At 52.3% G+C, this 144179-nt stretch overlaps 1 protein-coding gene across 1 annotated transcript; it reads right to left on the bottom strand.

Annotated features, from left to right (window-relative positions):
* Positions 1–4091: 4091 nt before the first annotated feature.
* LOC119145780 lies at positions 4092–120626 on the bottom strand. Its single transcript, XM_037382455.1, has 4 exons — positions 120442–120626; positions 101601–101794; positions 97884–98101; positions 4092–4136 (listed from the first exon to the last, which is right to left on the bottom strand). Exons 1-4 carry the CDS (start codon positions 120624–120626, stop codon positions 4092–4094), a joined length of 642 nt encoding a protein of 213 aa, XP_037238352.1.
* Between the last annotated feature and the right edge of the window lie 23553 nt (positions 120627–144179).

Here is a 144179-nt window from a genome sequence, read left to right on the forward strand (position 1 = left end):
TGTCTTCTCTGGGCCAACTCTGCTTTTCACCCCCAGTCCGGCATTTGCTGAACCATGACATTTCTCCAAAGCACCTTTCCAGGAGCCCCTTCCTTTCCCAGCACTCTGAGCGGCTTGAAGCCCCTCCACCTGCCTGGAACTCAGGCTCTGAATCCGCCGGCCAAACCCCAGAGGCAATATTTTTTAAGCTTGCTGTGAAGTTTCAGTTGGTCAGACCCTGCTGCTAGGATACCCTGACCAGCATTGTAATCTTCTTTACTTAATTACATTGTGTGTGGAGGAGCTAACTCCTCGACTCTTCAGAAAACTGGCTCAGCCAGGCTTTGGGGTTGGAAGCTAGGAGCCCATGCTCATGGTCCCATCTGGAGGGCTCTGCACCCCTTCAGCTGCAAACCTGCACCTGCTCGGGGGTCACCCACCCCACACACAGAACCCAGCATCTCTCTTCCACCCTCCACCATGCTGCCATCCCACTGCCACCAGTGATGCTGGTGACAGCACTTTGTCCTTTCCTATGGCCAAAGCTGGGAGAAGCATTCTCCAACCTTTTGAAGGTGGTTTTGGAGCAGTTTCTTGCAGCATTGCGTATCCCGTGGCTTCAGTACAGAAAGGTGGCCTTGGTACTGCTTCTCCTACCCCACCGCTCCCCTTGCATCATCTGCCCCATTTCTTACTCCCCCCTTTCCCTGTGCATCCTCCTCCCACTGCTTGGTGCTTTGTGGGTGAACCTGAGCTACTTTAAGAACATCCCAGCTGAATGACTCTCAGCCACTGCAAAAGAGTATCTGCGTGTTATTATCATCATTACTATAAAATAACAGCTGAGTTAAGGAGGCAAGAAAATGAACACCCAGCTTAGGAACACATCTAGCTTATTATGATGGCCCTTAACGCTTCCAAGATGTAAATACTGGTTTCTAGATCCTTAAGAACACCACGGTTTTACAAGATAATGATTCAGCAACACAACACTCACTTTCATCTAAGTGCTGGCATGGAAAGGTTTTAGTCTAAGAGATGAAACATTCTGCTTTAAAAGCAGGGTGACAACGAATTAGCTGCAGAGACATTTTGGCGTAATGAAGACTGCAAGGCAAAACAAACACAAGCTACTGCTTTATATAAGGTGGTTTCAAAGGTTCCTGCTGTGTTTACACCTCTGAGGCTTAAGCACAGAAGGCGGGTGGCAGTCTTTAATCTGAAATGGAGACAGAGCCACGAGATGCCTGTATAAGAGGGTTGTGGGATTCTGCTGGAGCAAGAATGGGCTCTGAGACATCAGGTCTCTTCAGCGTGGCCACATCGTCCCAAGGGACCAAGCAAGCGGATCAATGGAGAGCATTTTGTGTCACTACAGCAGTGTCTCTCTTGACACCTCAAAGTGCCTGGCAAATATTAACTGTTCCCAAGTGATGACTCTCTTGACAGATGAGCATTGCTCTCAGCAGAGGGGACAGCATGGGGAGGGAGCACAAGCAGCTCCTGCAGCACATCAGTGACACTTTAATTAAAGCCAGGTATTTCGGTCTACATTTGCTAGGGGTTTTATGATTGTTATTAGTACCAGAGTTTTTTTCTGGGTTTGAAGAAACCGAGTTCCAGTTGGTGCCTGACACTGAAGAGCAAATGTATGCCAGGGGGAATTAGCAAACAACCAGCCTTTCTCGGCTCCTGTCAAGACACTTCCAACCAGCCCTGCCAGGAGAGTTATTAGGCAAAAGCACCTGTTCCTGGAGAGCCTACTCCTGTCTCTGAGCATGGTGCCCCTGGGTCTTCAGCCAGCAGGTCCCTGCTCAGGGAACAGCCTTGACAAAGCAGTCAAGAGCCCTCTGTCAGAAATTTGGAAGGACCTCTGGAAGCCCGGATATTCTAACAATGTTACAGCTGTATTAGCAGCTTCCAAAATTGGGGTGACAAAGGAGCAAGCAGCTCAGGGGCTGGACTTAGCCCACGAGGTGTTTCTTCCCTGGTCTCTATGAACGCTGGCCAGATCCCAGGCAGAGCAGAGCTGCAGGCAGCACTGTGATGGGGAAGGTAAGTGCCCAAACTGCATCAGATGAGAGTTAGTAGCTCACGAGACCTTCTGCACCAGCACCCACCGCTCTGACCCAACAGCTCTGCAACGTCAGTGAGGTGGGAAGCCCATGTTCTCCCACTAAAGGCAGAGAAACATCCCTCATTTCTTTGATGAGATGGGCCATAAAAGTAGCACTATAATTGTTGCTACCTACTGTTAAAACCACCCTTCAGGAAAGAAAACCAAAGGGTAAGAGCTTTTTATATATTTCCTCCAAATCTCTTACTCAAAGCCTCACAGATGATTCAGCTGCAACACGGATGCTAGAGGTGCTTCCATCTTTTCTAAGCCTGCTTGTCAAAACACACACTCTACACAAGCACACAGCAGCGCTACAATAAGAAGCATCGAAATATTAGACAACTGTTGGTAGAGGTCACAAAAGCAGAATTCTAACTCCTTTGCCAAATGTGTGTTCATTTTTTTATTGTGCCCATGATGACTCCACAACCTCCTGGGATATCCCTCTGATCTCCCAGAAAGCCACGCAGGATTAAACAGCCTGGGAAATGGCTCTGGCTGTGTTTTCAGAAGTCTTTAGCTGCCAACGGTCTTGAAAAGGCGATCAGCACTGCCTTGGGGTGAGGGGACAGGGGAGCGCCCTGAAATCAGGCTTTTCAGTACGGACCCAGGAGAGCAGCACTGGGTTTTAAAAACTTTTGGTGGCATAAAGGAAGAGGAACCAGCAAACAACTGAAGAACACACCGGCACTCAACACTTGTCCTCCCCATCACAGACAGCGAGCAGGTAGTTCCATGAGGTACCCTGTGACACAGCCTGCCATGCCCAGCGTGCCTCAGACATGCCTTCTCTGATGCCAAGAGTAACTCAGACTGAGGACGCTGCCTTGGTGCTCACTGCATGCTCGGACACCGCTGGGAAGCAGGAATGTTTTGGAATGCAGCAAAGAAAAGAGCAAGTACAGAAAGACAGCGAGTTTTGGAGGAGAAATTTCCCCAACCCAGTTCCTTCTGCATCTTCCAAAAATGCTCTCCCCTGACAATCCTGTACATCAGAGCACTGCTGCACAACTTCAAAACCACCTATGGCATTTTTTTCAGAAGAAAAAAGGTGATAACATGAAGATGTCCACTTCCCCAAACAGAGCAGGAGCAACACAAGGTCCCACATGCCAGCAGCACAATACACACCTGCTCAGTGGTCAGGGCCAGAACCAAACCTCTCAGCATGGCTTTTAATAGAGTTTGCCATTATCCAAACAACAATGGTATCAAACACATCCTTCCAGCACAGAGACAACCTTCCTGCCTCAAGGTGTAGTGCTGCAGCGAGGGTCTGCAAACACTGGGTGCAACAACATAACTGGCCTGCGAGTGCAAGCTCTGCTTGTGTTTTAATATGGGTCTCAGAGGCTGACAGCTCTACACACTCCGCTCTCTACTTGCTCACTTACGGACTGTTGCAATCAGCTCAGAGCCGTGGCCGAGGGCACCCACTAAGTAACCAGCCACTTATGTTAGGGGGTTGATTTGCAGATCTTTGTTTGTGTTCATGAACATGGTAGCTCCAGCGAGCCTCTTCCTTTCCTCTCACCCCTGCAGCTCACCGTGCTTTACAAAACACAACGGATGGAAAACAACAGGCATCAACGTCAAAGCATGGGCTGTGGAAGACGTGCTTCAATATCAGCCCGTTGTGACACAGAACTAAACCCTTCAATTCTCCACAGCAGCTCAGCTATACAAACCCTGGAGCAGAGGGAGCCAGAGGTGGGAAAGGTCACCCCTGCATCCCCTGCTCCCAGCCACCAGGTCCCGGCTCTGTCCCTCAGGCTCAGTCAAGCTGTTGTGATTCTTTCTGACCTGATTTAATGATTTGCATATGCCCTGAAGCCAAAATGATTGACAGCCCTTGTACTGTTATCCTCATTCGTGTAATTGCAGCAGCTATTCTTGTACATTGAAATGTCTAATCTTAGCAAGCCACAGAGCTGCTCAGTAACATGGACCAACCGGGAATTTCCATGCAATTACTCACCACGACTACTGGCACTTACTTTGGCTGGTAAAAGTCCTTCTTGTCTGCTGACCCCAGGCTCTGCAAGACACAAAAGACAGATGTATTTCTTTAACCCTTTAAGCCAAGCAAGTATCATTGACAAAAAGATGTGTGGTGAGCAGGAAAAAGCATGATGCTTTTTGCTACCCAGAGGGTATGTGTGGGCTGGCTGGACAGGGCAGGCAGCTCGGACCTCCAGCTACCAAGCACACAGTAGACAGAGCCCACAGCAGCTAAGGATGTAAAAATAAAGAGTCAAAGCAGAAGTGTGGGGATGCATTAAGTCTGAACCCAACATATTCAGGCACATCTGTCTCTCCCATCACCTGCAGAAGCATGGTACCTTGTGTCAGGAGGGGACACATGTCCTCTTGAGCCCACCCAGCTGGAAAGAGGACAAAGTGCAGGGTTGGCAGAGGGTCTGAGCAATCACCTCCTGCAGAGACCCTCTGGCAGGACAGGGGACTGAGCCCAAGGCCAGGACCACAAAATTCTTCTGCCAAGAAAAACGACATCAGACCCCAAACACATGCAAGCCTGGGTAGCAGAGACAGCCTGATGCATGCTCAAGTTCCCAAGCACTGCCAATCCACCAATAGCATGGTCTAGTGAAAGTTTGAGAGCGTCACAATCCAGGCTGCCGGAGCACCAGGGTCCCCTAGGAAAACCCAGCCAGGCTAAGCCTCCCCCCAGGGAGCCTGGGGGACTGTGGGCATGCCGCAGACCCCACTTTGGGTGCAAAGCGGGGCACATGTATGACACACACAGAGTGCATGCATGCCCTGCCATGCCTTGCCCCGCTATCCAACGGGGCCATATACACCCACATATGCCCAAATCTCTCCCCCAATGTGCCTTGTCCTGGAGGCAGCGCGGTGGAGGCTGGCCCCCTGCCCTGCTGCGAGCTCCCAGTTCGTGACATGCGCTTGCCCAGCACAGAAAAAGCCCCCGCCACTAAGGGATGTGGAGGGGCATGCTGTGCCTGACATAGCAGGATGCTCGCAGTGGGCAGTGCCGGGACAGACAGACAGACAGACCCACCAAACCTGGGTGTCAGCAAAGCTGTTGCACCACCAGAGCCCTCTCCTCCTCCTCCTCCTGCTTTCGGGGATGGTCTTCACCTTCGCGCCTTGCCAACATGGGGGGCGGTGGGCATGCCCAGCCACCCACCTTGTCCCCGTCCCCCAGCAAGCGTGTGCCAGTGTGCGCTCGCGGGAAGCATGCTCAGGCTCAGGCTCTGGGGCTGCTGTTGTAGTTTTGCTCCGTGGTTGCCAGGCAATGGCAAGCAGCAACACCAAAGCAGCAGGAGCAGCAGGGCCGAATGCTAATCAGGGGCACAGGAACTCTCCGGGTACTCCTACCCTGGGACTGAAAAGCAAGCAGGGAGTGCCCTGGCTTTAAGCAGGCAGGGATCCACTGTCACCAAAAGATCCCTCCAAAAGGGACCTGTGGCCAAGCCAGCAAGATGAGGCTGTGGTTCACTGGTGCCTGACCCTCTCCCTGGAACAGGTGTGTTGCTCGGGCACCAGCATGGGGAGGCTGCAAGCAAACCCGTAGTGCGGGATTACCTGGGTCTGGATGCATGCCACCCTCTTGCAGATCTTATGGGCACACATCTGAGCTCCATTGTGGGGTAGAGCTGGGAGCACACGAGGAGCAGCCCTCTGAGGTCAGAAGATCTCCTTTGCCCATGTGCCAACCGCCATGTCAGTGTGCAAAATCTCTGAGCTATCCCCACTGGCCAGAGACAGCAGCACCCTTTGGCTCTCCCACCTGCTCCCCCTCCTCTGACACGACAGCAGCAAGAAGCTACAGCAAGGCCCCACAGGGCTGGTGGCCAGTCACCAGAATGGGGTGCTCCACCACTGGCACAGGCTGCCCAGACAGGTGGTGGAGTCTCCAGCCTTGGAGACATTCAAAATCCAACTAGATGGTCCTGGGTGTCCAGGACAACCTGGCATAGGTGGCCCTGCCCTGAGCAGGGCATTGGACTGGGTGATCACCAGGAGATCCCCAGATCTCCTTAACCATTCTGTGCATTCCTGAAGCAGCAGAGAAACAAGTACAGCAATAACTGCACAGAGCAAATGCCCTGAGTGACGGGACCTGTCCTTTAAGCCCACAGCCCATCTGGGAACACCTTCTCTCCCTCAGGCACAGCATTCCTGTAAGGTATTTCCTTAGTTCTTTAAACTCGACACCTAAAACAGAGTGCTATGGATTGGCTGCAATAAGGCTCATGAGCCAGGACAAATTCAGTTCCTTCTGCTACCTGTGCTAGCAGCGATCACAGAGAACTGTTGACATTTAAGAAGAAATCACTTGCAAACAGCTTTCTTAACGTTATTGAAACAACTCATGGAAAACCTGCATCCCACACAGTCAGACTCTCCACCCAGCCACAGCCAAAGTCTGTGGGGAAAAGCTCCCATCAACCGCACAGCCAGCTCCAAAGTAACTGGCCTTTCTGATAACTGATAACAGCAGGAAACAACACTGGCACTCTTCTACCCTTCTGAAATGCTGCGAGGACTATCACTGTCACCAATATTCCCAGCACACAAGATGACAAAATCTGCAGCAGCCCCTTCACACAGCCACAGGTGTCACAAACATTAACCTCCCCTTGACTCTTGCTAGGATAGAGGTGCAGATTTCTGAAATGAATCCCTAACAAGGAAAAGCCACGTGGAAAACCTGGGGAAAAAGAAAAGACCACCTTGCAAGTTCAGGTCTTGCAGAAGGGAGGTGGAAGAAGCTCTAGCAAAGCCGTGCACCCTGTGCCGGTGCCATGCCATGGCTGCAGGCAAGCAGCACCACGGGCACGGCAGCCTGCCGCTCCTCCGCACGCTCCACAGCTCACAAACCACTGGCAGGATGAGCTACATGAGCACGCTAAGAGAAGGGCTTACCTTGAGCTTATCAAGCAATTATTTTTTAAGAGTCATGGAAAAGTGAGAAGTTTTTATCTGGAATAAAACAATGAGACACTAACTTTGCAAAGAGGAAAAAAAAATACACCAAACAAAACAAGGAGTGATCGCAGCAATGATTAGCCAAAATAGCTGATTTTGAAGCTTATTAAGAAAATAGCAAATTAGGAGGAAAAGCAGAATTCCAGCAATGTGTCCAAGGAATCTGGCCTGCAGCAAGACCAGGAGTTGTGAATCAGCTCCTGGCTCTACCACCACCCCAAGGTTTGGCCTTGAGCCATTTCTTCCCTCTTCATGCCTCAGTTTCCCCATATTGCCTGCACAGCCCTTTGCCTCCTTACTCTCTTCCCAGAAGAGAAAGGGACCATGGCCAGCAGTCAGATGAATTTACGCAGGTCCATCCCACCGCGTTCCATTTCTTTCTCCCGAACATGCACAACACCAAGGTGGCCGTGGATCCAGAGGGCTCTGGGAGCGCAGCAGGGAAGCACTTGGCTACAGAAATCACCAGCTGGGCAGGATAGCTTGCTGGGGACTGGTGGAGGTAGTGCCTGGGCAGAAGAAGGTGGTCAGGGCCAGCAGCAAGACTCAAGGCAAGGACATGTTTTCAACTGCCTCTAAGCGAAATCCTCATGAAGAAGTGGAAGGAAGAATAAGCACAGGCACACATGGTGTCACAATAGGAGCCGCGGACAGGGACCATCCATCAAGGAGATTAATAAACCAAGGTAGAGGATAAACCAAGGACACTGAAAACTGCAAGTAAAGCAGCACAGAGCCATCAGCAGGAGGAAGGAGACAAGAAAGCAGTGATGCCCTAAGTGACCACAGGGTACCTTGGGGCTGGCCTGACTGCACAGTGGTTCACTATGAAATGTAGCTGTAGTAAAAATAAAATGCCCAAGGCATTTTGCCAAGGGCAGAGACACCACAACATCCCCGCCAGGAGCACTGAGAGAGCTCAGAGCAGCACCTGGAAAGGTCCTCCCAAGCAAGGGAGCCTTCACCGACAGCGTGAAGATATTAATAAGAAAGCACTTACGGAATCGGCGATGGGAGGCTGTGGGCAAGACCAAGTGTGTGCGCGCTACATGAAGGGGCAGCAGCCAAAGCATCTTCCCCGGGGCAGCAGTGTAGGCTGTGACAGTGCCACCAGCCACCACCCTGGTCCCACTGCACTGGGTACCACAGTCTCAGCCAGCATCCGCAGGAGGGGAATATTATGGAAAAGCAGTCAAGGGAAGGATGGGACGTAAGGAAGCAGAGTGGGGTAAAGGGAACACACAGCCTGGATCTTAGGAAAACGTCCTGGCACTGAGCTTGAACAGAGTTTGAATCAACTCCAGTGGGAGGGATACAGCAGCATTTCTAAGGGCTTTTACGAAGCCAGCTAGATAAACCAACACAGAGAGGACAGTTCCTGGCCTTACAGTGAGCTGGGACTGGTTTTGTTTCTTCTGCCTGTGCCTGGAGACTGAAAGAAGCAGAGAGCTCCCAAAAACGATCAAAAGCTGACCTGGCTTCTGGGAGGAAAGATCAATTCCTCCTGAACCGATATGGGATATGGAGGCTTTTATCTATGCAAGCATACAATAAAAAATCAAATGCCTGCCTGCATGCATGCACTGTTGTTGGCTGATCTACAGGCTTCCAGGAGAGTTGTCTGCTGGTGGCTCCTGTGCATCAAGGCATAGCTGGGGACTCCGGAGAGGCACAGCTTCAGTGTGACAGCTCAGCTCCCAGAAGTCCAGGAGCCCCACAGGCTCCTAGAGACCTCCTGCTGCTGCTCAGGATGCTGGGGAGTCCCTGGCCTTCCCGAAAGGGAGGGAGGGAGGGAAGCATCCCCCCAGTTCAGAGCGCCCTGCAAGCCCCAAGCCCCACTGCAGCATGAGTCACCCTCCAGCGGGACCCGCTGCGCTGCTTCTCACTTGCTCATTTCATTGATGACTCAGGGTTTAGGAAGCACATTTTAAAACCCTTAATGAAATAATGGAGAGAGTAATTTTTATCAGCGTGTATTTTTAAAACAAGTACTCCAAACGATGCTTACGCCCATCTCCCCCCTTCCCTCCTGAGACAGGCAAGTGACTGTGGCAGCATGGGGGCAATATGGAAGGGCAGGAGCAGCCCCCACTGCCCCGGTACCTGGCGCTGGGCAAGGCAGCTGCCAAAAAGCTTCCAGCATACACCCTCCATCGCTCTGGCATTCACACTCTTGCTGCCAGCAGGGCCAGGAGAGGAAGGTGGGACACCAGGATGTTGTCCCAGGTGATGTCCTCAGAGCCTGGTGCTTCCCCCAGAGCCTCGCTCCCCCCACCCCCCCAGTGCATGCCTCCCAAGACTCTGCCCTTTGGGATGCAGCCAGGCACTGTCATTAAACTCTTTCCTCTGCAGAGAGAAAAACCACCCAAGCAGAGGCAGCAGCAGCAGAAGGGGACACTGACACCAAGCCCACAGCTCATGGGTGCCAGCACCCAGCCTGCCAAGGAGCGGGGTTTGACTGCCAATATGACTAAGAAAGTGTTGTCTCAAGGTCATTACCACTGCTACCCTCTGCGCCTCCCCATACAGGAATACCTGAGCCAGGCTTGCACTGCCCTCGTTTTGATGACAGGACCGCTCCGTGCGATGCTCAGAGCCCCTCTGCTCTTGCAGAAAAGTGCAAGATCAACATTGAAAGTGCAGTGTCACAGGAACACCTTGGAAATGCTATGAGGGAAAAGGAAGGCAATGGGACACCACCTTTCCTGGTGCTTTTACACAAAACCAAGATGAACTGAGAGGCCGGAGTGAATTTGTTATCCATAAAGACCCATGCCCAGGTTCTCAAAAAGCACCTCTGCAGAGGTGTAAAAATGCAGCCTCCCTGACTAGTAGAACAACACCCAGCTGCAGCTAGGCCATTGCTAAGGCTTGGCCAGTGGCATCAGAATCAGTGGGAAGACCTCTCGTCTTCCCAGTGGTGTTTCCAGCACTGTCCTTCCCGACCCTTCTCACCAGGGCACGGTGATCACACGGACATGCATGCAACGACCCAGCTCAGTCCAGCACTGCGAAACATGCTTCTTTACCTACTACATTTTGTACAAAATGTAAGGAACGTTTGGGCTTGTCTCTTTATTTAAAACATGACCTATGATTTTCACAGACTTTGCAAACCTGTGAGAATCTGGGCCAGCATGAGTGCCTGAAATTATTCCCTTAATTTCACGTTTCAGGCACTAAGTAAATGATTTTGCAAGAATCATATATTTAACAAGCCCAAGTTACACAACATACATAAGCTACCAGGCAGACTTCCCTAGGACAGCTCATCTCCAGAGCCGGCCTCGCTGGTCCCTGCTAAGAATTAGCACAACATGCTGCAGGCAGAAGAGATGACGCTGATTTAAGGACTGCTCTGAATTCCGAAATTCAGCCAGGCTGAGGAGATAACAGACATGGGGTTGGAAACAAGGATGCTCCTGGAGGGGCTAAGGCAGAAGTATTGTATTATTTATTTATTCATGCCAGCAGACATCAATCCTGTTGTACTTTTTCCTCTACTAAATGTTGCCAAGCATAATCACAGCTCATCTTTTTCTGGGCTGCGTCCCTGGGAGAATGAAGTTCTTAGCAAGGCTGAAGAAGCCTCATGCAATTATTTAGAAACTACAAATACTACACCAAAATAATCCCCAAAGACAAGTGGCTGCTAGCAGGTGGCAGCTTTCTAAGTCATTCCAATAAAATCTGGCTCAGTAACTCCCAGTGTAATCAATGCCCACACAAACAAAAGAGAGAAAAACCGAGGGATGAGTTATTTTTCCATGCTAGAAGAGGATTCTGCAAAACAAACTTGTGAGCCATCGCCGACAGCAGTCTATGCCATAAACCTGCCATCCACGCCTGGACACCTGCTGGCACCTCAGCGCCTGCCCCAGCGGCCACAGCATCCCCCCAGCTGCGTTCCCAAGCTGGGCTGGGCAGATTCCAGGGGGATTTGGGCAGCGGCTGCAGGCACTTGGCCCCCAGGGCAGGACAGGGTTGGGGGACCAAGGCTGCACAGCCTGTCCCCTGCCATCCCGGCTTCTCACCCTGGTTCTCGGCGGTTTGTGCTCTCAGGCGCAGCCATTCGTCAGGCTCCGCGTATCTGCAACATGCTGCATTTATGAGTAATCGGGACTTGATGCCTGACTGTTGGAAGGGGAATAAAATTCAGAGCCTGGGATGCGGGAGGGTTGTTTGGGAGGAGGAGGAAGGAGATGTCATGCTCCCTGCTCCAGCCAGCAGCATCCCTCCAAGCAAGGGCTGGCCCACCCAGAGCATCCCAGCGCTCAGCACACCATACACCATACACTCCCACCTCCCTCCAGCCCCCTGCCTCTGGCACGGGCTTGGCCCAGACACTGAAGGGCTGTGGGAGTGCAGCCTCCTCCCCTGCAGACACTAGTGCCCCTCCATGGGTGCCAGCACCCATCCTGCTTGCCATCACCACCTGCCCCCAGTACCCTCAAAACAGCCCTGCCCCAGCACTGCCAGGGCCCTGGGCTAACACAGCCCTGAGTGTCCCTGAAACATGAATTTCAAGCCAGATGAACCCTCAAACCCTAAACCTGAATTTCAGGCTGGATTAACCAGATTGCTCAGTCCCAGATCACGATTATAACTCCTGCCTTCAGTGTGGTGGTGCTGCAAACCAGCTCACACCCGGGAGGGAGCTCTGCACCCCAGAGGTCAGCCTTGCTGGAGAGTAGGTCCCCGGTGAACTATGGGGGTGATTAAGGAATGGAGAACAGGGGTGGTCAAGGAAGGGTAGGTTACACGGCAGAACGAAATCTGGTGGCTGGGGAAGAATCAGGCCAGGGCAGCAGCACTGCCTGCGCAGATGGAGACATGGAAGGGGCTGCCTTGAGGGAAGAAAGGAGGAGGACACGTGCCCCAGGGAATCAGAAAAGGGCCTCGGTCTGTCGGAGGATGGCATTTCGGCAAAGGCAAAGCACCACTGGACCATGGAGGGATGCATGAGCCGCCAGCGTTTCTGCAAGTGCCAGCCCCAGCCTCTCCTGTCGTGATCCTGCCTCCTCCTGCTTCCATTACAAAGGCTCCGAGGAGGGGGCGGACGATTCCCCGCAGACCCGACCCAGCCAGGGGAGGATGCCAATGGCTCTAACACGTTCATTCTTCAGTGGCTAGCTCATCCCAGCCCAGCTCTGGAGCGAGAGCCTATCACACTCGCCTGCAAACAGCGCTGACCCTGTGCACGCACATGGGGCATTGATGCGCATCCAGGATGGGCTTTGAGTCCAATGGAAGGTGGAAAACATGCTGAAAACTAGAGAAAAGTGCTTTTGGACCATTTAGGGAGGTAGGAGGAGGGAAACATGGCTATGCACAGGAGGTACACTGAGGCGATGCAGGGAACAGAAATTAAGCCCTGCAGCCACCCCCCAGTAGAGCAGCTCAGCCCGCACCTGGGAGCTGGAGGAGCTCGCGGTGACCCCCAGGCAGCTCTCCCCACCACAGACACCACAGACCTACCCAGGAGGAGGCCCCGTGTTCACTGGCTCCCCTGGCCAGTGCATCCTGACACCACACTCCCCCCCAGGTCCTCTTACCAGAGACTCAATGCTCTTCTCTAGTTGCTCATCCACCCTCATGTCTAGGACCCAGGAGGGGAGACGTTAGTGTTTTCCTAGGGGCTGAAATGCAAACATAAACCTGGTTCTTTGGAAAATGGACTTTATCTTCACCCAAACTGTGACCCCCAGGAAAGTGATGAGATGGCTTCTCCTGGATGGCAGCCTCATTACCAGCCCCTTGCTCCAGAGCACGTCTCAGCAGCTCACCCTGGCCCTGTTGAACTCCCCAACATCATCAAATTCTGCTTCCTCCTCCTCCTCAGAGCACACCCTCGCAGGTGCATTGCACAGAGGAGCAGAGATCTACACAAATATGCATACTGGACCACAGAGGATGGGCACCAAGCCCCAGTGCCACAAGCCACACTGGCACAGCCACAGAGCCCAACGACCCCCCTCCTCCCTCAGTCTCCTTCCACTCAGCAATTAATCACACACAAGTGAGCTGGATGCAGCACGAACCCTCACAACCAACTTTGGGCTTCTCATCAGCCGGGGCAACAAGGACAGGCTTCGTCCCTGAGCCTGCCATCCTACCCGGAGGAAAAGTAAGCCTGCTAATGAGCATCTGCCAACACCCCCAATAAACAAGTCCATTTGCACTCCATCTTTCATTCGCCTGCCACCATACCTTCCCTCGCATTCCCACCCCGCTCAGCATCTCCCCCAGCCTCCTCCCGCCCCTGCTTTCCCCAGCCAAGCTTCTTCCCAGGCCACACTCCCCATGCCAACGGGGGCTGCTCACCCGCAGACCCCTTGCAGCTCACACCACGCTAAGGCAGACCCAAACTTCAAAGCATTTCTTTTCCGAGAGCTCATCCAGGAAACTTTGTTTTCTCAACTTCTATTGTACTGCTACATGCCTGTAAAAATTAATTTATGCACATATACACATGCATGCACGCACAGCCTCCCTATTAAAAAGTTCCCCTTTCTGGAAGGGGAGGGCTGAGGGCTGGCACAGCCCGAGCCGTGCACTTGCTGCTCATCTGAGCTTCGCTGGATGAAAGAAATTGTCAAATTGCTGGCAAAAACACCGGAGCTTGTAAACTCTGCCAGCTCAACAACAACATCCAGGGTGACACGCACGCACAGGCGTGGGCACCTTCTCTCTGTGTTTTCATTAATCAAATCCTTAATTAGGTAGGTAAGGGCGCAGGAGCTGCAAGGGAGGAGCAGCAGACACCCAGGCTGTATATCCATCGATGGCTGGTACCAACAGTGTGCTGCACACGTTCTGTTTTCTACCTATTTTTTCTTCTCTTTTCTTGATTACAGCCTGCAAACTATTACTGCAACTTTAAGCACGTCGGGAAAGAGCTGTGCTTGGGCTTAAGTGTTTGCAGAATCAGGGCCGAGATGCGTAGCTGAATATGCTGCTATTTATAGCATTAAGCCCTGAGCACGGCACGCGCAGGGGGTGCAGCGCGGCCGAGTTCGTGTTGCTGTTAAAGCCTGGGATTTTTTATTTTGCCTCATTTGCAGGGGGGTGTCTTAACATTGCATTCATGCACTTCCTGGTATTTTCAAACATTTTGCATCTTTTTTTTTTAATCTTTGGGCATACCAGCTCATGCATGTTTATACTGGTTTATAGGTGAAGCTATGTATTTCATCACTGGGAAAAAAAAAAAAAAAAAAAAAAAAGGCAAGAGAAAAGGCTGGAAGCCGAGTAGTCAGCTCTCAGCTCCAAGGGCCTGCAGTTAATTACACCCTGTCCTCCAGCATGTACTTTACATGCTGCATCACAAGTCCCGCAGCCTGGCTGGGTGTCAGGCAGCCTGACAGCAGGTCTGCCCGCCAACTCGGCTAATTATAGTGCGGGGAGCAAATGAGCGGGCGCCCGCCCCGTCGCATGCTCCACTCAATCAGCTGCAGCCTCCCGGGACGTGGAAGACCCAGGGTGGCAGCTTGGGCTGGGAAAGACCGTTCCCCTGCGGCATCCAGGGGGCCCAGTGGGCTCTGCAAGGATGGGGTCTACAGGAGAGTACTTCAGGTGGTGTCCAAGGGCCCTGACCCCCCAGGGGCACCTTGGCAGGGAGAAGGCTCACCACCCACCACCCCACCCTTCGCCCTGCCCCACCGGAGCGGGCTGAGCATGGCTGGTCCCATCCAAAGCCTGGCTGCTGTCCGATCAGCCAACCCACCTCTCCTCGCACAGACCTCTGCATCTCCCGTGTTTCCTCCCTCTGCCTTCATCTGCCCCAGGGACTGGGTCTGGGGGCACCCCTCCACTCTGTCTGAAAAATTCAGATGCTTGGGCGCATCCCCCTCTCCTCCGGCAGCCTCATCCCCTCAGCAGGGACAAGCCACCAGATGCAAGTGGACCACAGCATGGTTGTCCCCACAGTGGGGTCCCTCACCCCAACTGCCTGAGGTTTGCTGTCCCACAGGGAAGCCTGGGCACCACAGACCCCTACCCAGGCAGCAATACTTCTGGTCCAACCAGCAGGACCAGGCCACCCCAGCACAGCAACCTTGGGAAGAGCCCTCTGCCATCAAATCAGCCCTTTGGTAACACACCTAGAAGAGGGAGAGGATCCCGTTGGAGCAGGGATCTGGCCAACCCACCGATGAGCTATTAGTAACCACTGCGCACGCAAGACCTGCAGGAACATGAACCGGGTTGTCAGCAGGGGACCGAATAAAACCCAGCCCTTACATGGGACATCATCCAGCCAGAGCTCAAAATGCCGTCGGAGAGCAGGTCTCTCATTCTTTTGGCCCAGAAAGTGGCTCCCCGAGGTTATACAACGTCTGAGTCAAACTATGTAAATACAAATCCCCACTCCTGGGAACCTGGCTGCCGGCAGCCAGCTCTGTCCCCATCAACAACCGCGTGACACAAACGCAACCGTGATATGCTCTTAACTGCATTTAACCCTGGAAGAAAAGCGAAGCTGCTTGGAGAACAACACAGTCACCCCAAAATAATGCTGGCCTCTTCATTATCCTCCCCTTGCTCCTTGATGGCCAGCAGTGAGCCCATTGCACTGGGAAACCCGCTCCTGCACTGCTCATCCCCACGGAGCTGATGGGTCTGGGCGAGCTGGGGGCCACAGGAGGCTACAACATGCCCTTTGGGCACTGCCTCGGTTTTGTCCTGTGCCAACTGGAGCAAAAACATGGTTTGGTCAGGAAAGGGAGCAGATGTGACTCTGAGGGAGCACCTGAGTGCGGGGGTGATATTTATACAGACACTTCACAGAGCAAAACCGTAAGCACGACTTTGGCGCCTGGGGCAACACTTGAGAGTCTGTGCTGGGCACCCCTTCCCTACTGTCACTGACTCCAGGTAACTCCTCTAGGCCTAAAAATTCACATTTAGTCTCAAACCAAAAGTGGTTCTTTCAAAAACAGGGCTTGAAGTGTATCAGCCATGCCATTTTGGAGTTGCAAGGCTCTCCAAAATTAATGTGCCGCAGGCTTTTGGGAGAAGATGCTAATGTCTGCGCTCCTCCAGTCCCCGCCACAGTGCAGCCCTTATCCCTCTGCAGACCCCAGGGACACCAGCCCCATTCTTCAGCCTCATCCTCCTCACCTGCACCCCTGCTGCAGCTGGCAGCTCTGCCAGACAGTCCCTGTTACCCAGTACTGCCCTGGGGCACAAAAATGGGTTCAGGAGAGGTGGGAGAGAGAAAGTGGAGTGCAAAGTGCCCTGGGAGAGCCCAGGTGCCCTGAGAGACCAGCAGAAGAACAGCCCTGGGGCACTGAAGCCCACACTGAAACTGCTCAGCACAGGCAGGGGTTTTAGGCTGGATTTGCATCCCGCGGCACTGCCAGGGAAAGCTGCAAAACGAGCATCTTTGGAAGGCGATGCCAACCCCTGTGGCAGAGCAGGGCAGAAAGACTGGGGCTGCTTACTTGGATTGGTTTGTAAGAAATGTGTATATCCCCCCCAAAAAAATGTTTAAACAGAGGAAAACGTACAAAAACATTATCTATGTACATTACAGGTGAGGTTTTAAGTAGAAAAAGGCCCTTGAGCTTTGCATGCTTCTCCAGGCATGTCCTTTCCTTGCCAACCCGAGGCTGAGAGAAGAAGGCACCAGCTCACTCCCAGACACCCACTTCTCATCCAGGCAGGACAGTAAAACGGAGAAGGGAGACAAGGACACCCCTCCACCCCACAAAAGCAAGCAGCATCCCCCATAAAGCCAAACCCAGGCAGCAACAAGGTTCAGGTCAGCACACAGGGAGGGAGGGAGACTTTGCCATGTCCCCGAGCCCACCTGCCTGGGTGGAAAGGGACCGGGACAACTGGGACGGCCAGACTTTCTCTCGCTGTCCACGCCTGCCGAGGGACTGCATCAGTGTGCTAAGTATTTACACAGGCTCCAGCCGGCCAGCCACCACTAAATATTTAGGCATCAAACTCCATAAAGGAAGCACAAGACACAGTACAGAATAAATCGAGTACATTAGAAAAAGCCCGGAGGGGAAAAATAGATTTTTTGGAATGTGTTCTCAATCTCATTAATTGGGAAGACAGCCCTGGAGGGGAAAAAACCCCCCGATTATATTCCTCCCCAAACCATTATCCACTCTTCAGAGTGTATCATATGAAAACAGTTATATAAAAGAATAAATTATATTTGGAATGGCAAGAACCCCAGAATAAAGCTAGAAACTCTGATGTTCCCATATAAAGATAGGAGACAGTTATCTGTTCCAAATTTTCAAGTTTTCTGCTGCGCCAATTCAAATTCACTACATACCAGCATGGCCATATAAAGGGGACTCCACCCATGTAATCTTGGAACGAGCAGTAATCCCCCAAACTATCAATTTAATGTATGGGGATACAAAATGAGACAAGAATGTACTCACAGAATGCGCAATCCATTAACAACATGGCAAAAGGCACCAGAACGTGCACACAGGAATATCTATTTAAAGTGACATTTGCATTGAAAGACCAGATCTGAAATTAAGATTTCTGCACGCAGACATCGTAGATTCTGCAAATTAAAAGGCTGTTTCTAGATCCAATGTGAATGTTATTTTTTTGTTTTATTTTCTACTATTTGTTCAGTGTCACGTTTCTTGGCCAGCACTAGAAAAACAGCTCTTCGTCAGGGTTTTTTAAATTAACTTTGCTTCTGACCAGCTTTCCAGCCCATCTTGCAGGGGTGCAAGGGCTGGAGCCAGGCAGGGTTCTCAGCCTGAAGCACGTGGAGATGCCCTGATCCCAGCCCAGGAGGGGATGTGGGCACTGGCGTGCAGCACCCAGCCATGCTGGTACTAGCCCCTCCCTGCACAGGCAACCCCAAGCTCTCCCTGTACCCTGCGTTACATCCGAGGTAGATAAAATCCTCCCTTTTCACAGAGTTCTGCAGATGCAAACCATCATCAGAAACCTGGCTGCTGTTAGCCTGTTACAGCCTGTCACTGCCCCCAGAGCGCCGGGGCTGGCGCAGGATCAGGCACTGCGGTGAGGCGCAGGCGATGCGGCACGCGGGGAAGGAGGATGCAATCCCACAGTCTGATCGCCCGCTCCCAAGCCCCCAGCGACCACGCTGTTATGTTTGAAACCACACAACAAGCTGGTTCCTCACCTAAACTAAACAAATGATATATCAAGTTCAGCAGGGATCTTTCCAAGTCCCCTTTCCAGGTCAGAAATAACGGGCAGGCAGAGACCCGGGGAGCACCCCAGCACCTTCACGTGCCTCCTGCCAGTCCTGTAGACCCCCTGCCAACAGCATGAGGCAAGGAGATGGAAACGAGGGCTAGAGCTCAGCTTTTATTAGATCAACCTGCAATTTTTAAACCAGCTGAGTTTTGGCGTGCAGAGTCCCCTTGTCACCAGTCTGAAGCAGAAGCCTGAAGAAGAAATTGCTTATTTTCTCCAGCTCTACCAGTCTAATAAAAATAATTTAATTAAATAAATAAATAAATAAATAAAAACCTCCCAGAAACCAGCTCTGCCCACATGCTGAGATGGCAATGTGTACCAGCAGCACGTCCCCCAGGCCCGTCAGCACCGCATGCATCGCCAGCGCTGCAGCAGGCGAGCAGCACCACAAGCGAGCACCCTGAATCGCAGCCAGCAGCCAGCAAAGAGACCTGTCCAAGCCATCGGGATGGATACAGATAAACCAGGTCAGCTAAGTGTTTCCATCCAAGCCAGACAGTGACTAAGAGACGGCATTAATTTGTTACTCAGCCAAAGTTAAACTTTTCAGACCCAGAAGAGCCAAATTTTTGTTCCAAGTGAAAAAATACTGCAGGGTGCATTCCTTCACCCTGTCCCAGGAATACCCAGGGATTCACGATTTCAGGATGGAGCTGACAGCTCTTTCATATATCACAAAGAATAACAAACTAACCTTTCTGCTTTTCTTTTCACTCCTCAAATGCTATTTACTGGTTACAACAAGACGCACGTCATGTTCACGCAGTGCTCCGGGGAGGTGGAGGGCTGTACAAGCTCCACATGCTGCTGTTGCAGCAGATCAAATGAACACAGAAAACAAAACTGTGTTTTATTGGTATTACTGCTGTCAGCACAGAGAATAAAAAAGCGCACGCGAGGGAGCATCATCCACCTTCCACCCCTTTCTGGATTTAACATAAAGGCACATGTGAGCTTTACCCAGGGCTGTGAGACTGAGAAGCACAAATGGATGAACTCTTCGGCACTTGGAAGCCCTTCCAACTTTCTTTGAAATGTGACGAACTGCTCAAATGCCCGTGACTCTTGCACTGCCTGGTTTGGACAGTCCCCCTGTACAGCGGGGCAAGGCAGCACCCCCATACCCCAATGCAGGGACCAGCACACCCAACCGATGGGACAGCAGCCTGACGCCTTGCCACAGAGTCCACACAGAGGGTGGGGGTTATCACCAGCAGCTATCACAGAAACAGACTTTTTATTTATTTTTGCCTTTCTGGGCCTTCAGAAAACAGTGTTTTCAAGGGCCATACTCAGAGCCAGGCAGGACTCTGTACAACACCACCTAAGGTGTCGCAAAATCCCAAGATGGTGGCAGCCGTGCACAGCAAGTGCAGGGGGAGACAGCCCCAGCCCCTTCTGCAGAGCCCAGGCCCCTGCAGGCTCCCCTGGGTGCCCCACACCACTGTCACACACCTGCTGCCTGAAGGCAGAGGAGATTTTCCCCCGACAACCTAAATGCTGCACAGCAGAGCTCTAAATAAATGTACTGCTACAGAGACTGCATCCAGCTTCATCTGAAACATCAGGGGAAACCAAGAGCAAAACATATATCTATGACATGATGTGGCCTCGCTAAATCCTTGCAAAGAACACAGACGACATAATAGCCACATCTGATTTTATATAATGCTTTCTCGCAGTCAGTCAGACCCAGGGCTCTGCAGAGCCTCTCAGCTCCAGCATCCTTCTTATTTGCAAATCTTCAAAACAAGCTACACTGAGGTGCTGTGCCGCAGAGCAAGAAATCAAACTCCCCTTCACTGCCCAGCACAAGACCCAGTACAACTCGCTGTTGCCTGGCCCCTTTTGAAACCCACCTGGTCCCCTCTCCTACATCACTCGGGACCTGTGGTCCAGTTTTAATGCATAATCAAACAAGCTTAAGAAATCCCTTTGGGGTGAAGGGGTGATGTAAGCGCCCTGCAAGACCCCAGCCCCATTAAGGACCTCCGTAGCAGCGTGCTGCCCCTTGAGTGACAGTGTGGTGATGGTCCTCATGCCCCCATGGATGTAAAGACCAGGGAGAAAGGTGATGTGCTGCCTGCATCCAGTCTCCGGTAAAACTCCTGCCAACGTCAGCTGAGCTGAGCTAGTGCTTGAGAGGGCAGCCAAGCCTGGCATCTACGCACAAGGTGACAAGCACACAAAAAAGCAACTCTTGCGTTCACGCAGGGCATCCTCCCGTGGCAAGTGATGCGTATTGGAAGGACTGTGCTGAAACACAGCGGCCGCTCGGGCGGTGGGTGACACATGCTGCGTGCAAAATGCACATCTCTAAAAGCTGCTGGGGCTTTTAGGGCTGGGCAGGGCTCCACTGCTCCTCCTTCCCCCACCCACGGCCCTTCCTTGTGGCACCTACTCCCTGGTCCACACCCTGCAGCTCCTGCCTATGCCCTCACACTCACCCCATCCCACCAGCTCCTGCCCATCTCTGGGTCAGTGGGCATGGGGAAGCTTCAAAACTAGGGTAACGTGTTGGGCCAAACTAACAGCCTGCCTAGCAGCCGTTGCTCGGAGCAGGGAGCCACAATGGCTTGGGGCCAGCTGCTGCGATGCCTGCTGGAGTGATCCCTCCTCTGGCGCGGTCCCTCCTCCAGCACATCCTCCTGCACACGGGGGTCTGGGTACTGGTCACCTCTGTACCACACAGGGCAGCAGCCCTCCAGGCTGCTCGCTGAGCCCATCTACCCTTCTGGGCTTCATCACAGCCAGAGCCACAATGTCTTCATGAACAACGTGAATAGCTGCCTTGAATTAATTTAAGCTTTTTCCCAGCAAATCTCTTTGGTACCCCTCTAGTTCTGGTATTAAATCACTCACCATCTCCGCAACACTCAGAGCTGCACAAGGACCCTGCTTCTTCCTTCTCCTCCTCTGCTTCCTTCTCCTTCTCTTCCTTGTCCTCCTCCCCTCCCTCCCGGGGTGGCCAGACTCTCCCTGACAGGAGGGCAGCAGCCTGTCCCAAGATTCCTCTCCAGCAGCCTCTCCCTGCAATTATAGGCCTCCGTGGCTGTCCCAGGGTAAGCAGCAATGACAAACCTTGAGGCAACTTCCATGGAAATGTCTCTATTCAGAGGCAGGTTTATCTGCTCCTGCTTTCTCTTTCCTGGAGAAGAGCATCCTGCACGATGATCCGAACAGCCAGGTGGAGAGCAGCAAAATTACCTCAACCCGTCCCTTAAAAACAAGGGTATGGGTATTCCCCTGGGACCCTGCATCACCCCAGTGGCCCTGGCCCCTAGCCCCGCTTGCTCCCTGCCAGCAAGGGCAGGTCTGCACGGCTGGGCCAGCTGCCCCAAAAGCTGGGTAATGTCTGGAAACAGCCCAGGGTTTGTGCAAGCCCTGCGTTTGCGAAGATAAAGTGAACCTTTAATTCGACACCCAAACACTTATGGGCAGGTTTTTCTAACCCACAGGACCATACAGGGCAGGCACACTTGTGCTGTCTGGCTGTGCCAAAACGTGGATGCCAGCGCACCGGGATGGGCAGCACAGGGAACAGCCCCGGCCGGCGGCTGCAGGAGAAGCCTCATACACCTGAGCTAGGGCTACAGCTGTACCCCAAAGAGGCACAGCCTGGGGGGGGGGCGATGGCAGCATGGGACATGTTTGATGTCAGCAGGGACACCAGTGTTGTGGCTCTCATGGAGCACTTGCTCCACCTCTGATCTCTTGGGCTCGATCCTCATGAAAGCCCAGAAACCCCATCCAAAGGGCAAAGCTGGGAATTCATAGCTCCAATGGACAACAAAAACAACACTCATTATAGAAGCTGCTTTTATAGGGTATGACAAGTTTAAAGCTCCCCTTCCCAGAAACCTCTCCATACTCGCAAGCGATAAATGACCATTTTACCTTGTTCCTCCTGTCCCACAAGAGAGAATGAACTCACCACCCCTTCCCTTGCCTTAACCTCACTGCCACTTGCACCAGCCCTGCCAGATTAACGCTTGATGCAAACTCACCACAATTACCCTCTGCTTTGAAGACGGCAGCCTCTGACCCGAGGAAGGGTTTGTGCCCTGAACAGTGTCCTGTGTTTCCCACCTCCCACAGCTGGTCCCATAAAACCCCTCACAAAACATCCACCAGGTGGCCAGTGACCCCAGTCCCACCCAGCCACTGCTGCCCGCTGGGAGGAAGCAGCAACCCCACTGCAAGGATGTACCCAGGTCACTTGCTGCTGTTCTGCCCCTTTATTTTAGGGACACGAGGCAGACGGACTCCAAGCACCTTGGGGAGGGTGCAGGAGCCTCTGGTCCAGCACAAGCTTATGGCAAGCAAAAAGCACCCAAATATCGCTGACCACAGCTATCCACCAAGCACCATCCACTGATGGAGAGACTCACTTCAAAAAAAATATGCACATATATCTTTGTGCAGGGTGACAAGATGAAAGCCAGAGGAAGAAGTGACTGAACTGAGATAAAAAGGCCCCTGCATCCAGACCCCATTTCACCCCAGCAACAGCCAAAACCTTAACAGGAGTTTGCATTAAAGCCTCTGATCTTTGCTGGGGCTTCATCACTGGGCATCATGTATTCACATGTTAAGAGACAGTCACTGCTCGAAACGAATTTTAATCCAAATAACATCAAAAAGATACCTCAGGTATTGAACCTGGCAAGCCACAGGCACAGACACGGATGGAAAACAAATAGTCTGCCTCACAACGGTGTGATCACACAAACATTCTGGCCCTCATACGGCGTGCCTCAGTTTACCTACTCGTTACAGACAGGTACAGCAATACCCAGCTCCTGCAGGGCAGCAGCAGGGCAAATATATATGTACACACACCATATATGTAGATAGATATGTTCGTTTTGTTTAAAAGCGCAGTTTCTAGCACTGCTCCCACGGGAAGCACCTTGCTGCTTTGGCTGGGAGCTGGGATGCGCGGGCAGCAGGAGGAAGGCAAGCCGTGCCTTCAGCAGGCCCCAGGGGGTCTGCCTGCAATCAGGCAGCATTTAAGCTGTTGAGAGGGATGAAATTAAAGAAATAAATCTTATTTTGTTCATGCTTAGTAAACACTCGCTAGAGAGTCATGACTAAACCTTGCATATGCTCTTCCCCAAGCCTGGGCAGGAGGCAGCAGTGCTGGTTATCGCAGGCTGGTCCCAGGGTGGCACGGGAGCCCTGGGCTGGCACAGGGAGCTGGGTGCTGAGGCGGGGAGCGGGACAGGCGCTGTGGGGCAGGAGGGATGAAGACAGGGATGTCAGAGCACAAGGAGGCTTGGGTGTGGATGTGGGGACAGAGGGCTTGACAGGGTGAAGCAAAAGATGTGCTGTGAAAGAAAAGCTGGGCTGAGCTGAGCTGAGCTGGTGGAAAAGGAGCCGAGGGAGGAGAGGGAAGGTGCAGCCTGAGCTCTGCTGCTGGCACAGAGAGGGGCAACAGAAAACACTCTCTGCAGACCAGACCTTGCCCAAATGCCACTGCCTTGTGTCTGTGCGCACAGCAACGGGGGCACTGCTGCAGCTGGGGGTCACCCACACCCATGCCTGTCCCCTGCCCTCGGGAACCAGCCGGCTAGGAGCATCCTGGCATGTTGGGAGCCCTGGCAGTAGCAGAGTGGGTATGGCCAGCTGCTACAAAAATGAATTGGGAAAGCCAGGTTTGGGCAAAAGGGGCCTTTTTGAAGAGGAGGGCAGAAAAGGAAATCCAAGAAAAAAAGAAATAGGGAAGAAAAAGCTGCTGTGTAAGAGATGGGGGCGGGGGGGGGGGGGGGGGGGGGGGGGGGGGGGGGGGGGGCAGGGGGAGCGGAGAAGTTGAAAAGAAATCCCTGGGGAATTGTGGAGGAGAAGAAAGAGTGTAGACACGCCAGACGAGCCAGAGTGAGAGCCAGAGAGCAGGAAGCGCCTAACTAGGATGGAGACAGAGATACTACAAAATCGCAGTGACGTCATGCCGGAGTTGCAGCGGTTTCCAAAACAACTCCAAACTTCAGTGCCCAGAGAGGGACCGAGAAGCACGAGAGAAGTGGAAACGCGATGGGGCTCCACACTCGGAGGGAGCTGGAACAGAAGCTCAACGAGTCTGCAGAGCTGAGCCTGCTGCCGGCTCCCTTTCGGTTTGCATTGGCGGGACAGGCTCTGGGGAGCCGGCAGACACAGAGACAGAGGTTATTGTAGAGCCAGGCAGCATCAGAAAGGAAATTCCTGAGGGTGTTTTCCTAATTGACACATACAATGAAGTTACAGTCCCCCAAAGCCCCTTTCTGCAAGAAGGTAAATGCTGGATGCTCCCAAGGAGCAGAGCCAAGGAGTGAGCAACAACAGAAACGGCGACCCAGAGGAAATAAATCTGCAATAAATGGAAACCACACACAGAGAGTTGTCCTGATGGCAGTGGTGTTGCTCTGCCCCAGCCTGTTCAGATTAGAGGGTTTTATGGCTGTGTTGGCTGGGACGGAGGACGCATGGGGGGGCCTGCCAAGGCGGCTGGGTAGGCTCCTGGGCTGTTCACGAAGGGTAGAGAACAAAATGAGAGGAAGAGGGAGCAAACCCCCTGAAGGTCAGGCTGTGATGCCCCTTGCCCGGGGTTTGCGATGAGAAGCTGCCTGGCATGTCCCCAGCCCACCGCAGGGGGCAGGGGCAGGCAGGGGCATGGCAGCTCCCGTGCCCACCCTGTGCATGAGGGACCGCAACTCAACAGCCAGGGCGACTCCACACAAGGCAACTTCTTGGCTGTGTGGACAACCTGGTGACCAAGCAGCTCCTTGCCTGTGGAAGGAAATCGATTCGCCCCTCGTTTCAGGTAGGGAGAGTCTGGCACAGACCTCCGCCTCCTCCCAGGGTCTGCACAGGACCCTGACATCAGGGACAAGTAGCACAACTTCTAGAAAGTCCTCAGGGAAGAGATTTCTCTGCCAGAATGGTGCCAGCCAGATGACAGAAACCCAGCTCGATGCCTTTGCTTGCATCTCACCTTGCAGTGCTGCCAAGGGTCAGGAAGATGCCAAAACCCCAGGACTGGCATCATCAATGCTCCTCAGGAGCCACAGTGGCCCTGTGGCCCAAGGACCCCTTTCATGAGGCTGGCCCAGGCATGTGTGTTGAGGTCCCCACTTGTACCACCATGGTCCAGCTGAGACTGGGAGCTGGTCAATCTCAACCCTCCTCCTCAACAGCCGCCCCCACAGCACCCACAACATCCCCAGCCTTCTGATGGCCCCAAAGACAGCTCGGATGCCCGGCGCAGTGGCTCCTGGTACAACACTGGTGGCATGGGGTTATTTTCAACATGCATCCTCCAAGATCAGAGCTAGCCAGGACTTCACAAACTGCTCTCCCACTGTTCCTCTTACCACTCTTATGCCTGCAAGTTTAGGGAAGCTTTGACTTTTCCTGCCTCCCCAAGCCCAGATGTGTTTTCAGCAACTCACTGGGCAACCTGCCATGGGCTGCGGGCAGCTGTGTAGCTTCTTTGCTGCATGCTTGGTCAAAGCCAAGCCAAAGTCAGCAGCCTGAGTGCTCCCCCACCTTTGCTTTCACTGCTTTACCTACTGCAAACATGGAGCCAGGCAGCTTTCGTGGGCCCGTGGCTGTCGTTAATTGGCAGAGCTGTAATTGGGGCTGTCCTGGGGCTGATCCTGCCAGGACACAAGGCTGCCTACTCTGTAACCACTGCTGCACAAGTGATGAACCTGCTTGGCCTTAGTCCTGTCCTGCTGCTCCCATAGCTTCTGCCAAGAGATGAAGTACGCAGGTAACGCTGCTGACAGTGCTGGCCAAGAGCAGGATGGGTGTCAGGACATGCTTGCAGGCTGGTGGACAGGTCTGAGGTGGGGAAAGGGGCTCCCAGCCTTGTGCCACACACCAAGAGCCATGTGCAGGGCAAGCCAGCTGAATTGGCTCTCTTTGCCTCCAAACCTGTGACTGAGCAGCAGGAGAGCACGTGCTGCATACAGCTGGCTTGGCCGTGAGCCCAGCTTGCAGACTTCACCCCTGTGCTCAGGGGAATCCTTGGGAAGGCAGTGAGACTCCTGAGCTAGTGACAGAAGGGATCGGTAGGATGGAGCTATGCAGGAGCCAGCAGGAGATGCAGTAGGTGCAGGCTGCTGCAAACTCTGGATGACTTGGAGCTGGCAGCACCCAGGGAGCAAGGTGGCCACAGCAGAAGCCCTGACCTGTCAGCCTCCCCACGGTCCCCTTCCCAGCTCCCTGTTTAAAACTCACCATGGCTGCTTTCCTGCCTGGGGGCGAGGACAGCCTGACTCACGCACTAGAAGGAATTAATAAGCGAGCAGAGAAGACGGGCTCATCCCATCCACCAGGCAGCATGAATCACTGCTTCTCCTGACTGTCTCATGCATTGTTCCAGCACTGAGTCAGTACTGCTGTGCAGGTTAACAAGGGGAGAAATTAAAAGTTATGGCCTATGAAATGCAGCTGCACTGAGAAACTAAAAAAGAAGTGCTACTGTAAGAAAGCTAATAGGACTACCCACAGAGTGCCAGAAAAGGAATGCTCTGTGCTCCAGCTTTTCCCTCCACAGATGTGCCCCCCACCAGAAATCAAACTGCCTGCAGCACCAGCAACATGCTTTGCAGCATCAGTTTTCTCTCTGTTTAAAAACTGCCACCTCTGTATTTATCATTTTAAATGTGCAACTTTAATTAAATGACGTGGTCTGGTCGTACTTCCCACCCCGACCAGGCCACACAAGTCCATGCCTTCCCCACAGACCTGATTCACCGCCCTGGTGTATCCCTTCCTCCAGAAGTATAAAATGGGATTTTGAAGGCTGAGGAGGAGGAAAACAGTAACTTCCAGAGCAAGCTCTGTTTCAGGGCATGGGACTATGCCCCTTCTCAAGGACAAAACCCTGCAGCTCTTCCCCAGCTGCCAAGCTGCCAGGTTGCTCCATCTCTCCCTGGTACGGAGGAAGCCCTGCCTGCCCTTCCCAAGCATGCCAGCCCCCATTTCCCACCCCAAACCAGCTCCTTCCATGCAGTAATGCCTCACCAGCTACTACAGCTGGGATTTGCAAAATAAACCATACTTCACCACAAAATAAAACAAGACTCCTGCACTCCAATTGCTGCAACAACCTGCTTCTTAAGGCTGGGATGGAATGTCTCGAGTCCTCTTAGGGTCCCGGTTCACTGGTAATCTACATGCTTTCCAACCTGGAAAGTACTTAGCTCATACACAAGACAAGGTTATAAAAACTTGGAGGAACAGGGACCAGAACCAGACTTCACTGAGCAGAAAGATGCGAAACAGCTTGGGAAACGGGGTCAGCTGCTGGTCTGTCCTTGAATATGAACATGAATTAGAAATATCTGCTGTGCCCTAAGTGACTCCTTCTGATCATATCATCCACAAATGAGTCTCATCCTCCTTTGACACCAGCTAATGAATTGGCTTTGAAGATACTGCGTGGCAGCAAGTTCTGCAGGTTAATGCCTCCTGTATAAGAAAGCATTTCCCCATGGCAGCACTTCATCTCCTTCCTTGCAGCCCTGTGTAATGTATTTCTGCCTGAGAGAAAGACCCAGCAGCCCTCAAAGGACACTCTGTGACTCACGGCGTCACCCCATAACCACTAGCCCCACCATGCCGAGACTCCAGTGCTGCTCTGCCAGCCCCTGCATCCCAGACAGATGGTTGCAGCTGCCCAGGCTCAGCCCCGAGCGCTGCCAGCAGCCCCTCTGTCACCCTCTGCCCAACTGGCTGCTGTAGCGGCGGCAGCTCTGGGCAGGTCCCAACAGGAGCACGAAGTGAAGCCTACTTGTCCATCATTCGGCCCAGTGTCATCCAATCCTCAACAACCCTAGAAAAAGCTAATCTGAACGAACCATCAACCAGAAACAAAACAAGCACTCAAAAAACCAGTGAGCCCCAGGTTAGCCTTGTTTTCTCCTACAAGGATCTAATTCAGCTGTAATAGGACAGTTATTATTATATATTAAATGAATGGCAATTGATTATTAAGAGTGTATTCATTGAAACTGGGTAGATGGGTAACAAGATACCTGCCTATTACATAGCTGTGAAACCACAGTGAATATGCTTCTAATGACCAACTGGTATTTACTTAACATTCAATATCCATTGCTAAGAAAGGTCTCTCTAGATTTAATAAGTCTCTGTTATTTTATGTTTAATTAAATACCATCCACTATTAAAAACATATTTAACTGAGGTCGAAACTAGTAAAAACTGTATCTTATAACACAGCTGCTAAACCTCAAGTATCTTCTTAATGATTAATTGGGATTTAGCACATGATCACTGTCCTACTGCGAGCGGATGGAAGCCGGAAGCTCGATGGTTTGGGGACCAAAGTGCTTTGCTTCTGCAAACAATTCCACTGGTTGAAGAGTTTGGCTAATAAAAATAAAACAGAGCAGTGGTAGCCTCAGTCCCTATATAACCTGACTTCGGAAAATTCAGAATACAGCACAGCCACTTCCACTACGCCTGCCAGACAGTGCCAAGCAACTGGCACAGCTGCACAGGGGAGCTGGGACCTCCGTCCTCCTGCGCTCAGAGATCTGGGCACCAGCGGTGCCCTCCTGCAGGCCAAGGCTTCGGCAGGACCTCTCCAGGTTGGCTCTGCCCCAGCTTTGGTACAGCAGCTCTGGAGCGGTGGACTCCTAGCGGGACAATTCCAGTTGGGATTGCGAACGGCTTTCCATCTGCCTGGGCTGGCCAGCTGGTGCAGTTCAGTAGTTCCTCTCACCCACCAGCTTCTCCAGCAGAAACCAGCCATGTCTGGAAGAAGCTGGAGACGCATTTGCCATGATGGCCCAACACCTCGATGTTAAAAATCAAAAGATGTTTTGAGGTTAAGGGACCAACAAGCTCCCACAGTCCAGGAGCCTGCAAGCACAAGTCCTGCAAGAGCAGCAGACTAAGGACAGATGCTTCTGGCACTGCCCTGCCCAAGCACCCTCTGTGCACCCCACAATGGGCAAAATGGAAGTCACCCAGTCACCTGGCCCCACACAGCCATGGCCAAGCGCCCAGAGCCGCACGCACCGTGCGTCGGCTTCATTGCTGGGCACAGGGACAGCTGGGGAAAGGGCCTCTTAGCGAGGGGGAAATAAACTTGAACAGGGAGCAGGGAGAAGTCCAAAGCATGTCAGCACTTGGGAAAAAGCCATTCCACCTCTGTGACCTCCTGCAAGAGGATTTATTTTATTGTTTTTGTTTTGAAAGCCCTTGAAAGCAAAATCTGATACTAGCAAAGTATTAAATATAGCAGCACATACCCACACAGATTGCACAAGAAAACAATTTAAAAATAGAAGCAGCAAAAATGAATATGCATGCAGAGAAAAATATCAAGAAAGGAAATCCAAGAGGGTCCTTTCCTTCTATTGTTCCCTTCCTAACCTCAGGCACACTGGGGAATTCGGGGTTAGACAGTGGGCTGCACGCTTCGGTCCTGGGAAATGAGTCAAGAGTCTGGAACGTTCACTCAGCATTCGGCAAACCCAGTGGCAACCTTGTGTTATGAGCTCATCTGCCTCACTCGGAGGAACCTTGGCGTGTCAAACCTCGGTTTTGCGGTGCTTTAGTGAAATGCACTAAGGAAGCGTCACAACGGAGCTACTCACCCCAGCTGGGTAGCTGGATGGGGTTGGAGATAACCAGAGCTCTACCCCAAAGTCATGTCCTAAGAGTGAATCATCATCCTGCCATGAATGACATACCAAAGGGATAAGAAAACATTCCCAGTGCCTGACAAGGCACTGTGCTAGGCAAGCGGAGGGGGGTGAGTGTCTAAATAGCCACACTGAGCAGGCATCTTCGAAGGAAAACCTCTACATTATCCAGTGTTTCTGAAAACAAGAGACCTTGGGAATCCAAGCACCTTGACCAGAGGGAAGTGTTTCAAAGAAGACCTGGAGAGTCGCCTCTCTGCCCTGGGGGCAGGCCAGTTAGAAGCTGCCTTCACAGATGCTCCAAGAACAGGATGTGAATGAGAAGGATCTCTTGGGAGGACACAAGTGGAATAACCAAGTCACCAAAGGTCCCCTCTCACCTGCCAAATCTGAGTACCAGGAGGAAAGTCCAGCTGGTTTTTATTTTCTTCTCCATGCATTGCTGTTTATGTATATATACAAATATACAAACTACCTACTTACTCTTCCCAACATCCCTCCCATGAACTAGCCACACCACCATGGTAAACAGTCCACAGGGAGATATCATCTGACTTGCTTCAAAGCCATGCAATCAACTAAGTCAACAGCAGAGGTGTCTGTCTGAGGAATATGGTGATTAAGGATGTCTCGATCTCCAGATCAACCTTGGAGACCTTGCTGGAATACTGACTGCTGCCCCACAATGCCACGGAAGGAGCTCTACACCTGACGTGTCCTGTCTCGTTCAGAAGAAGTCAGTGGATGTGAAGAATCAGGAGGAGGCCTCTAGAGACGCCTCCCTAGTCCACTGGAGGAGAGACAGACATTTATCCCTACACACTCATCTCTACTGGACAGTGCTGGGCTTCCCTCTTTCCCCTTTCAGACAGAAACCTTTGCTCACCTTAAAGCAAGTCAATCCTACTTTTGATTGACTCTTCACAAAGAGACAATGAAGAGCCCTACAACCTAACACTGCATTTTGGTTTTTACAAATGTCTCCCGCGGGATACGGGAGGCCTCAGGAGCTGCTCCAGCACAAACACAAGGGTTTGCCTGCTTCAGATCCCTCCTTTACACCCTAACAACCCCACAGTTCCCATGAAAGATAACCTAGCAGCACCTTTTCCACCAACAGCAATAGAGTCCTATGCACATCTTCAACTAAGGCTCCACGTCATGTTCTGCTGAGTTCAAGCGTTGCCAGGAGAACACTGCACAGCTCAACACAAAAATGGGAGAAGGGTCCAGGTGGCCATCACGGACACATGGGGTAAGGTAATGGAGACGGGCTGAAGCAGCCTCTACAGAGATCCCTTTGCAAGTTTACTTCAATAACAGCAAGTACGGTCCTCGGCCCAAAGCGGAAGTGAAGTCAGGCAAGCTGTGAAGGAAGACAACTAAAACATACCCAGGGCTCACAACAGAGCCGAATTTTGTTTCCATTTCTGTCGGAGATTTCTTATGTCACTTGAAAAATGTCACCACGCACAGGCTTGACATCTTCCTTTCCACGTCTGCAACGGAAGCATCTGCTCCAGTCAATGTCAAGACAGGGGTACCTCCAAAACCACCATTCCTCTCCTCTGTTTTATGCACCCATTCCCATGAGCCAACAACACTCTAGTGATGTCCATAGTTCTCCATCACCTAACAAAGGGAGTCCAAACACCCAGCCCAGACACGTACATCTGCACCACCGTGTCTCTATTTGTACAGACAAATCCCACCCCTCATGTTTCTATGCCTCAGTTTCCTCTGCTGCAAAAGAAAAACAGACTGTGAATGCCATTCCAACCCAACCACAGTAACATAGCGAGGTTTAATTCATTACAGCCTGCAAACCGCTTTGAGATCCTCCACTGCTATATAAATCCAGTGCTGATATTTGTTTAACCCTGCCGCGCAGATGGAGGCAGGCACCCAAAGCCACAGCACCACTGGCTTCTCATAGCCGGCCCCGGCCCCACAAGGGGTAGCAGATGGATCGGCTGCTGTGAAACAACAACTTCCTTCTTTCTTTTCACTGGAGTTAGCTGGGGTTTAGACTGGGATTTCGGTTACGTTTTGTGGCCAGCCGTTCTGGAGACAACCACCCGCCTGATGCTGGGGGAGTACAAGATGTCTAAAACCACGGGCAGTTGGGTTTATTTGGATTCCAATCTTCCCATCGTTCGAAGTCCTGGGAAAATGAATATGTGTTGCTGGGGTGACATTTTTGTTTTGGAAATGTGTTAGACTGGGGGCAACCAGTTATCCAGCCATCAGCCTCCCCCCTGCCCTCAGTCTGGCTCTCCTACGCTTCTCCGTAGGTTCAGTCAACCAGGAGTTTGCAAGGACAACAGTGATGTGCATGGCCTCTGAGATATTCGGGGGCTTGTAGGCCAAGCGAAGCACACAGGCACACACGGAGCCTGCCCTCCATCAAAACCTGACACCACTCCGGAATGTAGAAAATTGCAAACGATACTTTAATTCCACAGTCACTCAACAGTAGCTCCAGCCATGGGAAATACTGGGAAAGGCGCATGCTTGGGAGCACTTACACACAGCATGTCCAGCTCCAGCCTAATCCACTGGGCTGGAAACCATGCTATCTTTATCAAAACTTCCAGCCCCATCAAGTCATCCCCACCTGCCTGCCTGCCCTTGAATCAGCAAGAAATGCTGCGAGGCACCGGCCAGCTCCAGAGCCGCCAGGCAGCCTGCGCCACCTCCCTGCCGGTGCCGGGCAATGCTGGCACGCGGGCAGCTGCCCACAGCATCGTCCTGCCGCACCTCATCTCCCTGACCACAGAGCCCTTTCTCCAGCCTGGGCACTGCAACTCTCATCACAGCCCTTGCTGCCCAGAAACCTGTTGTGCTGACTGGTTTTGTCCCAGCCCTCCCTTCTCGCAGCAGGGAAGATCCCGATGGGCACCCCGCAGCCCCCAGGCATGGCTCCCCCAGGCCACAGCAAGCCCCTGCTCCCGGCACTAAGCCCTGCCGCCTCGCTGTCTCTCTGGCCGCCTCCAGCTGCCGCCCCACGTCTGGCACACAGACGGTCAGCACCATGGGAGGTTGTGTCCCCTGTCCCACTGCAGGGACATGCTCAGCTGCAACACCTAAGGAGCCTATGAAACCTGCAGATCCCGCACCCCGGGTCCTCTGCTCCCCCCAGGAGTTCATAGCTACCCCGCTTTCAACCTGCTCTACACTTCCAGCCAACCCCACAGGGGGACGTGCCCATCACCAAGACCCTGGGGTCCCTGCAGTGATGAAGGGTCGGAATAAGCTCAACAAAACCAAACAAGAGAGGATATGGTAAAGTCAGAAGATCCACGTCAGGAGCTCAGAAACTGCCACGGCTGGATTTATTACCACGAGGGAGGGTCTGAACTTCAAAGGAGTTTGCAGCTAAGATTTAACACCGCTTAGTGTGCAGCCAAAAGCATCAGGAGAGGAAAGGAGAGGCTCAGCACATCGGGATGAAGGCTGCTCTCGTGTTTCAGGAACTTCCTCCTCCAGTTTCAGGTCTTCCTTCCTTCCTCTCAGGCTGTCCTCCCTGAAGTTCGTGGGTTTGGGGGCTAAAGAATAATGCCATTTGCTTCTCCATTACTGAAAAGGGGATTTCAGGTCCCTGCTGTCATTCTCCGAAAGCTCTTGATGGCACCCAAGGGGTAGGGGGGACAGACATTCCCAGGGTGGGTGCCACATCCCACAGCTCAGGAGACCTTCCTTGAACCCTGCCTATGCTCCTGCCTCCCTCCTGCCTGCTCGCCCACAATGGGGCAGCAGCAGATGAGGTCCCGTTCCCCTCTAGCAATGTGCAGCACAGTGGAAGAGCTGTTCCACTGCGTGTCCCTGCTGTCACCCAACATGTCACACCACAGAAAGCCAAGTATGGTGTATGAGACAGCCTACACCTGCAACACAAGCTCTCTCTCCATGTTGCAGCCTACCTGGACAGACACACGCTGTGCCTGTATGTCAGGAGAAGGATTTAGTGCTTCTCCGGCACAGGGTGGCACAGCTGCTGTGGACTTACAACCCTGCCTGCCCAGGGATGTGCCAGAGATGACTTGCATTGAATTACGGTTATCACGATGGAAAAAGCCTACAGCACTTAGTATAAAATCCTGCTCTACCTTCCTGGTACTGAAACAGTTCCTCAGCTGAAGTCCCTGCACCGTGGTCATGCAGGGCTCCTAACTCAGGAAAATTGCTTATCCCCTTGCCCTGGTCCCCATCGTCTTTGCATTTAGACATGCTCTAGAAAAAAAAGGTTTCTTGTTGTATCCTATATCAAAATACTGGTTCTTCAACAGAAAAGACTCAGTGGGATACGCGAGGCTCTGCATGAGCTTTCACTGATCCTACAGTCTCCAAGCCTTTGGTCTGGTGAGACCCCCTGTGTCACAGGGGATAACACAGAAAGCTGAAGTACCCATCCCCTGTAATACCAGTGCCTACCTGCACTATCTCCAAGGGTCCCAACTAGCCCGAGCTCTGACAATGGTCAGGGTGCCTGGCGTAGGGTACCCAAAAGTGCACCCATCAGCTCACTATGGGAGTCACTGACTCCAGAGGGATTCTTCAGCAGTTCAGATCCCACTTGCATCCATTGGAGAAGAACACCTCCCTCCTGCCTGAGCACTACCCACCAGCTCTGGTTTCCTTGAGAGGTTTCACCTACAAGTAAATCCCTCAAAACTGAGAGTCAAAAAAGAGTCCTGGCCATTTTAGGGAGTGGGTCGCAGCAAACAGTGAGGACACCACTGGCTTCCCAGTGCCACCTGTACTGGTTTCTGCTCCCAGAGGACCCCATTTGGCACCTGGAGCGAGCAGCCTCCTGCCTGTGGACTGCTGCTTCTCAGCATAAACCCCTCTTCCCACAGAGCTCCCGTGGGCCAGGGCTGGGCTTTACTTTGTGCTCTGTATTAGAGGGGTGAGGAGAGAGAAGCCCCTTCTGCCGCCTTGCCCGAGCGTCATGTCGTGCGCTGGAAAAGGGTAACCCGAGCTGTGGGTTACCCAACATTCCTCGTGGCTCCAGCTCCTCAGCCAAAACAAAACCAACATTTTCCTTTTTTCTTTCTTTTCCTTTAATTCCCTCCTCTCCTTGGGGCCAAACAAGAGGAGGAGGTCTCCCCTCCACCGTACTTAGCCAAAGTCCTGTTGGCTGGAAAGCTGCTCATCTCAGCCGGCTCCTGCCACTGCCCCCAGCTTCGTCCCCTGCAGCCCCCTCCTGCAGCAGCACCCAGGCGAGCACAGCACAGTGCGTGGGGTGATGCTGCGGGGCCAGGGCACACAGCAAGCACACAGGAACAGGCTGTCTGCTCCTGGCTCATGTAAATCAGTGCCACTCAGAGCAGAGCCAGAGAAGCGTCGCTGATTTACATCGTGGGGAAGCCGGGACCTCCGCCTTTATAGGGCTTTAGAAACTTCCCTGGGAACAGCAATCGACAGGAGAGGTGATGCCACTCCAGTGATAGCATCAGTTGCATTTGTCTTACCCACCCAGCAGACACGCCAGTAGCTGTGGGGCTTTCTGAGGAATGGGGAAAATGAACTGGAAGCTGTCCTCAGCATGGCGTTTGGGATCACAGTGAATGAGGCCCAGGAAGAGAGGAGGAAATCGCACCTCGAGGCGGCGGAGCGAGTCCTGCCGGTGTCACCCAGATGAGCACTGCTGCTGGCATCCCCCATCTAACATATTCCAACATCCTCACAGCGTTTATACAAAGGCTCCTGCTACTGGTACCATCCCAGAGCAGTGCAGGTAGCCATGGGATGTGGTGCCAAGAGTAGGGCACAGGTTCTCTGCTCTCACCAAACACCCAAATGCACCATCCCGTGCCATCCGGCTACTCTATGGGGCACTGGGCAGGAGAAACTGGAAAGCAGGCTCACTCTCCAAAACACTGGGTCAAGGGGATGTGCTGTTCCTGTCCCTGTCCCTGAGCAGCGGAAGGTGGCAGGGAGCAGTGAGGAGCCCCAGCCACCAGGGTTGGACAGAGTTGACCTTGGCTGGCTGCCCAACACCCACCAAGCCACCCTCTCACTCTCCCTCCTCAACAGCAGCCTCAGTGCAAGGGCTGCATTTTGCAAATCTCAAACAAATAAAAGCTGGCTTGGGAAGATACACGGTTTGCTAAAGCAGAGCTCAAAACCCATAAGTCCATTTCATAAACCAGCATTTCAAAGCCCCAGCTTGGGCAGGGCAAAGGGGACAGTGCTGAGCTGAGTTCTCCCATGTGGAGCAAGTGCCAAGCAATGCAGCAAGTGGGCATGTTGGTCCCATCATGCCGACAGGCTCTGGGGACAGCAGGAGGAGGAGGGCAAGCCCAGGGCTTTGGCATGGCACTCCCACCACAGCCGGTCTGTCAGACACAGGTATGGTGGGCAGTGCCATGAAGCTCGATTTTGATCACCCCAAGGGAAACCCTGGCACTGCTGCTCTTCAGCCAAGCACAAGCAGGGTGCTGGGCACCGTTCAGGGCAGAGCCACCCTCCAGCCTGCACATCTGCTGCTAGTGTTAAAGCTGAAATTCCCTGCCTGAATTAGAGGAGCACAAATTTAATAATTATAATGGACCTCTCCTCTCCATTAGTGCTTACTAATTTACAAAACAACTGCTGCTTGCTGGTATTGGCCGTTTCTCAGCACTGCTGGAGAGCTGGCTCCATAGCAGGGAAGTCTCCATGACGGGGAAAAGATTACATTCAACACCAAGGAACTGTGAAGAGGGAACCGCTGTCCTGATGAGCAGGAGATGTCGACAAGGACAGGGCAGGAGCACGCACCAGTCTGACAGGGAAAGTGGTCCCAGTGGGGTAGGTACAGATGAGAGGCAGAGGCACTTCCCTCCAAGTTAGAGAACATCCATTCTGGAAGTGCTAAAAGCTGCTCCTTAGCCACTAGGACAGGAAAATAAATCAGATACTTGCCAAATTTGAACAGGAAGCAATGCCTTGTCATCTAAGTGACTGCATCGATAAACTCCTAGCTAACTCAACTGTTCTGCGACAAAACCATGCACTACCCTGCACTCATCAGCCAGCCTAACAGCAGATGGGGAGGGACAAGGTGCCCATCATTCTCGCCCCTGCGGCTGGGGTGCAGGGAGCAATCTTAGGATGAGGGACACCCCAGAGATGGGTTTTTACCATCCCCAGCCCTGGCCACAAGACCACAACTCTCCCTCAAAGGCTCACCACCACAAGCTGCAGACTAGGGAAAGAGTTAACGCTTCCCCCAGTTTCTTACACTGTTATTCAATACATTATTGACGTTGAAAAGTCGTCACGTTACAAGCCAGCAATCCACGAGTATTAAGAGGAAAATAGAGGCACGCAGAGAGAGACACACACCGCAGAGACGTGGGCCCCTCCGAGCTATGGTTACGTTACCGCACAGAAACTCCTTTCCCAGACTCACTTTCCTCCCCCATTTGGTGTAAAACCAACTCGTTTGTTATTTGCATTTAATGCCACAGTGAATCCCTAAATCCAGTTCACAGAAAGGATTACTGAAGGGGGAGGAATGGATGTAATGGGGACTTTTTCTCAGGCTTCAACAATTCCGATGCTCTGTGGTCAAAATGAGGACCAGGATGGCAGCGCCGGGGGCTGGAGCCCCTCCAGGGTTGCCCCAAGGATGTTTTGCCAGACCTGGGCTCCCAGCCAGGGCTCCCGCAGCCGGACCCCCTGCAGCACCCACCCCGCCAGCTCTCCTGGCTGCAGGGCTTCCCCCCAGCCACACTGGCAGGCTCAGTGCTGGCGGCACAGCACAGGACAGCCACCGAGCACACCTCTCCTGGCTCTGGCTGCCACGGTTCTCACGGAGCCAAGGATGGCAGCTGCCTGCACCAAGGTGGAACCATTCGTTGCAGAGCACCAACACCAAAATTGTGTGCAGGAACAGATTTATTCCCTGCCCTTTCCTCCAACCCACATCTCACCCTCACCCTCCGCTCAGGGCCTTAATGTGGTGCTTCTCTGGCGAGTTCAAACACAGCAGCAGGAAATTCCAAAAAAGGAAAAAAAAAAAAAAGGTGGAAAAGCAGGTGCCCATGAAGAGGCCTCATCCCTACAGCCCTACTGAGGAGGGGAAACCCACCATGCTACAGACCTCGGTCTGCCGCAAAGTGTTTGCCTCCTCAAGCTCAATCGAGGGCTTGAGGCTCCCACCAGCTGCTCCAGCTGCGGACATCTCCACCCAGGCCAACCCCATGGCAGCCCCAAAGCGCAGCATGCCTGCAGCTGCTCGGCACAGGAGCAGCCAGGGCGAGCTGGGAATGTTGCCGGCCCTTGTGACAGCAGGCAGGGGACAGCGTCCTGCCTGCGGGCAGGGGAGGTAGGAGCCCGGCAGCACCTGCCCACTGCAGGGTCTGCCATGGGCAGGGTGGAGGAGGCACAAGGGATGAGGCTGGACTTGGAGATGGAGCTCGCCAGGCATGCTCAACACCCTGCTCATATTTTATTTCATCTCCTGATGGGTGAAATGTGTCCTTAATTTGTTCTAAAAGAAAAAGAGAGTGAGCTGCATTCTCACACCCATAACGAAGACAACACGCAAAGCCCTTTAAAAGCAGGCGCCACACATACTACGCGCTGCCTTTTTCTAATTAAAGATGTCTTTTCTAGTTAGCCGGGGCCACGCGCAAGCTCCAGGCGACGCTGCCTGTTGGGCGAGGGCCCTGGGGGCTGCCTGCTCCTGCCCGGCAGCAGGCAGTGCTGGCAGGGCACCACCTCACCCGGGGCTTAGCTGTGCCTTCGAGCTCGGAGGCTGAGCACGGGCGAAGGAGCGTGTCCAAGCCCTTCCCAGACGATCCATCCCCAGAGGACTGTTTCTGGCTCAGCTAGCATTTGAGAAAGAGGGGTGCATCTGGTTTTAATCTTACCCCTTGCGGTAGCTGTCACCATGGGTTTGCTGTCAGGGTAAAAGATGCCTTCACGCAGTCCTGTGCCAAAGCGGCAGACATGAAAACCTCAGGCTACAGCAAAACCCTGATGTCCTGGGCTACCCCGGCCCCAGGGCTCTGCACCTTGGCCCAGCAAGCAGGGGAAGGGGCCATTGCTCCTGGCCCATCACTCACGGGGTAGCCAGCTGAAAGCGAACACAGGAGCCGAGTGACCACACTAGATGCCTTCATTTCAGCCAGCAGCCACAGCAGTGCCAGTGAGAGGGGGTACAGCCACCCTGGCTCCCCTTGGGGACTCTGGCAGCAGCACCCATGGTGGGCAGGCTATCGGCACTGTGCCAGGAGAGGCAGCGCAAACCCTCCCAGAGCTGGTTGCCTGCCCCAGAGCACGCTTGAGCCGCGGATCTGTTCTCCAGTCGCCTCTTCCCTTCTCCCAGAAAACACAAGGAACCTCAAGAACCACAAAAATGCATCTTCTCCGCACTGCAGAGCCTCTCTCTCTCTGAAGGGCACGCCGCACTGCCGGAGGACCAGCCGCTCTGCTAACCCACAGCTCTCGATGCCTGGAGAGCCGCCAGCTTTTAAAAGCAGCTGTCACATAAAAGCAAACATTGAAAACCATTAAATTTACAGCAGTTTATCTTTAATGCTGTCTCAGTTTTTGACGTTGCTCCATTCTGATTCAGTTAAATGGTTTTCTCCCTTGCAGCCAGTGTGCCTGCCCTTCTCACGTGTTCACGCCTGCCAGGAGGCTCCTCCTCCTCCTCCTTGGAATTTGCAGCACTGTGATGTCATACTGCTTTGCCACGGTGACAGCAGTGAGGTCACAAGCTTACATGGAGGCCACCAAATCTACCTCCTTCTCAAGCAAGGGAAGCAGAGGAGAAAGCAGGGCAAAAGGCAAGAGGATGGTGTGGAGATGTCACCAGAGGCTGGAGCAGACCAGCACAACAGGTTGTCCAAACAGGGACTTACCCCAACCCCAGGCCATGCAGTCACTCCCCTGAAGGGACCAGCAAGGAAGGCTGGAAGCATCCTTGGAAGCCAAATCAGCATTTCCCAGCTGTATCTGGGAATGCCAGCCATCACCAGTATCAGAAAATCCTACCTCCTTGCCATGACCTGGGTGTCCTGGCAGGTACAGCTTTTCCTGTGCCATGCCCAGCTGGAGGTGGGATGTTCTGGCATCCCCTGCAGCCCCATTGACTATGATCTGTGTTCCCGTGGAAGGACCACAAGCATCTTCCCATAGGGAGCTTAGGGCCATGCTACCGTAGCTCCCCTGCATCTGCTCTGTGGCATGGTGGACACAGGGGGAAGCCAGAGGCCAAGCAACAGGTTCACAGCACTGCACAGCGACCCACCAGGTGCAGGTCCAAGTGGCAGAGTCCCCACAGAGGGCAGGATCCCCGCCGCAGGGAGGTGAATCCCACTCCCCTTCCTTGCCCACCCAAGCCCTTTGGCTTTGCAGAGCCCATCCCGCTGCCTCCACTGCCTGCAGCATGGTGAGAGCCCCAAGGGCCGGGAAGGCAGCAGCAACTCAGTGCCCTGCAACATCCCCATCCTTTTGCAGGGCGCAGCGTCCCTCCCTGCCCCTTCAACAGCTGTGCAGCTGGGCTGGGGAAGGATGTCCAGCTCCGAAATATCCCCAGCCTGATAGGCCACATCCTGCTCCACACCAAGGGTTTGCACTGGGGAAGTCCTCAGGCCCATCCCTTTGACTGGCCGAGGTTTTGCCCTCCAAACGGGGCAACAACCCAAGCAAGCCCAACAGCATCCCTGGAATTCTTCATAGCAAAGCTCAAACCCAAACAGGCTGAATTAGGAACCAGGACAAACAAAGCTACTAAAAGCCAACAGGTAAATACAGGGGCTGGGTCTCACAAGAGGCTCTTGGGAATGTGTGTCCCAGTAACCACAATAAAAAGTACAACGTGGCAGGACTAACAGCACTTCACAGGCTGGCATCCATCCCCCTGTACCCCATACAGTGATAGGGGATGAACCCTCCCCCCAGGCTGTCACCTCTACAAGCAAGCCCAGGGCTGGCTGATCAGCCATGAAGCTGCTTCTGGCTGGTTGCAGCCTCCTGGCAAGTTTTGCAGAAAAAGGCTCCGAAGCTGCAATCTGACAGGCGAAAAAAGCCTCAGACCGAGCTGATTCCTTTGCTTGGGCTGAGCAGCACTTGCAGTGGGGTGTGGGGATGGACATCTCAAAGCAGTTCCACTTGTCGTTGGTTTGGCTCATGACACCTCAAACACTACACAAACTAATAATGCACAAAATAAAGAACAAAGCAACCCTGGGCAGTCTGACCAGCACACACAGTTGTGCCATGGGCACATCTTGCTTCTTTTTTTTTTTAAATGAAGTATATATTCTAGCCCTTCGATTGCAAATTGAAAATAGCACCAGAAGAGAAAAAGAGCCCCACACCATACAGATTTTTCTGATGCCTGATGCTTCCACATCAACATCATCATATCTGAGGATGGAGAAGCAAAGGCACGTGCCTGGCACACACACGCCCCGTTACCAGATGGAGTCACTCAGGGCGAGGAAAGGTCACACCACCCAGGTCCCCGCATCCCAGCCCCCTGGAGCTTTGCATCCCAGATTGCAGCAGGCACAGGATCAAGCCCCCACTTCTGAAGCTGAGAATGTCGGTGGCAACCCCGACAGAAAACTTGAGCTGAGGCAGCACCGGAGCTGCCCTCGCGCTGTGGTAGAGGCTGGCTGGAGGGAGGGGAGTGCTGGGGAGGATGCCAGGGGCCACCAAAGCCAGTGCTGGGCTGTCAGGGGCCACTAAAGCCGGTGCTAGGCTGCAGCCCTCGCCTCCTCTGCCTGCCGAAGGACTCCTGTTTCACCACTGGCAGGGTTTGCTGCCTTACCCGGCAGCCTCAAGAGTTTTATTCATGTCAAAAACCATCGGCGGCGCAGCCCCAGCGCCTGGGAACGAGCCTCCCGGTGCTGTGCTGTCGTCCTGGCCGAGCCACAGCAGACACAGAGGCGTGGAGGTGCCAACTGCCCCCAGTCCCACTTAATAAGGTGTTAACTCCCAGGCCTAATTGCGACCACTTAACATGTCAACACCCTTCACCTCTCTCCTGCTAAACAAGGCGAAGTTTTGAACCGGCACCACTCGGCACACACTCCTGTGTTTGATCCTCGGCTGTGTTTTTTTTCCATCTTCCCCTCCTCCACCGGCCTGGGCAGGTGTCGGAGCCCAGCTCACCATGTCTCCTCCAGTCTCCCTCCCTGACTAGGGTGCTTTGCTGAGCATCTCCTTCCCAACCCGCCACGTTCCTCCCTCTCTCTTTCTCCACACACTACCCCACACAAAGGAAACTTCACTCGCAGCATCCTAAGGCTGTACAGAAAAAAAATGAATGGCAGGAAATTAAAAAGGTTCATGTAACAACATTAACACAGCTGTAATGCAAGGCCAGTATTTATAAAATCAGTGTCAGACGATCCCCTTGCCAGAAGAGCAGGACAGCATGCCAGTGCCTGCATCTAAATAGTAAGGGTTTAGCTGCCGGCAGCACAGGCAGAAGGCAGCATGCACATGTTTGCCACAATCACAGGTGTGTTCTTCCAGTTTTCACCATGACATTTTTCTGAAGTGCCATTACCACATTTTGTATCTACTCACATCTCTCCACCTTTTGCATTTTTGCACCTTTTTTCCATCTTTTGCACAGAAGGTGAAAAAACAATAAAATCAGTCTCTGTGGGTTTAGTCCTCTGCTCCATTTGACACAGTTTCAGCAATTTTTTTCCAAGGCTGCTGTTATAAACTCCTCTTGTTCATGTTCTAACAAATGTGAGGGCAAATCATGTTATTTTTCTTAGAAAAGGCTACTTCTTAGAGCAGCCAAAGCAGACTTAGACCAGCAACTCTCTCCTGTTGTACTGGGATCCGGTTCCCATCCTTGCAGAGGTGAGCAGGAGAAAGAGGATGTGCTCACGGCTCTCAAGGCTGGATGTGTGAGAGCCAGCACCAGCAATCCCACTTGCAGGGTACCTGCCCATGAGCCCCCTGAGGCTCACCCAACACCTTCAATATTCTGGAGAGCAAAAAATTCATGTAACCTCCATGCTAGTCAAACCTTCCAACGGTTCTTTTCTCTAGTGCTCCCCTGCATCCCAAGGGATGAGTCAATTCTCCCCTGCAGGTCTTAGAGACCGTTGGATTCAGGGTGGAAACTCATTTTGGGTGTTCAAGCTTTTTCCTTGCTCACCTCACTTCCTGACTTAGAATCAGGGAAATCTGAGCAGTGGTATCTTCCCACCATCACCTCCATGGCCTCCCTGCTTGGCACTGACTTTGAAGGTCACTTCAAAGCTGGCAGAGCATGTCACTGCTCTGGAGGGTTTGTGCTAGGAGGCTGCAGCCAATTCACCCCATGAAGTTACAGGGCAGTGCCAGCATAGCCAAGAGCTTCCATGCAGATGCTCCCTCTCAAAGCTGGGATGACCTTGGAAAGCGATTAAACAAATTCCAACCACTTTACTACTAAATTAGACGCACACTGATCTACATGAGTTGGCTTCACCCCTTTGGGCATGCACCCAAGCTCTCCCTGAGTGCTCCCCTGCAGCCGGCCAGGTGTAGGCAGGGGGGCCACCATCCCGGCTGGCAAGGCCAGCTGCAGGCCCGGACACAGCCCACCCTGGTGCCAACCAAGAGCCTCTCCAGCACATGGGTAGCCACCAGCCCCCGAAGAGCTCATTTACTGCAAGTTATGGCCCTGCTGGTTTCCCTACCCCTTTCTTACTGGGAAAGGAGCCAAGAGCTGAGCAAGCCAAGCTCAGAAGGGTATCCTTTGCTGTGGGTGGCACAGCAGCCACATGCAGATGCCCCAGAGCCTGGCAGACGCACTCATGGCCTAGGAAACCCCAGTGGTTGAGGCGACCTGATCCTTCAACTTAGTCATAGACACCGTAACAGGGCTGGTCCCATCATTGACCTACTGGAGACTAAACTGTCTACGCAGAGATCACAGCCAAGTCTCCTTCCTCAGCTGTCTGCCTTCCCTGAGGTCCTCCAGCAAGTGGAGAAAACAGAGATGAAGTGGCAGCAGGGAGTTACCCTGCTCCAGCCCCTGCTTTTCTGCCTCCCCCTGAGCAGGACACTACATCAGAGCACAGCAAGGGCACCGACTGGTGCAGTGGCCCATCACCAGCCTGCTCCACACACCAGCACGGGCATGAGAGCTCTCCTCCAAGCGTCACAACACAGTGATGACCTCAACCAAGCTTCTACCAGCACCACAAATTAAGGCTCAGCTAGAAATGAGGAAAGGGAAAGAGAACCTGCAATATGTTCAACACCATAGGAGAGAGGAGGGAGGGTCTGGAGGACATCAAGGAGGAGGAAGGAGGAAGACAAGGTTCGGGAAAGCAGAAGCCAGACAGCCAAGGGATTTCGCTCTACTTTGACAGTATCAGGAGCCATCGCCCTGAGCGCTCAATGGGGTTGTGAACAGCGAAACCTGATCGGCTGTTAACGCAGGAATGCATGGAAATGGCAACTGCACATAACTCCGGGGAACCGCCACCGGTGCCCCCAGCACCCGGAATCGCACGAATAACCCGCGAGCTTCACGCATGAGCTCATCCTGGGGATAATACTCTCGCATGAGCCCAGCCGGCAGGAATTTGCCGCACGCTCAGTGGGCTGGGGGGGCGAGGGGGGACACCCTTCTCCTACTGCTCCTTTCCCCTTCCCCTCCTGCCACCACCCCACGTTTCCCACGGATCGTACGTTGCACCCTGGGAGCATGCACAGCTCCCAAAAGCCCAGCGAGCCATGCTTGGCTGCCCTTTCCCAAGAGGCAGGAGAGCTGGCAGCCTCCCCTTGCAGGGCTGCAGAGAGGTGCTGCGGGACCTGCTTGGCCCCACAGAACACTATAAATTCAGGAGAAAAGGAAAGGAAAGGAGAAGAGACGCATCTGCACTCCCGCATCCCTGGCACTGAACCTGCTGGTTTCTGTTCCTCCAGCCTGCTGGGAAAGGGAACGGGAATGTCTTCTCTGTTCCACTCATGTCCCAGCTGCCTGTGGTGCTTTGTGCACCCAGCGTGGTGCACAGAGGGGCTGGGAGGGACCACACTCCAGCCCTGGGAGCACGTTAGACAGCATCAGGTGGCGTACAGCTCCCAGCAGCACCACATCCATGTGGCTCCACTCCTCCCCTCTGCTTTCCCCTCTCACCATAGTCTGCCTTTCTCTGGGAACCATCCTGCTCTCCAGCACAACAGCTTCCTTCTCCCAAGCAGCCAATGACCCATGGAGGAGCCACAAATATTATTTGCTTATTCTGTTCCTCCCATGCCTAACTCCATCAGCCCCAGACCCTGCTGTGTGCTGAAATGGATGGCAAGAATTCTGCAGAGCAGGAGCAAGACTTGACCTATGGTAGGGGATTAGCCACAAAGCAGATGTCCAGGTGTCCCATAAAGCCAGCCTGGCTTGCAGATGACATGTTTGTCACCTCTCAAGCACTGCCACCTGCTGCCAACAGTGGCTCTTCTAGAGACGGGCTAAGACTAACAAGGGAACATCAAAAAGAACCTGTCTGTCTCTTCCACACATAGATGTGCATCCTCCAGCAGGCAGCTGTTCTGCATCCATCTTCTGCTGTGAACCAAGGGGAAACAAAGCCATGACAACGAGAGGCAAATCTCAGACCTGCAAGGCCAGAATTCAAGCTGCACATATTGGGAACAAAGGGCTGCTGGTGCTGAGGAGGCTCAGCAAAGCCTGTGTCCATGGGGAAGAGGGGAGATGGCAGAAGGCAGGCAGGTTGCAAGCAACAGATATGCCTACTTGTTTTGCTGGAGCGAAGCAGGACAGCTGTGCCCAAGGCTCTTGGTTTGGGGTGATGGGGCCAGACCTGCTGTGTCTTCCTCCTCCAGCCATCACACATCCTGCCCATGTGGCTGTGGTGGGACTTTGTAGAGGGATGTCTTGAATTCACTGCCCCAGGAGATGAGGCAGCTTCTGCTTCCCCTCACTCTCAGCCACCTGCACGTGTTGCTCGCACTCCTCAGCTGGGTGATGGAATGCATGGGCCGCATATGGGGCCATGCAGCATGGGGACCGGGACCAGCCACTGGAGGAGGAGGCATGGCACCTGGCACAGGGACTGCTGCAAACCAGGTGGCTCCAAGGGTCACCATCACATCAGGGGGACCAGAGTCAGCTCCCCAAACAGCACCCTGGCAGGCCCCAAGTGCTTCATTGGGTCCTGCTGGGGCAAGCTCCCTCCCAAAACACAGAGCCTGGTAGGGGCTGCCTTGCAGAGAGGCAGCACATTTATGCCCAAGGTCAGAAAATGTGAGTTGTGGAAGCAATTCTGGGCTTTCTGAAGTGCCTCCAGAGAAGAGGGATCTTCTAGCTTTGAACTGAATGATCCAATCTTTCTTTCTGCCAGCACTCCACAACTGAATCCCTCCCCTCCAGCAGCTCAGCTCCGGAGCCTCTGATGTCGCTCACCCTGGAAATACCAGGGCAGGAACAAAATGAGCCAGCCCGAAAATAGCTTAGCTGTGACAAAGGTGCAGGCTGAGCACGTGCCACTGGGTTCATAACACATCCCGCTCCAGCTGGACAGGCCCCGAGAGAGGACCAGAGATGCAATTTAGTGCTTCAGCAGAAAAAAGGTTCACATTACACCTGGACAACTCTGCTCGAAGCAGTGCTGCACTGGGCTGTGGGTCTCCCCTGAGACCCCCCATGCTCCCCTCCTTCTACCCCGAGAAGCACCCCATGGAAAGCCCCTAGCTTCTCCTCCAGCAGAAGGCTCTCCCCTCCCATGGGGCAGCATGACCCATGGGCTGGCTTAGCACCCAAGGGCAGACAGAGAGCTGGCAGTGGGAGGAGAAAAGACCAGGTATCAAACTGCAAAAGGAACAAGAAAATGAAAAATTAGGCCAAGAAAATGGAAAGCTGAGAGGTAACACAACAGCAGGGCAAAAAAACAAGGGTGAGATAGAGCCAGCAGAAGACACAGACAGTCCATCCTGGAAGACAGTGTTAGGAGCAGATGCAGAGTTGGGGTAGCTCCTAGTTTTGACCCCCTCCAAGCCTCCGTCCTGTCCCAGAGCTGAATTTCTTCTTGATTATCAGTGCATAGGACATCAAGCAACAGGAAATGCTTTTTTCTGCCCCGGGAGTTCTCAGCCCTCTGCCCCAAAAACGCTACCCACAACACATCACTGCCAGTAAACTTAGATTTTCCCCAAAGCCAGCCAAGAGCCCTGAGCAAACCGTGGGCATGTGAGACAGCACGCGGCCCCGCAAGGAGGATGCTTTGGAGCCCAGGGTAACCGGACACCCGGCTGGCTAATGAAGGGAAAGTGATTTATACCTTTCCCAGGAGAGGGGGGATCAGTGTGACCCCCCACGGGGTCGGGGGGAGCAGCACAGGGACAGCACCCCGGGAGACCCTGTGAGTTCAACAGATCCCCAAAGCTGTTTCCACCCTGCAGAACGGAGCCGTGCCAGCCCCTTCCCAACGTGCCGGTGGCGGCAGCGTGGCGTGCCAGGCGATGCGGCAGTCGTGGCTCCTCGTGACTCGCCTCAAGCCAGACGCCAGAAGACAGCTACCGGAGTCTCCAGAGGGCCAGTCTGGAGGCGATGAGGAGGAGGAGGAGGAGGAGGCTGAGGGCTCACAGGGGGACTCACCACTCCAGTGCGACACCTAAAGGACTCTGCACATGGATGCACAAGGAGGATTTTGCTGCTGCATCCCAGCTCCTGCTTGATCCCTGTGGCTGCAGGCACGAGTGCTAGACACATGCACAGAAGGCTTACACACTGTGGCTCCTGGCCGGGCTCAGAGGAGACTGAGGTGATGCTGGGTTCCAAATACCAGAGTGCCTGCATGTACCTCACCTATATCAGCACATCTTTTTTGGCCCAGTGAGTTGTCTGCAGGTAGGGCAGAGGCATGTGGGGTGCACAGGGGTGGTGCCACCAGCACTCCAAACAGCAGCTCCAGCAACTATGATGTCACCAAAGGGGAAAGTGGGTTTGGGGCTGGCACCTACATCTCCTCATTGGCTCTTTGCCCTCCCCAGGGGCTGCAGAAACAGCAGCTCTGCCCCTTGCAGACACAATCAAACCTGGCCAAAGTATCCCAAAACAGACGCTCAGGAATGAAGCTGCAGGACGCTTTGCAAGACAAACGCATGCCAAGCATGAGGAGCAGCGCCTGGGCTGCAGGAGCCCCAGCAGGGTTTATGTTTTATTTTATATAGACTCGTGGGCTGGTGCTGTGCTCTTGATTTCAGGGAGCACCTGCTGTAAAGGAACAAAACTATATGCTTAAGAGGAAAATAGGTGAGATGAAAGGTGCGGTGCACACCGGGTGCCAGCACAGAGCCAAGAGCCAGCCACCCACACACCCAAGCACTTCTGTTTCTTCCTACTCTATTTAATGTATTGCTTCCCAGTGCTTCTCCTCCCACTGTTAAATGCCTTGTGGGAAAGTCCTGCAAAGAACTTTGTAGGTATCAAACTATTAGGCTGCTCAACAAATTCTTTAGAAACCTATAGAGCTTATTATTCTCAAGAGTCTTTTCTGTGTTTCTTCTACACCAGCCTGAAATATTCTTTGGCAGGTGCAAGTTTCTTTGCTAAATTCCAAACAAAGATCTATTCTGAACAAATTACAGTAATTTCTTTCAGCCAACTGAGAGAAGTTCCAGTGCCTCACCCCATCTGCACCACACATGATGAGCTAGCCACAAACAGGACTCACACTAGACCTCAGCCAGAAAACACCCATGGGTGCACAGTGCCTCAAAACTGCCCCCCTGTCCTCCCCATCCAGCCCCTCTCTGGCCCACCTTGGCACAGATCTGCTCTTGGACAGGGGGCAACGAAGGTGGTCCAAGTGCCTCAGAAACTGCTGCCCAACACATGCAGCACGCTACCAGGGAAACAGTCATGTCAGCTGCTGTTAGTGCCTGCCCTCCCCTGTGGCTGGGTACACAAAGCAAAGGTGCAGTGAGGTGATGGGCGCAGGAGAGACCGAGCGCAGGACATGGTAACCTGGATGCTCCCTGATTTTTCCTAAGACTCAGAGGCCATGGCACTTCCCTGTGGGCAGAGCAGCCACAGCCTCGAAAACCACCCTTTGAGAGCAGGGGAAATCTTAATAAATATTCTCCAGCAACGGAAATATTTGCATATTGCCTCTTATCATCGTGGGGAGGTAGAGGAGCAGGGTTTGTGCCTTGCTGGGAGCAGTATCGTGTTTCCAGAGCTGGTCTCTGGTCCTGCAGAGGAGCTGGGCAGTGCTGATCCTGGCAATCGCATTTGGGGGTGGAACAAGCAGCATCCAACACAATCTATCAATAAGCATAGCCATGCTGAGCAGGCATCCAGCTGCTTAAGACGATGGCTCACATACGTTAGTGTATGTATATATAAATACACATGCTGACGAGGGAGTCCCACACTTATTAGAGGAAGAGAGAACTCAGAATGAATCTAGCCCACTAATTACATGGGCTAATTCACTTGCTGAAGCCCAAAGTTGTCCCTTATGCATGGTCTCAGTGGAGGGAGCGGCAGGGAGCCCCCCGCAGCCGGGGGGCCGCTCGGTTTCACGGCTGGGGGGAGTGAGGCAGCTCTGCCTTCCCCACCAGCAGTCTCCCATTTCTAAACACCTCACTCTCGTCTGCTGGGGTTGCATCAGCTCCTGCGCTCGTATTTATAACTGGGTTTTAAAACCTGATATTCCATTTCCAGTAGCTCGGTGGGGGTGAGCTGAATTCACAGGGCCCCCAGCCAAGCAGCTGCTGCCAGCGTGATCCCTCTTCCCTTCACATCCTGCTCAGAAAAGCTCCTCACCGTCAACCTGGTGCCACAGCTTACTGGCATGGTCTCTTTAATTAGCTGACCAAGGCACGAGGCAGGCCCTCATTAAAGGGATAGCTGATTGAGTCTGGACGGGGAGCTTGGTCGTGTTTGACGCTGTGCTGGTTAATTGAATTGTGTGCACACTCAGGCACATCGCTCCATCCCTCTCCCAGCAAGTCTTACCACTGGCCTGAGGCTTTCTAGATTAAAAAGACCCCAAAAAGCTATTCTTAAACTGATGGATGGGTGGGTGGAGAAGGGGCTGGGCAAGGGAGGGAGGGGAGTCCCTTTGGGACAGCAGGCTCAATCTCAAGCACTCTCTCCCCCAGCACAACCTCTCCTTGCAAGAGGAGCCATGGGCTGGGAGGAGGTGGAGGTCCTTCTCCAGAGCAGCTCCAGTGGAGACCAAACAAGGCTGAGAGGTCCCCACACTGGCACTGGGCTCCCCTCTGCTTCATGCCCATGCCAGGGCGAGGGAGCCCCTGGCTTGAGCTGCCACAGCCCTTTGGGATTCACCCCAATGTCAGCTCACAGCCAGCTGGAGACCGGCAAAAGGACCTGTCCCTGCCACCCACCCAGTGTGACGCCAGGGACTGCCGCTCCCTCCAGGAGGAAACTTCCAGCTGCTTTAGGTTATAAATAAAAAATGACCTGATGAAAACAGCCAATCTCCTGAGCACCAGGATCAATCACACACCTATTAAGTGTACAAAACAACATCTCAGATTAACAGCAATCCATAAACCCTGACACCAGGAGCAGATTTGAAGCTTGGCCAGGACCCATCACCTAGTGTGCTTCCATGTAGCATCTATTTCCACAATTATTTTGCTTTTGCTATTCTTTGTGGAGAACCACAGACCCATATCCAGAAGAAACAGCACAAAAAGGAGAAGTCAGGACTAGGACTCAAATAAATCCTCTCCCAGCCCCTGCTGCACCATGAGTGTCCACAGAGGCCAAGCAGCTTCCCTGCGTACAAGACTGCTTCTGTGGAAAAGGCAAATAGCATTTGCAAGCCTGAAAGGGGCAGTAAAAGGACAAATTGCAGATTATTTGAAACGTGCCTTGGGAACCTCAGCTCCAAAGTATCTCGGAAATGCAAAATAAGCCTGAAATTCTCCAGGCTCCTGTCTGGATGCTGCAGCACTGCTCCATCCCAAACCTGAGTACTGAGGACCAGCTCAGTTTGGGATGGCTCTGTGCCTATAGCGCAGTCGGGCGTGGAGTATTTGGGGCAGGAGCCCAGCAGGGAGCAGCACATTTTCCTGCCTTTACTTCCAAAGCAGCCGGCTGGCCCTGTCCCATCACCCCCGGACACCCAATACCACCTCCATGGTGGCAGCAGCCTGGCCACCCAGCCCTGAGCTCTGTGCTCCGGCCACCCCTCACCACACAGCATGGGGCACCGGCCAGCAAATACCCTCCACGCAGCAACCGGCACGGCAGGCTGCTACGTGGCAGGGCGAGACAGGACACTGCGTAACTCCAATTTCAGTGCTGCAGGGACATCCCAGCCACCTCGTCCTCATGGCTGCTGGGAGAGGCCCCAGCCCAGCTGGCTGCAGGTGTCCCATGTGGAGCGAGCAAAGCTATCACCTGCTTTCAGAAAGACCCAATTCTAATAAATGGAAATTACTGATTTCCTGGTCACCCAGAACAGGCTTCAAAGCACTTGTTTACAGAAGGAGAGCTCCAGCTCTATAACCAGTCCTCTGTCATCCTGTCCTCCTTCATTTTGGAGCTCCCAGCAGCTGCTGCCCGAGGTGAAATGGGCTGGAACTACCAGACTTTCTGTGACATTCGAGACAGGGATGCAATCCTGTTTTGAAGAAGAGCTGCTATTGTCTGATAACCCTGGAGAAGAATCCCAGCAGATGCTCAGTGGAGATGAAAAAGAAATGCAAAACCCAATCCTACTTCAGACTAGTGTATGAGATCATTCTGAAAACCTGCAGGCGAGTTTCTGATGGGAAGCTGTTTTGCAGAGAAAGCCTCTGCTGGCACCCATGGAGTAGCAGAAAGTACGGGGGTGTCTCCCAGTTGTCACCGCTAACTTCTCTGAGCTGAACATCCATTTGACTGCAGCAGGGAGGCCACGCAGGGCTTCCTCTGATCCACCTCCATGCAATTACCCAAACACAGCATCCCTAGTAGGGAGGCAGCCTGCTTAAGGAGGTACAAAGGACTGCTTGCAAACCTTCCCCTGGCCAGCAACAGCCACCAAGCCTCAGCCCACTCAGGGAGAAAGCAGAGCATCTTCAAGAGCCTTTTTCTGATCATCTTCACCTCTGGGCAGTGAGGATAAGCCTACACCCAGACCACAGCATTCATAATTTCTACTCAAATCTGGAATTATTTTATCTGCTCTATTTGATGGCTTCACTCTCCCTCTGTTACAACTGTTGAATACTTAGCCATTTAAGCACTTGAAAAGAGGAGAGAGATCCTGTCCCCAGCCCTGTCCCTGCCTGCAACCCTGTACTTGATCCCCCCCAGAGCCGTGTAGCGACTCCAGATGCCTCATTTCTTGCTGCCTGCTTAGAGCTCCTCAGAGGAAAGGCACTACAGTGCTACAGACTATGAATGTATTTGAAGTCAGAAGGATTTAAGAAACATTCGCTTTTATCAGTTTTAATATTAACATAACCCTTGTACCTTATAAGCCGTCCTGAATAGATACCGGTGTCTAAGGCAGGGAGGTGCTCTCTTAAATCATTACCTAGGAGAGAGAGATACTTACACGTCATACCACCAACCACCATCAAATTGTGTTAATTAGTTTGCAACTACCCAGTCATTAAGGCTTTTTTGTGCAAAAACAATAACCAAGCAATTATTTTCATTCCCATTTGCCCCTTTTATCAGAGGCATCATCAAATGAAGGAAAGGCAGGTTGCTTATCCACAGACAGCAAGAAAAGCACAGCAAAGCACACATTGCTTTCACATGCGAGACTTTTTGACTGTCTGGATAAATTTGGTCCTCCATCTTCACAGCAAGATGGTTTTGGGTACCAGCTCACATTGTGGTTAGCACTGAGCAATCCAGCAGCTGAGATCCGGATGGGAACACCAGACTGAATTAAACTCATCAATCACTCTAACCCCAAATCTTCAAGTGCTGCAGGACATGGCAGCAGGATGTGTATCATCTCCACTCAGACATCTGTGAGTGCTGCAGGTCCTTTTAACAATGAAGCACTGCTTCTTCTCACCTAGGCGAGGTGTAGGCTCTTGCCAATACAGTACATGGGAGCACCCTGGGAAACATGAGTGCCTGGTTTCCAGCTGGTCCCGATGATCCGGATCCAAGAGAGCCCAGAGGACAAGGGACTTCCCTGCACTTTTCATTGACCAGCAAAGGAAAGTGGAAACAGAAGCTAACTTGCTGTCATTGCTGCTTGTCATAGATGAGAACAAGCAACAACAAAGCTTATGGTGCTTTTTGCTTTGATTACAGGTTTCCCCTGTAATTAAGAACAAGAGCTACTGCAAGAAGAAAAATTGCAGTACAAATCTTCTGCATGACTAACAAGGGCACAGGCATTACCGCCAAGAAGGGAAGAGCGAATTGACAGCCCTCCTTTCCCGCAGGGTTCAGCATGGTGAGGATGTCCAGGTGACATTCTCTAAATAAAAGTCTGGGTCTCACTGGACTGAATACTAAGGAAACATACAGAAGTGTCAGACCCAGCTTGCCTGAGCTACCTGATCTCAGCCGTAGGACTATGCTTCCTTTCTCAGGGCATCTTCAGGCTGGCCACCCACTCCTGCCAACGCACAGCTCCTGCCCAAATGCAGTTAACTCTGGTTAATGGCCAGGGTGCCCCAAGTGCCCTGACAACCCCAAAACCAACACCAAAAACCACAAGGATGCAGAAAGCATGCTACGGAGTAGCTGTATCCAGAGTAGACCTTGTGCCCCACCAGGAAAGAGCCACCTCGAGCACAGAACCTGCCGTGCATGCTTGCACTCCCAAAATCAAGTGTTAACATTGGAAAATGTCATGTTTTCCCACCAGCAGGGCTGCCCAGCCCACAGAGGCAGCCACTGACCTGTGAGCATGTGGGGCAGGAGGACACAGGGCAAAACTGCCCCATGTTGGTCACGCACAGGGGATAGCTGGGTACAGCAAAGCCTGTCTGCAGAAACAGGCACCTGCGAATGAAATAAGGGTACGAAAACCCAGCGAGGTTGAGGGGGAGGCATCTTCTATCAGGAAAAGCTGTCTGGTGATGCCCAGCTGGCTCTTGGCTGGGAGGAAGGAGGCAGTAAGCATTTGTGCTGTGTTGAGAAAAGATAATAGAAACTTCCTCCAACAAAGCAGCTAAAGGCCACTAAGCCCAGCACAAAAATGTCAGAGTAACTGCAGGGCTGAGCAGCCGCCATAAACAAAAATACAGATGTGAACCCTGCAGACAGGACTGTGCAGAGAACAGGTAGCAGAGGCAGACAGGAGCCATGGTCCGCCCCAGCCAGCAGCCCGCTGGCACTCTGCAGAAGGGCTGCGGTGCCCTGGCACAACACGGGCACAGCCCCAGAAAGCAAGTAGCAGAAGAGGCCTGGACTGCACAGCCCCAGGATGTACAGACGGGCACATCTTCAGGTTGATCCTGGGAGATGGTCCAGCAGCCAGGTGAGAGACGCCTCTCCTCCTCTGTCCAAGGGAGGATACCTCTGCCTGCTGCCCCCACCAATATTTGAACCAGCAAAGGAGGCTTGCAATACCACCTCTCCTCAGCTAAGAGCCTCTTGGTCCTCAAAATACCCAGTGGAACCCAAACCCAGTGCGTGTCTTCCAAAGCAGGCCGAGGAAAACAGAATGACACCAGAGGTAAACACGCTGGGGTCAGCCCCAAGCAGGGTCCGACCACGCCAGGAGCACGGGAGCACCGGTGGGCACTGCCAACCATGGACTTCCTGCGTTCCAGGTCAACAGAGGCAGCTTGAGGAGGAAACCTTTCTTCTGTGGCTTTCGAAACCAAACCCACAGCTTTCCAGGTCTTTGGTGAAAGTCCCAGATCAGGAAACACATGTGAATGCGACAGTCACTGCCTGGCTATAGGACAACTCAGTTGCTGAACCTCCCTAGAGGTGAGCTGTTTCTCTTGACCATCTCCACCTGATTCTTGGCTTGATCTAGGGCAATGGAGTACATTTTAAGGCATAACACACGTGATTATTTTTTTCAGCTCCAAACACATCATCTTGCATTTCCTTGTCCTCCTACAGCAGAAATTAAAAACCTTTTTACGCTTTAGAAACCACAAAGATTCCTAAGAACCAACAGACATGGCATACCAAAAGGAATGAGCTACTAGATAGGAGGGAAAGCCTGATCCTTTGGTTTTGTTTTGCTTAAAGACCCAAAGAACCCAACCTTAGGAAGAAACAAACTTTCAAAAACTAAGAACTTAGATTATTTAAACCTAGCATTGAGAAAATAACAGAATCCTCTAGCTCTTTCTCAGTTATTGAGAAGCCTGCCAAAAAAAAGACAAAAAATCATGCTTCTAGGGTAAAAAAACCTGCATGCACATAAACCTGCACCAGTACACATGTACTTACACTCTCTGCACCCAGTTTCACGACCTGCACCTATATTAAAATGCAGCCCCCCCACTACGAAGCACGTGGATGGGCAACAGCACAAGGACATTCCCTGGGGGTCTGAGGTTTATGTCGTCATGTCAAGAGGCAGAAATCCATTCATTTCCTCCTACAGAGGCAGAATTACAAGAACTTATTTCTTCCCTGCTCCTTGAGCAGCACTCATATCATCTGAAATACTCGCTGAGGATGCCTGTGAGATTTCTCCTCCCGAGGGAACCAAACCTTCCCACTTGTCATTGCCACATTCATATTAATGAGGGAGAGGGGGAAAAAACAAAACAAAACAAAAAAACAACAACCCAGCCACACTCAACTAATTTTATAGGCACATCAGTAATGAATTCCTCTCCCAAGGAGAGTATGGGAACAGAGCTCAACAAGGGTTATTTTTAAAACAGACCAGATACCAGGCTGCCCTGGGTTTGCACACTCAGTATTCGCTCTTTCAAGAAGTGCTGTCTGTGGAGGATGGACCAACTCCCTCTGCCCTGGGCTCAGCAGCTGGGAAGTGAGACTTCACTGCAGTGGGGAACAAACTCTTCCCCTCCACACACCCCCGACACCCAAAGTGAGACCTCTGTACTGCAGTATCAGTGCTGGCACCTTCCCCAGGATGACCATGCCGCTTTAGCAGGGGCTGCCACGCTCTGGGCACCCTGCCTGCTCCTGTGCTCCCCAGCAAGGGAACGCTCCTTTCCATCAAGCCACCATGGCACTGCATATTCAGCAGTGTTTGCTTTCCTTTGGACCTCCAGCTCTTCACTTCTTGCTCCCAAGCTCTCAGCAGAAGGGGAGCGGCTGCAAGACCTCAGCTGGGTTCTGCAGATCCCAGCTCCTGCCAATGGCTTGGCTGCACTCAGGTGGGATGTTCTGTCAGCTGCAAAACCTCCAGCAGCCAGAAAACTCAAGGTCTGCATCCAGCAGCATCAGCCCTGCCTCTCCAGCAGCTGTCCTGCTCCAGCATGGGCACCCCTTCTAACAGGAGAGACAAGAGCTCAGCAGGAGCTGTGGTCAAGGGCAGCCCCTCCCCTAAGAGGCCAGCAGGATCCAGCAGATATCCTGGAGCTGTCCTGCTCCATGCAGCCTTTAGGTGCTCATGTGTTTCTGGGGGTGGCCTGCCACCTTCTTGCACCTCGAGGAGGTGGGACCACTTCTGGCATGGAGAACACCCTGTTCCAACTGTCTCCCTGTGCTGCTCTCCAGCCAGCTGTGACCAAGCTCCATCACAGAAGGACCCAGCTCAGTGTCCAGCACAGCTCCAGGCAGGGGGAAAGCACTGCAGCAAACCTGCAACATCATTCTCCAGATGGGAAGACCTCACCACGACCCAGCGTGAGAACCTCCTCTCCCACGACACTGGAGGCGTCTGGAAGCATTTTGAAGGTGATCCTTGCAAAGCTCTGTGGTTTCACAGCTTTCCCGCTGGAGCAGATGCTGGGGAGGCTGCTGCCAGCCCCAAGCAGCACTTCCAAGTTGCTCCCAAGCCTCGGCGGGAATTGTTGGGATGTGGCAAGGGCCAGGAGCTGGGGTGACCTCATCAGGGCAGAACCATCCCTCCCCTGCAAGGAGCAGAGGAGACCTGGAGACCACGGCCAAGTTCAAGCAAGAGTCCAGATCACCAGCAAGTCAGTGGTGATGAGGCAGGTCTGAGGTCACACTGGGTCATCAACCCAGAGATAGGGTCAGGATCAGGCCTGGTGCTCACTGGGCAGGTCCACAGAGATGACGGCAGGTCACTGTGGGAATCAACCCACGATTTGGGGATGGAGCCAGAGGCTCCACAGCTGAGCAGGGCAGAGCCAGAGACCGGCTCTCCTACAATGGTGCCATGCAGGTCCATTCAGCATTATCCATTCCAACCATGCAGCGGCATCCCTGCCCCCAAACAACAAGGCAGCAGCATGAGTTGGCTCCATGGACATCTCAGAGACCAGCAGACATCTCGGAATAACTCTCTGCACCACAGCAGGGGCTACTTTTCCTGCCAGAGGCAGAAACCACAGGTCTTCTGTTGGGTGCTGCCATTCCTGCACGGCCACGCTCCTCCACTGCAATGCTCCTGCATGGCTGAGGCCACGTGTGCAACCCAGACTCCTGCTGCCAGGCATTAGCCTACCTGTCTAGGGATGCCGAGGTGAAAAGACCCCCTCAGTGAAGCATTTACTGAATATAAGCAGTTGCACAGCCAGATGCCAGGGCACAGTCTACTTCCAAACCTGAACATCTTCACTGATGGCAGGCTATGAACCGTGCTGATTTAATGATATTTAATTGCAAATGCTCAGGAACAGCCCTGCAGCAAACGTGATGTGCATGCATTTTACTGCTGCACATCATTTATAGTCCAAGGCAGGAAAGTTCAGGCTCAAGAGCAAAGAGATTAGGTTTACAGTGCTGAGCAGCAATTACAGTTTCTTATCTAAAATTCACTGATGCCAAAAGAAACCTTGACATCGGCTTCCACAGGCTACTGTGAAAAAGCCTCTGCCCATTTTGTCAAGGCCTTGAAGCAAAGATAATCCCCATAACCAGCAGGGCAAGGCCAACCCTCAGCGTGCTTCCGGGCTGAGCTGTCTAGAGGAGATACTTTAAAAACCCATCATGTTGGCTTGCCCCCAAGGGAAACAAGGACCAGCCATTTTCAAGGGCAACCCCATGCACCGCTCTTGGGTGCTCTGGAGGCTGCAGCCACCTCCTGCTCACTGGGCTCCTGAAGCAACCTCTGCCCTGACCTCGGAGCAAGACGATTCCACAAGCAAATCCTCCCTGGCGTGCATTTGTTCTCCTTGTGCTGGTCGCTTCACCATGAGGATGCCTGCCGGTGTGGGAGAGCCGCTGCCTGGGCAGCTCAGGCTGCCTCAAGGCAGCTGCCCACGAGAAAGCCACCACCCTCCCACTGCCCAGGCGCACCCTGCCCTCTCCGTCCCCACCCTCTGGTGTGGTGGACCCCAAGGACATTTTAAAGTGAGGTCACATTGGAGGTTGAGGAATGCAGGCGACAATCCCCACCACAAAGAAGTAATGCAGCAGGACAAAGATTTCTGACTCAAAAGGTTCAGCAGCTCTCATCATCACTATGGTGCTGTGGGGAGGGGAAAACGTCCTCAAAAATTTTGCAATATCTAAGTCTGGTCCTAACGCTACACTGGGCTTAAAATGGTGAGAATAGCTCCCGTGTTCTCCTCTGGTGGGTATACTGGTGGAAAACAGACTTTGCACAGGGCAAAGCAAGATCAGGGCAAAGACTTGCTGCAGGCAGAAGAGCCAAGTTCTAGTTTGGTTTGGATTATTATTCATGCTCCAGCATTGCTCCACCCAAGCAAAGCAGCTTTAGGGCTGGACGCGTACACGAGGAAAGCCGGGCAATTCACATGGGCTTGGCATGTAAGCACAGAGACGGCTCTCCAGCACACAGAGGCCGAGTGGCTGCCCGAGGCCACCAGCAAAGCTGGGCTGAACTGAGACGATGCCTCGTCCAGAGCACCAGCCTGCTGCCTCCTCCCTGCCTGCACGCACCCCAGGACTGAGCTGCTTTTAGAGGCAGAAGTTTAGACTGCAACACCCCAGGACCCATTGCAGTTCCCTCCTGGGCTGTTCCCAACCCTCTGTGCTTTTCCAGGCTTGGGTGGGCAGCCACAAAACATTTGGAGGACCACAGCAGGGTGAAGTAGACACTGGCCAAACCCAGGCTCACCCTGCAAGCACCAGCAACGTGCAAAGGGCTCGGGAAGAGAAGGCAAATGGAGCTCTGTGCGGCTGTCCCCCTGCCCAGCTCCTCTGGCACCCTGCTGCAGGGAACCACAGCAAGAGAGAAGCCAGGGCTCGAGACCTCACTCTACTTTGCCCACCCTCTGTTGCAGCTGCTGGGCTGGGAGTTGGTGGAAACTCCTTCTGGATACCCAGGGGTTAATCTATACCCAGATGGAAGTCAAAAAGGGACACCCCCTGTCTTCAGGCAGCAGGGCATAGCTACCAACAATGGTGGCTGGAAAGCACTATCAGGGCTAGGGCTTCCCCCTCCTCAGCCCCAATGGGGAAGGCAAGGAGGGGGGAGAGCAAAAGGGCCTGCTGCAGCCTCCCAGGCTCAGGGCAGCTCAAAGGAGCTGGACAGCAGAGCTCCATCCCATATTAATGCTCCAGCTTCTGTCCGTGCAGGAAGGGGGTGCAGGATGGTGTGCCATGGAGACCACAGCCGTGCGTGCCAGGAGGTGCAACCACCTGGAGATTATTTAATAACAAATAAATAAACACATTAAGCACCATGAACCCAAAGGTCAGGGACTGAAGTGTTTGCCAGACCAAGAGCTGGTAATAAGGGCTTTAGACAAGAAGAGATGGGGTAGGGAATTGGTGTCAGCACTAGGACTAGTCCCATGCATGGGAGAGGCTAAAGAACAATTTTGTCTGTATCCTAACGTGAAGGAACATCGCACCAAGTCTTTATAATAAGACAAACCCTGGTACCACTTGGAAAGGTTCAATCCCTGCAGCCCCAAGCACTACCACAGACAAGCACCCTCCCCTAGGAGAGCCAAGAGCCTTCCCCTGCGGAGATGCTGCCTGCAAGAATGGCCACATCCTATCCCCCCTCCCAGACTCCCCCACCCACGTATCCCAAAACAACAGAAGATTCAGGGCACCCGGGTTTCTGTACTACAAGGGGTCCCATCACCACCCGCGCATGCCCAGCTCTACTGGAGAACAAAATATCTGAACAGACCCTTTAAACAAAAGCCAGGTTGGCCACACTGAGAACACTCATCTTGCTCAGGCAAGCATAAGAGCTGTGAGTCTCTCTCTTCCCATGTTCATTTACACATCACCTGCCTACCCACCCTACAATGCTGCAAACCAGACAGTATCTTGCAGCAGGAGATGCACCCTGGATTCTCCTGCAGCACACACGGGCAGCTGGCCCAGTGACAAGGACCATAGGCCACATCTGAGGTTTTTTAGCTAATCAGCAGGTACTGCCACAAGCTGCCATCAAAAACAGGCTGGGAGCAGAGCGTGCAGGGAAGGGCAGCAGGGAAGAATGACCCCGCAGCTCGCACACTTTTTATTTTCTCAGAAAACTCTGAAGCTGAAAGGTGGTCGCTGAGGTTGGCATGTTTAAAATAACAGCTGGGAGGAGGCTGGGGAGGCAGCGCAGGAGAAGGGACGCTGCTCCCAGGCGTAAATGGGAGCCTGTGTTTGGCCTCACTGGTGGGAAGGGGGAGCACTGTGCAGGGGGCATCTCTGTGCCTCCCCTCTTCCCCTTGCCAAAACCTTCTGGGTGGGCTCTGCTGATTTCAGCTGAACCCCTGTGTTCAAGGGAAAGTTCAAGCCCATGCTGGGCCAGGGCACAGAGATCTCCACGATTTACTGAGATGCTGACAGGCACGCGGAGGGGTGACCCTGGGGTCTGCATCCCAGCGTGACCGAGCACCGGGGGGTGCGGAGAGCACCAGTACAGGGGCATGTGCTGGGAGGTGCAAGGCTGGCCCCCAATAAACACATCATTTTCTCTTGGTGGCTCACGTACAGTAATGTCTAAATATATACTCGACAGAAAGTGCGGAGTGATTTACTTTTGTTATTGTTGGTCTAAAGTTATGCTGGCTGGAACAGCGCTGCTGAGTTATAGGGCCTCGCTGGGCACAGACGAAACATTATCAAAAATATGTCATAAAGCAAATATTAGCAGGACCTGCAGTGGAGGTTATGCAGGGCCACCACTGCCAAACACAGCCACCACACAGCAGGAGCCACCGCAGAGGGTGACCTAATCCTGCTCTGCCACAGGCAGGTCCTCCAGCCTGCCCAGCCACCATCCATCAGGGTGGAGGAGGAGGAGGAGGACCACGGCATCATCTTGCCTTGGGAAGATGCCAAGATGCAACAGGCTCTGCGGGGCAAGGGCTGCATCAGACTCCCAGCCACCATGCATGAGGCAGGGGAAAATCCCCCCTGCAGAAGGGGTCTGAGCTGCCTGGCTTTTTCCTGCAGCCCATCTCTGGTAGCAAGATGCAATCCCCTCGAGAGAATCCATACGGGAGTTATTAGCCTTTCATCAGCAAGTGTGCAGATGAATGTTATAAAAATCACAAAGCCACCATGTACTCTAGACACCCAACCCACCCAAACTCAGCAGCGCGCTTCTCTGGGTTGTCTTTCCAAAATTTATTTTGTGCTGGAGGGAGGGGGAGGGCACTGACACTAGCAGGAACCTCCCTCCTCCCTCCTCCCCCCTTTCTCACGAGGCTGTTTCCCTGCTGCCTTTCCATGCGGTGGCCATCATTGCCTCCTCACTGCTACATCTCTGTGCTCCCCATCTCCCCCTCCGCATGCCCGACGGCAACGGCAAAGTGCAATATCCCTTACACCACTGGCTGAGAGAGCTGATGGTGACCCAAGAGCCCTCTCCACTCCTCACCCCCAGTGCCCACTTGCCCAGGAGAAATGCCCATTGCACGGCAAGATTGAGAAAGAGGAGAGGAACCTCCTGCCAGGAGGACATGTTCAAGGCAGAGCTCACACCAAGCCAGAAGGTTGCCCTGCCTGTGCAGATGAGCTGTGGTGCATGGTCACAGATGCCTGGTGGGTCCCTGGGCAGGAGAAAGTCAGAGCTCCCACCTGTGAAGCAGGACCTGCAGTGCCCCACCGCTCCCCCGGCCACAGCCACACACACAGGGCACCGAGCAGCAGGTTCCTCACCAAAACAGCAGCAGCAAGCAAGAGACCAAGTCGGTAACAAACTTTGGAAAGCTTTGCCCTTCCAAGACAGTGATTCCCTCTCTGCAGCTGCTCTTCAGGTGGCAGGGACAGAATGCAGAGCAGGAATCAAGCTCAACCTCAATGAAGTCTTGCTGTACCATGTAGCCAGCTCATTTTTAAGAAGCGCCACACCGTGCAAGCTTGAGCCCTGCAGATAATTTACAGATCCCAGCCTCTAGCATGCAAAGCATGCTGAGCTCTGTTTTATAAAACATTTAAAACCAGTTTCTTTGCCTGTGGCTCAAGGTTTCCTTCCACAGGGTGCTTGAGACTCCACCACCACCTTGTCCCCCTATGTAGTCCTGACCCCACCTTGGCTCTGGCACAAGGATTTGACTGTAGATACAGACTGACCTCACACTTGTCCACCTCCTCCCTCTATCCCAAGCATCTCCCCGGCCTGTCCTAGTGCCACACCATTTCATGCTCACCAAGAGACTGCTGTGAGAAGCTCTTGACTTTGGGTAGCATGAGTGAGCATCCCCTCTAACCACCAACCACCACTGCGCTTGCAGGAGACTGCCTGCTCCAACCCCTCTCCAAGGCAAGCCTGAGCTAAACCCAAGCCTGCCGCAGCTCCTCATTGTGGTGCAGTTGAGAAGGTGGCTCAAATACCACTTCTCGGGTTTGTTCCTACCTGGTAACACCCCAGCTAGGAACCTTCAGTTTGGTATTGCAAACAAAAGTCTCAGGCCAGTGAGCCATGTGTTGATGCATAACTCCGCTTCTCATTGAGGTGTTTCTTGACCGGTGCAACCCCAGCACCAGCTCGGGGACAACCCTGTGCGGCAGGCACCTCCCTGGGTGTCTACCTGCATGTGGGACGGGCCAGCAGCAAACTCACTAGCAGCGCTGGCTGAGTTTTGCAGAGCAGCAAAGCAACTTGACACCCAGCCAAGCCCTCAAGGAGAAACTGGCCCCCCCTAAGGCTTCGAACAGAGCAAAACCTCCAACCCCATGCAGGGCCAGTGGAGCCACCCGGCTTGCAGCCAGGACAGGGATGGCGACTGACCCACTGCTTCAAATTCTGTCACTAAGCCCACCCCATCCCAATGCTCTGCTCGTTCTATCGCAACCAAGCTCAGGAGGCAGATGCCTGCAGACCTCGAGAAAAACATGCAAACCACTTACTCGGCGATGCTAACAGTTCCAATTTCCTCTCTCCTCGGGACAGAGGGGTGCAGAGTTCAATGCTTCCCCCTCCCGCAGCCCCATCTCACCCCCCACCCACCCAAAAGCCCATATACTCCTATTAAACTTCACAAGCCACCCTGGTTTTCCCTCTCTCAGCATCTCTTTCAAACACACGCACACTCACTCTATGCAAAAGACAGGAGAGCTGAACAAGCTTCATCTACAGAAGAGAAAATTAAGACAGCAAATTCTCTCCCTACAGATCATCTTTAAAGTTTTTTTTTCAAATTGTCCTTCTTTATTAGTCCCAGACAGAAATCTGAAACCCCCTTTTAAAAAAAACAGAGATATATAATGATTTTCAAAGCTGTGTCACATAATTAATGTCACATTTATCTCTTCAGCTGTAGAGATAAAAAGAAACCATCTATCCATGTCCTTATTATTTTCTATTCTCCTTTTAAAGCCAGTGTTTAAATCCATGGGATGGGTGGACTCTAAAGGAGTGGGAAAGTCTGACTTTCCCTTTACCCCACACAACTACGGCAATAGAAGATCTCTCCCTCCCTTCTCCCCCATTCCTTTTTCTCCATCGCTGCTGATCAGAGGGTAGCATGGGCTGAGTATCCCGTTGGCAAACCTCTCCCTCTCTGCCATGTAACTGCTCCTCTACCTCTCTTCTGCCCCACCACTACAAGTTCAACAGGGGACAGTTGAGCAGCCAGGAGTTTTTCTCCCATCTTCAGCTGAGCGAAGGGCCAACTTTTCAAGGTCTCCCGTGACACAGTCCCACAGTAATATTAGTTTTTAAAAGCCACGTACATTTTCTGCCATTAGCGCAGTTTTGATTCATCTCATATTGCGTTCTGCTTCATTTAGGGGGAAGCTGTCCACATTAAAATGACATTTAATACAGCACCGCTCCCTTGGGCTGCCAGGAACACCTCCGAGCTGTAGCACTGAATGGGACCACCAGCGCTTTTCCCCACGGCTGCTCATTCCCACCCCTTGCTCCTCTCAGCTCAGAGCTACATCCTTCAGGATCAGACAGGGACATGGCGGTCACAGCTTCGTAGTAATGTCCCAAGAAGTAAGAAGGGCCCTTTAAGATATCTGATGAATGCAGATAGTCTGGTTTTGATCAGCTTATGACATCTCCAAATACCGCAGTTAGAGCTTTCCAGGGCTTCCAGCATGCTTTGTGTCCCACACATCCACCCTCAGCATTTCACCAAGACTCACTAACTGCCATCAGCCCTCAGCCTCTGGTCCCACCAAAGACCTCTGTCATTAGATGTTCCCCAAAACACGAGGATTAAATAACAGTGAGCATCAAATGGAGCAATCTGTGAATGCTGTGGTAAGAGAAAGGGCTGCCAGACCTTGGGAAGCACAAGAGACCCCAAGACCTCTCCCGAGGAGACCTCTCTCAGCCTGTCGCTGCCCTCTGTGAGCACCCAAGTAGACTGTGCTGATACTGGGGAGGTTTTATCGTCTCCTTGACCACAACTGAATTACTTCTGTACTTGCTGCTACACACAGGCTCAGCAACACTGCTGCACCAGAGACCACATGTTGTGTATTTGTTTAAAATATGGTTGCCCACGCTATGTTCACTGCTGTTCCTCAAAAGGTACCCAGAATAGCCACTGAAGCTGATTGGCACTTGGAAAACTCCAGGAATAGAGCACGACAAGTCCCCAGACCCCTGCATCTGACTCAGGACAGCAAAAACCGCTTGGCTCTTCCACATCGCTGGTGCTAGCAGATGGACTCAGAGCTTCGTCCTTCCTGCCACGAAGTGACACCGGCAGAGGAAAAAACACCCTACCCCCTTTCTCCCCGCTGGTTGAAGAGCATGCAAGTTTGCATCTCTGCATGTGCTTAAAAACACATCAAAACGAGCAAGCTGACCCTCCCTGCTTGCCCTCCCAGGGTTCCAAGGAAACATTTTTCAGTCGGTAGATAACCACAGCCTCAGATGGCAGCCATGGGATGCCAGGCGTGAGACTGCTGCTTTCATCCCAGCTCACCAGCCAGCAGGTCAGAGCCCTTTTAATCCCATGCCTCTGGTGTAACCAGGGCAGAGTCATCTGCCACATGCCCACTCAGGCACAGCAGAGGTGGCAATGCCCATAGTCACCGTCCCCCAGCCTGGACCTGTGCCCATCTCATGGAGCAGTCCTCCGCTGAGCCCAGGCAAAGTCAAACCAAGTAGCTATAAACCATGGATAGCTTTAATTTAGCATTTCTACCTTCACTGCATGGTTTTTCAAGCAGGAAAGTACACCCATGGAAAAAAACCAAGCCTCGAGCATCCTCCTGGGCTGGGAGCAGCCTGGAGAGTGGAGTCCAGTGCCTGCCTTGTGCCAGCCAGGGCAGGGGTGGTCCACGCCAGCCAAAACCCACCTCACATCCAGACTTGCCAAGGGGTGAAGCCTGCCAGCTCTGAAACAGGGCCCTGGGAGGCAGCTCAGGAAGGGGCAAGCGTTAAAACAAGTAAGAGCATTGCCGTGTTGAGGCACCTGAGTGCCACCAGGCTCGTGGGGAAGCTCTGCAGCTCCGGCAAAGGAAATGAGTCTGTGAGCTCTTCCAAAGAGATGTCTTCGCTCCGCAACCACTTGAGTACACCAGTAGTTATCCTGACCCTCCTTCCTCTCTCTCTTGAGAGAGGAGAAATAAAAAGGGGCATTTTTGCTGCTGAAATCTTCACCCACAAAAAGCAAGGGAGTCAAAGCAACTCTTCACTTTTTCACACTGAGCATGTGGAGCCTTGAAATGAAACAGTTGCTCTGAGTAAGATACCTTCCAAATGCCCTATGAGCACCCAGCTGCACAGCGCACACCCCACCTTAACATCAGCTCTTCTCTCTGCCCCGAAACAAAAACACTCAGCTAGGGAAAAGCATTTGATGGGACAACTCTGGCCCACAGGTCCACTGAAGAATCATGGTTACAAACTGACACCATAGCTTGTCTACATAATGACTTCTGAGTCAGCGTATGGCAGGAGGAAAGCCGCACCACTGACAGGAAGGTCTCCCCATGACTCCAGAGCGTGCTGCACAGCACACACGCTCTGAGCATCTGCCACAGGATGTGCACAGAGAGGCAAGAGTGCTCCCCAGCGTACAGACAGACACACAAGCCACGGACGGGGGTGTAAATGACTCTCTGTGGGGAGCTTCAAGTTGCGAGAGGTCCCAGCTGTGCCCCTGCAAACAGAAGAGAGGCTGGGCTGCTGCAGCAGCTCCTCTCGCTGAGCAGGGACTGAACCAACCTGGAAGGGGACAGAGCAGTTCAGAGCTGCAAACTCCCAACACCACAGACATGATGACAGGTGGCACTGGAGAGGCGATGGGAGCCTCTGCAGGGGGGTCCAGACACAGGGTGCTCCTCCTGCTTGCCCCCAGCCCCTCTCCACTCCTCCTGCCCTGCAGACTCTGCTCTCTCACACCGCTTTTCCCTGTTCTCTTCCCACCTTTCCTCATCCAAACCCCCTCTCTGACTCCACCAGCTTATTACAGTTTTCCCCTGCAAAGCCAAAAGCCATCCATGGCAGGCTCTGTCCTATGCAGCCTTTTGTTGTTGTTACACAGGCTGGATGGCTTCCACTCTGTGACCTTCAGCCCTTTCAGGAAGAACCACCAGGACATCACGGCTCTCCGGTCTCGGGGCTGGGAAGCAGCTGTCCTGTGCCAGCGCCCAGGCCCTGCCTTCGAGCTCCAGGCAAGAGCATCATTTCCAGTTTGCAGCGGCACAAACAGCTGCACTGAGCAGGGGGAAAGACAGAAGCAGCCTGGCCACCTCCAGAACCAGGCATCTTCATTTTAACTTTCTGAAGCAAACTCATACTGTCATCTCTTCAAGTTCAGCTCTGCTTCTCCAAGCCAAACAGCGTTTCCTTCGGGCACTGTGAGCTGGCTCTCCTGATGCCCCAGCACAGTCGAGGCAGAGCTAGCCGAGTGCTCCCATGGGAGTCCCAGCACCAGGCTCCCCAGCCAGGCCTGAGCCAGGGGCTTGCCAGCAGACCTGAGCCACAGCCACATCCCTTGAGAGCCAGAGCAGCAAGGCCAACGAACAAGCTCCTTATTTAGCAAAGCAGAACACCAGAAGTCCTTTCTCCCGGCTCCATGCTATCGCTGCAGGAGTGACATCTGCCTGAGCCATCGTGCTGCCAGGAGCAGGACCATCACTGGAGCCAACACCACTGTGGGTGGATTAAACACCCTCCATCCTCAGTGGCATGCCTGGGGCCAGGAGGGAGGCTCGCCGGACTGCTGGTGCTGGAGGGTGCCGCCCGCTCCAGCATCCCCAACCGCCCTTCAAAGCCACAGCACACTCATTCCCAGATGGGCCACTTAGCCCTGTATTTGTTGAATGAGGTTATTTATACAAGAGGGTTTGCAGACATACCAAGAGCTCGTTTGCAGGGACATCCCATAGCAGCAATCCCTTTATCTGTTTATTTATTTATAGAAAGATATTTATGTAGGCTAACACACCCACAGAGGCACAGCTACCCCGCTCACACTCGCCTTACAAACACAAGCAGCTACATACAGTTTCTACTGGAGAATGATTAATTAAAACCACTATATATTCACAGAGGGAACTACCCCCAGGCAGCACAGACTGGTGAGTCAAACTTGGATCCAGTGTACCTGGAGACACTGAGTCTGCTCTCCCTGTACACACGGTCTTGGGCAAGATACTGAGCTCACACCCCTCCCCTGCGAGGGATGACAGCATCTGGGCAGCACAGCACAGAGCAGGGGACAATGGCTCCAGACTGGTCTTTGCCATGAGTATCCCTTGAAGAAAGGCCTTCTCTGTTCTGCCCCAGCTTGTGCAACTGTAACAGGGCACCCACTACCTGCAATGCCATGTATTTTCTGGGGGGAAAACCCAAACAACGGGCCAGACCACAGGACCTCTACCTTTCCTTGTCATGGTTGCACCTACAGGTTCATTTTCTCCACCCAGAGCAAGGGGAACAGATGGCAAGAGATGCAGATGAGATGCAAAAATGTTAAAACACAAGTAGCAGTGGCATTTGGTAAGAGACACCCAGGGAGAGACTGCAGAGACACCACCTTGTGCAGGGACAGAGATTTTGTAGTTCAGCCCATGAAAAAGAAGAAACAGGTATGACATGTCCAAAGTCACAACGAGGGCTGCCACTGGCAAGCTGGGGCTACCAGAATCTCTTCCCACCACTGCAGCACAAGTCACCTGAAAACACTCCACCCACTGCATTGACACGGTGCCCACTCCTAGATCAGGGTCTGCGGCACCAGCGCCTGCAGCCCCAAGCGCTGACCGGGGACCCTTGCTGAGCCACCCAGGCCATTGGAATTGTTCTCCTTCCCCAAGTCCCACCGCTGCTCTACAAAGCCCCTTCACTCCACTACAGAGGAGGGCACAGAGCATCCTCCATACCCAGGCTCTGCCCTCCACCTAAGTGTTAATTCGGGGAAGTAACCCAGTCTCCATTTTCCTCCCACTTCCATCCAATATGTTTTGGCACAACTACTCCACAGACAGGAAAAATATAACTACGAATTCTGCTTCTGAACACCCCCACATTTGAAATACAAAAATTCTAAAAGCAGAAGAAAGAGCACAGCACCTCCTGCTGACACAGGCAAAGCCCCTGTGCAACTCTGGGACCAGCTGAGCCAGACCGAGCCGCTGCCCGATGCATGTGGGGCCACCCAAAACCAACAGTTTGGGCAGCACTGATGTTTGCACCAGCTTACACATCACTAAATTAGGAAGTCTGGAGGTTTTGGGTTGAGGTATATGCTGAGATGCATATATCACAGAATGGTTTGGGTTAGAAGGGACCTTGAAGACCACCCAGTTCCAACCCCTGCCACAGGCAGGGGCACCTTCCACTAGAGTAGGTTGCTCCAAGCCTTGAGCCCTGCCAGGGATGAGGCACCCACAGCTGCTCTGGGCAGCTTGTGCCAGTGTCTCAGCACCCTCACAGTGAAGAATTTCTTCCTAATATCTAATCTAAACCTACCCTCTTTTAGTTTAAAACCATTCCCCCTTGTCCTACTACTACACATCCTTGTAAAAATTCCTCTCCGGCTTTGTCGGCCCCTTTAGGCTCTGGAAGGCTGCAATAAGGTCTCCCTGGAGCCTTCTCTTTTCTAGGCTGAACAACCCCAGCTCTCTCAGGCTGTCGGCACAGGAGAGGTGCTCCAGCCTCTGGTCATCCTTGTGGCCTCCTCTGGACCCACTCAAACAGGTCCATGTCCTTCTTATCTTGGGGGCTCCAAAGATGAACACCGCACTGCAGGTGGGGTCTCAAGAGAGCAGAGTAGAGGGGAGAAGCACCTCCCTCGACCTGCTGGCGATGTAACCCAGGGTATGGATGTCTTTCTGGGCTGCAAGCACATGTTCATTTTGAATAAAGAAACCTGCCAACGTGTACAGATCACCACCTTATTGCAACCTTCAGGTGAACATTAAAAAGCAGTCTGTCAAGAATTTTGCATCCTGGATTAGACCTGCTCATTTTAACAGACACAGCCAGCACTGCATTGGGAACCCTTCACAGCCCACCGCAAAACAATTTATTGTGTCTTGTGTTGACACCCAGGTTTATATGTGCCCAAGAACAGCAGCCCAGTTCTCAGCCATCACAGCTAAAACCCACCTGCACCAGGCAGCTTCAGCAGACGTAAGCAGCCTTACGAATGAAAAAATAGCAAATTTAATGCATCCTGCTCAGACAACTGAAAATGCAGCGGTGCATTTTTCATGCACAGCTATCAGTGTATGGGTTGGAGCATCTGCAGCAGCCACACAGGACGTCAAAATGAGATCCAGCGAGTCTTCAGCTCAGCAAGTCTCCCTCTCCCACAGGGTCATACCACCAGGCACCCTATCCCGCTCGTGCTGTGTGCTAACTGCACACCACAAGAAACTCATAGCTTTAACTAACCAGTTTCTCTCTCCAGAGATACATCCTCTGCAGAGACAGCCAAAGGCCGGGGCTTACTCTCATACAGGGATGGGCTGTTCTGCCTTGGCACTGCTCAGCATCTCCTTCACCCCCAGAGCAAAAGGGAAAGCAAAAAAAAATCCCAGTTGCTGTCACCGTGACCTGGAGTGCAAAGGCAAGGGAGAACAGTGATGGAAGCACCAGCCGAGAGGTGAGCAGGGACACCAGTGACCTTGGGCTGCACGACAAGTTTGGGGAAACACATGAAAATGGAGCAGAGCCCCTTCTCCTGTTTCTCACACCACTGGCTGCCAGACAATGAGATGACGCAAGAAGAGAAATGCCTCCCAGGAAGGCAATAAAATGATGACCCTGTGTCTGCCCTTCAGCAATCCCACACAGCAGGGTCCCAGCAGCCAGCAGAAGGGGCACACACCAGTGCCCATCCTCATGGCAATTGGCAGTAAGGGTGCACGTGTTTCAAAGGGGGATGCAATAGTATAGATGTAATTTATCCTACTGGATCTTTGAAGCAAATGCCTCCCCAGAAAGGGAGAAATCCAAAATCCCCACCACAGGCTCACATGGGATGCCCACTTGCCTGGTTCAGCATCTCCACATAGCGGGCAAAGGCACCAGCTGTTTTACTATAAGCCTTTACTATTGCAGCTCACCTTCTCAGAGCCTTCCCGCTGTCTGCTCCCCCTCTGAAACCTGCTCTCCCCTTCACCTTACACAACCTGCAACCAAAAGTGTGGCAAAAGGTTTTGGTTTGGGTTGCATCCCCTAAACGTCTTGGAGGTCCCAAGAGTGGAAAGACACCAGGATTCCCCCCTCAGGAGGTGAAAGCAAAACACCTGCTTTCAAGCTGGCACCGCTAATCTGTCACCAACTGCAACAACAGTACGAGGATGCTGCTCTTCCATCTCTCCGTGCAAAGAAAGGGCTGAGAACTGGGCTGTTCCATCAGTGGGTCAGAGACTGGCATTCGCTGTCTTTCCAGGGCCCTGAGTTTGGACTAGCCTGCTGTCCTACCCCAGACTGAGACACGCCACCTCCTGCTGACCAGGACAGCAAAACTGCCAGCATTTCCTGGACCAGGCACTGGCAGCTGAGAAAGGGGAGCAGAATAAGCACCCCCAAACCCACAGTGCTTCAGCTGGGGAGCTGCTCAAACCCTGAGCACATCCCAAGTCTCCCCCAGCATCACACCCAGACAAGCCTGGCAATGTCTCAACAGTACTGGAAAAGAACACAGGGAAATTAAGAGAAAAAGTGGAAAGAAGGGATGCGTGACCTTCACGCCTGCAGCCCTCCACAGCCCGCATGGCCATGCCCCCACACACGGTACCTGTGTGCAGCTGGGCTATGGTGTCACAGCATCAGTCAGGTTGCAAGAGAGGAAGAACAAGGACTAACTGCGGCTGTAAAATGTTTTTGCCTTAAACAGGAATCTACCTGACTCCCATCGGCCAGACCTCCACACTCCTCCAGTCATCGGGCACATCACCTCCTACATTTTATAACATGACAATACAGAGATGCAACGTCTGCCACCCCCATCAGATGAACCGCCTGGGCAGCCCAGCAGCCTGGCTCTGCAGGGGCTCAGGTGCAGCATGAGCCCCCCCAGCTTACACCATGCCCTAACAGGAGGAACTGCTTGGTCAGCAAAGTGGGAGGGGGGTAAGTCAGCCCTTGGAGCTCAGGGAGGGTGGCTGGGATGAGCCCAGGAAAACCATGCACAAAGTAATCCACGTAGTGACTACGAGGAGCATTAATCACCACGGACAAAGCTCAGGATACCCTTCTCCTGCAGTACAAAGCCCTGATGCATGCAGAAAGCCCTGGCGGTGGGGGACAGGAGGTTCTCTCTACAGCCAGCACCATGCAGCAGGCACTACAGAGAAGGGACAAGGAAGGATCACCATGCCAAGGCACAACCTGGGACACTGGCAGCATGGGTCAGGCTTCACCCCATGCTCTGCATTTGCATTAAATGATTAAGAATTGAGAAACTCCCAAGGGAAGCAGGAGAGAGGGCAGCACTGCTACTGGGGATGCTGGCACCAGGAGCCCTGGGACATAGGGATGGGGAGGGACTCAACTTGTTGCTTTGCACCTCTCCATCGTGCTTGCACACCCACAGCAAAGGCTTTTGCTTTGCCTCTCCTGAAGCCCTTGCGAGGTGCTGCCCCCATCACCACCCTCTTCTGCAGTTTTTCCCCAACAGTGACCAAAACCCACCTTTCTCTGTAACAGAGAACATCCCACCTGCAGGGACCTGGCTACTCAACTCAGTAGTTCCCTTTGCCACCGTCATTTCAGAGAGTTTGTCCTTTGGCAAAAAAAAATAAAATTAAATTTAAAAAAAAAATGAAAACCCAACCACTGACTTCACTTCAGGCTGTCAGTACTGCTGCAAATCCCCACAAAGCAGGGGATCTGCTGCTTCCCCAGCCTGCAGTACAAGCAGCCCATCACGGCTGCTAACAGAGCAAAACCCCACAAAACCGCTCTTCTTTCAGACTAACATCCAGCTTACGCTATTTCTGTTTAGCCTGGATGATAAAATTGTAAGAGGGCATCTTAAATGTGAAAAGTGAAGTATCTGGTGTGGATGCTGCAGTAATGACAACAGGGCACTCAGAGCACTGGAGACAGAGGGCAGAGACGTGTCCATCAAGTGGTTTGTGAAGAACTGACATTAGAGCTTACAAGTGTGGCCACGACCATTCTTACTACCTGGAATGGCAGAATTTTCTTTAGTGTGATCAAGTATGGGTTCCCCATCTCTTTCTTCATCTAAAAAAGGGGGTAGAGTTGGCACGCCTCTTTTAAACTGTCTAAAAACAGACAGAGAAAATGCACACAGCTGCTGTTGACCAAGCAACCGACGGTGACTCATCTTCTCACATGCAATAACACTCCCTGCATGGAGCCACCAGCCGGGTTTTGCACTGCGAGACCAGTCTGGTGGAACTGGTGAGACAGCTCACTGTTTTTCTTGGAGGGGAAGCAGTGGGATATGTGGACGTTGCTGAATAAAAATCATTGCTCCACATTAACAACGAGCCAGTCATCCAACGGCAAAACATTTCTCAAAAAAAAAAAAGATAACTCTTTACACACTTCTTTGCCATGTAGCTCTTCAAAGCCCATGGAAATCATCTCTGCCCCAGCCTCCCCTTCCCATCAGGGCCAACATAGGATCCTTGCACTGCACAGCTCGACCTTGGATGGCAAAATCCTTCCCAACACCAGAAGATACCATCAACACTGCAAACTACCGGACGCCTTCAAAATCCCACTGCAAAAGGTGAGCACTTTTCCTGCCAAGGCCACCAAGAAGGGATGAAAGGGGAGCCCTCATGTCTGTAATTTGTACCAAGCAGCGTAAATGGAGAGCTGGGTGTTACCAGCCCTCAGATGAGATACGTTTGCATGGATGGGGCTGACAGTGAAGCTGTACCTGCTGACTGCATGGGTATGGAGGTGCCAGCGGTGGATTCCTTGGTGGCGGTCGAGCCAGACCCAGGCAGCACCAAGCTCAGTGGTCCCCAGCCATGCAGGGTCCACATGCAGGGTCCGCAGCCACATCATCCCCACCCTTCTGGGCCAACCACTCCAACCAGGAGGGGCACCCTGTCCATGTTCCCCCAGGATGCCAGCCCAGTCAGAGCTCTGCTCCCACCACAGGACCTTCACGAGGCTCTGTATCACGTAGGGAAACAACACCAAGCAGCTATCCACTCCAGGCACTCAGGTCCAAGCACCGATGCCTTTAAGAAAATAATAAGAATAAGACACATGATGTTCTTCTAATCATCTGCTGGTTCACTCCTGTCCTGCCATTTCTGTGCCTGGGCTGCGCAATGCGCCTTCCAGTTTGGCGCCCGGCTTTCCCTCAGAAATGCAATTCTTTAAGCAGGAATTCATAGCAGGAGAAATCAAGAAGAGAAAGGGGAGGGGTGGAAGAAACGCTTTTCCTATTTTATCCAGTAACAAAGCCTATTGCAGGTCTACTTCCTTTTGGCTCACTTGCTCTTCTGGGTCTACCAGCATATTTTAGGTAATGAAATGCACATTTGCTGGTCAGCTCTAATATATCCAGAGGGACTGGTTTTTGTGTGTGTTTGTTTTAAACTTAAGGGTGTTGTAAAGTTGTTCCAATGGCCCAGGGACAGGATGATAAGACATGGCAGGCAGCGCCTGTGTAGTGGGTGGTTGTGGTATTAATATTTATCCCATAATTGAAGGAAGACGTGACAACATGAGAAAAGCAAACCACCACCACGTTTCCTCACGAGGCACACACTGAACCCTCTGCAGAGACCACCAGATATGTGGCATTTCATACAATCCTTGTTTATTGCAAAGAGAGGAAAATCCTCTTACAAGCCAAGTTCATTAAAATAAAAAAATAAAAAAAATAAAAGCAGCAAGCAGGGCTCAAAGTCACAATCAGGCCTGCTGGCCCCAGTACCTTCCCAGCCAGATCCTTCAGCTCCCATATCTCCCTTGGCCGGAGCCTGAGTCCCAGCTGTATCCAGACCATACCCTGAAGCAGAGCATCCCGACCCAGCCCTGCCTGCCACAGTGGATACAGCTCCATCACAGCACCCTGCGCGGCCAAACTGCGTTCATACGAGTGTCACTTCCACCTCTAGGCAGTTCTCAGCCCACCGATTGAGATCACGCTCACAGAGTTACAGGGGAAAATTTCTCATGTAAATTGATTTTGTGCTTGCTTGGTGGAGAAGAAAGCTAAAGATATCTTATTCACCTTGAAAACCAAAAATAGCCATCCTTCCTGGAGCATGGGCTGGGAATTTTGCAGAGCTACAGATCAGGAAGAAAACAGCAGCACGGTGTCAGAGCAGAGAAGACTCCAAGCAAGAGCTGGTGGGAAGCCGGCACTAAATAAGCTGCCAATGCCAGGCAGCGAGCTGTGCCCTGGGGCGGCGGCGGTGCAAGAGGGACAGACCCATCCATGCAAAACCCTCTCGGCAGAAATGACAACCCGATGTAAAATTACTGCCCCAATTTGGGGACATCAGGGCCCAAAGCTCCAGCTTTCCCTTGCTTTTGGTCACTGGGAAAGTCCAGGAGGGGAAGAAAAAAAAGTTTCCTGAGGCACTAAGCATGTGCTTAAAGAAGTTAGCTGAAATGGTGGAGAGACACCTGCATTAGAGGACTGAGAACACAATTGGAAATTAGGTCCATCTCCATGACTTATGCACTTGCTCTGCATTTGGGTAACTACTCAAATGCTGAGCTCAACAACAGGGGAAACAGCATGGTTCCCATGCTGGCCTCTCCCCTTTTCAGCTCTCTTCTGTTGCACACAACCCAACAGCAAGAAACAGAAAGGAACACAATTCCCTATAAAATTATCCAGCTATCAGTGGGCAAGAATCAATGCAATTAATTACATTTAGTTCTTGTCAGGATACGAAACAGGTGAGGAAGGCGAGAGCTCATGTGCCAGGCTGCTGCAGAGCCCAGAGGTCCCACCTGGACTTCGCTGCACTGGCAGACAGCAAGGAGGGAGCAGGGACAACCTCAGGGCACAGACCCATCCCAAAGCCACCTCATTGCACAACCCAGCCACCCCAAATGCTGCTTGGGCTGGCGGAGGGCTAAGGGAGGGCACATCTGCCTACAACTTGGTTTTTTAACCACTTTTGCAAAGGGCTGAAGGTATGGCCAGGAAGGGGAAGTACCACTTATCCCTGTGCCCTGGGCATCCTGCATCACCCAGCTGCTCTCCCAGCGTTGCCCTGGCCCAGGGCAGCACGATGAGCAGGTAGACACAGGATCTGTCCCCGCAGCCACAGAGGCCCTCAGGCTCCCACAGTGCTTTCTCAGGAGCTGGTGGGACCCACACCCAGGGGATGCAGGGCAGCCCCACAGCAGGCTAGATGGACCACTCGGTGTCACTTTGCTCCCTGCAGAAAGCCCAGGCAGCTCCATCCTTTCCCTCACACGTTTCCTGGGCTTTCTGGTCATAACAGGGCACACCATATGGAAGTTATACAAAAAAAGATCAACTTGCAGGTTTAAGCCTTTGGAAAAGGCTGCCTACAAAGGAGAACACACTTCAGATGTAGTGGATGTGTTGTTTAGGAACATGAGGCTTCAGTATTTTCTGTGGCTGTTTAAATTAAACATACAGCAGCTTCTTCTATACCGCAGCCTGCTTTTACCTCAAGATTTCTGAGACCATTTAGCAGACAAAGTCTATACAAAGCCTTACTATCTAGATGGGACTTTCCTAATAGTAGTAGGGGACTTGGGATTTCTTCCACAGACATGCACATTAGTCATCTCATATTTGTTAAGGTCAGTGGTTTCCACCTTTCACTCTCAGATCTCTTATAAATGGTGTGATGTGGGTCCAGGTCCCTACATGAGGAATCCAGGTTTGTTCATTACACCTGTGCTCCCTGGACACAGAAGGAGATGCTCACTTCAGGGTCCTCCTCCTAATGATGCCCACCTCTACGTTTTCCCCCCTGTTCCTTTTGTTCCCAGGACTCCATGGTATTATGCAGTTGCTGGCAGGAAGATGTGTGCACATCTGGACAATGAGAAACCCTGAAGTCAATGGCTTGGGCACATAAATTCAGTTTATCACAATTTTAAGTTCACAAACACCAGAAGATGACCTGGCCTTGTACTGCACAAGGTGCTCTGCGGCAGGTTCCTGCAGCTGATCTCCCTCAGCTGCTTCTCTCTCGTCTGGATGAGAATTAGGAAGCGACTGATCTCCAGTCCCCTCCCTGCGCACAAGGTGCAGCTTCTGCCAGGCTCATTTATGGAGAGCCTCTGGGAAGAGGCATCAGCTGGCAAATAAAGGACTTAGACTGAAATATTTTAAGCCAACAGCACAACAAATCCAACTGTTCTGACACCACGCAAGACTTGCCTATGGCAGACAATATCCTTGCCCAATAAACCCTTTAAAGGTTCACTGATCACAGCTAGATGTGTCATAAATTTCCCTGAATAGTTTATTATCCCCATAAAACTTTAGAAAACTATTTTATCTCATCTGGATTTGGCAATTAAGCAAACTTTGCTCTGTTTACAGCTTACCAGCCAGCCTCTAATGACAATGCACGCGCTTCTTAAAAATGGAATGAAGAGATCCACCGCTGCCCAACCCACACCAACACGTCAGCCCTCCCAACCACGTGTCCTTCCCAACATGTACGCAACATCCCAGGCACAGCAAACAACCACATGTGCTCCATGTGTTTCCCCCACCAGAAACAGGCCTACTATCAAATAACATTTCTTCTACTTTCTTATCTTCCAAACATGCTATTGAAAGGAAGAAAAAAAAAAAAATCAGCTTGGAGGCTTACTCAGCCCGCTTTTGCCAAAATACATGCGCTGCATTTAATTCAGAGTATTGTTGCTTCTGGGAGCTTAGCAGCTACTAGGTCAACAGTTTTTTATTGGGAAATGTTAATGTTTTATGGCTTCATTTAAATCAGGTGGATGAACGTAAAACCATCATCTGCTTGGCTTTTCAATTACAAGACACAGAAATGAACCCAGTTTCCAGGTTGTCCCACCTACTACACAACTTCCAGCTTTTCCATACAGCCCAGTCCATTTTTGCTTTATAATCGGATCATGCAAACAGAGATGTTTTTCCTATAGGAAATGAATCACGGCAGCCACTGACCTGTTTCTGGAGACGCAGCATTACCCGAGATGCCGCCACCTCACACCTGCCCCACACAAGGCAGGCACCAGAACGCCGACAGGCAAAGCTGGGGCTGGTGGCACAAGCACACAGCCCACCCAGCACCCTGCTGCCATAGTCTGCTAGACCAAAGCCTGGACAGCCCGAGAGTTTTTTGAGGCACACCAAATATCAGAAGACATTTTAAGACTTACCACTGTGAGTTGAAGCCTTCGACCAGTCTACCCAAATATTGCGTTTAATATGAAACGCCATTTGGTGCGCAGCTGACTGGTGCATGGCAGCCCCAGCTTTCACCCAGAGCTGAGCAGCCACCTTCAAACACGTGATGAGTCACATAATGAGCGTGAGGTTTTGCACAACACAATTCAGAAAGTGTCTGAGGAGTAAGCGCTTCTCTCACACTCCAGTGAAGACTCTCACACACAGCATTTTTAATTTTTACCCAATAATGTCCCCTGACTTTGGTGACTCCCCAGTGCTGCAGTGGCAGCTTTGGGGCTCCACGTGCCACTGAGCAGCTCCTCTAACAAGACCACAATACACTGGATCTCCTTCCGCCCAGCCCTGGTGCCCAAAGACATGGCTGCACCACACATCTGTCACCTGCCAGTGCCGTAACAGTGCCACTTATGTACCATTTACAAAAGAGCTGCCCTTCCCCAGAAACCCAGCCTCTGGGCTTGACCACCAACCTCCGGGAAGACGTGCCTAAAAGCTCCCTGCCACCACCATGCAGCACAGGAGGATCACATGTTGTCTTGAAGAGCTCCCAGGACACTGCGATTCCTAAAGAGCAGGACCCACAGAAATACCACCACCACCCATCAAGCCTTCCTCTCATGACGGAGTTATGTGGAAGTTCAAAACTCCTCAGTGGACCTTATGAAAAACATCCAACAAGATCACAACAACCAACCAACCTTCTGAGGATCTGATGGCAGCCTGCCTGCCCTCAGCCATGTCATGAGGATTAATGTTTGCAGCTGGTAAAGACAGCTCCTCCTCCTCCTCCTCCTCCCTGCAGAGATGACCCTCCAGCCTTCCTGAGGGCACACAGCTACTGCTCACCATTGTTCTCATCACAGCCCTGATCCCCAGTTAGACCGTGCCCGTATGCTGGACCAGAGGACAGCCATCACTCACAGAAGTCTCAGCTTGAGGGAATGCCTAGTTTAAATAACTCACAGCTTTGCTCACTGCCTCATTTATGTTAAGCATGAGCCCATCTCAGCCCCACTCTGCTGCTTCCCAAGGCTGCCCCCAACCCTCCTCAGCCTGGCAGGTCCCACAGCTTTGGGGGTACGGCTCTCACACAGCCCCAGGCCATGGCCCCAAGCCCCCCCTCTGCCATCACTCCCACCAATGCCCTTCATGCCATTCCAGGAGAGCCGAGCAGACATCCCCCTCACTGTCCCCAGGAAGGCACCAGGAGCCAGTAAAGCACCCACAAGAAAGGTCGCAGGCATCTCTGGGGGGTTCGATGGGCAAATTGAACACGGTCTCTTGGACTCCAAGAAGCTGAGGAGCAAAAGCTACAGTCACTTCAGGAAGCTTTACAACGAGTTGTGGGATCATTTACCAGAAGAACCTCACACTAAGTCAACAGCAGCATGAACAGAGAGTACAGCTCCCAGGGACATAAGCTGGCAGGACTGCTTGCTCAGGGAAGCCAAGCCCCAGCAGTCAGGGAGAGACCTTCAGGTGACTGATCACTCACGCACCCACCCACACCACAGGCCAACGCTTCTTAGGACTGATAAATTTTAGACACACAATAAAAAGTCAAAGCCACAACTATAATGCACTATAAGGGGAGACTGCCGTTGTCACCTGCATCCCAGCCCCTGCTGCTGCGGGGCACGTGCTGACCTCCAGCCACCCCGGGGACAACCAGCAACCCAGCAGTAGTGATGCCACCTCAGCCGCTGGGTCACCACCAGCCACCCAGCTCCAGCTCTCCACCAGGCAGAGGTGAAGCACCAGACCAGCTGGATGGCAATTTCCATGGCAACACAGGGATGCCATCAGCAGAGGATTAAGCTCCAGCGGGAGGGGAAGCAGGACCAGGGGGAGGGAGGCTGATCAACAAGCACTGCGACAGGGAGCTGCAGAGGAGCAGAGGCCCACGGCATTGATTTTCACGCCCATCTTCCCCTTTCAAGTCTTCTCTAGCATGAAAGTCCCAATTTAAATGGCAGACTTTGACACCATTAAAAGCTATCAGAGCATTTAACACACTGCCCCTTCCTCCCACGTCATCACACCCACGTCTGCCACAGAAATAAAGGGGACTGCAAGATCCAGACATCTCCCCGCAGTCCCGGCAAGAAAGTGCAGCAAATCTGCGTCACACAGAGAACCTTTGAAAGAGGATGAATGCTAAGTGCAGGGGAAAATGATTACTTTATTTGTAAAGACCATGTCTCTTGTCATTCTAATTCATTCCAAATCCTCCAGGCACTGGACAGCTGCAGGTTTAATCATGAATATACAAATCAGCAACACATGAACAACAAAGACAGCCTCCAAATGCAATATGGGGAGACCCAGAACTCTGTCTGCTTTGGCTGCCGCTCTCCCTCCTTTGTACAGAAAGGAAGGAGCGGATCGGTAAAGCCAGAACCTACCACCACACATCCAGGCAGCACAGCAGTGCCTCTCCCATTTACTCCTGGACATGGGAACACCAGCCTGCACCTCTCCCTCCTCCAGCAAAGCCTCCCCACCACCAAGAGGGAAGCAACAGCTGCACGGAGGACAGCAAAGGGGAGAGAAGAGGGAGGAGAAGCGAGGAAGGGTGGGCAGAGGCAAGGGCTGGTGGAAACAAGAGGCTGGAGGGGCTGAGAGCAGCTGGAGCAGCACAGACAACTCGAGTAGGTAGCTGGAAAGGAAAACCATGGGGCTTAACCTACACAAAACAAATGCGCCAAGTAACGGGAAATTGCTCACTTTGGTCTGAGCCTTGGCCAGGGCAGAGCACGAGCATAACACTGGTACGCAGAGGGTGGGTGCACACTCTCACCCCAGCCCAGCTCTGGGAAGCAGCACTCGCATCCCAGGTCCAGCCTACCACTGACACCCTGTTGCCTCACCTCCATCTCCACCCCAGGACCATCAGACAAGGCTCCCTCCAAAGAGTATGTCAAGCTCCCAGGTCAGTCCTGGGATGACCAAACACTAAAAGCAGAATGCTGACAATAATAATCAGTGTACATAAGAAAAAAGTCCAGCTCCCAGTTCTGCAAGGAAGTAGACAAGCATAACGCCTCCCCTCCACTAGCACCAGCTCTAAAGGCTCCAGGATTTTATAAGCGCATCAGCCCTGGTCCTCTTGGCAGAAGCACCTTATGGAAATGCCAGTGTCCCGCTCCTGGCCATGCATGCCTCCCGAGCCAGCCCCGCACCTGCAGCCGACAGCCAGCCAGGCAAGAAACAGCAGCCTGCTGTGAGAGAGGAATTAACAGTATTAAGACCTTGTATGACAAATTCAATGTCAAAATAAACGACACTGGAGATACTCCACCAGCCAATCTCATTTGTACTTAAAATCCTAGGGTTTAATCCAAGAAAAGCATTTGTACCACATGGTGAAGGGTCGGGAGCCCCAGCCCAGCCAGGCTTTGACACCCAGGGCAGTCATGGCATTACCAGTATGGGATGGAAGTTCCAGGACACCTGCACCCACCAGCAAAACACACCTGGTTCAACTGGTAAATCCAAAGCCCACTGACCAGGAAAACACAAATATCAATGCTTGCATGGACAAGCCCACCTTCAAGCCTTCAGGCAAACCTGAGCCCCTCGTACCCACAGCCTTTATGCCATGGGGCTGTCCAAGCTCCAACAAGGGGGGCTGCCCCCAACCCAGCCACACAACTAGGCCTCCCTGGCCAGCTGTACACATCTGTGGGAACCATAATCTTGGCCATAAAGCCATAGCTTGGGGCTGGGACAGGGTGTCGGAGCAGCACTTGATGAAGTACTTGCCACTGCGAAATGCAGATGCAAAACCCCAGTCCCCCTGTGCCAGCTGTGGTGGCATCAGCCGGTTTTCCTGGACAGCCTCAAAGCCTCACCCACCCTCACTGGCAAAACCTCTTCCCACCAGCACAGACTCGGACACGGCCTCACCGCAGCCCTCCACTCCATCAGCGCCGTGCCAGCCAGGCTGGGCGGGAGGTGGGACGGGGACCCAAGGCCCCGGGGCAGGCACTGAGCTGGCAGAGAGCAGCGCCCTGAGCACCCACTGAGATAGACGGTGGATTGTACTCCCCACTGTAGCCATAGGCTGCGCTTCATGTGCCCTGTCTCCTCCACGAGCTCGACAAGGAAAGATGAGAAAGCATGCGCATCCCCGCGCCAAGCGTGAGTCACTCTGGGAATGGCAACAGCAACAAACCCACTCCCCTGCCCGCCTCTCGCGCCACAACTTATCTCCTCTCCCCACAGCAAGAGAGAAAGGGTACCCCCCACCCCCTTAAAAATCGCCTTTCTTTTTTAAAAAAATTCCTTGAACAAATGGCAGCAAATCCCAATGTGGAGCTGCACAATGGACACTTCAGTCTGCCCAGGGGAGGGAAAGACAGGACCTTCAATGCCTAAATAAATTCAATTTGCTCATTAAGAGGGGGCTGGGGAAGGTTAGGCGGAGGGTAGCGGTGGTTATTCACTTCCCCCAATTAACATTCCAGCAGCGCTGCTCTGCTTTCTAGGAACAATAACTTTTTCGAAAGGGGGAGTGATGCTCGTGGGGGCGTCGGATGGTCCTGGAGAAAGGAGACACGTCCATGCCTTAACAGGGTCCGAGTTTATGTATGATGGGAACCGCTAAACAAAACCAAGAATAAATAAAGCAAAGAGAACCTGCAAAATAAAACCCCTCACATCCCTAGACCAAGATTATTTGCCTTTGCTGCTGATCTAAATATTTTCTGCACAGGCCTTGGCAACAGAGAAGGAGGTGGCTTGTCACTGATTTGTTTATAAAAGGTCTCCAAATGTAGGGTAATTAAAAATATTTAGACCAGGCTTTGAGCCACATCATGCCCACAGCCTCCTGCGGCCCCACACCGACTCGCAGCAGCTAAGGACCTTGACTGCCCATGTTTTAAAGCAAAGCAGAGCCTCACCCCCTCCACCCTCTGCCAGGCTCTGTGTTGCTGCCAGCCCAGGCTAACAGGTGGGGTGGTGGGGAGGGTGGGCAGGGGGATTAACCCATCACTGCACCTGCCGGGGAGGAAGGAACAACTTCCCAGCTTGTGGTTCCACGGGCCAGGGCTCCTGCAGGATGAGCAGGGCTGGATCCCAGCCTCTCCTCTCTCCCGGGCTTCCTTCTGCCCCAAAAAATTCCCAGACCCCTTCACTGAGTCTGCCCATCACTCCACGACAGTAATTTATTTATTTCCTTCCCAAGACGAAAAATGTGCCTTTTCTTAGCATGGCCACTAATTTCTCCGATAAAGCATTTGCAGCACGCTTGGGAGCTCCCACTTGCTCTTGCAACTTCCCTGATGCTCTTAGGAGGGAAGCTGCTGTGCCTCAGTCCCCCCCCGACATGCGAGCCCTGCGATGGCACGCACACACAGAAGACAAGGAGCACAAACCAAACGCAACCACAGTCACACCAGCGGGAAGGAAAACCACAGGAGGGGCTCTGCACACCAGACACTGCCCACCATGGCTGGCCCCACTCGCCGGCAGAGCCCTGGGCAGCTGCCACGAAGGGAGCACGCGGCAGGAGCGGAGGGCTTCCAGGCACGGGACAAAGCCCAACACCAGACCAAGCCGCGCCTATCACCATCTCAAGTGCTGCAGGCCTGAAAAGAGCAGGCTTGCCCTTGTAAAACTGAAAACAACCACTGAAAATGAGCGGGTCCATCAATACCCCACGGGCGTATGTGCTGGGGCGTATCTATTTCACCACTTTACAGTTTTGAAGGATTCCCATGAAAATCTAGCCCAAACAGACAGATGGCTAGAGCTTAGCATTCCCAGTCACCACCTATAAGCAATAACAGGGCACTCAAAAGCAGGACCCTGGCACGAGGCATGGCTGGACAGACGTCTCTGCAGGGGGAGGTCAGGCAGCACTGGCTGTTAAGCTCAGTTATATCATCTATGGATGCCTACGGCCACAAGTAGGAAAGAAAAACACTTTGATCTGCTACACATGGGAACTGAAACCAGTTTGGTTTACCCTGCAGATGTTAAATCAGCACGTAAGTCCCATGCAAACATGCCCAACTAAAAAAAGCTCCCATCAGCATGGTGTTCAGCTGCAGCCAGCTTCAGCTCGGTTACGTCCTATCAAACAGGCATGAAGCAGACTTGAAGCTGGCAATATCCAAAGGTGCTCCAGTTATTTAATTCACTCATCCACAATACTCAAGTTGAAGATTTGCAGTTCCCCCCATTTGGCTTCTCAGATGACAAAGCAGCTTGCCAATTTACCAGGGGATGTGTAACCACATCAAGCAGCTCTTTGGTGCCAACACCATCTCACAGGAAGAAGATGGAAGGATGGTAGAAAGGCATGCACCTACCTGAGAAGGCGCCTCCTCACAGGTTTGATGCAGAAAGTTTGGTAATGCTGTATTGGGTGACCAATATTGTCACCCTGAGGCACTTGGTTGCACAGCCCACAGAACCAAACATCCCTTGCAGAAGACCAGCCAGAGGTCTGGGGGAAAGACTAGCCTGGCCTGAAGCCCCACTAGCAGTCTCCAGCACACCTCCTGCTTCTTGCCCTGAATCCTCTCTGCAGGTGAAAACAAGGACAACAGCAGAAAGGCTCCCAGGGAAGCTGTGTGGCTTGCGTGCTCTTCCTGGAGCATCACGAGGCTTAATCCCAGTGCGAAGGTGTCAGTGCCTTTTCATGGTAAGCAAAGGTCTGCAATCAGAACAAATCCTCTCTCAAGCCAGCATCAGGCACTAGGACTCTATTTTCCCCACTTTTTGGGCAGCCAATGCTCTGTCCTACCACCCAAGCAGCCACTGCACAACCTATTGCTCCAGAGCCAACACCACAGACACTCACCAGAGGTACCTTAAATGGCCACAAGGAACAGTAAGTGATCATTTCAACAAAAACCCGGATGAAATAGCTGAGCTGTGGGCTGGATTTGCTGTTGAATTTCAAGCCTGAAAGAGAAATCCAGCCATAAAAATGCAGAGGCCAACTACTGAAAGGAAAAGATCCCTGCCAGAGGGGAAGCAGAAGGAACCAAAACCAGACTTGGCACGTGCTCCCTTCCAGCCCTGGTGCACCACAGACCAGGCGTGTGTCTCCTCCTCACCATGCAACGCAGTTATTGCCATAGTTGAACACAGGAGAAGCTGAACCAGGGCCCAGGTCCAGCACAGCCCTATCTATGTCGCTAGGAGCCTCCCTACACAAAGCTCCGTACCTGGTTTCCTCCAACAATGCTTCCTCCCTCTCCTCCCCAGAGATAAGAGGGGCCCACGCAAGAGTATCAAGACCCCACCACCCCATAGGGAAAGTGGTGCACATAGGGTCTTTCCAGGACAGCAGCTCTCATGCTGCTTTCCTCGAAGTGTGCAGAAGCGCTGCAACTTTTCTTGAGGCAGGACATTTCTCCTGTCAGGAGACGAGAAGATCCAGAAGTTTAATATTGTCATGCTGGTAGCTGGGCATCTCAGAAAACCTGTTCTCTCTGCCTTGAAAAGTCACTTCTGTAATAGCCGAAGAAAAGAGAGGGAAATTCTCACCCCCAGGAAAGCATAATTATGCCTTTCTATCCCACTGCCAGGTGGTCCTGGGCCCCAGCTGACCTTCTCCTGGGCTGCCTGGAGGCTTCAGCAAGGACAGATTCAGCAGGCTGGCAGCAAGCACACCCCTTGCCATTGAACAGCCTTCAAAGCCTCATCACGAGCTCCACAGCCAAAGCATCCCTCCCACCCCCCTTCAACATAGCCCCCCCTCCCCTAACCCTCCCGCTCCAGGGCGAGGACCAGCAAGGCTGAAGGTCTCACAGCTGCGGGCCATACAGCCTCCCCATCACCACCCCTCTGCAGCTATTCTTAGTCCTCTGGTGTGATCAGGCTCAGACTGGAGATGCGACTGCAGCAGCAGGAGAGAAGAAAAACAGCCTTCTGCATGTGACAGACAAAGACTTCTAAATAGTCAGAGCAGAAAGAGGTACGTCTCCTTTATTTTCCAGGAGACCAAGACTCAACTATGCAAGTGGAGCAGCCTCCAAAGGCGCCTTACTCTCCACTGAAGCCTGGGCTATTTCTGCCTCTGCAAACGCTCCCTTGTAGAGATAAGGCTCAGCTTTCTGAGGCTCACAAACTAGTCATTAAAAAAAATTAAATCCAAGGTGGGAGAAGTGAGATAAACAAAATGCTATTAGGAACCCCCAGGTCTAACTGCCTCTCCTGTCACCGGGGCCCTCCTCTCGCCAGCACATTCCTGCCGCTAATGAGGCCCCACCGCTTCCTCCTCCCTCCTCAAGTTGCTCCTGGTGATGCAAATCCATCGTCTTTGTTTCTATTCTTGGAGTAAAAACAGAACCAAAGTAAATAGCAAAACAGCTCTTAGGTTTCAGGATCCTTTCTTTTTCCACCCTTCCCAACAGCAGCAAGGCTGTTGTTGCCGTCAAAGCGAGGTGACACCCGACCCCAGACATCATCCTGTTCCCACCGGAAATGCTCCACTTAATCTTCAGCCTCCAATATCCCCTTTGAGATCATCGCCAGCTCCTTCGCCGAACCTCTGCTCCTCTGTGCTCCTTGGGAGGCTTCAGGTGTCACTGCAAGCCTCTCAGCGAGCGAGAGTGCCTGCAGAGAGCCTGCCAAGGACTCTGGTGATGGCAGAGAGCTCTCCCCATCCCCAGTCCTTCTGCAGAAGGCTAGAGACACATCCCCATCAGACCTTCTGCCTTCCACCATCACCCCTGACTTGCCAAACTGGCTCCAGTCTGCACCCAGAGAGACCTCACGGTGCCCAGCGTGTTCCCACATGTCAGGGTAGGCACCAATGCACATGCACAGAGGGGGAGACACACAGCAGCCTAAGTTAGAGACATCACCTCTCCTCCATATGTGCCAGTGTCCCATGAAGCAGGGTGACCACTGCTGTGCCACAGCACACTGCCAGGGATGGTGCTTACACAAGGAGGGGCCAGTGCTGAAAATCATCTCTGCCACTGCCAAGCTCCCATGGAAGCTGCAGAGGCAGGAGGGACAGGTAGGGCAGTCTGTGCAAGAAAGCCCCATTCAGATACGGTTTCTGGTGTCTAACAACATCTTCAAAAGTCACCTCCTCCTTCCAGACCCAGTGGGGGTTCCAGCAAAGCCAAGCAGGCAGCAAGCCTTACCTCAAGTGCTGGGACCTTGAGCGCCTTCAGCAGGACGAGCACACTCTGGGTAGCAGCAGGCTCATACCCCAGCACTCTCTCCACCGTCATGGCCCATGCTGGGAAGCAGACAGCTGCAAAGAGCCAAGCCTCGGCTCCAGGGGCAGCAGCAGGGGAGAGCAGAGCCCTGACAGCACTCCTTAACCGCCAACAGTCAGATGTGGCCACTCCACTCGGACACTGCAACCTCCCAGTGCTTTGAGGAGCTCTGGCAGGTTTCCCCAGGCTCCCAGGTGCAAGGAGGAACGGGGAGACTGTGAGGATACAGAGGCTGAGGGAAACTCAGACCTCTGCAGTGAGGCAGGCATAGGTAAAACGAAGCCCTTCTTCCAGAGATGGGGGAATAAAAATCCGAGCAGCCCGCGGAGCTGCCGTGGGTACCGGTGCACCGAAGCGCAGTGCTGCAGAGACCTCTTGCAGCACACAACTGTTACTGCACCCATGCCCCGACACCACGGAGCACCCTTGGAGCTGCATGGTTTCTAACATAAAAAGCGCTTTACCACACGCTGGTGATTTAGCCTGTGCATCCCCGGACGGGCTGCAACTGGTGAGGCTTTGCAGCATCCAGCTGATGGCATCCAGCACATGTGAAGTGCCATCTACAGACAGCCACTACACTAAACTGCTCCTAGTTCTGCAGCTGAATCCACTTGCCATCTCCTTGAGTCTAGATGAAGCCACAATAGTGCCCAAAAGGGCTTATTTGGGCACAAGCACCTCTCTCTGCATGAATTTGCTTGCAGGGAAAGTACTTGAGTGTTTAAACCTCAGGCTGCTGAAGTACGTTCTTCGTTGGTACTCTCCAACAGCTTTTCATGAAAAGCGTTTTGGGGGTTGCATTTGCCAAGAGCTGCACCATTTGCTCATGTACCTGAAGCACCTGCCTTCCTCAGATCAAGAAGATGCAAAGACCTGCAGACTGTGAGCTCCAAGTTGTAAGATGACAGACTACAGCAACCAGATTTGCTGCCTGATATCTGGGAAAGTAAGAGGGCTCAAGAGGAAGAGCAAAAGAGCAGATCTACGAAGGGAAACACAAAAGAAGTCTGTAGGTGGACCAAGAGGCCCTGTGGTCAGCGGAGGATATGATTTAGTAATGCCTGCTCTGAGCAGTGACCAGAGTGGGATTCAGGGACCCACAACCACAAAGCCATCCTTGCTGGCAAACCACAGAGCCCAGAAGTAAGAAGAGAAAGAAATCGGGATGACAAAACCTACCAGATTGTGCACTTTGGGATTAACAGGAACAACCCCAGCATCCAGGACTTCTCCAGCTAGATCCAGAGGCCAGGAAGAACCTGGGAAGCAGACACATGGCCACTGTCACCATCACACCCAGCTGTCAGGAGGGGACAACAGCCAAAGGCAGGCAGAGAAGCTGTGCTGGGGAGAGGGACCTCCACACCCTGAACAGAAACTGGTCTGGGGGCTGACAGCACAAGTCCTTGTGCGTTCAAGCAAGATCGAGCCACCCAAGAGCCTTTGCTTTTCTATGCAGCTGAACCATTGCTGACTGCAGCCCAAAGCACCCCCAGCCCACCCCACATTGATGAGACCCGGGCCCGGGCTACAGCACCAACCAGACACCTCATTCAAGCTTCACATTGTGAGGCACCGGTCCTGCCATAAAGGAGGAATACTCCAGCTCATTAAATAATGTCTCACTTACTTTAAATCACTGTGGTTGTTTTCTTCTTTCACACAAACTTCAAATACCAAAGGACACAGTGCACATTTTTAGCAAGTCTAGCTTGGAGAAGCAGAGTAAAATTGGAAGTTGGCAAAGTGCTCTGCTTTCCTCCTCCTCAGCCCTGCTGCTTTCTGTGCATTTGATGCTCCTGGCCCAGAAGCAAAATTCTAATGCATCAGAGGCTGGGAAGTTGCTGCTTTTCTCTCTGTCAGCTGGTCGGATGCTCCCTCCACCATCTCCTGAGCCAGCCCCGTGCTCGGCCAGCATTCCCATCCCTGCACACGCTGAACCCAGGCTGCTCCTTCCCAAAGCAACGCCAGCAGAGGGAGCAGACACTGCAGGTCTGCATGGAAATTACAGCAGTTTTTAACTGTGGTTATTATACTTTGAATCTAGAGGTTATTTCCTAGTAGTTTGCTTAAGTTATTTGAAAAGGCCCAAGTCAGGACCACAGCCAGCCTGCATCCTCTCTTGTAAGAGCCCTGGGAAAGCATATATAGTTCGCACTACTATCCAGGCTGCAAAATGTCAGTATTCAAATCAAAACCAAAGCCCATCCCTTGGCAATAAACGCCTTCCAGATTCAAGCACAGGGGCCCACAGCTACTGTTTATTTTAAAGCACTGTACTCTCAAAACCCTGAAAGACTGCCTATCAGCAGGTCTCACATCACTTACAACAAACAGGAGAGTCTTCCTACAAGTGATTTATGAATGCAATGTGGTTTTGCCCTATATTAAGCATTAAATAAACACCAACTAATAGATTTAAGAGACAAACTACTCAGTATTTTCTCTTCAGAAAACTGGAAAAATCTCTTTGAAGGCCAGAACTGGGAGGGAACACACACTCTGGCTCTGCCTGCAGGTTCCCACAACCCAAAGAGGTTTGCTGGAGGAGGCTGGTGCACCCCACCTGGCTGTAAACACTTTATACAACCTGTTACAACATCTGTGCACCCACCCTGCAGATGCACTGAGCCTTTTGGCCGTGGGTGGAGGAAGGGGCCAGGAAGTGAGGATTTGCAGAGGGGAGGAGGGAAAAACTGTGTGCTGGTGTTTGCAAGCTTTCAGGAACCCGCTGTGGCCATGCGTTGGTGCTGACCAAATTACTGCACGTGATGGAGGTAAGCAATCAAGGTGTCTTCAACCACCCCTTTGCAAAGCCATTAAACCACCACTGATGGAGTGCTGTATGGTTACCTGCTGCTCACCTGGGATAGTCTCTGCTATCACCAGCGTTGTTGCTGAAGCTCATAACCTTTCCATACTAACATGCTGGCTTTGGCCACAAACATGCCCTTACCGCAGGCAAAGCCTTCTTCAGCTGTCCTGGAAGGCCACCACAGGCACCAGCAAGGCAGCTGAGAGCACCACAGAGGTGCCCTGACAGCCAAAAGTTGCTACAGGCAGCTCCCACGCTGGGCCCTGCTCACCTAACCTCTGCAACAGGAGGAGAATGTATGGCTAAGCCAGTGTTTTCTGAAAGGAAAAAGGAATGCTCTTTCTTGCCTGTTTGCAGCTTGCTGTGAAACATCACACTGGCTTGCAGCACTTGCGCATCCCCTTGCTCTCCTGTGGGGCTGTAAATCTTCCCAGTGACAAGTCACTAGTGCTTTCCCCACCCTGTAAATCCGTACACCTCTGCCCATCCCTGCTGTAGAGGCAGGCGAGCGATTAAACACGCACAGCTACACGCAAGGGTGGGTTGGAAGACAAGGCAGAGCCGAGGTGCCACCGCACAGACACCACAGCCCCGTCCCCGCCACCCACCGTGGGCACACACGCAGCAACGTGCTGGGAAATGCGGCCACAAATTTACAGTCCCCAAAGGGAAAGAGGGGAAGCCATGCAAAGCCAGGCAGGGTCAGGAGCTGCACACATTCATAGAGCTCCAGGGAATGAACTCTACAGGCACCACAGCCCCACTGTCCCGGCAGGTTGTCAGTGTTTCTGGCCATCTGGGCTTTGTGTAATACTTGGAGTTAATTTTCTTTTTCCTATTCTCATAGGCAAGTTCCCCATGGATCGCAGAAGGATGGGAAGGCTAGGAAGGTAAGCACAAAGCAGCAGCTGAGCATGGTTTGGGGGTATCAGCAATATTAGTTTGACATTCATACAGATAGACATCGCTCCAGAAAAACAAGACTTTGAATGATCTGCATTTGGACATTTAAGACCGACAAAATGCACCTTAATACCTCTCACCAAAACCCAGCTCCAGATTCTCCTATAAGCTGACAAGCAGCAGAGCATGTTGGCTGACACGAAACAGAACACCCCCTCCCATCCCAACCACCAGAGTCACTTTTGCACAGGGGACCAAAAGCCCTTTGATGCAGCAGGGCACCGCCACATCTTCAGAGATGTTTAGCACGCGGTAAAACATCCCCATGTGCCCAGACCCGTCTTTTCACACACAACGTGGTACCAAGGAAGATCTGGGGCGAGTGTTGAGTGAGGCTGCATCCCTCCATCCCTTCTGCACACAGCCATCCTCCCAGTGCTCCATGGCAACACCTCCAAGCTGCCCAACCCTTGCCCACATCTGGCTGAAGCGCCCAACAGGCACAGAAAGCCTTCGGGAAGGCTGGGAGGGGGAAGGGAATGAACAGAATAAACATCTATCCACCAGGAAGGCATGCTAAAAATGCTCCTGCAACGAGGGGGTCAATCCTGCTCCCAAGCCCTGAGCCCCAGCGGTCTGTATGCCACGGGCAGGATGGCAAGGGTGGGCTGACAGAGCCCAGGCAGGAGGTTTCACTGCACGGAGCACCAGCATGTGCTGCAGAAGCAACAGAGACAGGTAAACAAAATATTTGCCTGTCTCAGCCAAGCTCTCCAAGGCATTTGCATTCATAAGCTTCAGAGTAACCAAGATTTTACATTAAAAGCCCAAGGTGCAGAATAATTTCCTAGACTGCACTGGGGGATTTTCCCCCACCTTAATGCCAGAGATGCAGCCAAGCACAAAACAGCCCATGGTGGCGGTGAACAGGAGGAGAACCACCCTACAGCCTAATCCAGATTTTGAGAAAAATACCTACTGCTTCTCAGGGATCCCAGGGATCCATTACAGCTCAGAGACCTACTGCCCCGCAATGGGGGATGGGTGCCAGAGATACCTGGCTCCAGCAGCTCCAGCAGGAAGAGGAGCCAGTATAGCTGGCCAAAAACAAAGCTTAGCTGACCAAGACTCATCCTCAGAAGATGCCCTTGCTCCTGACCAAACCCCTTCACACCCACCAAGCAAAGCAACAGCATCTCCCTGTGGCAAACAACACGTAAGATCATTTTGGCCAGCACTGAGCTTGCACAGCATCTCAAACCCACTTCACTGTGTATCATGAGTGTGCAGCACATCCTTGATCCCCAAAAGAGCTGCATGGGTGTACCACCCCAGCTCGCTTGGTTTGCACTGTTTAATCACAGACGCCTGTTCCCAGTTTGGCTTTGTAAAAGTGGGATGTATTGCACTGCCCACATACACCACCAGGAACCCCTTCTCTGCCAGCCTGGCTTTGAGTGGCCCCCACAAAGCTGCCCCTCTAATTCCTCCCCACGGGAGACATTTCCTTTTGCACAGGGATGCTAGGAGCAGACCTGCTCTCCTCTTCCCAAGCCATCACTGCTTCTACTACCAGCACCACCAAGTATTTGCTGGGATGCTACAAGCTGTCATTGCAAATAAAACCACACTTGCCAAAGAAACGAGCCGGGTACATTTTGGTTTCAAGCATTACTGTGTCAGTTCACTCCCGCACTAATCTGCAAAGTGGTGTGATTCACAGGCAGCCTCTCTCCCCCGCTCCCAGGACTGCTCTGCTGCCTGCTTTCCAGTGAGTAAGCTGCTGTCTGGCTCAGGTGTCACATTATTTATCAGGTTCGTATAGCATGAGGTTTTTTTAAATACTCATCAATGAACTATAGTCGGCAAGCAAGCAATTTGCCAAGGTGGGGCTGGGCACAGTTAGATGATACACACTGCACATCCTTCACCTGCCTTTGCATTTACCTCCTTAAGACAGTCACTGCAATTGTTCTTTGCAAAACTGAGGGCAGCATGTGTGTAGATCCAGTACAATTCTTGTTGCTTTACTCTGCCCCTTCATGAAACACAGTTGACTTGCCTCTTGTATGGCTCCAGCCTCTTTTTTTTTTTTTCCTCTTCCCCTTGTTTTTTTTGTTACACTGAACTACAGGGCACAAACAAGTATTGACTGGCTGCTCGCTAATGTTTTCTGAAATCAGAAAACAGGTATGAAAGTGTGTGGTTTTGTAGCAGTGTCAGAACATAACCAAATAAAAGCAAGCAAGCAGGAGAGTGTTACCACTGGTGTGATTTCACTGTCATTGGTGGGATTGCAGCAGGGCTGAGCCTGTCTGGCTTTGCTGTCACCGTAAGCAGGACACCAGAGCCTCCAACACCAGTTGCATACAGGAGACAACAGACTGCACCTAACAGACTTGGTAAATCCCTGCACACTTAGGAACAAGACCAAACTATCAGGATAACACAGAGATGGGTCCCACTAAGCAGAAACCATGCTCCATGCTCTGCCCAGCTTGCCTGGCAGCAACTACCCAGCCTGAGATTCTCACATCCCCCGGACCGGTGGTGCTCTGGAGCAAGGTGGCTTCTGCCCAGACCTGGGTACTCCAGCTGCCCAACATCACTGCAGTGTCCATCAGAACAGGGGGAGTTTCTGGACTGATCATTATCCACGGGAATAGGCGAACCTGGATGGATACACGTTGGCCAGTGCCTGCCTCCCTCTACAGCCCAGTGAGCACTGGATTTGATCAGGTTTCCACCACAAAGCAAGTTTGTCTCCTCACTGCCTCCTGTTCCCAGGCCCTACCGTTCCGGTTTGCCTTTTCTCCTTCATTATGGGTTTTGTAAAGCAAGAATTACCTCTGCTCAACTCATCAGAAGAGCTTCCAAGATAAACAGGGCTCTAAGTCTTTCCTGGAGGGCACAGACATTTCATAACAGAGTGACTGCCTAGAAAATATACCATACAAAATAAAATAAATAAAAAAAAAAAAATCAGTGCATGAGAACACGCCCAGGAAAGCAACACAATCTTGAGTCTCACCTACTTGGAACATGCGTGAATTAAAGCAAGCAGAAGCATCAGGCCAGCTGTGGCAGCACCACGGATGGCAGAGCTGTGGCACGGCCATGCCACCGGCTGCTCTCTTCCATCTCACCAGCCCAAACTGTGCATTGTGGAAGAGTTCACCAAAAAGCAGCAGCATTTCATTGCAGAGGAGCAGGGGGTGTCAGGATAGAGACCCACTGCAAATCAGGCTAAGGACCAGCACGCCACGACCCCTAGCACTGCTGGCTCCTCCTCTTCAGGGAGCAGCAAGATCTGCACCATCAGCTTAACAGGTTTCCTTAGAACATCACAAAGTCACTGGGCAATACCAGAATGACTGGCCTAGATACAGAGTACTTCAAAATCCCAAGGGCAAAAAGAAGGAGTACAAATTCTCTCAGAGCCCTGCAGTAATCTGCACGGACTGTCCTAGCAGCCACTACAGACAGTGACTCAGTTCTGGGTCTCTTTTAATGCTCCCTATAGCTAATACTGAGTTTATAATAGGGTTAATTCTACCTTTTAACGGTCGGGGTCCTGAGAAGACAAGAAGTTTCAGCACAGCCTGTAACAGTCATCGTTGCTCTCCTCCTCCCCCCAGGCAAGGGACATGGCAGAAGATCCCATCCCTGCTTCTTGCTGCCCATCTCAAAGGCAGTGTGGAGCCAGCCAGGCACAAAACCCAAAACAGGCCCTTATCCATCACCCAGAACAGGCGCAAGGGTTCGGAGCACAGACCCAGCCCTGGCCATCACCCCATCACAGCATGGATGTGCTGGACCCACGGGGGCAAGGCAGGGGATCCATGTGAGAGACAGGTGCCAAAAAGCTATCAAATGCTCCTCTTGCTCAAAGGCGGAAATGTCACCAACATTACAAGCCTTAGAGGAGTTAAAAGGAAAGACTTATTAGAAAGAAAACTCATTCTGACAATCACAAAAATTGGAATTAATTTAAAATTCAAATTATGCAAATTCAAGGAATCTGTATGTGCAGATCCATCACATGCCAGCAGTGGGACCGAAGAAGACACATGCCACCAGCTATGTGGTTGGGGGAAATCCTCCTAGAGCTGGAGGAGGGTGGAAGGCAGGCATGCTCACCTCCGGCAGACAGGGGAAGGGCAGCTGCTCCTGGGGAACAGGGCCACACAGAATTTGCAGGTGCTCCCTCTGCACTGGCAGGGAAGCCAAGAGATGCCCGGGCAACACCAGCAGCACTCCAGCATGCCATACCCCAGGGGTGCAGGGAGGCAAGTCTCAAATGTTTTCACACAAGCCATAATAAATTCTCCCTTGCAGAAGCTTAGATGCCTGTGACCAACACGAAGCCTTCGTTAGGCAGAGAGCCTAATCAAATGGATGCGAGACAGCTGCACAGCACAGGCTCCATGTGGGCAATAGCTCTGCCTCATCCCCATCCACTCTGCCAGGCTAGGGTCCCAGCTGCCCCCCAAAAGCCCTGTAATCAGGAGCCTCTCCCCTTGCTCAGCACTTCCCAAAATAGAAAGCCAAGCAACTGCATTGCAAGGCAAAGGCAGCCCGGAATGTCAGCACAGAAAGAGCAAAGCCAGAAATCTAATGTTACGAGCTGGGTAAGCGCAACAGCCTGGAAAAATGAATCAAGCTTTAAACATGGACCTTCCTGAAAGGTCCCAGATGAGCCACTGCAGAAAAGGCAAATCATATTCTCTCCTGTAAATGCTCTGCCATGCACGAGGAGAGTGGCTCTCAGCAGGCACTGCCTGCCCCACCAGCCACACTCAGAGCGGGGCTAGCCAGGGCACTGCGGGGACCGGGGGACACTGCAGTGCCTCCAGCACCAAGGTAGAAAGTAATTACCAAACAGTGGGAGGACATGGAGCCCAACCCTTGCTACCTGTTCTTGGAAATAACTTCCCCAGGTTGGCAGGACCTTTACCATGAACTTAAAACCCAGGCTGTCCAGCTGTGTGGGGAACACTGGTCCCATACCAGCCCAAGCCTCAGCTATGGAACAAGCTGCCAGCTCAGCTTGCTGCATGCTCGCTTCCCCGAGCCCCTGCTGAAGGACCCTGTGATGCCCTTTCCAGGTAGGATGAGTCTGCTTTTCTCAGTAGGTCTCACAAGGCCACAGCCCATGGCCAAGCCTACAGCAACATCTTTTAGCTGCTAAAACAAACCAGAAAAGACATAGCAAGAAAAAAAAAGCCAAAAAAGAAGACACATCATACGAAATTCCTGCTCTGTTCCTTGATGGATAGTCAGCTCCATGGGTACACCAAGAAAAGCTAAAAGTCCCCAAAACCTCATGAAGTCAAAGGCCAAAGCAAACCAGCCACAGACAGCACAAAGCAGGCAGTGGCTGACCCCATGGGCAGGCGGCAGGGGCCTGCCCCATCAGGAGCTGGGACCCCAAGCGCTGCTGGCTCCTCTTCGGGGAGCACCAGTATCTGCACCATCAGCTTAACAGGTTTCCTTAGAACATCACAAAGTCACTGGGCAGTACCAGAACGACTAGCCTAGATACAGAGTACTTCAAAATGCCAATGGGAAAAGAAGTACAAATTCACTCAGAGCCCTGCAGTAATCTGCACTGACTCTCTGCAAGCACCAGGATGTTGCTTGTGCTGAGCGCCCCAAGTCCTTCCATGCCTTTTGCACCACTCTGCACTGCAGAAGGGAGGCTGTGGGTGACAGATCCCACCGAGTTACTGAAAGACCATCTCTGAAAGAGGAACTGTCCCCCAGCATCTCCCCCCCACTCTCCTGGGTGCAGCTTCAGGCTGCAGAAGGCTGACAGACAGATAAAGCAGACATAGGTGCCTCACCCAGCTGCAGGACCACCTCATCTCCAACATCTTTCGGCCACTGATCAGACGCCCCGTCCTGCTTTTGCTCATCTCCATCGCTGAGGCATCCCAAGGCAGCAGCTCCCACAGAGCTGGTTCACAGGTGCCGCTGGCAGCACCAGGGTTGTGACCAGCTCCCCCAGACTCACCCCCATGGGCATCCACTGCTGCAGTGCACAGAAAAGCATCAACACGCTGCTGAGGTCGGAACTGTCCTCCCAGGGAAGAAAGGAAAACTTTGGGTTGCATGGGCACTCACCCCCCGTTCTGCTCCCATTGTACTGATGCTCTCACCCATTGCCAACCAACATCAAGTGTTTTTCAGCACAGGGACACCTGAGCCCTCATTACAACCCCAAGGACCATAACGAGGCAGGAGGAAGGCCATACGAACTCCTGTATCGGGTGTCTCTGGGAAAGAGAAGAGACAAAGCCCATGAAACATTGATCAGAGTCCCCTGCAGCTGCAGCGCAGCCCTGACATGTCCCTGCTGTCCTGCCACCAAGATGCTCCAGAGGGCCAGAAAGGGCTGAGCTGCCCCAGGGTCTCAGCGCTGGCTCGCTGCTCACCCCAGCCCCTTGCCGCACCCGTCCACTGGCCCAGGGCAAATCCTTGCAAAGACACAGTTGCTCAAGCAGAGGACAGGAAAACTCATTTCCTACTTTCAACCTTGTTTCATACTTCGGACAGCAGCGCCCAAGAAACAAGGCACCATCCCACACATCGCCTGGCTGAGCAACAGCCACCTCTGAGCCAGCGACAGCCGGCGGCAAGCGGGGAGCCAGAAACTGGGGAGCCAGGGGCTCTGCCACGGTGTGGGCAAACTCGAGCTGCTGCCACCATCTGCTCCACTAGGCTGGAGCAGCCTCTTTTTCTGTTGATTTAGTAATGCTGCACATAAAAATAGCTCTCCGACACGTTGGTGGTTTTGGGAAGCTACATGCCTGTGAATGCAGAGGGCCAGACACCCCGGTACTCACAAATTGCCGCCGCAGCTTGGTCTTGACACGCTCAGCCTTCGTCTCTGTCGGGTGGACGGCATAGCTGAGGGACCCCAGGTGGTTGTCAACTGACAGGCTCTTCCTCATGTAGAAGGACCGGGTGCGGAAGTAGCTGAATGGGGCATCCTCCACCGCTGTGCTGAGCTGGGGGTCCCTGGGGGGGTCTGTGCAGTCATCCTCCAGCCGCCACGCCTCCCCTGGGGAGCAGAAGTACACACCATGCCATCAGAGCCACAGCCCAAGCCACGTCCTACCCCTCCAGCCCAACAGTGGGGATGCCCAGTGGACAGTCCGGACCCCCGTGCCCACCCCACACCCACCAGCACGCCATGGGGTACAGGTGATGCAGAGCTCCCTCCCTGGAGGAGGTGGTACATCCCTGCCGCATGCCCTGGTGCACACCTTGCCCCCGCCTGCCCCAGGCGATGGCCCCTGCTCTCACCCTGTTCAGCCTCATGTACCCCCAGCCCCCAACAGCCACCCCTCCAGGCAGGAACTGGGCAAATACAGTTGAGCACAATGAAGTCTTGGCCAGAGTCAGGGCCTCCAGGTGCTACTGCAGTATGAATATTACTACTCAGAAAAAATCAGCAGACCAAAATCCTAATACTTTAAAATTTCCTGCTATTTAACTCCAACAAGTTTATCCCATTTAAAAGGGTCACTTATAATGAAATAAAAAAATTCACTCATTCTTCCTCCCCTCAAGTCCAATAAGATGTTCCACATTAGAAGTAAATGTTTGGGGCTTTGTTTTGCTTTTTAAGAAATACAGATCGTACAGTCAGAACCCCATGCAGCTCTTGCTGCTGGCATTCATGTTACACACCTGTATCAAACCTCTCTCCTGCAAGTATTCACGTGCTCTGTGCTTGGCGATGATAAATTTTGCTTTGTGAATGGGAAAACTGAGGTACCACAAATGTTGCAAATCGCAGATGGATTTACTGCTATCTTCTCCTCCAGAAAACTCTTTATGACACGGCCAAGAGCAAATCAACAGCCAAACCAAGGAAAGAAACCAGACCTCCGGTCTCCAAGCTCCTTGCAGCACCATCTGATGCAGCACTGCAGGGCTAGAGAGCCCAGAGACAAAACCTCATTGACGTTGAGAAAGCAGCGGCAGCAGAGGACAGTCAGCATCACGCAGAGCTGGCACTCCCAGGATAGGACCAACCACATTTCATTGCAACAAAAGAAAAAATATAACAAAACACAACAGGAAATGTCTCCATAATATCACTGCTCTGCTCTTTTCTGAGCAGCTTGGATGCCGCATGCTTTTTGCTGCCAACCTCATCTTTACATCTGGAGTTTGCCCTGCTTCCCACCCCCCAGCCAAAATCACTTCTCAATAGCCATAGCAAACAATAAAACCCTCTTGCTCAATTCTTGTAAAAATAATCAATTATTAGCTATTGCAGCCCAAAGGGCATCTCACATGATTGTCCAGAAACTCCCCGCCTCCTGCAGCCTCTGCCCAAAGTAAGATCATTTGTCTCTGGTTTCTGAAAAACCTGCCATCTTCGAGCGCAAATGACTGTGTCCCTGCTACACTAAGGCAGAGGAGCAAAACACTTCGAGAGTTCAAAGCAGATAAAGGCGCAAAGGTAAAAACCAGCCACAACTCAGAGAGTGAAGTCCAGTTTACCCAGCAAGGCTGAGGGCTTCACATTGAATATGATGAGACACGGGCTGGACTACCTGTGACCAGCTGCTCCATCTTCTGTGGCTCAACACACACATCCCTCCCTGAGACTCCCCGAGCTTCTTAGGGTATTAAGACAGCTCACTGCACGCAAAGTCCTGCCAGTGGATCTGAAGGCACCAAATCAAAACCAGCAGAACCGAAAGGACAAGAGGGAAAAGGCAGACAGCTTAAAAACGCGAACAAAGAGGCAACCTGGAGCACAGTACTACCTAGCATCACATGTGGGGGTTTTTTTTCCCTCCCCTACTTTCAATTTAATAAGCTGCTGCTGCTGCTTCTCTCCAAATGTCAACTCATACAACACAGGAACTGCTGTTTGAAAGCTGTGATTATTCAACGCACAAACACGTCAATCGAAGCCCAGATCCAGACTGCCACTGCAAGATAGCATCACTCCGGGGACACAGCAGGAAACGCCATGACACCGGCGCCGAGCCCGGGACAGACCCACCCCACAGGCAGGAAAGCCACACATGGAAGGAGAAACCAGCCTCACTACGCCACGTCCATCTACGATGGCTCAGCCACCACCTGCGCCACCCTCTGTCCCCTAGAGCATCCTCTCCCAGCCCCACGGCGTGCCCAGACACAGCCCCCATTGCTCTGCCACCCTAGGCAAGGGAGGGCCAGGGATGCATGCTGGATGCAGCCCACCTGCCAGGGTACCAGGTAAGGGACAGCCACCCGCAGTACCCACTGCTCTGTGTGGGACACCTCTCCCAAGGACAAGGAGTTGGGTTTCAAGCCCCACAGACCAACCGGGTCACATCTGATCTCACTGACACAATTTCCCAAGGATTTCATTACTCTTGGTCTCTCCCCCATCTCTCCAAGGGGATACAGGCAGCTGCATCCTCCAGCTGGACCAGAGGGCTGAAAGGAAAGCCACGGGTCCCGCATGCAGCAGAGCACGGCCACATGGGTCCTGCACACACCCAGGAGCACCGCTGCGATGAGTGTGGCAGGACAGGCTCAGCGACGTGCCAAGATGCTCTCTGTGCATGCCTTTTAGGAGAATGAGTAGCACCAGGGAATGAAACACAGCCTGCAAAGCATTAGGATTATTTGTTCAAGGGTTTGGACAGCTGCTCTACTGGGTAGCTCACAGTGATCTGTGAGCAGGTTAGATTTAAAAGAAAATTTAAAAAAACCAAAGGTGCCATTTGAAGGGAGTTGTTTTATAAGGATTTTATTTAGCACCAGATTGTCAGCCCTGGCTTGCAGGCCTTATCTTTGTTTCAGTGCTAATAATCCCTTTCCCCATCATTCTTATGGCCCCAGTGCAATCCTGCTGGCACCAAAAGCACTGAAACACTTTAGCCATCAGCAGTTCTGCCAATAAACTTGTTCAGAGCAGCTGGCCCAGCCAGATTAGTATTTCATCAGGATCAGCATAAGAGTAGAAGAACATGATAAAAACCCTCAGCTGACCTGAAGGTCAACACACACCACCAGGCTGGGGAGCGTTTGCTACAGCAAACCCCCATCCCAGGCCAGGATGACGGAAAGGGCACAGTAGTGTCATTCCATGCCACTGCTCCCGATGGGCACCAGCAACAAGTGCCCTGAAGCCACTTCACACTATAGAAAAGCACTTTGGCTTGTTGCAAAAGCCGGAGAGCCACTAAGGCAGCAGCTCACCCTGGCATGCATAGCCAGGAGATGCAGCTTACCCAGAGGCAGAAGGCTCCAAGCATCACCTCCCCACACCGGAGGGTTTCCACGAGCCAACTCTGCTTTTTCACAAGCGTAATATGAAAGATAGAGAACTTTAAGTAACGGGCTCAAAGAAAGGCTCAGAGAGGGGCAAAACACCCCAAACCTCATCAAGAAAGGCTGGTTTTGGAGCAGGATAAACCCCACACAGACTGCAGCTGGATTTATTTTGTTATTTGTGCCCCTGGTGAAGCAGGAAATATTTGCTAGGATTTTGCAGGCGCCTGGCAGAAAGGGGTGGAAGCTCACCACAGCACGGCAACACTCACCAGTGGAAGGGACCGTGCAGCCTTTCTGGTGGTCAGAGGCCGAGTGCTTCTTGTAGGGCTTCTGCTCCGGCATCTCCTCCCTGTACGCCGTGGAGTCGAGGAGGGGAAGCCTGCTCAGGACTGGGGACTGCGGGATGCTGGGCAGCGTTCGGGACTTCCCCAGGAGCGGTCGCTGCAGCTTTCTGTCCAGAGACCTTGGGGGGACAAAACACAGGGCATACCCCTTTCAGTAGCTCCTTCAAGCCAGAACCCTTCTGTAACACACGTTACATGCTGCCACCAGCCTGAGAGCACACGGTCCTTCCCAACACCACACTGCACCCTTCATTTGCAAAGCTGCTGCTATTTCAGTAGAGCCTTCTCCCTTGAATAGTGTATTTTAGTTAGGATTTGTATCTTGAGCTGCAAGCCATAACCAGCAAAAAAAGCACACGAAGCATTCTAGGACCCACCCCACCTCAAAACTCAGACAAGCAGAATTAAGCAAATAAACAAACCAGTGGGTTCAAGACTGAAGCGATACAAATTGCCCTACTTAGCACTGTCCGAGACACCAGAATGCTCTTGGTGGCGGAAATCAGGTTACTCAGAGGTCCAGGGACATGTGCTATAGGGAAGGTCCAGACTACAGCAAGACAGACTCACACAGCAGGCACTGTAGCAGTCACAAAGGTGTCGTGAAACATATAGAAACACAAGGTCAAGATCTCCACGAGGTCAAAGCTCAACTGAGTTTGATGATGAGGCTCAAAAGTTGCAGGGGGAACCAAGACACACGTCAATGTGTTCACAGCATGACCACAAGCTGCTGCCTCCTCCAAAACCCCAGAGCATGCAGAGCCTCACAGTGGGACATGGGAGCAGGTCCCCTTTCTCCTGTTTCACCCCACCACCTCCCTTAAGGGATGCTCCTCAGATGCCATCCTCAGGGATGACACTAGCCTAGATCATGCTGCAAAAATCCCAGAAATGGGATAAAAAAGAAAGGATGCCTAGCAGCAGTGTGGTGTGAAGGATGCAGGGGGAATCACCCTGTGCCAAGGACTACAGACTGGGACCACCTCAAGGCTGTTCCCCTGGCCCCGCTGTTCCAGAGCCCACACCTGAGCCTGACCGAGGTCACCAGCACACCCCCAAAGGGCTTGACCAAGAGTCCATCCTCACACAAGGCTGTTGCTAAACCTCACGCTGCATTGTATGAAGCCTTCAGATTTCCATCCAAAATGTAATTCTTAGCTGGTTTATGCTCATTTGTTCTTGTGCCAATATTAACCTTTAGATTAAATTATTATTCCCCCTCTCTGGTGTTTGCTCCCAAGATTAATTTCCATCATACCGCACTCACAGCCCCTTTTGGCCCATGTTTTCCTAGGCTGATTAAAGCAAGTTCTTTCTGTCTCCTCTCACAAAATGAGCTTCCGTTCTCCATGGTTGTTTCCACACCCTTTGCTTTCTCCCCCTCCAGCTCAGACCTGGCACCCTCCACCCACTCCAGAGCGCCACGCAGAGCTGAGCTCCCAGTGCAGGCAGCAGGGCAAGTGCTCTGCCTCCCTCTCTATCACAGCACTAAATTGTATCTTATTTCCACTAAGCCGGTCCTCAGGGTCATGCAGGGAAAGCCTATCATTGAAAAGCTCCTGACCCTTGGCAGCTGCCTGTCACTGCTACGTTTATTATGATCACTTTTCTCTCCCTTTACAGATGTGACAGCAGCTCCCAACTGGTGTCGACGTTCGATGTAGTCCACGGGCGAGCAGCAACATGGGGACCGTGGCAGAGCTGCGGTGCCACAAAGCCATCTCCTGTGGGATGGCAATGCCTGTGCATCAGGCATGGAGCGATGGGCAGGCAGCGCTCAGGCAGAGGACAGGAGCCACAGGTGCCGGGAGGCGGGTGGCCACCACACTCACTGCGGGGGCCTCCTACCCAGATGATGACAGATGTGTCTGTAGGAGCAAGGTCAGGGAGTGCATTTTGATGTTACGGTTCAGAAATGTATTACTTCCTGTGGTAATCACATTTGCTTTTTATTCCCAGGTGATGCTGCTCTGCTCCACAGAGCTGCTCCTGAGCACTCAACAGGGACAGCAGTGCCCCAGCCCTGCAGAGGCACTGCCATAGCAGCACCAGGCGCATGGCCCCACGCTTCACTTGCGTCGACATGAAAACAAGATACACCAGGATATACAAAGCCAGAATTAGCACCCGGAGTTGTTTCTATTTCAGTAAAACGTATGTACCTCTCATTGTAACACATCTCACTGGCACAAGACAACAAGGATGTAACTTAACACATCACTGTGCTGCATAATTGAGTCCTGGTCTCTGCTGGAGTTCAAAACGTTCTTTTTTTTTCTTGCATGTAATATTCAGTTCTTTTAAATGCACCTGTGTATAGCTCCATCACCTGCAGAATGGCATTAGCATTTTAAGCATCAACATCCCTTTGTGCCTACAGTGCCACTCACACAAATCACACGGGGGTAAAAAGAGAAGAATTCACACCCTTAGAGGAGCAATTTTTAAGTTGCATAGCTGCAGACAATGATTTATATCAGAAAGAGCAAAGCAGTCAGAAACCTGTTTAGATCTGAAATCTGAACTCAAATTGCCAGGCACACTCTGGCTCTGCAGATCCACCATCCCATGAGCAACTCCAGAGGCCTCAGCTGCAACTGGCAGCTGGGACCTAGTACCACTGGGAAGTCTACATATGCTTCCCAGGCAGGCTCCACAGCTAGGTGTTATCAAGGATACCACATCCCATTAGTAAAGATCCCTGATGGAGTGTAAAGCTCAATTAGAAAAGCCACAATCGATGCTGTTACAGCCTGTATTTAGCTGCTGTTCAGCGTTTTGGTAGAAAGGAGAGCACATAATGAAGTCTTGACAAGGGTGGAAAAATCCTTCTGGCTGCATGTGAGTGCTCAGGCAGGAGCCCAGTGACAGCTCCATCACTCCCAGTCCACGGCCAGATGGAAAAAACATGAGAACAGTCACCAGGGCCAGGTCCCCTGCCACCAGCCCTGGGGACAGCCACAGGCCACAAGCTGGTTGTGCCAGGCAGGGTGCAAGCCCACAAGCCCAGATGACTGCTCTAGCATCCCACCCCCCAAGCCACAGGCCATGACACACGGAGGACATGGATGCTTCTTCTCCAGGCTTTTATTGAAATCAAACAGGCTAACAAAAAAGCCACTGTGACAGACAAAAAAAAAAGGGGGGGCCCAAAGAAACAGAGGTGGAACACATCTCAAAAGATGTGCCATGTCCAGCACCTTCCCCATGGTGATGTCTTTACCAGATGGCCTCTTCATCACCCCAGGGAAAGAGAGGGGAAGGGCTGAGCAGAGATAAAGGGAGGAATAAAGAAAAGGTTAATGCAAGTTAAACCAGGGAAAGCCAGATCCTGCATCCCTCCTGTACACACACCCCCAGCCTGCCCTCCATGCTTATTTCAATGCGGGAGAAGCTGCTCTCCAGAGGCCACTTCCCAGCCCAACCTAGACAGGACAGAGTCCCCAGCTTACCCAGGGGAAGGATGGAGGAGTCACCATGCCAGCCATAGCACAAAAATCCAGCAACGCAACAGAGATAGCAAGCAGGAGGGAAAAAATAACCCTAAACCCTCTACTGACACAACCCAAAAAGAAGCCCAGTAAACCTCACCCATTTACACCTCCAGCACATCTCCTGGAAATGCCTGAGGACAGTGACCCTCCCAAGACATTCCAGTCCTGGGAAGAGGGAAGCCCTCACCCTGCCACAGTGCTCAGTCCCAGCAGCTCTCAGACAAACCCGAGCACACACTGTGCTAATCCAGCTCCCCTGAGTCTTCCCAGAGCCAGGCTGCTTGCAGAAAATGGGAAGGAGAGAAGGAGGTTCAGCCGGGAGCAAGGTTAAACAGCAAGAGGGGCAGAGGAGCAGGACACCAGCGGCGCCAGACCTCGCTTGCCTGCTCCAGAGCTGTGACCTGGTGACAGCCATGTGTTCTGACATGCAAGGCCATTTCCAAGCTCCAAGGGGTACAGTGCATGCCCCAAAGAGCTCACAGCCCCAAAAGGCAAATAAGGATTCAAAAACACAAGATGGAGGAGCCAAATGTTGCTCTTCCTCCTGCAGGTTCCCACAGCACTTCACCAGTAATTGTGGGTAGCTCCTCTACACCCTCAGTCAATTAGTTTGCTAGATCTGCTGACCAAAAGAAGTTTATAAAGCTAAAAGTTTGGGAAAGAACAGCTACATGAGGTACTGAGATTCACCCAGGACTGACAGAGCATGGCAGGGACAAGGGCCAGGAGAGCCCAGTAATTGCAAAGGGACACTGCTCCCAGATCTTCCCTGTTGGTGGCTGCTCCTGCCTGTAACACTCTACTCAGCCTGCTCCTCCAAGGAGGTGTAACTTAGCAACCTGACCTTAAAAACTCAGCAAAGCTTTCAGCTGGATTCAGGAAAACAAGAGATGCTAGGAGCCAGGAGAAGAATTTGCCCACCACAGCCCTCTCTTGGACTGGGGCAAGGGCAGATGTGCCTCTGCTTGGGGAGGAGGGCAAAGGCGGTGTTGCACCTCCACCACACCACGGTTGGGTTGGGAAGGGCCCTCTGCAGGTCATCTAGTCCAACCCCCTGCTAAAGCAGGGTCTCCTCCTAGAGCAGGTTGCACAGTCACACCCAGGTGGGTTTTGCTCATCTCCAGAGAAAGAGACCCCACAGCCTCTCTGGGCAGCCTCTTCCAGGCTCTGCCACCCTCACAGTAAAGATGTTTTTCTTCATACTCAGATGGAACTTCTTGTGCTGCAGTTGTGCCCATTGCCCCTTGCCCTGTCACTGGGCACCACTGAAAAGAGCCTGGCCCCATCCTCCTGACACTCGTCCTTAAGGTATTTGTACATATTTATAAGATTCCTTCTCAGTCTTTTCTTCTTCCAGGTTAAACATGCCCAGCTCTCCCAGCCTTCCCTCATAAGGGAACGCTCCGGTCCCTGCATCATCCTCACCTCCTCCACAGCCTGAACCACACAGCCTCTTACCACAGGCAGTGGCTGCAAGATGGAAAAAAATACAACACCTGCATCCATTCCCTGAAACAGCTTGCAGAGACCCAGCTGGGTGTAAGGTTACCAGCACAGGGGGGTGGGGACCCCATGGTGCCTCACCCCACTTTCTGTCCATGCAGAGGGGAGAAGCAGAGTCTGCTCCTGCAGGGAGCAACCAGGAGTAGAACTGGATTGTGGATGCCCCACCAGCCCAGGATGCAGGCCATGGCTAGCCCAGCTCCCAGAGCAAGGCACGGCTGTGCCTCCAGCACCCCAGGAGTGCACGGCATTCACTGGGTGCAAGCTCTGCTACAGGGAGGCTGCGTGCCACGGGGAGGAGATGAGCAGTGATTTGTGCGATGCTCTCCATCCCCACCCAGACCGCAGCAGGAGACAAGACAACACCTATCTGCAGCTGGTTTCTGCAGAGGGGCTTCGCAGCAAAAGGAAGCAGCAGGAGAGGTGAAGCAGTAGTGCCTTAGAAGTAATTTCTGGACAGAAGCACAAGGCAACAGTGGCAGCACCCTCTGGGATGCAAGTCACTGTGGTCCAAAGCAGCAGCAGAGCCCCGTGGAGAGCAGGGAGTGAAGTGTAAGGGGATCACAAAGCATTAGGAAAGCCTAGAGAAGAAGTCTGAGAGCAAGTGATACAACTGGATAAAATACAAGGGTGGCCTTGATAACCAGACCCCAAGGATTTAGAAAGAGCGTAGCCTTCACAGGGCACCTGCACATGTTCAAAACCACCACAGCTTGCTCTGGAAACCTTATCAACTGTGAGCAAACCCGTGAGTCACTGGTACTTATCCAGTGACCCTGTGAATTGTAAAGCCAGAGAAAATCACTGAGATCTTCCCTTTGCACTCAAAAAACACCCCAACAGAAATTCTTTTCTCACTGCCCAGTATACACACCTGAGTTAACTACCAGCAGCCAACCGAGAAGCCACAGTCCCACACCAGTTCTCATCTCACGGGCAGTGAGCAGTGACAATCTGCCACTTCCTTGCAGCAGGACCCCTGTCGCACAGAACCGCATTTTCAGCAGGAGAGGAGCAGTCAACATCATCAACGGAGGCAACCATTTTAAGAGAAGCCTGAGCATCGCTGCACAGGACAGCCAAGCCCTGTGTGCAGCCCCCTCCTCACCCTGCACACCTGCCGGGCAGTTCCTCTCCATCACCTGTAAGGTGCTTCTGCCATGTCCTCCCCTGGTCCCAAGAATGCCCCTGGGGCACGAGAAGTTCTGACAGTCCTAGTCCTGCACTGGGGACCACACAACCTCTCTTGCTTTTTGGGAGCACAGGGGAGGCAGCAGCACCCCTTCTGCTGTAAGCACAGCTGGTGTCCCCCATGCAGGGGGAGTTCAGCCATGCGACATCTCTCTTCTCAATTCAAGCCAAGCCTCCACAAAACTGTCTTCATACTGTTAGAAAGGTAACAGGGGCTGAACAGCAGAGGATGATAGCTGAAAACAGAGCATCTTTTATCTGGCTGTGAAACAGTTTCAAAGCAAAACAAAAACCAAAACAGCATTCAGCTTGCAAGGAAAAAAAAATTGTGAAGCTACAAAAATACCTTCCCAAGCTCAGCTGTGAGCTGGTAAATACCATGATTTCCACCAGCTGGTTTGCAAAAGTGTCCTCTCCTGCCACCTCTCAGGCTTGAAGTGCATCTCTCCAGCAGGGGCCATTGCCCAAGCACTGAACAAACCATCGCCCAGCATCAGGGGAAAAATTGCTTCTGCTCCTGCAAAACTGTGTTTCAATTAGGATGGGTAAGACAGGCTTCAGGGGCTGTCAGGAGGTGCAGGAGAGAAGGGTGCATACCCCACGTGCCAGGAAACACAGGGAGGATCTCAGCAAAACATTTCAGAGCTGCCTGGAGAAGCATCCAGCACCCATTGCCCGCTAGGAGTCCAGCCATGGCCCCAAGACCCTGCTCCCAGCACCCACCCTGCTGAGCTAGGGACCAGTCACCAAATATCCCAGAAAAAGACCAAAAGTCCTTTTGGTGGCAGCAGTTGCCCACTGAGCCCTGCATGCTCCCTGGCGTCACAACACCAGGCAGTCACTCCATGCTAAACACCTCCTGCCTCTCACCCCGCCACACCCTGACACCATCCCATCAGTCCAAGCTGGGCAACAGGCAAAGCCACCCCCGGCCACCCCGCCTCACACGCTGCTTCAGGGAAACAAGGTAAAAAACCACATTTCACACCAGCACTTCTGAACCCAAGCATCGTGGCTGTGTTTTATGGCAACGCTTCCACTTCAACGTTTACTTAAATGTAATTGTTAAAAAGGGAAAAGGAAATACTTTGGGGCCAGACACTACTATTCATTTATTCAAAGTATGTTGGTTTCTTTGTTAAAAGAACTTTTTTTTCTGGCTCTATTGCAGGCAGCAAATCAAATCCCCAGCCAGTGGTGAACTGTCCCCAGGCCCCCGCAGGGCTCTCCCCAGCTCAGGCTCACCCCGCGCCTTGCCGGCTGCCACGCGGCCCTGACCAGATGCCAATGCACAGACATGCTCTGTCCCTATGATGCCACAAGATCACCCCCTCCACATCCCACAGGGGAGAAGACGCCCCATGCACTCTCCTGCCCACCTGCTAAGCTGACCCACACACCAGCCTTTTGGGAGGGCTCTGTGCCTAGACCTGCTGGAGTTGCACCTCCTTGACAAAAACAAAATCCAAAGACAGAAATTCCCCAGGGCCAGGGAAAGAAGCAGAAGCACTTATGGAGTGTGAACATTTATCCTGCTCACGGAGTTCTCTCTGATAAATGGGGGAAAAGGGCAGATGAAGGTGAACACATGAATCCCCGCACGCCGGCACAGCTGACGAGCATCCTTCCTCCCAGCAGCTCTAGAGCGTGACCTGCATCCTCAGGAACCCAGTGCTGCAAACGCCCCAGGGTCCCCATGCTCATAGCCAGGCTTTGCCACCCAGGCACTCCCGAAGTGGAGAGGATGGCTGAAGGCACCTGGGATGCTCCGCAGCCAACGCAAAAGGCTCATGGACCACTCTGCAGAGGAGAGCACTAAGGCTGCCTCCCCACCTTATTAAGCAGGGTATTTTAGATTAATTAGGAAGCTCACCTAAAGAATTTGCACACTGGAATTGTGTCCCCAGGGACACTCCAATGACTCAGAAACAGGGGCAGCGCCAAGGCAGGTGAGGGACAGGGAAGCATGTTTGGGATGCAGCTGCTGCACAACAGGCATTAAGTCAGGGGAGAGAAGCTGGCTCAGAGAAGAGCAATGCCCACACTAATGCAGTTCCTTGCTTTGGATGACAAAGCTTGCAATGCCACGCCATTATTAACTGTATACTGATGTTTAAAGGTGGGGGAAGCTCTGATGGAAAGGCAGTAGGCAACCTGCCAAAGGCTGGGGCAGAGCAAAAACCTCCCCCTTTCCAGGTTCACAAGACACTGAACCATAGAGGTTGTGCCCTGGCTCCTGGCTTTTCTTTTGCAGTGATTACACATCTCCTGTTTGCCCTCAAAAAATTTCAGAGACAAAAGCTAATGAAGCACAAGTAACATGGACAACAATGGCTCAAATTTTAAAAGATTGGTTAACTTGCAAGATAAATACATAATTGTATGCTTTATATTTGCAAACACCTTTCAGGGAGGGTGCAAAGGGGGGTCCAGTGTGGCACCCAGTACCGCAGCCAACTCCAGCACACACCCCCTTCTCTCACCAGCCCTGCACCAGCACAAAATCACCCAGGCAGGACTGGAGCCACAGTGCACATTCACTGCAGCCCCCCCAACCCATCACAGCCCCCCCAAGCATGCCCACTGGCTGCATTGTCAAACTCCTGATCTTGTTCCCAGTCTCATGACACAGGGCTGGTCTCCCCTGTTGCTTCAAAATCCGAGTCACACGACGGAGGAGACAAAAAGACACTGAGATCATCTTGGAAAGGACACTGCTGCTCCTGACAAACATGGGGGAGACTCTCCAGGCACGAACTCTGCATGCTCATCACCTAAAGCATACAGGCATTGAGACATCAGTCAGAGCTGCTTGGTTTGTTTTAAATCCTATCATTTCTGCAGCATGACCAAGTTTTCCAGCACCTCAGGCTGACAACTGCAAAGCCGGACTGTCAGACTACTAACACCTGGAAAAAATAATTATTTAATTTGGTCGAAAAACTTACTTTTATTATAAGCTTGGACAGCTCCACCACTACCTGTACCGCATCAAACAGCACTACAAGGGGTTAATAGCACCGTTAGTGTGAATTGCTTTTACGCTATGTATTTTCTCCATATGTTTCCCGACAATATTCTCCTACTGGCTGCTGGGTGGGTGGCGCAGGAGCAGGCTGCAGCCACCTGCACTGGACACCATAGGAGGATGAAATCCCAAGCAGTCCAGCCCAGGCAACGATGGATGTGGAACTTTCTCAGCAGCAAACCTTCCCCAGACAAAAATGGCCTCTGTACCTCCTGATTATAAACGTGATGCTCATTCTTATGCCTTCAGCAAGTCATCAAGGTGGTAGGAATAAATAACCTCTGAGTTTCTGCTGCAAGTGATAGCCCTTTGCAACCCTGGGGATGCCTGCTGTGGGTGCACACCTGGAGACTTCTGTAACATGCACCAGAACAGAGTCGTCCCATAATCTACCTTTTAGCTATTTATTCTTTAAAGCAACAGGAAAATGTACTGAAGCTTTCCAGTTTTTCCATAAACATGGATGTACATCCAAGAAAAGAAGAAAAAAAATTTAAAAAAACCCAAAAGAGGTAACAAAAGCAGTCACCTGAATCCTGTGCACAGGGCTGGCACCAACGGGCCTGAAGCAGCCAGCGGGCACAAACACCAGCCCTAGTGGCTTCAAGTACCAAATGTCCATGGAAGCAGATGGGTGCTCCAGGCAGCAGTGCCCGCACCCAGCAGCTGCCTCAGTGTGGGGTGAGGGTCAGGGCTCTGCTCTGCTCCCCCCACGCTACAGCAGCTGCCATAGCCAGCTAACCAGAAGGAGCTGCTTATTCCTGCACATATTCTTTCCCATCAAAAAATGCAAACTAAAAATATTTTGCATAAATCTGTATAATTGCCAACTATTCCTACAGGAGAAAACACAGAATTTTGAAAGGGAAAAAGCAGTAACTTTTTAATTATTAAAGAAAGTATTCTGGTCTTCCCATCTGAAATATTCTAAACAAAAGTTTGTTTTTTTCTTTTCTGTTTGAAATGTTTCTTCCTGGGTCCGGAAAAAGCACCCTTTGTCCAGCCATCACCGCTCCCCTTCCTCTCCAACTCTTCAGGAGCGCCATGTCAGCCCACCTCCTGCAGGAAAGCATCGGTTGGATGCTCTCTCAAGAACAGCCCTCTCCACTGGGATGGCTGTTCCCCCAGCAAGGGACTTGAAGGAGATAACCCACTCAAATTTCCCCACAGAAGGGTGCCAAGCTGGGCACACTGCTGCTCTGCCTCCTATTTCCCACTCTCGCATAGGGGACAGTTCAGGGCTGGTCCCTTTTAGGAGGTATTTCAGCATCCAGGGATGCCGAGTGTGGTCCTCCATCCCCTGCTCAGCCTCCTGCACCAGGGAGTTGAGTGTGGCAGTGGGGCAATGGATAGATAACAGTCTGTGCTGAGACCTCTCCAAATCACAATGGCATCTCCTTCCTTCCCCCCAGAGCTCTGCCCACGTCCCCCACGGGCTCCACCACACTCCTCCAAGGCTCCCTGTGTACCACTCAGCTCAGCATCTCCTTGAGGCATGCAAGGGCACAAAGCCCCTTCCCTTCACCTCCAAAGGCAAGGATGCCGATGCAGCTAGGTATCTTGATAGCAGGGCAGCCAACATCCCATAGCTCCCCTGTGCCTGGCAGGGCCCCCCTCTAAACCCACTCCCAGCCAGAGAGCAGCAGTAACTCCAGGGGCAGAGTAAGACAAGCCCCCCATGCCACACAAGCCCGGAGCTGGGCTGCTTGGCATCCTCACGCACCCCAAAGGCTGCCCTGTGCCGGCAGGAGCAGAGAGAGAAGGGCAAACAGGGACAACCTCCATTCAGAAATTTTTCCCGTGCCAGCCACCACTTTTATTAGAAGCTGTTAAAATACACATCCTCTGTCTGAAATCACTTCCTTCTTCTCCATGCACAAGTCCCAGTGTGTACTGCTGGTGCTTCTGTTTCCTACCTGCGCACCCACCCAGCTGTGACTCAGTGCCAAAACAGTGGGTGAATTAGGAATTAAACAGTCTTTCTAGCAACTGTGACTCACAGGCCAAGGCTTTCTGCTGAAGAAGTTTTCTGCAGTCATGCTACATATGTAATTCCCCTTAATACCAGTATAACTTCCCCTTCCTCCTGCTACCCCACATCCAACAACCATTCCAAAAGGAAAGGATGACGACCCATTTTTTTTCTGTCTAATCCAGGCAAAGATTAGCTTCAGCTTGTGCAAAAAATAGTCAACTCCCAACCTCGCCTCCAGTCCCAAAGATCAGCTTTTAAAGGAGGCCAGCAACTAGGCATAAAGGAAGAACACCGGGTGTAAACCACATCACTTGTCTTTAGGTAACACATGGCCCCAAAACCCAAAGAGATAAGACAGAGCTCAGACGTGCTTTTCCAGCCTGTCAAATCCAGAACGTTTGATTTTCCCAGCCAGCTCCCAGGCCCACACATGCATGCTCTTACACAGGAGAGATATTAAACACATCTCTGCCTACAGCCACGAGAGCAGATTTTTGAGGAGCATCAAGAGGCAGGGAGGACCAGAGTAGCAAGGCATGCCTGGCTCCATCCACATCCCTTCCCCCTGCAGACGTGCTGGTGGCCAGTACCACGACAGTGTGGGAGAGGATGGAGCTAGCAGCCCGCTTTGAAACCAGCAGCGGTGGCCAAACTACTGGGTACTGGAACTGGAAATGCACCCTGGTGTTCCCCAGGGCACAGAAACCTCCATGGAGAACGAGGATGTGTCACGTTCTAGTGGAGAGGCCCCTTGCAAGGACAGGCTTGATGGGGGGAGAGATTTCTTCACAGTGCTGCTTCCCAAGCCCCTTCCTGATAGATAACAGCCACAGTGATGCAAACAACCAGAGAGAGCAAAGCTAAAAAGCCTCTTTAGGTTTAATATGCAAAGCCCAGGCAGCTCAATCAAGCAACAAAAGCTAAATGTCATTTCCTCCCGTGGCACTGCCACTCTGCTCACAAAACAGAACCGTTTATGTCTGACAGCTTGTCATCTTTGTGAGACACTGGGGATGCAGCGCTCACACAGCCTGGGGAAAAGCTGACGCAGAGGAGAGGGGAGGCAGACTCAGTCCTTCACCTCACCACGAACCACCAGCGCAGAGGGCAAAGGAGGCAGCTGTGAAATGCAAGAGCTGAGAGGCACCGGTGACCCCAGGAGCCACAACCACACAGCGCCACGCTGTCAAACCAGGTGGGAGAGCACAGCAGCAGCACTCACAATTTCAAACAAGCCTCACCTAAAAGCACACCAGCGGCACTTGGGGACAGCCATCCACCCAGCTGTGCCATCCGAGAGCAACCTGAGACCCACCACTGAGCTCCTCGACCCAGCATCTCTCCATATCCGAAAAAGGCTGAAGTCTTGAGCTCCACCTCGCAAAGCTCTTTCTCACATTCTTGCACGGCCACACAAACAATACTGGTCGAGTTGTTAAGATGCTGAGTGTTGCTGCCTGCTACACTTCACAGGTTTAACAGGCGCTCAGCACCTCTGCAAAGCAAGTCATGGTCTGAGTCACTAACACTGGATTTAGGGCTATTTCCAGCTCAGCCTGGTTAGGCATCAGCACAGAGCACTTCCACGCAGCAGCGATGGACATCAAATTTTAAATGTGTTTTGTTTTCAATAGGTTACAGTGATCTGATGCAGCAAAAATGCAAATCCGTGCACCCGCACACATTTTTCTGCCAGCCTCTCAGCAGGCAAGGAAGGTGTCAGTGCTGGTAAGTTTGAAATACAAGAGCCACAATTGCCTTACTGACTAATTGCAGGTGGAAATGTCTCAACCCAAAACACTTCCAAGTTCCTTGTTTTTTAAAATGCAGATATTTTTCCATATTGATGCATCCATTTGGAAACAGAATGGTTTTGTTCAAAACATGTCAAAAACAAAGTGGGAAGAGCCACTTTAACTACCAGCCAAGGTAGAGAGATCCTCGGTGCCCCTCTGGGGACAAGTTTTACCACACATTAAAAGCTTCTCACCCAGCTCAAGCTGCAGGACACAGTAGTTAGGAAAAATGGTCCATGCACATTCAAAAGACTAAATGCTGCAGGTGGGTACCCCAGACACCCCCAAGCACGCAGTGAGGCTGGCAGATGGACAGAGGCTCCCTGGAGCTCTGGGCACTGCCCCACCACTCTGCACACCCTGACTGGCTCCATCCTACTGGCTCTCAACTCCTACAGGTGCTTAAAACAGCCAGCAACAACTACAAACCCCCGGACTCGGACTTGGAATGAGGGGGCTGAGTCTCCAGCACCGCATCTGATGCGATATCAGGCAACTCTGTGCCACTGCCAACAGTACCAGGACAACGCACAGGGCAGTCCCACTCCAGCGACGGGGACTTTTGCAAGGCTGAGCTGTATCACAGAGGTGAAAGACCTGCTACCATTTTTAGATGTCTCACGCTGTGTGTAGCTTAACACAGGATTTGCTCCTTCAGTGCAGTTTTCTAGCCCCCAAATTTGCCAGTTCCTCCTCTTCCCCATCATGACCAGCATGCCTAAACACAGACGTGCTGCTAGAGCTGAAGAGATATTTTTAAACACCCTAAAACAACTAAGCACAATCCTGCCAGGAAAACATCGCCCACTACCCCTCCCCACTCACCCATCTCAAAGCCCATCAAGCTACACAGCAAGGAACACGGATCAGGGTATCAGCGTGGAAAATACCCACAAAGGAGGGGAGGTAACAGCTCCCTGTTGCAAAGAGCAGGTCCTTGGTCCAGCTTCTCCCAAGGCTCAGGGTAGGCTCCGATTGACAGCAGCAGGGACACCCAGACCCACCTCTGCTCTCCCTGCAAGTGCAAAGGTGGAGCAACTCCTGGAACATCATTCCCTCAGCTGGAGATTATCTAATGACATGGGTGAAACACACCAGGCAACTTGAATTTTTTATGTAATGTAATTCTTATATAATTTAATTCATTGTCAATTAACACCAGCTTCCAACACCAATTTGGGTATTGAGAAAAAAGGCACTGAACCTCTAAAGCTAACACCCTGCCTGCCTGCTCCCTGGTGCAAACACCAGCCACCTCTCTCCCCGTTTCCCAAGCTTAACTTCCTTGGGCTTCACCACAGGTGAGCCACTGCCTCCCTCAAAGCCAGGGAAAAACTCCGCTCCTGCAGCCCACTGAAGATGTAGGCTCTCCACCCTCCAAATTTTTAGGGGTCTTCAGTTCTGCTGCCTCTAGGGCCAAAGGGCTCCCCCAGCAGGATGCAAGATCCAAAACCAAGCACAAATCCCTCCTTCCTCTTCCCCCATCCTGACAACGGAGGGAAGATCTCCTTTTCCATAACTAGGCAGAGACCTCCAGATATGCACATCAAAACCCCTCTGCGAGGACTGTATGGGGGTCCGGGGACCATGGAGGAGCAGAGAGGTGGCAGCTATCAAAGAGGGAATGTGCATCAGCCTCCTGAAGCCAGGTGAGCAGATCTCACAAAACAGTACTGGGACAAGAGAGAAAGCCACTAAATCAATCAGCCTCCAAGTTCCTGCCTAGAGGACAAAACGCCTCCCCAAAAGCCACCCCAAAAGTCAGTATCTGGGATTTTTAATGATGCATCATTTGTTACTGCTGCAGGTCAGCTAATGCTGCCAGCATTGCATTCAGGCAGAGACCACCACCAAGCCTCCTTGAGAATTTCTCCAAAACCCATTAACTCTGTCAGATGACGGCAAATCCCCACTCTCCCAGAACCGCTGGGCTGCCGGGCCAACTGCTGCTGAGCCCAGGAAGGTGCCAGCCTGCTCCCCAGAGCTCCAGCTCACCCTGCAGCCTCCCCTGGCACACTCACAGCTGAGCAAGACCAGTTTCTCAGCCCAGTTACAAGACAATAGCCTTCCTCAATTTTCTGATCCGCTTTGAAAAGCTGCAGGAACCCAGAATTAGTTATCCAGACCTTTCAGTTTAAAAATAGCTCACAAAATAGATGAGCTATTTTGTATAACCTGCCTTTTCCTTTCATTACTCCACCGTGCCAGAAGCGGATCCTCTCTGCCCTGCCTACCAACATGCAGAGAGCTGGGCACAAGCACCTTGAGGCTGGCACCGCAAGATAATACAAAGAACTAACCCCACACACCCCAGCAAGCACCCCCAGCCCCTCCTGTCATCTTCCTACAGGCACCTGCACCCAGCACTGCAGCCTCTGAGCTGCAGAGAAATCAACCCCTGTGATGATCCAGGGTTTCATCCTGCACAAAGCGGTACAGCTCCAAAGCCAGTCAAGTTCAGCACTTGGTTCATCCATCAATGCTTCACCTAGATTGAAAAAAGTTACTGCAAATAAATCACTTACAGACTTTCCCAAGATCAGCTCTGGCTGGTATGTTTACATGAAATCACTACAGGAGTACAAGCTGCATGCTGGGGACACTGATCCCCAGCCTGTTACACCTGGAGCCTCTCAGCCCCTGGAGATCTGACTGTCCAATTGATTTAATAACGAGGCAACTACACCACAGCTCTGCAGAACATCCATCCTCCTGCTGAGCACAGCTGGCAAGTCCCAGGTTGAAGAAGCCTCCAGCTGACGTAACAGCGAAGGTGTAAATCACAACACAGCTCTGTGCCATAAGTCACAGCAGAGCAGGAGGGCACGGCGTGCGCCAGAGGCCCAAGAGCTCCTGTAAGCAGCACCTTTGCCCAGCAGCACTTGAACATGGGGAGAGACAATGCTATTGCCAAGAGACAATGCTTCTGCATAGAAGTTTGAGCCCACGAATTCTCAAATCCAGCAGGCTTACTCAACCCACCTCGTATGCATCGCTTTATCTGGAGGTGTAGCTTAAAAATGCAGGCATATTACTTAAGACCATAACTACACCCCTGCTAACCTGTTAGGTCCTATGAGAATGCGTGGGACTACTATATTTAGATATTAATAACTCCAGTTAGCGCATCCTCTTTACTGAGGACCTGCCTCCATTCATTTGCTGTCATCCCTGGGGGTTGCATGGCTTTGGCAAGAGCAGTGGGAGCCTGGCTGCCCTGAGCCATGAGAAGGTAGTGGGGTCTGTTAGACATCAAGCTGCTGAGCCTGGGATGCAGCACCTCCAGTACCTCTGTGCACATGGAAATGTGTGGTCTGAACATCATATTTCCTTGTTTAATTTGCCCACATTAGCATGAAGAAATGAAATAAAACCACAAAGTTGCTTAACAGAGCTAGAAAAAACACTCTCTAGAGTAAGGACAGGGTCAGACATGGCAACAGCTGCCTTCTGTTTGCTTTTGGATCCCAGCCGTGAAGCGTTCGGCTTTCAGGATGCCAGCAGCCAGCTCAGCTTGAGGCTAGGGGTGTCAGCTGGGGCTTCTCAATGTACAGGCATGGGGCGGAGGCGGGGGGGGGGCGGGGGGGAAAACAGGCAACATCTCAAGTAGCTTGGGTTAAAAGTGACACTGATTTCAAAAGCATCCCATACTTCAATCAACACTTATTTTTACTTCCATAATCAACTGCATGCAATCAAAGGAACAGGCTCAGTATCTGCAGGTGCACTCCCCTGGCGCTGGGGGAGCTGGGGGCACCAGGCACCAGGAACACTCTCTACATGCTCAGAGCCAGTCCAGAGGAGCTGCCCTGGAGCACCTGCATGGCACGGGGGGCAAAATACGCTAAGGAGCAGGGAAAGCACAGCTCCCTGCATCTCGAGCTTGGCCACACTGGACCACCTGGGCACTTGGAGAAGCTTCTTCTTGGGGGAAGCACATCCACCAGCCCCACACAGAGCTGAGCTTTGACAGGCAGCAGCCACGACCAACGTACAGTGAGCCACTCTCTTGCACAAGGGAAGCACTCAAAATACATCCATACCCAGCATCCCCCCAGAAAATTTGGTACATGAGCTTTACACCAGCAACACCACTGTTGCGACTAATACCCCAGAGCTAGGAAGGCACCGTGACATCTCCCATTACATGGGAAACCCCCCGGCTCATCCCAAAACACAAGATCCAGGACTGTAGCACCCTGTGCGCAGGAGATCGATAGGGTGCGGAGCTCCAGGAGCATCTCCTAATCTCCCTTATGCCCGAGACGTGGCACACGCTCGCTCTCATGTGGCGCTCGGCTGCACACCAGCAAACCCCAGGGACATGTCACGCTCCGCAGCACCTGAGGAATCGACCTTCCTCACACCCAGCTCTGCACCAGCACAGCAAAAACCTGAGGGCAGAAACCAGGGTTTCTCTCCACAGTGCCAAAAAAGAGCAGAACAAAGCTCCCAGCTCAGCCACGAATGTCTCTGCGTTTCCGGAGAAACCGCAGCGTGCTTTGAGTGAGCGGCAAAAGGGCGACCATCTCCTTTAGCCGCCGAGCGAAGAGGGGAGACAGCACCAGCACATCACGCCTTACCATCTCAGCAGCATCGCAGAGAGCAGCAGGAGGGGCCCAAGCAACAGACCTCCAACTTCTTTTTAATCTGCAGATGCTTTAATAACCCTTACAGAGTACAAGATGCTCAACAAGCAGAGAAGGTGGTGAGTGGGTATCTTGGTGCTATTTTTCCCCTCCTCCCACGTGTCCCCACATAGACCCACACTGCCCCTCAAGTGGAGAGGCACCATGTGCAGGTCAGCCAGAGAATCTGGGGACACATTGCTCAAGCTGGTAACCCTCTGCCCTACTGTGAGCCCACACAGAGGGGGAAAAAAAGCCCAGAGCATCATCAAGTACTAGCCATGTCCTACAAGCTGCTTGTAACATCCAAGGAGGGATAAGCCACCCAGGCACAAAGCAGTTTTCCTAATTGCAATAACTGTGTTTACATGCAAAACAAGGACATGCGCACCCTAAAGCTGGGGCTGGGCTTGCTGCCTCCCACCATGACCCTGAGCACAGCACCAGCGGCATGCTCCCAAGGGATTTCCAGCCAGCCCAGTGCCACCCCTCCACAGCACGTTCCCCTTATCAATCCATACCCCAAACAAGCTGATAATGAACGACATGTCTGTCTGCCCAGAGGAGCCCCCTCACCACTGCACCTTGTCCCCGAGCACAACCAAGACACAACCCCCCTACAGCGGCTGCGTGCCAAGAGGCTCCATCAGCCCCGCAGACACACGCACGTTCAAGTCCACTTGCAAAGCCACTTCTTGCTGCCCGTGCAGTGGAGGACTTTGCATGCAGCAGCACAAGGAGCAGCAGGAGGGAAGGGCAATTGCGGCACAATAATCTCGTTCCTCTAACATGGAGACAGTGCAGCAGCACAACACAGAAAGCAAAAGACACAGACAAGCAGGTACACGTGCACGCAGTCACCCAACAGACATCCGAGATGTGACATCGACACCTGGGACATGCCCTGGGCAGAAAGGCAGATGCCAGGGCACAAAGCCTGCCAGAGGTGTCCTGTGGCAATAAGCTGCTCAGGAGCCCTAAACAGTATCAAGGTGACGCTTCCAGGGCTCTTGGCTTGCTCCCAGCCCACTCCCCAGCCTCAGGAGAGATAAAAGGAAAGCAAAGCAGCAAGGACTGCATCTCCCACCCCACAGCCCCCTGGGCACACACAGAGGCACCAGGACAGACGGGCCACTGCCACCCCATACCTGCACTCCATGACACTATAGCAACAGCTCCCGCTCCGCCGGCCACGCCGCCCAGAGCGCAGCTCCGTCCTTGACTTCCTCAGACTGAAGTACTCCGTCAGCTTCCCGAACGAAGCCATGGCCCCTGCGGCGTCCAAGTGCACGCACGCCTGTGTCCCTGGGTGCCAGTACCACCGCACGCTCATGCATGCTACACCCCAGCTCCACTCGCTACCCCGCGTGCTCCATCAGCCCACGGGACCGGGAAGGGAGCGCTGCGAGTCAGAGAGAGAGAGAGAGAGAGAGAGAGACAGGAGGAGTTTAGCCAGGAATTACTTGCTGGACAGTCCACAGCGCACTCCACAGCCGATCCCTCAGATTTTGATGGTATTAAGCCCTGCCTCCCGAAGCCAGCCGCAGGCACCAGGCTGCACGAGAGCGGCTGGCAGCTGCATGCCTGTTTAGTGTGATGCTGCAGAGCTGAATTAAGGAGGAAGGGGTGGAATAATGCTGCCCACTGGAAAGGATCCCTCAGTAGCAACGGCACAGGTCTGTGAGTCCCCACAGCAAGTGCCCACTTGGCAGGTGAGGGAGCTGGCCTCTGGGGACGTGGCCCAGGGTGACTGTAGTGGCCCTCGGCCAGGCAAGGGGATGCCGTCTGGATCAGAAGATGATAAATCCCAAGAAATCAGCCATTCAGATGGATTTCCAAAAGATCTGTTCTCACGGCACACAGACACCAGCACAGTAGGTGGAGAGGATCCCCACTTGCTCTTCTTGTGGCTATTCAGAGTTCACCAGGTTTCCTCCCTCCCTGTTTTCTAAGGCAGAAGACACCCCTTAGCCTCCAGCAGCACCTACCTAATGATTTTCCAGCCTGTCACCAAACACCTGAGCAAAAGGAGGACAGACACTTAAAGCAAGCAAGTCTGATCAGTTAGAGGTCACCTGCGGGCTCTGCCCCCCAGGCTCCAGCACAAAGCCTTTCTACAGCAGGCAGCAGATAAAACACACGCTGAAAACCTGAAGGAAATCCTACTGCCAAACCTCTCCTAGTCAGGAGCACTTGTCTCTGCATCCTCAGTGCCTGACGCCAGCTGGGCGGAGGAAAAACAAGGGTTTCAGAAAAAAAAGAAAAAATAAAATCGCGCTACAGCCCCACAGAGCAAAGCCAGATTAAGTCAGTGAAGCGCATCCAGTGGAAGGTTTGTCTGACAGCGACTCACAGCCATGCCAAGAGACCCTCAAGGAAACAGCAAAGAAAACCGGCTTTAACTCAACTGGCAGACCAGCAAGCTACCTTTGCGTCCTCTTGATCCCTCCATTGTGGATGCTGTGTTAAAAAATAAACAAAATCCCATTCATCGCTACTTCCCTGCTTAGAGCCATCCGCTGCACGCAGCCTACGAAGGACGAGCATCCGCTGCCGAAAGCTGCCGCGCGCCTTGCCAAGCCTGCTTTTCCTCCGCCTTTATTTTCTTCCCTCTCCTCCAGGCTCTGGTTCGGCTTCCCGCTCCGAACAGAATGCCTGAAGCAGCAGGGTGCACCCCACAGAGCAGGAGTCCCACAGTCCCACGGCCCACTGGCCCCCAGGCAGCCGCCCACTGCTGGCGGGGACTCAGAGCCACCGCCACCACCCTTGCCTGCCATTTCTGGAGTGGGGGGGTTAATTTGTTTGAACCATCTCTGCTCCCTGCCTCCCCACTCCAGGCACTGACATTCATCCCAGCAACACAGCGAATCGGCACAAACCTGCACACAAAGTGGGGGGCTGGCAATGTGCAGGGGGGGGCCCCCGTGGCCATGGGGACCCTGCCAGCACCTCCACCAGGCAGGTACACGGTCCCCCCGCACCTTCTCCCTCCCGTTCGCACACCAGGAGGGGAGAGCTCCAGCTTGCTTCCCTCTCACAGCTGGGGAAAATAAAGCTGTACCACCCGCTGCTCTGCACAGCCGCCCCCCTTCGCCTCCCACCTTCTCCCTTATGGGCTCCACCGCGGCCGGGGGGGTCCCGGGCACTCCCTACCATCGATGCATCGGCAGAGAAAGGGCTGAGGCAGAGCCCCCGCCCGCTGCCGCTCAGGCACAGCATGAGCCAGTAACACTGTCACCCCTCTTATCTGCCATCGGCTCCCCGTTACCTGCCATGAAACGCAACACGTCAAAGGAGGTCGGGGAGCCGGAGAATAGCGGAGGGGGCTGTCAGGGGGCAGCAGAAAAGCAGCCCAGGGGGGGACCAGACAAGGGGGAAACAGAAGGGTATAACTCCCATTTCCCTGCTCTGGAGGAAGAGAGTGATGCCGGCTTGTTGGGAGGCAGCTGGGTTAAGGCACACACGCACCTTCAGAGGAGGACGGCAGCAGTTACCTGGCAGAGATGATATCTGCTCCTGAGCTACGCCAAGGCAACAGGAGAGGGGCTGCACTGGGCAGCAGCAGCGAGGATGAGCAGGGTTAATTTGAATCCCTCGCTTCTCCTCCTCACCACCTGATGGGAGGGCAGAGGAGCAGCAATGCTGCCCCAGGGATCCTCTTTGGCATTTGCAAGGCAGAATTCTTCGGGGACAAAAGGGCAGTTTGGAATACTGTAGGAAAAGCAGCAGGGGGATCAGACAGACTGAGGGACACGCTCCGAGGAGCAAGCCAGTCTTCCCCAGGACTCCAGCTGTGTGGGGGACACCCCTGTGGCCAGGGACACCCCACAATTCTGCAGTCCCCTTCTGGGGAAGGAGGTAGGTAGGAGTCACAGCTCTTCACAGGAGAGTCAGACCTCCTGCGAGGCTCGAAGCTGACTTCATAAGCCCAACAGTGCTGGCACTTGCAAAACCGAAGTAAACCGCGCCTTCATGAAACCCCACGTCTGGATAGCTGGGAGTGGTGGGATTCAAGGCACCAGTGCCTGAAAGCTCAGAGAACACCTCTGCCTGTGATCAAAAAGTGATACTCCAGAGGGGACTGCTGCCCCACAGCCCCCACCAGTGCATCCCAGTCTCTTGGACCAGGCTCACGGGGGGAGCCATCAGGCTGGAAGCACAACCAGCCCAAGCTCCCACATCTCTCCTCTGCATTTTAGTCTCTGGTGACTTGGGGCAAGGGAAAGGCTGTCTCCTTTCCTCCAAGGCAAAGGAACAAACCTCAGATCCTTCCTTGCTCAAGGAATGACATGGTCATCCCTTCAAGAGAGGGCTGTCACACAAACCTGCCTCCCAGAGAAGTTCCATGCCTTTTATTAAGCAGCAGAGGCAATCTGCTGAGATATTGCTGTTAATGTGAAATTGGAGATATTTCAATCTGCTGTGCTGGGGTTTGCAGCCATGTACGCAGTGATGTGAAAGTCAGATTCCCACTTTCACTTAATAGCAGAATGAAACACTTTATAAGTGAAACAGTAGTTTAATTTGGAGGAGACAAAGTGATTTTTAAGAGGAGCTGTGGAGGAGACTGTTAAATCAGAAATCAAAATCCGTACAGCGCTGGGACTTTCTGGGTTGAGGTAATGCAGAGCACTGCTACACGCATCGCCAGCCCTGCGCAACCATCACCAAGACATTTGTACAAGCATCTCACACCTTTGTCTGCAGACATTTTGGAAGAAAAAAAAAAAGTTATAAATACAACCATGTGGTTGTCTGGGTCCATCTCATACATTCCTGTACAAGTGCCTGTTCAGGCCATAGAGACCAGCACTTCCCATTTCAAAACTCCCCAAACACTGTGAAGCCATCGCAGACATGGGAACTGGCACCAAGCCGAGCTTGCAAACCACCTCCACACTTTTTCAGGCAAAAGTCATTAACAGCTCACTCACAACAACCTCCAGCACCACAAGTTCCAGGGCTGCCCGAGAACAAACAGGAAGACATCTCTGCCAGGTCCCCTCCCCAGCCAGCATGGTGAGACACACTGGATGGCACTGGAAAGTGGCCCTTGCATCATCCCCAGGAGTCTCCACACAGCAAGGTCACCATGCTCCTGAGCCCTGGGTGATCAAACCAGATATTGTTGCACCTTTGTGCCTTCCCCTGGCAGCTTTTATTCTGATTAAACTTCTCGGGTATGGCTGGGCAAAAGCAGGGAAGAAAGCAAAGGGGGTTCTTCAGAGCTGACAGCTTCTCAGTCTGCTCCTACGGTGCCGGAGGACTCCAGCCCAGTTTCTCCAGGGCTTCAGTTCCACTCCTCCATGCCAAGACCACCCAAGACAAGTTAAACATACCAGCTCCCCCAGCCCTGGCTCCTCTGGGAGCTGCTTCCCTAAAAACCAGTCAGCTGATGCACTGCCCATCCCTGCTTCTCCTCCAGCATTGCTTTTAGCAGCTTGTCCCTCCCCTCAGGACAGCACAGGTGATGCTCACAAGTACCAGCCCTCCCAGTGTCTAAGGGAAGTAGGTAAAACAGAGTTAAGCCATACTGGGAATAGCCACCCCATTTCTACAAGCAAAACCTTGGCTGTTCCACCTGGCCTTTCCCAGTCTGGCTGATAGTAGAGAGCAGTAACTGCTGCCTCTTTTGAGGTCCTCCAGCAATGCGGAGGGTGGAATCCAGCAGGATGCATAAGTGGAGTCCCAAACAACAGGTTGGAAATCAAAGCAGTGACAACAGAACAGTCTAGAAAAGCAGCGAGCCGAGCCAAAGCCCGAGCAGCTGATCAGGGATGGAGCCTGAAGCAGAAGGCACTTCTGCCTGCTCATCCTGAGACATCCCAGAGCCAAAGGGCAAGATTTCTCAGCACTATTTCACAGGGCAGGGAGGACTCTGTGGGTCCTGGTAACCCAGTTCCCATCCGCTGTGGTCAGAGTCCCTCTCAGCCAGAGGGAAAAAACATCTGCTGAGGTCCTAAAACTGAGGGGAAGCTTCCTGATCCCCCAGAGAACAGCTGTGCCTTTGGATCAGGTTGAGGAGGATCTCTCATGAGCCTTCTTTTAGTGCCAGCTGGGGAGGAACCAGCTTCCCCAGGTTACCTGGAAGTAGCTGAAAGCACCACAGGAATTTGTAAAGCTTTTTTGGGCAGGAATTTTCCAAACTGCTGAAAATTGGCCACTGACATCTGACATCAGTCCCCTATTAAGCCTCATGTAAATGAAGCCAATAGTGAATAATTTTGATAAACACCATTTATCTGGTGATTGGCAAGGTAAGTTCTGAGCACTTATCTTGGGGTTTAGGAAATAAAATTCTTCCACCCTGTTTGAAATACACCCACAGTGACTGAGCCCCATTTTTCCCACAATCAGTGTACTAAAGTGCCATCAAATGTTATAAAAATAAAATTAGAGTACATTATTTCACAGGATGAGCAAAAGGAATCATCACCATGTGCACACAAAGAAATAAATCAGTTCATATTGGCATCTAACATAAGAGAGATGCACAAGAAACTACTAGCAACTATTAAATGTCCCAAAAGGCCAAAAAAGCACACACACACACTTCCCCCTCTTAGAACATTGCATTGCAGTTACACATGAGCTCCAAGGTCCCAAGTCATTTAGGTCTTTAGGAGATTAAAATAATTCTATAAGCATCCTATTTGTAGCTGGACCAGAAGAAAATATTGGTGTGACACAGTGCAGCACACAGAGATCATGCAAAATGAAAATATAAAAACCCTTTTGGTGACCCCTTTTTCAAGGGACAAAGGTACAGAAAGCATCACTTCAGCCCACTACCAGCACATGGTTGTGTGAGGCACTCCCTACCTAAAAGCTACCAGTGAAGAAATGTGCAACAGGACTGAGGGGTGTCAGGCCACCGCTGCCTTGGACCAGCCCAAAGCAGCCACCGTAGCACCCAAGGCACAGGCTGGTCACCAGCAGCACTAGCAGGACCTTCCCCCACTCCACCTGCTCCCTCCAGCCTCCCAGCTCAGCCCCTCTCCTCTGCTCCCAGCCCCACCAGCTGTCTGGTCAAGGGGGACACTCAAAGATGCAGCAGCAGAGCTGCTATACTAACTGAAACACAATCTTCAGCCTGGAATCGCCTCCTGGGAAGCTTGCAGAGCATCACTACAAGCATTTTGGTGAAGCTGTGTGGTGCTGACTTCAGCCCCGCTCCTGGAAGCGGCAGCGCTGAACACACCCAAGTGCTACAGTCCCTCCCTGGGTGCTGGCAGCATTTGACAGAAGCACTTTGTGACAGCTCAGGTGCCCAGATGTGTGGCACTGTGCTCCCTTCCTCATCCTACATGCTGGCACTCACGCTTGGCTCCTCAGGTGCTGGTGAAGCCTCAGACCTACCCCAGCTAAATAAGGGGTGCAGCAGGCCAGGTGTGGGTCTGCCTCCCTGCAGGAGGGCCAGTGAGCCCACCCCTCCTGCCTGCAGGGACACCAGCCGGGGCACACCGTCAGTCCCACAGTTTCCCCTGAGATCCATCTCCTGGAGCATCCTCACAGTTGATCTCTGCGTACACCCACAGCAATACCAATAAGCCTTGGGGAACAGAGGGAATAGAAAAGCATCAGACAGAAGACACACATGCACACACCCCTCTGTTAAAACCAGGCTGGGGTCAGAGAACTTTTCAATACAACTCTTAGCTCCAAATCTAAGATATTATTTTTTTCTCCTTTTGCACCATCCTTGCAGCCTAAGTCAAGCAGATGTGCCTGTGCTGTGTGCGAGCAAGAGCCCACAGCAGCACCACAAACACTGGGTCCTTGCTGTTGCAGCCTGAGACTTTTGGAAGCCAGCTCCTCAAAATGGTGCAGCCCTGGGACTAACACACACTTACTGGCAGAGCTGTGAAATCCTACAGAAGTGCTACATTTTAATACAGCTGTAATAAAAAGCAGAGTATACAAGAGGCTGTATAATTTCACTCTAACTAGGCACTTTGCTTTAATTGTCAGTTATATTGCATTACATAGAAATTTCAGTGCTGATACCTAGCATAAACCAACCGCATCAATTTAGTAATTTGCCTGATGTATCACTGTATTAGAACTCGTTTAGCACAATTACGCTCATTCCAGCAGCAAATCCAGATGTGCTGCCCAAGTTAAAGTTAAAATATCTTTGTTCTTGTAAACAGCATTGAATTAGGATAGACTTCATAGGGATAGACTTCAAAGACATGTTCTTCTTGTAATTTGGGCCACTTTCCTGCGCACAAACACAGACAAGGGCCAGCATTAGCCACATTAAAGAGTTAAGATGCACTGCAGCACCTGACATCTAAACACAGCCCTGGGTGCTGGTAGCCTGGCTGGCGGCACCCTGCTTCCAGCCTGCCAAAATCCCTCCTGTTGCCCTGCAAAAGCAGGGAACCCAGCATCCGACTCCTCGCCTCGCAGGGTGAAGCGCACGGAGGCCAAAGCACTCTGGTGCAAGTGAGTATCAAGGCGAGTTTAGCTCAAAATCTGCCTTCACAGAGAAGCACCCAGGAAGCAGAAGTGTAACCACTGCCAAAAGCCAGGCTGGTGGGCAGCATGGAGGCAGCCACAGCCCCCACCACTGAGACACTAGTGCTGATCCAGTCACTCACCTCAGCAGCTCATCAGCACCTGCCCCTTTTCAAAGCAGCATGGGATGTGCATGCTCATGAAATCCAGCTCCCTCTCTAACCCCCCTAGATCGATGGGAGTTGCCATGCTGTTTCATCCCACTTAAAAGTTCTCCCCACATGCAACACTGTGCAGTTAAGTCACAGCGCACACAGGGACAATTACATCCTAAAGCAGGGACATCCCTGGTGCCTACTCCTTGATGGCAGCACAGAAGCCTGGCTCAGGCTTGCAAGGGAAAGATAAGGGCAGGAGAAAGCAGACAGCAGCACAGCCAGCTAAAGCAGTCACAGGGACTTTTATATACTTGCTAAGAAGTAAAAGAGAGAAAATGGGTTGGTCTCTGCTAAAAAAAAAATGGTTTGTTGAGTTCAAAAAGGCTGAAGAAAGTATAAAACAGAACCAGTAACATGATGGGAGGAAACACAGCAAAAGGAGAAACAAAGATGGAATAATCTGAGGACACCCAGAGCTGGCAGGACTATCCCACAGGGAAGGGGTGCTGCCTCTGCCATCCTGTGTCCATACCTGGTCACCTCGGCTCTGGCCCCCCACCACCACTGGAGCTCCACCCAAAACTCAATTATTTCATACAAAACCCCCAGATTCTGCTCAAGTGGGACAAATCAGGCATGTGCCATCCCCCTCCCCATGCCCTCAGCCAGCCTGGGAACAGACACAGCTCAGCACTTACCAGTTCTTTTTCCCGCAGCCCTGCGAAACCCTAAGCAAAAATTGGAAAATTCACTAACATGATAAAGTATTTCAGAAAATAGAAAGTAATTCTTGCAATTACAGCCCGGGAAACTTTGTCAGTCTTTAGAAAAAATAATAATCAATATGGAGCGAGCAGTCTCCAGGCTGGGAGAGTCACAGGACTACAATCAATACAGCTGCCTGTATCCATAAACAACTACTTGTCCCTATCTGGATGGCTGAGGAGGAGCAGCCCCCTCCCACACCCAGCCCCTCTCCCCACCTGGCAAGGTGCCAGGACTTGCAGTGCTCTAGTTGGAGAAAGAGAGCACAGAAGAGGCAGAAAAGGGATGGAAAGGTTGTGCCTCACTGCCAACCCACAAAGACACCTGGGCTGCACGGTTTTCACTTGGTGTTGTGCTCTCTCTGCTGCTCCTGACGGTGCGCACGCTGCTGGGGCTGCTCACCGTGCCTTCCTCTGCCCTGGTCACTTTGCTTGTGACTTCCTAACATGTCTGTGACTAATGGAGACTGCCCAAGCCGAAGCCAGGCTGGGCGGTGAGCCCTCCTGGGAGCTCGCCGGGGCAAGGAGGTAGCACATAGCGGCCACAGGCTGGAAAGGGAGCTGGCAAAAATGCCATTAACTGCCAGGCAAGGGAGGGCACCTTCATAAGCACCAAAACGAACAGAATGAGCCTCTGACCTGCTCCCCTCAAGCACTCTGTGTGGCCTGCTCTGAAGTGAACTACAGATAAATACAACCACCCTGCTGGGAAATTACTCATCCGTGACCTGGAGCTTCCCTCAGACTTTTGTACAAAGTCCTTCTCCTGATCGAAGAGACACGGCAGCATGGTCCTGAGCAGCTCCCCTTCCCAGGGCTTTGTGATCCAAACTGGCCCAGACTTTTGTGAACCAGCAGCGGACGGCTGCCCCGGAGGAGGCAGCGCTCAGATCCCACAGGAATTTGCATCTTCCCCACTCACCAAATAAGCACAGCATCCTCAGGGGGGCACAAGGCTCCCCAGGGCCAGGTGCATGTCCCAGAGGGACACAGTCATCCTCAGTGGCCATAAGCCAAGGGTCCAATGACAGGCACCCACATGCATCAGAGAAGGACATTTCTACTTCCAGCTTCTCTCACCCAGTAATGATCCCATTTCTGCATCAAAACAGAGTCTATTAAAATCTCAGCTTCTTTCCCAAACAATAGATTAAAGTAATCCTCTTACAACAGAGCTGGCCGTGCTTGCTGCAGTCAATGATTGCAAACTTTCACGCCTGGAGTCAAATTTTAACTTTTCATGTCAAAACTCTGAACAGCACCATCGTCAGATAGATGGGGATGTTGGATTTACGCAGCATAAGGCTTTCCATTTAAATTAAGCCAAAAGATTTCCCCCAGGTTATAGCAATTTAATTAAAACAAAGTAAAAACAAACCTTTCAAACTTCCAAAATGCTAGTTGTAAAATTAAAACCTCTAGGACTGCCAAACAGAGTACAGAACCCAAATAACACCCAAGGGAAAACAAATATTTCAACTTATTTCAGTAAAACAAAGAGACTGACAAACCAGATCACATCGTATACTTCACAATATAAACAAAAATATTTAAAGCCCTCATCGGGCAGAACAAAGACAATTACACAGATGGCCAATGCCACCAAAATGAGAAGTCGCATATCGAGACTCCTCACCCGAGATGATCCCCACTGCCCATACAGCTCCAAGTCACCACTTGCCCCGCTCAGATCCTCACCATACAGTTAGTGGTGGAAGACCTCTGATCAAACAGCAGCTCAGGGGACAGACATCAGCTTTTTCAGCCCCTGGGACCTCTGTGATACTTGCAGCCCTGGAAGCTGGTGGGACTAGCTGTGTCCCTGTGGGGCAGCCACATGCTGGGCTCCCTGGAAGTCCCCCGTCTCCCAGTACATCAGGCCAGCCTGCAGGAGCCCTGAGGAGCCTCGGGGCTCCCAGACCGCTCTTCCACATGCTCATAGTATACCCATGCTGCGAACACCTGCTCCAAGCCCAACACTGCAACCACACATAGTGTGACCAAGGTTTCTGCTGCTGAGGAGAAATGGTGAGGAGAGGGAGGGAGATCCCGTCAGCACCCTGCACCCTCTGCCCACATCAGCTCTTCCCAGCCGATGCTCTATTCCTACCTTTACCTTGCTGCTGCCCTGCTACTGGCAGAGGGAAAGAAAACCCTGGGGATGTGCCTGGGCAGGCTGATGGGACAGACATCTCTGTCACACCCTGGGTTCCAGCCACTCACCTGGGAATAGAAAACTCAAGACACCATCAGCAGAAACCATGCCATTAGGACCTGGGATGAGTCAGCTGAGCCCCTGTGGCATGAACGAAAAAACAACCCAGGCCACCCACACTGCCTCAGCACTCGGCGATAGAGCGAGCTGACTCATCCCACAGCCACGCAGCCACTGGACCCGATACGAGGGGGGTGGAGGGAGGTGGCTCGGTCCAGGGGCACAAGCATCCAGACCTTTCCCCAGCGCCCACCAGGCGCTGTGCAATGCAAAGTTGTGACCTGAAGACCTGTGGGGGGAAAATCACGCCCTCTCCCATAGGCCTGGGGATAAAACTCAAGGTGCTGCTTTCCCTCCCAAGAGGAGCTCAAGAATGTCTCTTGGGCTACTCCCCTGCTGCAAGGTTATCCCTGGCCCCAGCAGCTCCCCATCTGCAGGATGGGCTGCCCCTGCTTCAGGGGCACAGAAGAGGTATCCCCAGCTGTGAAATCTCATCAAGAAAAGAGGGGGAAAAAGGAAGATTGCATCTTACACACTGCATCTTCTGCTGTCCCCATACTGGATGCCTCCACTTTGGTCCCCAGCTTGCAGGCAGTAGGTCTCTGCACTCTGGACCAAGCCTTTTGTCACATCACGGTGGCAACCATTGTCAGACCCTCAAACTTACTTCAGTCTCCACTTCCAGTGGAAGGAGCAAGTGCCTCTGTGAGGCACTGTAGATGCAGTTTAAAAGCAAAAGTCGGGTGTCCTTTGTGCAGCGTGGCCTCGTGTGGCTCATCTCGACTGGTCCCACAGCAGCTCTGCCCTTGGCTCAGGTCCAGGCAGCATCCCCACAGGACACCTGGGGCAGCAGTTTGGGATGCCTAGCAAACCCTCAGGGTTTCCTTGCATCCGCTGTTGCGGAGCACAAACAAAGCAGGGCCACACAGTGTGGGCAACCAGCAACCACGATGGCCACTGGCCACCCTGTGTCACTCTGCAGCATTCAAGTCACAAGAAGCAACCTGGTACTTTTTCAGTCTAACATCTCCAGGCTCTGCCCCAGCTGGGTGATGTTTCCAACTCAGCTGTGTCTTTCCAGCCACTCATTTTCCAAACAAAGCCCAGTTTTTTCCTTCATTTGTAGTGAAGCATGTGCTCCTCTCTGCTACGGGGGCCATGGCAGGACAGGCACCGCAGTGGCAAGTGGCAATCCCATGCCCTGGGCCTCTTTGCTAACAAGAGATTTGACCACAAAGTGGGACAGGGCTGAAAAGATCATGGGTTAGATTTTCCTTGGTGCTTGTAGCAGGGTGTCCCACCAGCTGCTGCTGTGAAAGGTCTCCCTACCCAGCTGGGCTGGTCTCATCGATGCTACACACAGCCCATGGGGCAACCATGCAGGAATGCCACTGAGCAAGGCGTCCTCCTGGTCCCTACTCCAGCAGGTTAAAGCAGGAATGATGTACCAGGGAAGGATCTTCTCGTCCTGCAGCCAGTGCAACCCACGCCCTCCCCAGTGCACTGCAAACGCCTTGGCATCTTTTCTGCCACCCCCAGGGATGCAGAGCAGGCACTCCACATATGCTTTCAGGAAGAAGAAAAAAAAAAATCCTTACGTGCATCCAGGAAAAAATATTTTAAAAGGTCACTCTGCATCTAGTGCATGGAGCAGAAAAATTTAAAGCAAGCAGGGAAGGTGGGAAGTACCAGAGGATATCAAATGGGCCACGTTTTAACTGCACACATCTGCTGGCAGGTCAATATTGGCCAAGATGCATGGAGATGTGAGCTGTGATCAGAGCAGCCAGACCTGTGAAAGACTCATGGATGAATGCACTTGTAACAGCACAAGAAGCCCCACAGGGCTCAGGAATAAGATTAACCGATAATAGGGCAGCTCTGGCAATTTAAGCAGCTTTCACATCACAGTCACTTCATCAGCCCAGAGAACTGGAGTGTTGATGTCTGTACCAAACATCACTGGTGGGGCTGATCTGCCGCATTGGATACCACTGCTTCTGAGGTTTGGTCACAGCCCAAATCTCTCTGAATCCCCTCAAGAAGTGAGCAGTGAGTTCTGCCCTGGAGCAGAGTCAAGGACAGGGGTTTTCTGGCCCCAGACTGGGTTCTGGCATCCCAAGAGCCCAGCCACATGAACACACAGAGATGTTGAGAACTAAAACATTTTCAAGGCACCAAGATGCAAATAAAGGTAAATAACAGGAAAATTAAAAAAAAAAATCCGAAGATGTAAACCATCATATTCATCAACAGAGAGTCCTCATGCAGAACTACAGCTACAGGAGCTAAGCTGTGCAAGTCCAGGCTCAATATGCCTTCTTCAAACCCCCCAAGCCCGAAAACATTCTAGCCATCCTCAACCACCTCCTCTCAGGTAAGCTGCATCCGGTGGCTGGACTCTGCCCGATTTGCAGATGTGTCTTTGTTATCTGCCTACTATTTGCAGAGGAACAGAAGGGGAGATTATACCCTATTAAGGTACACCCCAGGCACTGGCTTCAAGTCTTTGATTTACTCTTTTACAGGTCACTGTCTCTGTAAATGTATATCAAAGGCAATTGCCAGCACAGTCAACAGCTGTACTGGTGGTTGAGCATGAAAAATGAATGAGGCTTTCCTCCCAAATTACTCCCACCTTGCAGAGAAGGCTTCAAGGACAGAAAACAGGGGAGAGGATGGAAGAAAAGGTCAGAGCAAGCAAGGGCATGTGGCAGAACACAACATAAAAGCAAATTCTCAGAAGTAGGATGGGGCAGTGTGAGCTGGACCAGCACAGCCCTCTGACTTCCTTGCCCTGGCACACTGGACCCTGCCCAGGGGGCAGCACAGGCAGCATCAGGCTCAGCAACACACCAGCTGATTTTCAAAAGGCCTTTTATTAAAAAAAAAAAAAATTTAAAAAAAGCTATTCAGAACAACAGTCAGAAACCCTGAAACTCTTAAGAAAATGGAGCAAGCAGGGATTTTAAGGATGGGAAGAAAAGAAATCAAATGCAGAACTGACCTGCTGGAACAGGGTGTTGGTAGCAGTCCTGCAACACCACATTTCAATTCCTATGCAGTTTATTTCACACTGCACAGGCCCCAGCTGATGTGACCCGAGCACAGAGAGCAACCTGCCTTCCCTGACACCCTATGGACATGGCATTACAGCCAAGGACAGGGAGAAAGCAAAGGAGCAACACAACCCTATGCCACCCCAGCTCCCCTCCAAAGGCTCCAACTGCACCAGCTCCAGTTACTCCAAAGGGTAAAGCCTCTGGGGTAGTATTAGAGCTGTATAAGAGATCAATAGCAAACACAGAGTCTGAGTGTGCTCCCTTAGCAGCTTGCTGGATTAAAGATTTAATGCAATGTGTCCCTCTGGAAGAAATTACACAGGCTATTAAGAAAGATGCACCTCTCATCTGATGAAATCCAGCAATCATTGCAGCAATACGTGCAAACTAAATAGGCTCTGTAGAGCAAAGGGAAAGCTGCAGTTGCTCTCATGAGCCCTTTCTGGATAGAGGAACCAATGGGTAAAGCAGCAGCTCTATTAGCAGTAAAGCAAATGTGCAGACACAGCCATACCGTGCCTGTGGAGAGCGAGACAGTCCCTGCTTCCAAGGAAAGAAGTAAAACAGTGCTTGGCAGCAATCACTCGCTGTTTCCCACTGGCACCCAGGGGTTTGGGAGGCTGCTGAAGCAGGGCAAACAGCCCTGGGCCAGGAGCACCAGGGGACCTTCAACACCTCATAGGGTCTTGCTTTCCAGAGAAGAGCAAAGGGACGCACCCCAGTCGGTCGTGTGTGTGTTCCCCCGAGGTGGCAGCACCTCAGCACTCTGGGAACCCAAAGTATTAGTTAGTGCTTCTCTTGATACACAAGCAAGCATTAACCCCAGGTCCTCACCCAGGGCCAACAGCACTGGAGTGCAGGCTGTCACAGCAACAGGAAAACCATATGCTAAAGCATCTTATTACCTTTGGTGGATAAACATGGTTTAATATAGCATTATTCAGGGTGTAGCAAGTGCCTCTTTCTAAGCAGAAGTATTGTGCTGCAGACAGCAGCACTGGTTACATTAAATTCAGCTCTGACATCCCCTCAGAGTGTTCAGCATCTTCACCACAATGGAGTCTGATCAGTAAAACATCAGACTTGACCAAAGGAAACAGATGCAGGGAAAAGAGTTCACGTACCAGAGCTCACATCAGTATCCACAGAGCCCTTTTGTACAGCAAAACCATCCACCCAGCAAGATGCACCTGGAGACAATTTTCCCAGGGAACCTGAGCCGAGACCCCTGAACTCATTCAGTGTGGACCACAGATGTGGGGAGAGTTCCCAGGTCCTGAGCGTGCCCCACAGCATTAGCCATGAAAGAGCAGCCACCTGCACGCCTGGCACTGCTGTGCTGCTCTCTGGACTCACAGCTGCCAATTCCCACTCCTTTCCAAGGCAATCCATTGGTTTGGGTGCTGTGCCAGGCTCCATGCCACAGAGATCCAGGAACCTTCACAAACACACAGGGCAGGCGGCTGGCACCTCTCTGCAGAGCTCTCCCACCCTCCCCCCAGCAAGCATGTTACCGTGGGGTAACACCCCACTGCAGGGAACTGCTTTGGTGGGGTTTATTTCCCACATGCTGCATGTGCCTTGAAGCGACTTCCTCCAATGCCTTCGCTGCTGGGAAGTTCATTCCACAGTCTCAGCCTTGCTCTGGGAACATGCCATGCAACCAAATGGCACCAGTCCCCGTGGTCAGCCCATGAGCTCCATTCCATAAACATACCCCAGCAGTGGGGCATGTGCATTAAGGTACACACAACTGTGCATTCAATCAGAAAAGTTTGCACGGCAGTTCTGCATGGTGACCTGCGACAGAGGTGTTGCACCAACAGGGCCTTGCTTCACAGACTGTCCTTCACATTTTCCCCCTGCTGCCCCACTCCATCTTCCCAGCTGCCCACTGAAGGGTGAAGCTGAACCATCCACATACTCTCCCAACCCTGCCTCACCCCCTTGAAACCTTATGTAGAAGCTCCCACAGGACCCAGTTGAAGGAGGACTTACAGAAGAAAATAAAAGCTAAAATTCATAGCTGCTCTGATCAAAGCAAGGATGCCCACAGATTTCCAAACTCCAACAGTGAGTAAAGTCGGACAAGTAGAAAACAGAGATGTCTGTGGCAGCCTGAGAAGACAACTTAGTTTGAAATGCCAGCTCCTGCAGTCTGTGCAGGAGACACAGGCTGGCTGGTGGCACTGCACTGGAGCCTTTAGGGGACCAGGGTGATAGCAGTTGCTTACTGACATCCCCTGGTTTCCCCACCCAGCACCTGCAAAGCTCACAAAGGGCTGCTGCAGGCAGAGCACTCCTTAGCTCCCGTAGTTTTCCACTATAAGCATCAGCCACGGTTCCAGCAAAAAAACACTTTCCCAAAGCCACAGTGCCTACCCGACAGTGCAGCGTTCTGCCCATGCACCCTGCAAAGGGAGCCAGTTTTGGGAAAACAGCCTGTTTTGGGGGTGAGCTTCAGCAGCTGGGTCACTGCAGCCCAGGGAGCCAGCAGCAGCAGCTGCATGCTTCTGCTCTGTCCACAGTATTTATTAGCTACACTTGTCAGCTTTGAAAGCTGGTGCTTTTTGGCAGCTCCCTTCAGTGAGCACAGACAGATCCCATGGCTCAGCTGGCAAGCAGCTATTTGCAGGTTATTAATGAAATAATTTGCTGTTTACTGCAATGATTCTGCCAAAACACAAGCAAAAAGAAAAAGCATTGTGGTCGCTACCAGCAAACCTGGCAGTTCACAACAGGTCAGGGAAACAAAAGTTTTGGGTATTACCTTCTAACAAGGCAGGTTTACAGGACCCTGACAGTGGCCCAGGCTCCTCCTGTCACAGGTGCAAAGGTGTTCAGGACAAACACTGCCTCCTGCCAAACCCCTTAACACAGAGGGACAGCAGCAAAATGACTCTGTGCAAGCCCTCTCCTGAGGAGCACACATTCACTCCAGGCACTTTATGGCAGAGCTGCAGCCAGTCCAGCCAGGCTGTGAGCTGCACCCCCATCTCCCCACAGCTGCAGCAGAGGGCCAAGCATCCCAGCAAACCCACAGTGATGCAGCTTGGGTCCAAAAGCACTAACTGCACTGGCTGACACAGCCGCGCTGCAGTTGCCAGCCTCTTAACAGTGTTTCCTCCCAAAACACCGCAGGGAAAGCAGAAGAGCACGTAAAGGAAAAACTGCCAAGCTGCTCTTGCTTTGCTGTTAAACAGGGAATCTACTTTCACCAGCACATCAAGAGCCTGTGAGATCAAGAAAATACATCCCTTCATACACTCTCCAGGGCATGTAGCTATTTGCAACCTGAAAAACAGTTGCTGTCACTGCACATCTGAGGAATTATCCTGAGCACAACAGCATGGCTTTAAAGGAATAAGTACTACCCAAACTGCAGCTTGTTGCACACTTCCTCCAAGGTGGCCCCAGATGAGCCAAACAGCAGGATGCACACCTGCAGGGAGGGCCAGCAGGATCCCCCCCCACAGGGACAGAGGCTGAGGATGCCCTCCAAGCCCCAGTACTACCATCAGATCTCTGCAGATCTACTGCTGACAGCCCTTCTCCAGGGGACTCCAGAGACCCCCGCAGCCAAGGCCCTCTGGTCAAGCCCTGGCCAAGGCAGAGATGCCCACCTCGAATAGGGAGGCTAGCAATGGGGCAGCTGACATTGGGCCTTGGGGACATCAGTCACAAGGATTTCCAGGGAAGAACAGCAGTACAAGCTGAAAACGTGTCACTTGAAGACCAAAAGGTCAGCATTCAGTTTCCTGCTTAAACAGAGTGAAAACAAGCAAAGGACCCGAGCAACACAGAGAAATGCATCATGATGTGCTCCCCAATATGCCACCTGCACAGCAGATGTGACCAGTCCAGGGCAAGTGCTGCAGTAAGGGCTCCCCAGGGAAGGGCCAGCATCCATCCCCTGGCCGGGCACCCCAGGGCATCAGGCACCCAGCTTGCCTGCAGAGTTGGGAGCAGACATCGCCCTCCCTCCCCTTACTCACTGAATAATTAATCCTTCAGAAATTAGTACGTCTTTAACTAAGCCAACTCAGCAAATGCAGTGAGGAATTTCTAGGTCAGAACTACAAGAAGGGCTGGGGGGTGGAAAATATTGGAAATAAAAAAAAGAGCTTTAGGGCTGTCTCCTGTTCATTTCCAAGGGATTAGCACCCTGCTCTGCCTCACCTAGGCAGCCAGGGCCAGCACCTCCAAAGCAAGAGTTTGGATGAGAATCACACCTTGTCATCCTGATGAGGGCTGACACCACAGCTGCCTTCTGACATCACCAAAGAGCAAATTTTTGTGCAAAGCATCTCTCTCCATCTCATACAGTTCATTTTTCAAAGCAGAGAGGAAAGCATCTTATGACAATTATATTTGTTATGTCTCTCTTGCTTCAATGCCTTTGACATCTTAACTGCCATCTTCTGCAGAGGGCTTTTTTTCCCTTCTTCCCAAACCTGTAACCCAGGGATGAAGCAAGCAGGAAAAGCCCCAGAGGCATCATATTTCACAGCACCAGCAAGCAAGACCAGCCCCCAGTGAAGCCCCTAAGCCCACTCCTGCGGCACAGTCTGTCTCCGTGCCCAGAAGCACAAGGGGCAGACAGGTTTCCAGTCTCGGTGTCCTGCCAAGAGACAGCAACAACTGCCACAAGGTGCTGGGAGGCAGATGCTCCCTTTGCCAAAAGCTGTATCTGATGCTTGCACAGCTCTAGGTCTGTCCTTCCCAGGAGACAACCTTTGTGAAAATAAATGAGTAAATAATTTAGGAAAATGGATCTTCCCTGCGATACATATAGGTATTTGGCCACCCAAAAAGACCTGGGACTGTGGAAAGGACACGCACAGAGCTGGGGTGCAAGGATGGTACCAGGGCTCAGGACAGGGTGGGAGGGCTGAGCAGCGCAGGTGAGGGAGCACCAGCAGTGCACCCCACTCCTGCGAGTGCCAAAGCTGGGGGGTGCTGGGTGAGCATGGTGCCGCATTCCCCTCTTATGTCTCCGACCCCATGCACTGTGGGGAACCCACCCACGGTCCCACAGGGACCCCCCCCAGCACCAGCCTGTGTCCTGCTCCCACTGTTCCCTGTGGTGCTGCCCTCCTCTCCTCCCACCCCTATCTGGGAAGCAGGGGGTTGCGTGGGGGATCAGAGAACAGGGTCAGCACTTGCAGTTTCCCACCTTTCGGTTAAAAAGTTCAGCCAGAAATACCACCAGTGTGGGAGGATGGAAGAGGGGGCAGAGGGCTCTAGCAATGGCTGCAGGACCCCCGCAGCCATCCCCATCCAGCCAGGATGTGTAGAAAGGAAATACAGAGGGACCAGGCTCCTGCCAAGAGTCTGGGGTGGAGGGATCCCATAGAAAGCTGTTGTCCCTCTTGCTCACACATGTTAAAACAACCCTGACCACCACTATTACAACCTCTGGGAAACAAGTCCAGCCCCGAGAAGTGTTCACAAGCAGACTCAGAGGGAGGGTGGCAGAAACTGGGCAAGGGAACCAGCCCATGCTGCACCCACTGCTTACTCTGCTGCTTTGTGCGACCTCTTCTTGTGCCAGTCACAAAGACCATGTCCCCTGCAGGCAGCCTGCTCAGAAGCTCTCCCTCACACCACCTTATCTCTTCCTCCAGTTTAATCTGCCCAGCACCCTGCAGTCCACACTTGTGTTCAGAGGACAGACTGCACACAGGTACCACATCCACCACCAAGACCCTGTCCCAGCTCCAGAACCCCCAGCTTGTCCCTTTACTACTTAGAGGTTGTTTTTTCCAATGTCTCCTTCCGCACTTTAAGACAGACATGGACAAATGGAGCCCAGAAGAGGGCATGGAGCTCAGGAGCAGCAGTGCAGATGGTTGGTCCCTCCAGCTGGTGGGCTACAGACTCCCCCAGGGGCTCCATCCCTCTGTCCCATGGCAAAAGCACCAAAGCCTTGCTGGAGCATGGATATCCAGCATCCCTTTCTCTCACCCATGTGGCAAAAAGTGCACATGGCAAAAGCTGAGGTTACTGCACCTCCAACCAACCAGGACCACAGGCCCCTTGGATGAATCCTCCTCCCCGAGAAGGTGGACACCCAGCAGGCAGCTCCCTGTGGCAGCAAGGGACCATCAGGGACAGGCAGGCAGCCGGACTGGACCCAGCACAACCGGTCTGTGCTGTTGGGGCATGGCCTGGCTCCTGGCGTGCTGGGGACCCAGAGCAAGCCCATGGCAGCAGCGAGGCTGGGGCAGGGGGGGGGATGGCAAGCACACCCTGCCTGTCCCCCAGGCGAGGTGGGGGCAGCTACAAACAATCCCAGCATTGAGAGGCTGCTCACCCCAGCCCATCTGTGGCTCCACGAGCCTGTGGCAGACAAAGACAACGTTAGCCGATGGCGAGCCCTGCCAATGCGGGGGAGACAAACCAGCCTTTGTATCTGCAAAGGCAAAGTTAGCTTTGGGGAAAAGACTAGATAGCTCAATGACTGGAGTCTGTGCTTTGGCTGCTTTCCACTTGGAGGTTTCTAACCCACGTGCAGATGACAGCAGCAGTCTCCAAGGCTGTCTTTCTCTTGCCTGCCCCACTCACAAGACAATCTGAGGGTCCCACTGCAGGTCCTACCTCACGCAGGGACCCTCAGCACGCAGCACCAGTCCACAAACCCACTCACAGCAACAGGAAGAATGAGCCAAGAGTGGTTTGACACATTCCAGCTTAAATCCATTTGTCAGCCGCATTTCTTTTGCCCCTAGACCAGCAGAGAGCTGGGGGCTCAAAAGCATTCCCCCCCAGGGATAAGCCAAGCAGGGTCTGCACTTCTGCCCTCTGACCTGGTCCATCCTGTCCTTTCCCAGTGCTTGAACTTCATGTCCAGGCCAGCAATGATTTCCATGTGCAGAAAAAAAAAGCCCCCAAGGACAACAGGCTTTCTCCTGTTTTCTCCCTTCCCCAGCTCCAGGATGAGAGCAGCCCTCCTGCCTGCAGCCCACAGTGCAAACCAGCACATGCGCTGCGTTTACCTCCACACCCCTGTGATCCTGATCCCAAGTGATCTCAGTACAGATCTTAAGGTGAGAAGCATTTAGCAGTGGCCACCGACAGCTTATGCACAGCCAAGACAGCTCAGCCCAGCACATGCTTCCCAGGGGAACCTCCCTGAAAAAGACAAATCCTCCCTCCAAGTTAATGGGAAAACAAGACCAAATATAAAGGGAATCAGAAAGAGTTTTTTTTCTTTACGCAGCACTCATTCTGGAAAGTTGACATAATGGACTGAAGTTAAATACAAATATTTATCCACTGCTACAGTGAAAGTATCAGGTTTGACAGTACGTACATACCAGGTTTTCACTACTGGTACAAACCCTGTCATTCACACCTTCCTTAATCACAGCTAGTTCACATTGCGTTACACCAATAAAAAATAAAACACTTGCCCAGCACCCCCCACTACCCATGACTGCTGCACCTGTTGTGGTACTGGTAGGTATTTGTTGGACTGTATGAGAACAGGGAAAAGCAGGGGAAGGCTGCAAGCCCTCAGTCATGGCATTTACTGCTTACCCACATGGGGAGGCACAACCTCTCTCTGCAGGCAGAGGTTTATTTTGCAACATGAAAATGTAACAAAGACATCGGCATTGTGCACGCCGAACGCTGATGTTGGAGGGTCAGGCATCAACTCTGCTTCCCCAGACACCAGCACACCTCTTCCTCAGTGAGCGAAAGACAGGGAGCATGGCACAGCCCCGACTCACCCTTCGGCAAGCTCCATCCCTCCCCTCGCCTCAGGGTCCACAGCAGCTCCTCCCAGGCTCCAGGCGGCCGAGAGATCATGCGCTGTGATGCAAACCTCCACGCTCCACCATTGCTAGCCACCCTGTGCCGCTGGAAGGGAGAGAGAGATGAAGACCCTGCCCGTTAGTGAGACGGACAGAGCCCAGTGCATCTTCAGCACATAACCAAGAGCTGAGCAACACCCTCAGCCCTGCAGAGGGGGACTACCACATGCCCAGCATGGTTGCGCTTCCCACCCAAACAGCACCCAGAACCATAGAGACATCAGCCCAACACAGTCCCACCCAGTGCCTTTGGCTCATCTCATCCCTCAGGCCTGAGCAATTACCTCAGTTTAAGGTATCTCAACAGCCAAGAGCTTGGGCACACTGGTGTAAAAGCATACTCTGTAGGATGCAAACCTTCCTTCATTTGCTCAGTGCCTCTAACATGGAACTAGGATGTGCTCTCCTCTTTCTAGATGATTATCAGTCACTGGATTGATAATGCATTATATTAGCTAACAGATTACACTAATTTTTTGTTTGGCAGTAAAAAGCAGATATGCGAGCAAGAACTATGGGCTTTTGCTTTCATATATCCTTCCTCTGCTGTTTAGCACTAGTAGCCAAAATGTATTAGTGCTTCCTCCTGACCTCAGTAAATATGCATGGCTTGGCAAGAACACCCGATGCATTTACTGACTGCCACACTGACATTAGTTCATTACATGGATTTATTCTCATTAGTCTGCAAGCTGGTATGGTAAGAGAGATGAGATGCCCCATCCAGAAGCCAAGGCAGAAGAAAGTATGAACTGGGGGAAAAGGAACCCTCCACCAGAAGCAGAAAACTGGTGTAGGTCGGTCACCCTACGGGGGCAGAAAACCCACTAAACACCACGATAACAGGCTGTCCTGGCTCTGGGCTAGCCTGCCGCTGCCGAGGACAGCATGGAGATAGGAAGGAAAAGGAATAAATGGGGTAAGACCATCAGAAAACACTGTCATTGGGTGAAGCCTTTGGTGCCCAAGGGGAGCAGCTAACACACAGGGACCCATGGCACACGCAAGCCTTGAGGGAGCCGTGACTCCCTCCCACAGCACAGCCCTCAACCCCTCTCGTGGCATGACAAGCTACAAGCTCCCTGCTCACCAGGCCTGGGAGGATGCTCGCTGCTGATCTCCACAGCCATATTAATAGCAAAAACCATGGAGGACAGGGAAGTACAAAAAGCTATCAGGAGAGACAGTCTTCCTCCATTAGGGATAATAGAGGAAAAACTTCCCCACTAAAAAGGCATCACAGTGCTTTTTCTGCCATATCACAACATTGCTCCATTTTCACCTGTTTCAGCTAAGAGCACCTTTGCTTTTAGCCTCCAAACCCTAATGTGCATATCACTAAGCTGCCTGTTGCTGATTTACCCTGTGATAGACAGAAAAAGGTGGCTGCCAGTCTTCAGCATCACTGAAATTCAGACAAATATCTGCCTGGATTTAGTCTCCACTGCGTAACTGCTGTCTGCTTCAGCATTTATATTCAAAGCAAAACACACCACAGAGAACATTATTTGCAAATCATTATTTTGCTTCACTAGAGCTGGACACTGATGCAAAAGAAATATTTGAACCACATCCTCAGTCACAGTTGCTAATCAGGAAACCTGTTCTCACCAAGCCAGGACTGCACCTCTGAGTTCGTATTAATGCACACAACCAAGTGAACTGCATTTCCTTGCTCCTGTTCCAGCCATGACTGCTAAAGCAGCAGAAAGCATCTGGCCAGATTTTTTTTACCCTCAGAAAATCTTGCAAAATCCAGGACAATTGTCAGGTGGAAGCTTAGAAACCCCAGTTTCAGCTAAGAAATATTTTTCTGCTTGTAGATCGGAGACTGCAATCTCAGCCAAGTAGTTAAGGCTCTAATCGCTGTGCCTGACATGGGGAAAGATGCCAGGGAAATTTTATTTATGACACAGCTAATGGGGTTTGCCCTTAAGTACTGTAAAAATCTTCCAGTTCATTACCCAACATTAAGAATCACTTGGGCAAATTAGGTACTGGAAAGTCAAGCCTGCGGAGCAGCTCTTAGATTTACCTTAAAATGACCTACAGAGAAGTGTCACACGTGCCTCTCCTGGTCATCCTCACAACACAGCAGCACTACAACTGGCATCCAGAATGCAGGACAGGGTTAGGTATTTAAATTACAAAACTGTCTCCCCTCTTTACTTTCTAAACCCTCTCGGCCAAGGGATGCTCTTCCCTGGTTTGCCTGGAAAGCTAAACCAAAGCTAGGGCATCCCTGGCCTCGCAAGGTACAGGGGAAGCAGCAAATTTTTTTTACAAAGAAGAAAGTCTGAAAGAGAACTACTTCATATTCAAGTCAAGCAGATGGCAGAGAATCTAAGAGGGAACATGCAGGCAAAGAGTACAGCAAATGGGATGAGACTACACATCTAACACC

The sequence above is a fragment of the Falco rusticolus genome, chromosome 4, assembly GCF_015220075.1.
Source record: "Falco rusticolus isolate bFalRus1 chromosome 4, bFalRus1.pri, whole genome shotgun sequence".
In the NCBI taxonomy this organism is placed as follows: Eukaryota; Metazoa; Chordata; class Aves; order Falconiformes; family Falconidae; genus Falco; species Falco rusticolus.

Bases quoted from the DNA above. Each gene is read 5' to 3' on its own strand.
- LOC119145780 (XM_037382455.1), bottom strand. From the start codon at position 120,626: ATGAGCGTGCGGTGGTACTGGCACCCAGGGACACAGGCGTGCGTGCAC. The intron at 101,795-120,441 runs GTATGGGGTGGC...TGTCCCCCCAAG, and splicing joins TATAGTGTCATGGAGTGCAG to GTCTCTGGACAGAAAGCTGC. The intron at 4,137-97,883 runs GTGAGTACCGGG...TGTGTCTTGCAG, and splicing joins CCAAGCTGCGGCGGCAATTT to AGCCTGGGGTCAGCAGACAA.